The 143,560-nt window shown below is 49.2% G+C and overlaps 2 protein-coding genes and 3 pseudogenes across 7 annotated transcripts; 3 read left to right on the top strand and 2 right to left on the bottom strand.

The window, feature by feature from the left end:
- The first annotated feature begins 11,142 nt into the window (after positions 1–11,142).
- Positions 11,143–12,972, top strand: LOC144148873 (uncharacterized; annotated as a pseudogene).
- Positions 12,973–26,802: 13,830 nt separating this feature from the next.
- On the bottom strand, positions 26,803–38,065 carry LOC144148874 (uncharacterized). Of its 4 annotated transcripts, none has more exons than XM_077680392.1 (9): positions 37,603–38,065; positions 36,398–36,451; positions 36,261–36,320; positions 36,124–36,183; positions 35,994–36,053; positions 35,861–35,920; positions 34,904–35,015; positions 30,109–30,232; positions 26,803–26,933 (listed from the first exon to the last, which is right to left on the bottom strand). In XM_077680392.1, the coding sequence occupies exons 1-8, from the start codon at positions 37,972–37,974 to the stop codon at positions 30,123–30,125; spliced, it is 888 nt and encodes a 295-aa protein (XP_077536518.1). In that variant the 5' UTR covers positions 37,975–38,065; the 3' UTR covers positions 26,803–26,933; positions 30,109–30,122. The 4 variants fall into 4 exon arrangements, with proteins under 4 accessions (XP_077536518.1, XP_077536519.1, XP_077536521.1 ...); XM_077680393.1 differs by having other exon boundaries at positions 36,398–36,448; XM_077680395.1 differs by lacking the exon at positions 37,603–38,065 and adding an exon at positions 36,801–37,117.
- Positions 38,066–48,614: 10,549 nt separating this feature from the next.
- LOC144150211 (uncharacterized) lies at positions 48,615–53,506 on the bottom strand. 3 transcript variants are annotated; one of them, XR_013318460.1, is made up of 5 exons: positions 52,351–52,420; positions 51,561–51,617; positions 50,272–50,374; positions 48,994–49,093; positions 48,615–48,936 (listed from the first exon to the last, which is right to left on the bottom strand). XR_013318460.1 is itself a non-coding variant. In XM_077682058.1 (5 exons), exons 1-4 carry the CDS (start codon positions 52,277–52,279, stop codon positions 49,023–49,025), a joined length of 549 nt encoding a protein of 182 aa, XP_077538184.1. In that variant the 5' UTR covers positions 52,280–52,335; the 3' UTR covers positions 48,617–48,936; positions 48,994–49,022. The 3 variants fall into 3 exon arrangements, 1 of the variants encoding a protein (XP_077538184.1); XM_077682058.1 differs by lacking the exon at positions 52,351–52,420 and adding an exon at positions 51,962–52,335 and having other exon boundaries at positions 48,617–48,936; XR_013318459.1 differs by lacking the exon at positions 52,351–52,420 and adding an exon at positions 52,554–53,506 and having other exon boundaries at positions 48,630–48,936.
- A 22,158-nt stretch (positions 53,507–75,664) lies between these two features.
- On the top strand, positions 75,665–78,633 carry LOC144148871 (uncharacterized; annotated as a pseudogene).
- Positions 78,634–78,671: 38 nt separating this feature from the next.
- LOC144148481 (uncharacterized) lies at positions 78,672–83,389 on the top strand (annotated as a pseudogene).
- The last annotated feature ends 60,171 nt before the right edge of the window (positions 83,390–143,560 follow it).

Below are 143,560 nucleotides of genomic sequence, written 5' to 3'. Positions count from 1 at the left end.
GCTTGGTGATCCGTTTGCAGAGTAACTGGACGACCCCATAGGTACACATGCCATTTCTCTAGAGCCCACAAGCAAGCTAGAGCCTCACGTTCACCAGTCGAGTACTTCCGTTCTGCTTCCGTCAATGTTCGTGACGCGAATGCCACAGTTCGAATGTGCCGACCATCAACTTGTTGCAGTACCGCACCTAAACCATATGCGGATGCATCGGTGGCTACAATGACGGGAAGTGCTGGATCGAACATTTGTAGTACCCTGTGGGAGGCTAGGAGGTTCTTTACTCTTGTAAGACTGTTCTCAGCAGCAGTGTCCCAGTTAAAAGGAGTGTCCTTACGAAGAAGTCTGCGCATGGGCTCCACTTCCTCTGCTAGTCGTGGAACAAATCTAGCATAGTATTCTACTAGTCCCAGGAACGACCGGAGCTTGCCAGCATCTGTAGGGGTGGCAGCGTGAACAATGGCGTCAACTTTGGTCTGAAGGGGTGCTACTCCTTCGGCGCTAACGCGGTGACCAAGAAACGAGAGTTCGGATGTGTTGAAAACACATTTGTCATTTAGCTTGAGCCCAGCGTGTGAAATTCGTTGCAGGACTTCCTCTAAGTTCCGCATGTGCTCTTTCTCCGACTTGCCGAAGATGATGACGTCGTCCAGGTAGCAGAGAACGCCTTTGCATCCCTGTAGAATTGACGTCATGAGTTGCTGGAATGCTGCTGGTGCTGAGGCTAGGCCGAAACATACTCTCTTAAATCGAAAAAGGCCATCGTGCGTTATGAACGCTGTAATATCTCTACTGTCTGGATGAAGCAGAACCTGGTAGTATGCGGAGGCCAAATCCAACTTAGAAAAGTAACGGGCACCGTTCAGGGCATGCAGCAACTCTTCTGTGTGTGGCAGGGGAAAGCTGTCGACCACCACAGCTTTGTTAGCTTCACGGAGGTCCACGCAGATGCGAATGCTGCCATCTTTCTTGCGAGCTGCAACAATAGGGGAAACCCACTCTGACGCATTTACGCATTCAATGACATCAGCAGAAAGTAGGTTCCTCAGTTCGTCGCTGACTGCTTCTCGCACTGAAAGTGGTAGGCGTCTGAGCTTCTGCGTGACAGGAGCTACCGACTGTTTGAGCTTGACCCGATGCTGGACACCTTTGGCAAGTCCTAGCTCCGGTGAAAACAAGTGTCCGAACTTGGCCCATAATGAAGTAGGCATACCAAACTTGGGTGGACCCAGTGGTGGCTTCGTGGTGGGCGGAGACAACTTGTTTGTGTCCTGCGAATGCATTTCGGGGCGTAGCATTTTGGGGCCTTTTGTGTCGACGTTCGGTTCAGCGGCCATATTAAGGCAGCGCAATTCTGTGCCTACAATCTGGAGACCAAGAGCTTTTACAGCATCAATACCCAGGAGTGATGTTCCACCTGGTGTAACGTGAAACGTTACCACAGCCGTTTCTGATTTGTACGTTACGAGGGCGGTGAACTGGCCATGCACAGGAATCTTCCGACGTGAAAAATCCAGCAACGTTATTTGCGACTTTTTCAGCTCAACTTGGTCTCTGAACCGGCTCCTAAAGTTATGTTCTCCCATTATCGACACAGCTGAGCCAGTGTCCACTAAGAATGTTATGATGCACGGGCGTGATGCCAGAGCAACAGGTTGAACCCCGACATCAACGTAGACGCCCGTACGCTTCTCAGCGTGAACAGTAAGAATGTTCACAACACTCTCAGCGTCTTCCTCTGAAACGATTTCGGCAACTCGAGCCGGGCGTCGTCCACGTCCGCGACGCGAATTTCGGCAGTACTGTTGAAAGTGGCCTCGGCGGCCGCACGCGAAGCAGGCTCGACCGCGGGCTGCACAGGCTGACGGCTGGCAGTTTTGTGCGCCGCAGTTGCCGCACACGTTTGTGTTTACGGAGTACGGGACGACGGCGCTAGCAATCTCCGGTGCAGGCGGACGAACGAAGCCGGAGCGCGAAGAGCTAGGCGTACTACGTCGGTCGGTACTGCTGGACTGGCGTACATGTCTGCGACGGCCTGCCGGGTTGCGTCCGCGGTTATGTTGTGGTACTACTCGATCCACAGGGGCTGTTCCGAGAGCTTCGGATTCGCGCTGCACTTGCTCGCGAAGAAGCGCTATCTCCACGGCGCGGTCAAACGTGAGCGCGTCACCCTCGAGCAATAGCCGCTCCCGTAGGCGCGGGCATGTGACCCCGGCGACGAACTGGTCGCACAGATTTGTATCCGCTTGCGCGGCGAAGTTGCATGACGAAGCCAGTTCGCGAAGCGCAAGAGCAAACTCCGATATCGGCTCACCGTGCAGTTGACGACGGTCACGGAAGCGATGTCGCTCGACGCGTACGTTGCAAGTAGCGGAAAAGTGTCGAGCCAGGGCTTGAACAGCTGCGTCGTACTCGTCCGGTGGCTGTGCGAGCTCGGCATCGGCTTGTTTGATCTCTGTTGTTCCAACTGCAGCGGTGGTTGCAGAAGGCGTAACCGTCTGAAGGGGGGCGGTTCCCGCACTCGGATGCGCGGGCGGGTGGTCTGGGGCGTTCGGTGGTGGTGGCGGTGGCAGGGCGTCGAAAATTCGTTGTCCTTCGGGTCCGAGGCAGTGCAGAAGGAGGGCTCGGCGGCGGGCCGCCGATAGCTCAGACGCTCCAGAGGCGAGCGTGAAGTTTTCGAACAGGCGCAGCCATCGCGGCCAGGGGATGGCGGGCGTGCCTGGTGAAACGAGGAACGGCGGCGGCGGCGAAATTCCGGGTAGCATCCTCGTCGCCAGTTTGTTATGTCGGCCGGACGGTGCGGCCGAACGGATGCACCACACCACACATCGTAGCCCAGACGAACGGAAGTCTTTATTGAAGGATGTCTGTCCTATATATATACATACTATAACGAGTGTGGCGCCACATCTTGGCGTCTACAGATAATCGCAGATGAGTGGCGGCACCTGGTGCTATTGCACAACACTACAAGGACAATCACGGAAGAGGACCCAAGTCAAACAAGTGGGGGCAAGGAACGAGAGGAAGCAGTCCGAGAAGACGCAGGAGGCACGGAAGAAGTCCAAAGTCCAGAAACGACGACAACTTCGGCAAGAGAAGAGGATGAACGACAGGAGACTGCTCCCGGTAATGATCACGAACCAAGACCAAGCTCTACACCAAGTAAACGACAAACGTCTACAAGAAGGAAGAGTCCGACGACCATAAGCTCGACGAAACCTCCAGAGGGTAACTCGAGGCTATTGGGGAAGAAGAAAAGGGAAGAGAAGGACACTCAGGGACAGAGAGGTACAGAACAGGAAAGGATACCCAGAGATAGGGAACTAGAGGGAGGGGAGAGGGGGAGCGAGAGCAAGAGAATGGAGGAACTAGAGCGAGGGGGGAAAGAGGGAAAGTCCAGACTCGGGGAGGGCGCCGGAAACAAGAATCCCAGAAGAGGAGATCAACAAGCGATCGACCAGTAGGCCCATGAGGGCTAGAAAGACTAGATTGGCTTTGCAACTAAGGGACTTAGACAGTGAGGTCAGCTCTACGTCTGGGGAAGACTCCGACCCATCTTGGAGGCCTGAGGAGAGAAGGGACTCGTGCTGCAGCGACACCACCTTTAATATAGAAACCGATGAAGAAAGAAACTCCCAGGTAATAGGAACAAGTGGAGGAACAAGAGACAAACCCGACCCCGAAACCCCGATCCTGGATAAAGAGGCTGAGAGACGAAGGACTACTGCAGAAGAAATTGAGACGGGTTCAATCAGGCCAGTTCAAGTCCAGCGACCAAAGGCCTCGGTAGGAGTCCGGACATTCCGAGAGCTATACGATTCCGACTCCGATATGTCAGACTCCGAAAGAGCAACTCACTCTGACCCCAAGATTCCCCGGACACAGGGACGTATGACTCACACTACCTGCCCCGAGTGCGGCAGAGCCTTCACAACTAAGATAGGAATGAGCTTCCACCGATGGAATAGACACTTTGGGGCATATAATGCGGACATTGTAACTTCCAAGGTGAAACCTAGATGGTCGGAGGAAGAGAACTATCTCCTGGCGAAGATGGAAGTTGAATTCATAAGAAGAAACGAGAAACATCAACGAACTCTTGCATGAGAAATTTCCCCTCAGAAGCTTTGATTCAATCAAATCTCATAGGAAGGCAAAGACTTAGAAGGACCTGGTCCATAAACTTCTCACCATCCCAGAAGGAGACATCTCTCCGGAGAAAAGTACCAACGAAGTGGTAACCGAAAATACAGGACTCCAAGACTTACTTGATGAGACTGAACAAAAGGATAGCAGCCCTCAGGATAAAACCATCGGAAACAAACGGGAGACCATATGTAAAGAACTTGAACATTTGACGACCAAGCAACCACCACGTGGTTTTCAAGGGCCCCGTTTATGGGAGATTACCAAGGCTTATCTGAACAGACGGAACATCTCTCTACAGCTGAACAATTATCTCAGAGATAATTTCTACAAGGACTCTCCAAGGAGTAGGCACAAGAAGGATCCTAGGGCCACGCCACACAGAAAGAAAAGTAAAAAGGTGCAGCGTAGGCATGAATATGCCCGCACTCAAAACTCTTTTATGAAGGATCAGGGAGCCTGCGTGAGAGAGATCCTGGATGGGAGGAAAGAGGTCAAGGTAGAAAACCCCCAAGAAATACTTGATGAATGGAAGAAGACAATGGAGACTACCAACCACGTTACTCCTGAAACTGCAAGACCCCCACAAGTGGAAAAGATAGACCCCTTCGTTCTAATTACTTCCCAAGACATTAAGGCATCCTTGCCCTCTGCTGGATCTGCGGCAGGGCCCGATGGCTTTACAGGGCGAGATCTTAGAGCTTGCCCGATGATAGTCTTACAAGTTGTTCTCAATCTACTAATTCTACAAGGCCGCCTACCAACGTGCTTACAAGGAGCCCGGACAACATTTATTCCGAAAAAGAACATAGCATCAAAACCCGAAGACTTCCGACCGATCACTGTTGCTTCAATCTTGGTCAGAACGCTACACAAGATTTTGGCGAAAAGGATTATATTATTTGTTGACCTGGACTTTCGCCAAAGAGCATTCATCCCCACTGATGGTTGTGCCGAGAATCTTACTATTCTGGCCTCTGTTCTGCACGATGCCAAGACGAGATTCCGGCTCCAGTACATGGCGTCGGTAGACATTGCAAAGGCATTTGACCGCGTCACGAAACAAGCTATTCTGAATGGCGCACGCAGGAAAGGCCTTTCGGAGACTTTCATCTCCTATATCAACGATTTCTACGACATTTCATCCCCGATTCTGACGTTTAATGGACATACAGCGCTCGCGAGGCCAGGAAGAGGAGTCAGGCAGGGGGACCCTCTTCGCCTCTACTGTTTAACATGATGCTCGACAAATGGCTCGCCACTTTACCGTCGCAAATAGGCTTCAAGAGCGGAGCACTGCAAGTAAACGCAATGGCCTTTGCAGATGACATCGTCATCATGACCGCAACCCCAAATGGACTACAACAGAGCTTAAACTCTCTGGAGGAATTCTTGGCCGCAAGAGGGCTTTCGGTAAACCCAGACAAATGTGTCACCCTCTCACTACAAGCGAATGCTAAGACCAAGATTACGAAGATTGAAACGGACAGGGTCTTCGAAATATCAGGCTCTGCCATCCCGGTTCTGGACACATCTGCAAAATGGAGATATCTGGGTCTCTACTTCAAGGCTTTCGGCTTAGCCACGTCTCCCGTCCTCGAAGAAATCAAAGAATACCTACGTCGATTAACTAAAGCTCCACTTAAGCCCCAGCAAAGGATAGTAATCCTACGTTTCTATATGATACCACGATTATTTCATCGACTTGTCTTCGAGCCGATTTCCGCCAAGATACTTCTAAAGATGGACCGACAAATCCGTCTTAACGTCACAGAGTGGCTCAGGTTGCCGCACGACACCCCTCTCGGCTTCTACCATGCACCAAATGAAGAAGGTGGAATGGGAATTGCCTCTCTGAGAACTTCCATCCCATGGATGCGCCTACAACGTCTCCAAAGACTCAAAGAGTCGGATAGCCCCATTTGTAAACAAGCAGCCAACACCTCGTACGTGAAAGAGTTTCTCCGCAAAGCGGAATGTCTCACAATGTACCGGGGGGAAAAAGTTGACACCAAGAAAAGGTACCAAACATTCTGGAAGAAGCAACTCCACCAGAGACCAGAGTGTTGACGGCAGGGCCCTCAAAGAGGCCGCCGTCGCACCAGGTTCAAGTGTGTGGATTACTGACGGTACAAAGCTGCTGCCTGGACGAGAATTCATTAACATAATCAAACTACGGATCAATGCAATGCCATGTCTCGTCCGGACAAAAAGGGGAAGAGATGTGCCCACCACATGCAGGGCAGGATGCCCGGAAGACGAAACTCTGGGGCACATCCTTCAGAAATGCATTCGCTCGCACCACACGAGAACAGAACGCCATAACGCCATAGCAAGGACAATAGCGAAAACTCTGCGTGAGAAAGACTATGAAGTTCTCGAAGAGCCCCACTTCAAGGTGCCCGGAGGGACACTAGTACCTGACCTAATCGTTAAAAGGGACGAGCAGGTCACGGTGCTGGACGTCCAGGTCGTCGGAACTCTGAAGAGACTTAGTGACCTCCACGCAACAAAGACTGCGAAGTACATGCAACCAAACTTCCTCTCACAACTCGACGGCCGTCCAGTGGTGTCAAGTGTCACCATGTCTTACAAGGGGTGTGGGCCCGTGAAAGTGTGAAGTCGCTGCAGGACTTGGGCTTCACGCGAAGGGATTTTAAATTACTAACCATCAGGTGTCTGCAGGGGGGGTATCAGAGCTTTGTGGCTCACCAACGAATGATCATTGTCCACGGTGGGTGAAAGCTAGGCCCGCTCGCTGGTGTGTTCATAAACTAATACCTGGGAACCACTTCCCTTGATAAGACAAAGTGGAAATCTTCCATCCAGTCTACGCTGTGGAAAGGAAAGGAAAAAAAAAAAAAAAAAAAAAGCCAAATGCCTCGTAATCTAATTAGTGACGCGCATGAATGGATTAACGAGATTCCCACTGTCCCTATCCACTAGCTATCGAAACCACAGCCAATGGAACGGGCTTGGCAAAATCAGCAGGGAAAGAAGACCCTGTTGAGCTTGACTCTAGTCTGACAAAATACTCTGACAAAGTACTTGACTCTAGTCTGACTCTAGTCTGTGCGTATGGAGTCATATGTTCTAGTGCGGGAAATGAGCTAGTGAGTCGCATGGCCATTCCTTTTTTTCCTAACTATGTAGCTTATTTGAGCGAAGTTAACGCTTAAAGTCGTGACAGTATGCTTCTATCAAGACAATCTTTCCAATGAACCAAACTTGTGTTTTGTCAGCTTGGCCCTTTTAATGGTTTTCAGTAACTTTCTGTGCACTGATGTGCTTTGGTATTTCAGAAAGTACAGCACTTTCAGACCTCATTCTTTAGGCCATAAGTTGCTTAGAAATTAGGCTGCCCCTATTTGTAAATGAATTATTCAGATGCATGGCACATCTCTGATGTAAAAGAGAAGAGACGATTCTTATCTATCTGTGCCTAACTTGTGCTACATTTTGAAATTTTTCACGTGAAATTTCACTTCTGCTTTAGCTAATGGAATTTACTGTCAGAAACAGAAGCATACGTCATGCATGAAGCCATGAAGAACTTTTATTTGTATAGTATTGGAAGTGTATGGTGTACCTTTAGAGTGCTGCTTGATTTTGCCACTCGAGGCTGTTATGTACGAAATTAGTCCAATAATAAGGTTCTCCAAGGTTTTGCACAGAGTTCTAATTGTGCACCTGAGTGGAGGAAAAGCTCCATTGCAATGGAATGTTGAGCCACGGCCCCTCGATCAGGCGCACGCAAGGTGCGGCCTGCCGAGTCTCACCGCTGCCAATGGGCGAGTGTGTCTTGGCGGAGTTGACAGCTGCGGCCGTTGTTTTCAGTGAGGGCGTCACCATCCGGGGATGAGTCGGACAGCCGGCTGCACTTAGACGTGCTGTTAGCGGGAACGGGTGCACGAAAGCAAGCGCATCGTTTGCGTTGGTGCGCACAGACCCTCAAACGCATGGGGTGCGGGTGTGAAATGTCACTGTTGTCATTAGTGAGGCATTGTTCTGTGTGCGTTTTAGTGAGAGCAAGTCTTGCGCTAGCGGCGCGATGCCATGCAACTGCTGTGTGCCGCTCTGCGGCTCGAACGCTAAAAAAGACCCCGGAGTGCAGTACCACGAGTCTCCTAGCAACTCGGAATGTCGTGAGGCGTGGCTGAAGAATGTTTCTCGCGAAGGACCAGCGGGAAAAGGAAGCAAATGGCAACCAAGTTAGCGGTCGCTGGTATGCTATAGACGTTTTAGAGAAAGCGACTACAGGACAAACACGAAAGTACAGATTTTACTTCCGACCGCCGTACCCACCGTGTTTCCCAACTACCCAGAGTACATGCAGAAAGGAACTGCGAAGCCCAGAAACCATCGTAAATGTAACTGTGATGTTGATGCAAGTAGATGCCCATGGGAGAGCCCCAGAGAAAGTTCCCGGCGTGATCACGATGATGTAGAAGCGATCGCTCCTGACTTCCCCGAGAAGTACGAGCAGAAAGTAGGTTTTCAAGTGACGTGGGGTGGCAAAACACCGTAGAGATCGTGCGCATCATAGAAGAGAACGAAAAAACAGAGGCCCCACTAAAAAAAAAAAGAAAAAAAAGAAAAAAAAAAGAAAAAAAAAAAGATTTCTCGTCCATTAAACGACCTGCAAAGAATGCAGAGCGAACTCGACGAACTGAAAGACCGCCTTCAATCGTATGAAAACAACAAGGCGATTCAAGCTTTCGTACAGTTTTTGAAAATTGCAAAAGAGGGCGACAAATCTGCTCAGTTTATTAGCAACCAAGCGGCTAATTTTAACAACCAGAAGCCCTCTTACTGTGAAGCACTACTGCACGAATGTGTCCTTCGGAAAACATGCTTGCAAAAGGAGTATGAATTCACTTGCGCGATACGAGGTCTTTTGAAGTTGCCATGTCGTTCCACTCTTCAAAAGCATGTGGTCAGGTGAGGTTGGCCTGACCTCCTAGATGAAGGAGCGCCTTCGTGTGGAGCGCAAGGAACTGTGTGAGAAGATTAATTGCTCGCTCATTATTGACGAGATCGCTATCGCACAGAAGGTGATATATGACCGAAAAGTGGACAAACATTTCGCCTTGTTGACATGGGCCCCGGGGAAGAGGCAAGCGCGACAGATCAAGTGGCAAACCGGCTGTGGTGCGTTGTTTTACGGGGATTTTCAAGCAGATATATGCCCTACCCGTTGGATATTTCTTCACGCCATGCCTGAAGAACACCAAGCTGTTTTGAATGACAATAGAAGTTCTCAAAGCTGTGGAAGGCGTGGGATTTCTCGTGACAAAAGTCGTAACTGACATTTTCAAACGTCTTTCGGAGGATGGCACCCCTGTTCATGCTGTGCGTGCCTCACACCCTTTTAAAGAAAGGTTACCCACTTTTCTTTTCTGTTGATCCCAATCATCTCATAAAGAATCTGTGCACCAACTTCCTTGGGTGAGAGATGATGGACAAAGATAAGCAAATTCGAGGCCGCTTCTACCCGAAGGAACTAACGTCGACCATGGCAACATCGCCCATGGCAACAGCGACCACAGTGACGACGAGATCGGCGCTGCGGTGAATTTCGTGAGCGCATCGCAGAAAAAGATCGAGTTTTTCAAAAACGACGTCAGACCGGACGCCGATCGTGCTGAAAGCGTAGTGCTGTGCGAGTTGGGGGCATTGACTGCCGTCGTTGCGGGTGCGGCATGCCCTGTTTGCCACGAGCAAAAACTCGCGGTTCGGGCGCCCGATAAAAAGCGGAAAGGACTTTCTGCATTTCTAGAGCTCCATTGCGAAAATGCGGAGTGCCCGGAGAGCGTCCTTTCGTCCTCATACGCGTCGAAGCGAATCACGTCAGATGGTGGCCGCTCTTCAAACAGAAGCTACGACAGCGGGAGTTCGCGTGAAACATTTGCCATGAATGTGAAAGCGGTCCTGGCGCGCGTGCCGTTGGAATTGGGCATGAAGCGGGGGACACATGGACGGAGAGGGACGCGTCTGTGCACGCGATTTCCCGTTCCGTTAGCCGGAACGGTCCCCTCTGGCACCAAAAACCGGGTCTCCGCATGCGTCAAACCTGCTAGATATTTTCCGCCGCCGCCACGCGTCCAACGTGTGGGCAATTAACTGGCAGGGGGCGGCAGCCAATAACAGCACGAGGCGCGGAAGCGTCATTCATGACGTTTCGCGCGCGTTTGTTCGGTCTGTCGTCTGCTCCTGGATTTCGCGAGGTGGGTTTCTCCTGCGCCGCAGCCATGAGCAGCTCAAGGGCGGCCCGCATCGCCGAAAACGATCTGCTAATATCCCTGGTACGAGCAGAACCAAATGTATGGGACCAGAAAACAGCTGCGTATCGCTTTCGCTTGCCTTGTAACTGCAAAAGACCACGCTGCATAAAGTAAAATTAAGAGCAACATCTCTTGAGAAGTGTCGGCATTGCAGTGTTTTTTTTCTCCGTGTAGTCAGCGAAGGCTGCCTTTATCGTGGTTGATTCGGTGGCTTTATTAAAGTTCATGTGAAAAGAACAACCATCGAAACCATATTCTTGCCACATTGAATGAGAGAAGCATTTTCACAAATCCACATAATTGTCAATAATGCGTAGCATTCTTACGCCGCTAGTATTCATTGAGTTTTTTAGAGACAGATTTGGCTATGAGTAGCCTAATTCGTTGGGGTATTTTATTTTGATTTTTATTTTGTTTCTTTTCGCCAATGATCTAAATTACACCATTATAGTGATTAAGCACTTGACCAACAGTGTGTTTTTCCGCAGATGACAGGCGTAGTGCTGGTTTCGTCCGTTTGCGCGATTATTTATTCGTGTTCTCGTTCTTTTTCGGGCTTTTTTAGTTGAGTCTTCGTTTTACAGAGGACATGTATAAGCAGCATTTTTTAAATTTCGTCCTCATTTTTGCGAAATGGTTATATTCTGTATTTGGAGGGGGGGGGGGGGGGGGGGTATTGTGTTTTACCATTTACCTTCATTCCGCTATTACAACGAATAAATGCGTTACTTCCGCCAGTTATGCATTGTTGTGGAACTGCAGTGCGTTACATGACTGGCTCGTCTCCGCAATTTTTTTTCGTAATTTCAACGTTCTTTTGTCGACTTTTTTAAGTTACGTCTTCGATTTCGAGCAGATGTAAGACATATTTTTAGTAATTTCACTGTTGTGAATATTTATTTTTTTCTATTTTTGTAGTACATTTTTTTTCTCAAAACTCCGCTTGGCCAATTATATCCATTTACGCTATTAATGGATATAATTGGCCCCAATTACTTAAAGCAACAATCTCCTACGAGAGGAAATCACGAGCATCGCGGGGCACCCAGGCGAACTCCGTCAAGCGTCAATGCGGCCCTGTGCGGGCTGCCAAAGGCTGCATGCACGCACGACGGAACGGGGCGGAGCTGAGCGACCCGACGCGTCGACGGCGCCCGCGCACCATGTGTGTCCAATTCCACCAAACGGCGGCGGGGAGCGGTTTCCGGAACGTTTACCGGAGCCGAAAACCGGCTGCAAAGACGGACATGTGTCTGGCCCTTGAGCAGCTATCACGATTTTGTGCAGTAGTTGGGTTGCCAAACCCTATGCACCACAAAACATTCCACGCGATCGGCAAAAAAATTCACAGTGCAGCTGTGAAGGCTGTGAGCGAAAACCTGGAAAGGGCACGCAGTGTGACCCAAGAGGCGGCTGGCGGTGGTGACGTGCCAGTCATGTTTGATGGCACATGGCAAAAAAGAGGCCATAAAAGTCACAACGGTGTGGGAACAGTTGTGTCTTTGGACACTGGTTTGTGCTTGGACTATGAAGTCCTTTCGAACTTCTGCCTTGCATGTAGTGTCCATAAAGACATGGGAGAGGATGAGGAGACATGGCAGGCGTTCCATGGTCCTGTCTGTGAAAAAAATTGCGACTGTTCGTCTCACGCCATGGAAGCTGAAGCTGCAGTGCACATTTGGCAAAGAACTCTGGATTATGAGACACCCCTGCGGTTCACCACTTTTCTGAGCGATGGGGATAGCAAGGCCCACAAAGCAGTCTGTGATGCTAACGTGTACCCTGACACGGCGGTGGAAAAAGAGGAGTGCACCAACCATGTGGCAAAACGACTGGGCACCGGCCTGCGCAAACTACCAACGCCACTTCCACGAGGCAAGAAGCTGAAGGAGCCCGCCATCCAAAAGCTTCAAACTTACTTCCAGGTGGCCATTGTGAACAACAGGGGAAGTGTCCACAACATGTACACTGCAATATGGGCATCATATTTTCATTCCTGCTCAACAGACGGTGCGAGCAGCCACAAGTTCTGTCCTGCAGGACCAGACTCTTGGTGTAAGCACCGACGTGCTGAAGCACAGGGCAAGCCTGCACCGTGCCACACCCGCCTCCTGACCAAGGCACAGGGTTTGGCAATCCTCCCCATCTATAAGCGTCTCACAGATGAGAAACTGCTCACAAGGTGCCTCCACGGCAAGACACAGAACGAGCTGAATCCCTCAATAGTAAGATATGGCTGCTCTGTCCGAAGACCCGTTTCGCTTCCCGGACTGCTGTGGAAACGGCCACAGCCATTGCAGTCCTCTGGTACAATAGGGGCCACGCAAGTTTCGAGCAGGTGCTGGAAGAGCTTGGGGTACTTCCTTCAGAGGCCCTGGTTACCCTCAGCGACCGCCGAGATAGCATGCGCATGCAGGAAATGAATGCACAGCAGACTGCTGAAGCAAGGGCCCACCGTCGCAGTGCAGCCAAGAGGGCCCGGATCGAGGAGTCCTGCCGCACCAGCCGGGAAGGAAAAACGTACAGCGCTGGAGGGTTCTAGGCACCTCATATACTCTCTGGACATGTGTGTGTGTGTTCAGCCCAAGTTTTAGGCTAATTCATTTGCATGTTTGTAAATACACACTTCTGAAACTTTCAAACGTGTTTTTCTCATTTTGCAATTTTGGCCAAGTTGCATTTTTTCCGGGAAGTGTTTGGGGCACAGAATGGTCATACGACAGCGAAATGTGGCACACACATTGAGGAGAGTGCATAGAGTGCTGATATCTACTTGGATCTGCACTACCTCTCATTAGTAAATGTTAATTAATAAATTAACTCAAAGGTGAGTGGCAAAAAGAAAGTACTTTGCTGCTCGGATATTTTATTCATAGTTTCAGACCTTGTACACAATTTCTAGCTAGATATCAGCACTCTATGGCTTATAGGGAGCAAAAGGAGCTGTTGCACAACTCTCTGCATGAACATTTAGTATGCGCGAAAGTTTCCGGAAAACTTGTAAAGTTTCACCATTACTTGCAACATAACTTAAAAACTATTGCAATTATGTAAAAACTGATTACAGATTTGGAATCTGGAGGAAAAACTGCACCAATAGTCTAATTTCTATATGCTCTAAGTTGAATAACAGAAAAAAAGTGTTTTCGAGGAGCATCTCCCCTTAAAGCTGCTGGTTAAGCCAGGAAGTTTTCTAACTCGCGTTCACGTGGAGCCAAACAACTTGGAGGAGATGAAAGTTGGCTTTATTTTCTCTTGCTTTATTTTTCCTCAAGAAAACAATCTGAGCTCAAATACTTTTTTTGCTACTGCTGTTGTAGACAAATAAAAGCCTGAATGAAACTCCCTTTTCAAACTTTTTTTCTTGGCTTCGAACAACAGTGTTCCACAAACGGGCTTGCAAATTTACAAGGCCATTATGCAATTTGACTTGCAAGCAATTTTCATTAAGGGGAATATAAATATATATATGAAACTGAATCTCTAAGCGCCAATAATGCAATATGACATGGCGTGAAAAGCCGGTGAATGCGAATGCAGTAAACACATGGAATGCTATGCCAGTTCGTAGTATTGATGTTTGTAACTTCAGGCTCCTTATGAGCAATTTTCAGTCGCAGTAAGCTTCAACGTCATTGCAGACCAATTATTAACACTCAGCAGCAGGTCGATGAGTGCGCGCCAGCTGCTGATGGGAGCACAGCTGCTGATGAGCACAACTGCTGATGGGAAGGAGCCTGCGAACTAGGCTTCCCAAGATGACGGAGAGTGTGGAACCGAAGTGGCCTGCACCGGACGACGTCAAGCGCCAAGATGAAGAGGTGAGAAGGCGGCAGAAGAAAGACTTCGATCGCCGTCACGGCACGACCAAACTTCCTCCGCTGCAGCCGGGAGATACGGTGTGGGTTCGAGACGTCAAGGCTACAGCGTGCGTTCTCAGCCCAGCTGCCAAGCCCTGTTCGTACGTCGTGGAAACACCCACCGCTGTGCACGTGCGTAATATGGTTCATCTAGTGCCCTATTCAGATCCAGCTACGCAGCCAGCTCGAAGTGACAACGGCGAGGAAAAAGATCGGAGAAAGGTAACACCCACCACGGCGACAGCAACACCAGGAGTGTCCGGTGAATGCACAGTGCGAGTTACGAGGTTCGGGTGTCTGGTCAAGACTCCGAAAAGACTGGACTTGTGATGTGTTAAGACTTGACTTGTGATGTGTTTGCTTCGCATGTGCTGATCTCGGGGAAGAGATGTAGAGGGCGCTACATGCCATTCATGCTATATATTGTTGTGACAAATAAAGGTGTGCGTCATTCGTTCTGCTAGCACTGCTCCAGGCTCCAGTCACTGGTGCTTGCGCGGCTATTGCAGCCGTCAGCACACATTCCCCTACAGTGCCAGGCTACGACAGTACAGAATTTGGCGACTCAAATGGCAAATGACTCCTGTATTGAGGTCGGGTGCGTGAATCGCCGCAGCAAAGACAGTAACATCGGCATCTTCAGGTTCCCGTCGAAAAACCTGCAGGCCCTGCAACACAAGCGGTGGGCCTTGCGCCGTTTCAACGATGACAGAACACAGTGGGAACATGCATGTTATGGAAAGCCCGCTTGTTCCTAGAAAAATGAGATGTTCTGCGAGCCGTTGACAAGATATTGACACGGAAAAGGATACATATCACAAAAGAGTTTGGGCTGCCACCATCAACTTAGAACTGAAACGTATCAAAGAGATCTGAAATCGAGACTCCCACTGCAAAGACAGGGAGGCAGCACTGCTAATCTGTACGCTGAACCTGTTGAAGTGGTTTACACAAGCTCAAGCGAACTTTGACGGCAGCATTTCGCACTGACGGAGCTACGGAACTCACCAACAAGCATGGCATCGATGATTTCAAGGTGTCAAACAGCTAGATTGAATGATCTAAAAATCGGCACTGAATGGCATACAGAATGGTGAACTGGAATTTTCACGCCAGATTTTTTTTTTACACACCAGCTCGGCAAATACAAACCAATTTGAGGCTTTATGCCAGCAAGGGACGGCTGCAGGTTCATTTTAAAGCTTGTCAGGATAACCAAGCGGGAGCAGCTCAAATACGTTTGAAATCGATGATAAAACTCTCGATGCTTTATCTGCCGAGTAAATGTGACAGCTACAGTTTTGTTCATTCATATGGAATGCATGTTAGGGACAACTTTCAGCACTACAGCATGAAACGACTCACTAGTGGTTCTGCTATCCACATTTCCAGACTGGGAGCGTTTTCTCCTGGTTTTTGAAACAGCCAGCGAGTCCTCTGGGGGCAAGATACCACCTGTGCCGGCCTCCCCCTCTCAGAAAGAAGCGTGCGCTGCTGGAGGATACTCGCAGGGTGCCAGTGAGGATGACAACGCTGCTTCAGCTGTGCTGCCCACGCAGTGGTCCAATCAAAGGACAAGGTTCTTCATAGAGAACTACAAAAACATGAAGGACTTGGCGGGAACAAGAGGGGGCTTTCAGTATGCCACCTTAAATTGGTACAAACAATCACCAAACTGTTTCGTTAACGTTGTAGCAGAAAGCATTAAAACAGGGATAGGCAATGCATTAATTCCAACAGCTTCAAAACCTGTTGTTGGAGTGATACAGCTTGTATCTATTCTTTTTTTTTTTTTTTCCGCTGTTTCGCTTCAATCACTTAGCATCGTGGCCAATAAGCATTGTTCTGCCTAGTGCCAGCGGAATCTGTGGCCATATATGATATTCTTTCGCCCAGAACACTGGACAGCTGTGCGTGTCAAGCATCACTATAAAAGCTTGTTGGTGCACCGTCTCCTGGCGAAAATTGACTACAAGGACAGAAACTTAAATGCCCTACACTTCGTTGCAATGTCTTGGCAGCGTGTGTCGCCTACGACAATTGCCAACTGCTTCAGCAAGTATGGCATCTCCAAATTCTGTGAGGCCACCTCTTCATGAGAGCCAGATTCCGTCCACATAGAAAATTGGAACCAACTTGGTGCGGAATGTAACGACGACAACTTTGTGACCGCGGATGATGATCTCGCAACTTGCGGCCTGCGAAGTGTTGCAGACATTGCGGATGATGCGGGAACATTGCAGGTTGAACTCACGAGCAGTGATGATGAAGACAACTGCAACAGCTGCGACAATCAATGCTGATGGCAGTGGAAACAATGCACGCACTGGACATCCTGCGGCATGTGGTTGCATCAGAGACTGTGCGTGAAAACACGTCTGTACAGTTCTTTTCTTTCCAGAATTCTCCACAGGCTGAAGTGGTGGAAAACAAGACGCAATCGGACATCCAGCACTTCTTCACACGAAAATAAATCTCTTGTGTGTAGGCGCCCTGCCTAAAGCGTGAACCACACTGCTCAATTTTGCACGAGATTTGCGTGCGTTCTTTTGATGCCCACGTTGGCAATTCGGCTCGGCAACTTGGTGGCAGCATCTGCCTCGGCGGCCGCACGCAGCGGTGGAAGGAGCCTCACGACTTGCGCCGATGGGGTCGCGCACCTCATGGCGGAAATTTCAAAGCGCTCACAGCATCTGGCGGATATTTGGCACGGATGACATTTTATACTGCAGTTCCCGCCCACACAGCGCATTTCCTGCCTGATCAATTTATTTTACGCCTCGAACTGCATTCTAACGAAAGCAATCGCTAAAGCTACCCACACCACTTCACGGCAGGAGACGACGCCCTGTTGCCGACGCCTGTAGCGTCCGCGGCGCGTTTACACGTGCGGAGAACTTCTTCTTTCTTGTTTTCTGGTGATACAAGTAGTTTTGCCAACCCTTGAGCTCCGTGTCACCGAGATTCCACTTTAATCGAAAGTTATGGACCATGGAACACTTTTAATGCTGATGCCTTTTAATGCCTTTTTTTTTTTTTTTTAAAGTTGCAGCCATCCAAGATGATCAGTGTGAAGGATTCAGCATGTTGTGGTGGAAAAAGGAGCGCACTGTTTCCCTGCAACTCAGATGGGTATGAAATGCTGACACCATGGTTAAAAGGCAGGTTTCGTAAGCCATCCTGCATCAAGATTCCTCATCACCTCTTATGGCACTACAGAAACAAGAGCCACGGGTGGATGACCTGCTCACTGTTCAAACAGCTCCTGCTTACACGGACTCAAGGATAGGATCGCAACACAGGAAGGCGCTTTCTTTTCCCTGACAACTTTTCAGCAAACCCCCAAGGATAAGGTAATTAAAGTAGTCCACCTTTCAGCGAACACAGCAAGCTGCCTTTGATTTTATACCGTCTTGCGAATAAGAATGTCAAACACTTTTGCCAAAGATGTCACTCGCCACGATTGCCCGAAAATAACAGCCAGCGATCGCCTCGGTACTACAGTAGAATCTCGATGATACGAATCTCGCGGGACCACGAAAAATATTCGTATCATCCGAAATTCGTATGAACCGGCACAGACCAAAAAACTGAGCGCTGAAAAAAGTTTTCGTTTATTTCTTTTCTTACTTTAGCATGAACAAATCCGTGATTTTTTCTGCTTTTTTTTAAACCCCCACGTCACAAAGCAGTCCTTTCTGGAGCGCGTAACGCTTCGCCTAGCTTCGCGCTTGTCTCCTCACTCCCGGTGTCCAAGCTCGCTACACGCCGCAACAGTCAAGCGTGAACCGCATGGGACGTTTTTGCACGCGATTCGCACGCCTCGGCTTTGCGCGCGCTGTATTTTCGCGGCCGCATTGACGATTTCGCGCCCGCGGTATCTCCTACCTCGGTCAGAAAAAGACGCTGCCGACTTGCGAAACGCTCAAGACAGCCCGCTCGCTCCGCCCGAAATGTTTAGGCTTAGCACTCCGGCAGATATTTTATGGGCGCTTTCACTAGCGGCGCGGATGGTGTTTTATAGTACCGTTCTCGCCAACGTTATCAGCTCCTCTACTGCACAAGAAACTTCGTGTCTGCCTTGAGCGGTATTTTAAAGAGCGGCTAGAAGCAGTCGCTCAAGCGACCGTGCCACTTCGCGGCCGAAGCCGCCGCCATGTTGCCGCCGCCGGCCGTGGCGCGCGCAGCGTGCGAGAGGTTTCGCGGCGCGCATGGGGCGTGCGGGGCGCGTTTTCGCGAGCAGAAAACAACAGCCCGGCCGTTTCTGGAGAAAGAAGAGTGACAAATGGGGAGAGAGAGCTGTCACTTGCTTGTTCGGCAGTCGGGAGTCTCGCCGGCTCGTTCGTATCATCCGCCGGGCCGCGCAGGTCCGTTCGTAACAGCCGAAATTTTTCCCATTGCAAACAATGCAATTTTGCCGGGACTTTTCAGAAATTCGTATCATCCCGAAATTCGTATCACCCAGAATCGTATCATTGAGATTCTACTGTAGACACTTCAGTCGTGCAACACTGCTCTCAAAAGTGCGGTTTCTACAACACTGAAGAATCTGCCAATGTGGAAATAGAGGCAGTGGATCATGAGGGACTCGACTAGGTGATGACGACAACGGCCAGCGATCAGCTAAAATGAGTATGTTTCTGTGGACGATGGCGTTGTTACTTCAGAACCATAAAGTACTGACGACATGACGGCAAAGTGCGTGCAAAGTGATGGTGAGAGCATTGACGAAAACAAAGTTGACACAAAGGAGCATGCAGTAAGGCTGAGCATCTCTCAAAAGCTGTCGGGGCACTGAACGCTGGACAGAGGTACATGAGCCACTTTGGCTACGAGGGCAGCCACAAAGTGATTAATAAACATTTCGCGAAGGGCATTGCCTTGTCACAAGCCCAGAAGAAGCACAAAACTTTGTGGGCCACCTTGGCGCAGGGGGTGGTGCGCTTGCGCAAAGAGCATTACACACGACGAAGCCCTGATAGTTCACAGCCGGCAGGAGATACCAATCTTCTACGCAGAATGCGCGCGCAGCATAGGCAGATAGTGGCGCCCATAAGAGGGGGCCAGACAAGCCAAGGGGGCGGTCAGTCGCGCGTAGTCGAGCGGTGGTGTTTGGCCCGTGGAAGTGAGTGACGAGAGGCCCGTACCTACTCAGACGGAAGGACAACAGCACGACGCAAGGTCGCCGAGGAAAACGAGTAAGTGTCCGCTTCGCTTGACCACGGCTGGTTGAATTGTTGAAGCTCCCCGACAAGCGAGTTCAAGATAGAGCGTTCTTTGCTGGTGATCACTGTTCCACTGCTCCGCCCAGCCACCTGTTATCACGAGATGGTGTCTGTCGGCTTGTTATCCTAGGGTTGCGTTCTGTTATGTTCACTGGCCTGGAGAAGGGCCGGCTAATTTTGTGTTTTTATTCTCGGGGCGTAGAATAAAACTTGTTAATTTATTACGAAACGCGGCTTGCGTACCCACTTTACAAGAAGGCTAGTTCCTTCAACTTGTACCACTGATTTGTTTAAACCTTGAGAAACAAACGGAACTCTACAGTGCGATCTTTGTGCATCTGTGATGACGTCTCTAACCTTTGACATTGTCCAGATTAAAGGGGTCACGAAGACAATGTGCAAGTTTAGTTCATTAAAACGACCGCTTTGTCTCGGTAACAATGATACCAGTTTCATCGCAAACTTCGAACAAATAATGGAGATACTAGAGCAAACATATCTGAAGCAGTGGCAACACCCTAGCCACTTTCCAGCAACTTTTCTACGACGTCGCAGAATCTTGTTTGAACGATTGGCGGCCGCTCAACTAACCCATCGCTGAGACACATAACTGGGCGATCGTAGTGGGGCCTCTGGTTCCATTTGAACGTATCAGTTGAATGCTAACACGCGGTGAACACACTGAAAATTGCTTTAAGTGCTTCCCATACGATTTCACGCCTGGCCATAACACGTCACTGCAGCATGAAATTTGAAATTCTTTCAAAACTTTTTGTGTTTTTTTTTAGTTCAGCCTTTCGCGACTGGAATGGAGCTGAGTAAGGTACTGAAGCCTAGTTCTTTCAAACCAAACAAAGTTGCATGTTGTCTTTAAGGCCCCTTTCAAAAACGTCACTGTCACAAACACCAGGCTCCCTGGATTACCAGTAACATTATAGCCCTGGACAAGGACAAGACGTTTCGTCATCCTAAGAAAAAGCCACTCCCTGAGTGACACGCTGGCAGCCAGCAGGAAGCAAAGGCACAATTTCGTACCACCCACCAACACATGGTCCAAGATACTGCTAGTAGAGCAGTCAGACAGCCAGAGCTATTCTGGGCATGCATCAAACTTCCAGCAAAAGCAGTCTCAAGATCCTTTCTTTGCCACCAGCGGTGACACTGCGTTTCTCACCGCCCCTCGTCGCTCAAGCTGTGATGCTGGATGGCCACACTTGCGAACACAGCTTTACAGATGCTCCGTGGTGCAGAAGCGCTTTCAGACTCCGCAACAAGCTCGTCTGTTGTGGCTCACTCCAAGGTCAGGCAATGCCGCCGAGAAGTGGTGCAATTTGCAGTGCTGATTGCAAACGGAGTAGTGGCACACGGTGCCACCACGTCGCCCATGGGATTTCCTACGTGGCCTGAAAAACAAGTACACAAGGTGTCTCTACTTAGCTGTGAAGCCATACTGTTAGGCATGTAAAATTAAGTGAAAACTGGCATTCTTGTGCGTTCTCCTTCAATAAACACAATCAATAGGTAGTTATGCAAACCCCCAAGACTACTGGCTCATTTGAACATAACAGCCTTCAATCTGCCATTCTGGCCAACAAACATTGTGGCTTAGATATACACGGGCTCAGGCTCACTCGGGCTCGTGTGGGCTCAAACTCATGACGTCTCACTCATGCTCAAGCTCGTCAGTCTCAATGAGCAGACTCGTGAGTCTGCTCATTGAGACTCACTAGCTCATTTGAGACTACTGGCTCATTTGAACATAAGAGCCTTATATCTGCCATTCTGGCCCACAACCATTGTGGTTTAGATATACACGGGCTCAGGCTTACTCGGGCTCGCGTGGGCTCAAACTCATGACGCCTCACTCATGCTCACACAGGCTCAAGCTCGCGAGTCTCAATGAGCAGACTCACGAGTCTGCTAATCTCTGCATATGCCCAGCCGAAACGATCTAGTACACACATGGTTACCTGTGTGCATGATATTGCACAGTTCACAACATGCATAGAGCACACCTTCGAAGGAAGGAAGGAAGGAAGGAAGAAAGACTTTGTTGAATGCCTGCAACAGACACAGTGTGTACACTGCGCCCGGACGTAGCCACTCGTCGATCCCGACGGCACCCCTACTCGGACCACCCCTTCGCTACTCCCTACGGGGTTGGACGCTGTTGCCCCATAAGGGAGGGCGCCGCCTCGCAGCTTTCGCTCCGGTGCTGCTTTTCGAGGGCCGCCAGGACCTGCTGGACGGCTGATAGTTGGGTGTCCTTGTCACAACTGTGCACTGCTTCTTGGATCCACGGCGGTAGGTCTGTCCTGGTTGCCGCCTCGTTAGGTCGCACTTCACATTCCCAGAGTAAGTGGGCAGTCGAGGCCCTAGCATTGTTACATAACACGCACGTGTCGTCCGTATAGAGTTCTGGCTGTATGTGCTTCATGACGACCGGGGTCATCAGTGAATTCGTCTGCAGCTGTCTGAACGTGGACGCTTCCTCCCTGGTTAGCTCAGGGTGAGGCGGTGCCAGCACCCTCCTACAATTTCTATAATATTTGGTGATACCCTGAAAGGTATTGTACCTGTCCTTTGTCTCGGTCCACCACTCTGCAGACGATTCAACTGCTGCCGCGCGGCCAGCTAATCCTCGCGCGACTGCGTTCGCCGTCTCGTTGTGGTTGGTGGCGAGTTCCGATACCTCATTCCCCGCATGGGCGGGAAACCACTTGATTGTCACCTTGCGTCCGTTGATGTTTACCCGCTCGAGCACCCGCACCGCTTCACAGTACAGCCAACCCTTGGCGAAACTGCGCACTGCACTCTTTGAGTCGCTAAGCACCGTCGTCGTCTCTGGGTCTGCGATGGCCAGGGCGATGGCCAGCTCTTCTGCTCGCTGCGCGTCTCTCGTGACGATGCTCGTGGCGTTCACCGTGACTCCCGTCTTCCCATCTATCACTACCGCCGTGAAGCACCGGCAGTCGCCGTACTCTGCGGCGTCGACGAATCTGGTGCCCGGAACGTTCAGGTGATGTTCCAACACAGCCTTCGCTGTGGCCGCTCTCCTGACCGCGTTGTGGGTCGAATCCATGTTCTTTGGTAACGGGTACACTCGGACGGCATTCCGGACTGCCACCGGTACTTCGCGCTCTTCTTGCTTGCCGAGGCTCTGAGGCTCGGCCACTGTCTCGATTCCGAGACAGGCGAGAATGGTCCTCCCCGTTCGCGAAACCTTGAGCCACTCTATTTGGCCGACCCGCTGGGCTTCCATGATCTCCTCCAGCGTATTATGTATTCCCAGCTGGAAGAGCTTCTCCGTGCACGCGCTGTCAAGCACGCCTATGGCTGCCTTGTACGCCTTCCTCATGGCCGCGTTCAGGCGGTTGCGCTCCTGTTGCTTCAGGAGCACACCTTCGAGCCATCAATATATAGGAAGCGTGACCCAGCTGTCCACTGGTCATTAGCGGATTAGGTTGGCCACTGTTTGCAGTATTCGGTTCCCAAGGAATGTGAAAAGAAGCTAGTACACTCATTTTAAAGGAGCCATGAAGAGAAAACACAAGTTTGGTTCATTCAAAAGATTGTCTCGTTAGAATCATACGGACACCACTTTTAACGTAAACTTCGCTCAAATAAGCTACATAATTAGGAAAAACGGGAATGGTCATGCGACCCACCAGCTCATTTTCCGCAACAGAACCTATGATGTCACATGAGCTAAGCTCTGCGATTGGCGGAGGCTGGCAGAAGCAAACGAAAATTAGGTAGAGCTTACAAACTAGACGAACGAGCGATTTGCGCTTAAATTTAGGGCACATTCTTTACAAAGCAATAAGAATGATGGGACAAACAGTGGAAGTTACGAAAGCACATGTAAACATAGAAGTACTGATGCGTTCTGCTGTTCGTACTGCGCATTGGTTTAGCTGCACAGCACTACGGGGCTTGGGGTTGTCTCAGACGACACTGGCCGATTGACGCAAGCAACGGTGTCTTACGTGACCCCATTTGTTGAGCGAGCACTGTTTCAGGGAACGAATATTTTCTCCCAGAACAAAAACAAGCCAGGTTTAAATGCGGGCAAAAACAAACCAAACGCTTGCCACGGTATGGTGGCGCCATCTAGGTTACGGAACGTAAAGAAACGTGGGAACAAACCAACACCGCTGTACAGGGTGGAGACAACCTTTGAACGGTCCCGTGCCGCCGCAATTGGGCCAACGGGCTCAACGCGTTATTCTTTTCGTTTCCCACGAGACCTAGCAACGCGAAACAGACAATATGATTCAAACTTCTTCAGTAAACCGCGTTGCGGCGATAATTTTAGCGCGGTTTTGACACAATGACTTGCTTCGGCGGCGAGCGAGCAACCGAAAATGGCGGCGCCAGCGTATACGTGTCTCTACCCTGTACGGCGGATGCGTGAATGAAGGTACTCTAGGCTGCAGAGCGGTCGGTTCCTGTGATGTCATTTGGGACCACGAAAACGCACGATTGAGCGGGAAAATCAAAATTTTAACCTAAATTGTTTAATTTCTCAGTGAATAAAGCACCGTTTGTATCCGGACAAGCGCTGGGGGCACTATAAAACACGAAATCTTTCGAATAAAACCAACTTGCATTTTCTCTTCATGGCTCCTTTAAGCGCATTCCTACAATGGGATTGCTCCTTAAAGTGCAGTGATCAGACTACAGTTGCAACTGAAGAACAGGTTGTAACGTGACGAAAGCGACGCGCGGGAATGGGAAGTTCACTTTGCGTCATCAAGCCATTGCCTTAATGGTCACCACCCACAGTAAAATCAGTTTGGGCACCAGCATTTATAGCAGCTACATTGAGAGTGACAATTACAGTTGGAAGATTTGAAGTAAGTGAAAAGAGACACAAAAGGTGCAACACAAGATGCACATTAGAGCACGAAACACCAGCGAATACCGTGTTCTGGAAAGTGCCTCGGATCACCTGAGTCCAATGTGCCTGTTTCTTTTTCATCACCTGAGTTGGGCAGTCGTACATTTAGCCAAGAGGAAGCCACAATGACATTGACTGCAAATTAGCGATAAACTCGGGGATGACATCCACAGTATGCCCTATTCAGTTCACGAATACTGTTGGGCTGACTCAGTAAACAGCACAGTGGGACTGCTTACTTAAGCTCCGTGCTGCCTTCACTAGTGCAACGGTAAAGTCTTCCTGGCCTTTTCCATTATCACTTTCCCGTGCTTGCGTCGGGTTCAAGTTTTAGCAGAGTACAGCAGGCCGTGCCTTTGAAAGAGGAGAGAACGCTGAATAAGACGAGACGCAAAACATTTCAACGTCGGAAGATGGGAGCACGCACTGTAACAACCAGGCAATTGCAGGAAGTAAACGTGATCTCTGACAACTTAACTTGAATTAGTGTGGGCAATATACATTGAATGATTGATTGATTGATTGATTGATTGATTGATTGATGGATTTAGCACTGTACTGCCTGTTCAGGTTAGAACTGAAACTTTACATGCTTAGCAAGTGCCTCGTTTCAGTGCACAAGGCGTTTTGTGTAGTTGCACCAAATAATGATTAAAAAAAAGGCGCGCAGAGATTTACTCTTAATTTTGCTGTGAGCTTATTGAAATGGCTCTACGGAAAGAACCGGCAAGGTCCTCAGAGGCGTTGCCAAATCATGCCCCTACCCGGCCCACGCACTGGCACTCCGACGCTGGCTAGTCAGTGAGCGGAAGCGGTTTGTCCGGTTAGGTAAAATCAAGACATACTGATCAGTTGCAGTTGCGAAACGACACCAGCGAGGATTGCTGTACTGGATGGGAGCAGTCTGTCTTGATTTTTACCCAACCAGCCAAACCGCTTCCGCTCACTGACTAGCCAGCGTCACTATAAATAATTAACAGTGACTCTGGCTAGTCAGCGAGCGGAAGCGGTTTGGCCGTTTGGGTAAAAATCAAGACAGACTGCTCCCATCCAGTACAGCAATCTTCGCTGGTGTCGTTTCGCAACTGCAATTGATCAGTATGTCTTGATTTTACCCAGCCGGGTAGGGGGGTGATTTGGCAACGCCTCCGAGGACCTTGCCAAAGAACCACTAATGGTTCTTCAATAATGAAATGGCTCTACGGAAAGAACCACTACCATACATTAGTGGAGGAAGTGTTGACCTTTTTGCGTGGGTACCCTTCAGTTACACGGAAATAACTTCCTTGCTTCCATACCATTTTCAGATAATGTCTCGGTTGCTCAGAAGAGAAGAAATTTCTCCGAGATGGCCCAAGGGATGCACAAGAGTCTGTCCTGAAACAAGAGCAGTGCAGTAGTGTGAAGCGGTGGCACTTTTTGCGTGCGTTTACTTGCCACATTCATTGGAATCATAAATTCCTTTTTTTTTTTCAATGGTGAGAGCTACTGTACAGACATAAATGCAAAGCTAGGTGATGATCTGTCTGGCTTTGTCTCCAGAGAGGAGATGGGCTAGGAGGAAAGCCCTCCTTGTGCCTAATCACTTCAATGCATCTTCTCCCTTTGGGTGTGTGGAGCTGCCATGTTGACATGCATCATCACCTTCGATTGCGCGTAAAAAAAAAAAAAGACTTGCTGCTTATTCATTTAAACTTTGAGCTGACTGCCATTAGCCTTTGAGACTTTTGCTGCAGGCTGTGTAGTATATATGCCCTGTCACTTATCCCTTCTTTCACCTCAGCTAGGGCCCATACCCCATACACTTTGCTTGCATATTTTGTTTTCATGCTTCAATCCTTATCATTGCAAGGTGCTCGCAAGCAGCAAAAGTTGGCTGTGTTGAACAACTTACCTGCGCATACGGACTACCACTGTTTCTAAAACTGATCTGATTGCTATGCCCGACAATGCCCCGACATCATAAAGTCAGGTGTCTTTAGCACGAAAGGCCCCAACTGCTGCAACATTCTTCTCCCACAAAAACAGTATAAATGGAGCAATTCTGCAGAATGGGAACTATTGCAGTGGCAGGTAGCACTGTGACATCAACCAGCCACAGCCAACAATGCACAAGGATTCTAGGCAATGCCAGCCGGACACCGCTTAAAAAGAAAATTTCAGCAAAGCAGAAGAGAGCAGTGTTCCCCTTCCCCCCAAGTTTCACGCCATTGTGCAAGTTCTCCTTCGGCTTTAACGTGAAATGTTTGCTGTGGACGTTCTAGACCGCCAAGCCCAAACGCCACGGCACAGGCTATCTTTCAAGAACTTGTAGAACTGCCCGAAAACTTCTGCTCCGGTTTAGTAGAACTTGCCTTGTGCCATGATCTTGAGCAGCAACGGTTCAGCAGGCTTTGCCACGTGCCGACTGTGAAGGTCCTCATCAGCCACCCACTGCTGTGTCACACACTGAAACAGCGCTTTCTCTGTTTTTTTTAGTTTATGTGTGTCGACATCGTAACGGCAGGGTGGTGATCTGTGAAATATGCAAGAGAGGGGGAGAGAGAGAAAAGAAAGTTCACTCAACCTATTGAAGTTCAAAAGGGTCGAGGTTTGGGCCTATTGGTGACACCTGAATGGAACTAAAAGACAAAGACAAAGGACAAAGACAAGAGAAGACACCATGAAAAGCCCTCGTGGTGTCTTCCCTTGTTTTCACCGTTGTCTTTTTTTTGTTAAGCGCTTCTAGGCCCATTCCAGCACACTTATGTGCACTGCAGAGAAACTCTTGTTCGTTTGTTAACAGCCACCAAGAAAAGGGTGTCGACAGCAAACAGACACGGCAGCGCAAAATACCAGCTGTTGTACTTTGCCACAAAACGCAGTTGTAACAGTGGAGCTGTTGTTGCTGGCCGTAATGTGTGCGGTGTGTGGCGTCATTAAAAAAACGCAGAGTCTAGAGTTACGTCCGACGGAACCCAAAATCGAAAACTAGAGTTACGTCCGACGGAACTTTAAGCCAGTTTCTAAAGTTACGTCCGACGGAACTCAGAATTGAAAACTAGGGTTACGTCCGACGTAACTTTAAGCCAGTTTCTAGAGTTACGTCCGACGTAACCCAAAATTGAAAACTAGGGTTACGTCCGACGGAACTTTAGGCCCGTTTCTAGAGTTACGTCCGACGGAACCCAAATTGAAAACTAGAGTTACATCCGACGGAACTTTAAGCTGGTTTCTAGAGTTACGTCTGACAGAGGCAAGGGGCATCTGAACAGGCGAAAAGCATCTAATAGCCAGATTTCCGGATTACAATGTTCTGTTTCTTTTACTTGTATTTCCTTATATATTATCTGCGGATGAATCGTGACCGCCGCACGCAAACGGCGGCAGTTCTCGGCCACACTCGGCAATCATGATGCCAACTCCCATTTGGGCGGGCGAGAAAGTTCAATGAAAACTAGTTCCCTTGCCTCTGTTCGTGCCGAAGAAAAAGCGCGGCGTGCGCGTGACGTGTACAGCTCCGAGTGCCATGAGCGCGTGGGCGTGGCTTTGCGGCGCTCAGCTCCCGCACGGAGCCCGCTGTGCGCATCTGGAGAGCTGAGGTTCTGAGCGCTGTGGCTCTGCACGCAATTACAATTTCAAAAATCTAATAATCGATATCGGATGGACTCATGATCCTTTACAATTTCCCTATTACAACCAAGCTCCTAACTAGAATAAATAGAAAGTTAATTAACTTCTAGTTAAGTATATGCCCCTAAATCGCAATTGAAACTGTTTTATAGCTCCCGCCACGGTTCCTGTTCACTTGGCGCAATTAAAACAATTTTAGCTCCGAAAGCCTATTTTTAAAAATTACTTAGCCTTCCCGGAAACACCCAGTATATATATCCGCCGCTGAAAATCGTTAGTCTCCGTCCACGGGGACGACCTGCTGTATCCTAGCGATATACAGTTTCGATGTAAAAAACAAACGCACGGGGAATAAGATGAATACTTGACGTGTTGGACCCTCGATTTGCTACAATAAAGGCAAGAAAAAAATGCTGGTCATACACGACATGTTAAAGCGAAGCTTTTTATGGACACGCGAAAGGAACATCCGGCGCTGCCGTGTACGCAGAAAACTCCCCCGGCGCAACCGCATGCCATACACTAAAAAAGAAATACAGGCTGGAGAGGAGTTAGAAGTAAGGGGAGAAAGATTGGCTGAGTTTGTAGATGACGTAGCTATACTATCGCTTCTACCGACTCTAAGTGGGAACGGCGCATTGGACGGAGCGGAAACGAGTCTCTCTGCGGAAGCAGAGCGCGAGCGCAGCGCGCTATCTACGTGAAGCACAGCTCAAGCGATAACGGCGGGTAGGTTGTAATAAATAAAAAAATTTTTTTGAATTATTTAATTGAAAAATCCATCAACCCAGCTGGTATTCGAACCCACAGCGCTGCATCGTACATCGTACGTCGTGTATCGTACAAGTGACAGATTACACCTATGGAGCGTCATGGTATTTGGTGCCGTTAGCTGTAATTTTTTTTAATGCTTTACGTTCGCCGGACGGAACTCAAAACATTGGCCTAAAGTTCTGTCGGACGTAACTCTAGAAACTGGCTTAAAGTTACGTCGGACGTAGCTCTAGTTTTCAATTTTGGGTTCCGTCGGACGTAACTCTAGAAACTGGCTTATAGTTCCGTCGGACGTAACTCTAGAAACTGGCTTATAGTTCCGTCGGACGTAACTTTAGTTTTCAATTTTGGGTTACGTCGGACGTAACTCTAGAAACTGGCTTAAAGTTACGTCGGACGTAACCCTAGTTTTCAATTCTGGGTTCCGTCGGACGTAACTCTAGTTTTCAATTTTGGGTTCCGTCGGACGTAACTCTAGACACTGCGTTAAAAAAATCCAGGGTCATAGTTACTCTTGCCGTTTATCATAAACGTGACTGCACGTTTTACGGGGAGCGTCCGGCGTCGTCCAGGCTCGCACGTGGCACTCGCAAAAGATAACCAAACGTTGGTTATAACGACCAGACTAGAGTAAACTGCTTGCTTCCCCACTTCCTGGGCCTGCCAAGCAAGCAGCCCCAGCACTCTTTCCAGCCGCAAATGCTGCTACAGGCATTAGGTGTCAGACAGTATCTAGTCACCAGAAATGGACAAGCTGCTGCCACTCATGTACTCAAAGGGACCAAGAAAACAATACAAAAGTCTGTTCAATTTGAAAAGCTACTTTTTGGCAACTCACTCGGCTACATTTCAGCCGCAAAAGAGCCACTTTTTTTTTACCTTAAAAAATGCGAGAAATACTATTCCAAAATTTCAAATTTCACGATACAGTGACGTAATATGGCCAGGAGTGATGCATTATGGGCCCCTTTAATACTCAGTGATGTTCACACACAAGCAAGAGCCCTTGAAACACCCGACGCATTTTCACAAACGGTCAAAAGCGGGTTGCGTAGATTGTCACTGGCGTGGTAACAGCATCCCATTTAGCTAGCCTATAGGGAGTGGCTGCTTTGGGCGTCAATTTGAGGCAAAATACATCTTGCTATTGCACTGGTGATAACCAGGCCCTTCTGCCTTGCCAGACCCTTGGCCAGTCCTTCTTAAAGACTCCACCGTGATGACACTGCCAGGCATGGCCAATGGGTGCATATGAATAAACGTTGGTACAGTGTGGTGGGTGCTTTTACCCTCCCTTAACTCACCAACTGCGATTTGTTTATGGTGTAAGAAGATGTTGCTGATTGGAGTGCTCCAGTCGACCGTCACCACTCCAGGTCTGCGTCTTCACTGAGACCAGCAACTTGATACCCAGGTAAGCCTGCGTACCTGTGAAAATTTCATTTCATTTCATTTATTTACTTTCAGGGCCCGAAGGAATTACAGAAAGAAGTAATACCCCTGTCACACGGGCACTTTCAATCGCGATTGAGTCGATCCAGATCAAGCTCAATCCGGATCGGGCGCATGCCACACGGCAGTTTTAATCGCGATCGAACTCGATCCTGCTCGAACTCAATCCTGGTTTCTCAAGCACGATCGAGGCTTCCAAGCGCGATCGAACGAAAACGGTGATACTTTCGTACCCGCTCAGTAATGACACAGAAGGTGAAAACTTCAAGTAACGCTACAAACTGTGTCAAATAACTTGCCCCACATAAGCGTGAGGTAACATTTACATAGTTACGTATACCTACGACCACAAGAAGTTACCAGACGCTGGCCGCAAGTACAATGTTAGCGCCATCTAGGGCACACGAGTGCAATTGGTGCAACTTTTCGATCGTGATTGAAACGGGCCGTGTAGCAGCGGCAGTGCGTCGAGCGCGCTCGAAAACTCGATCGCGATTCACTTCAATTGCGATTGAAAGTGCCCTTGTGACAGGGGTATAAGGTTTAACAACAACAACAAAATGTGCAAACAATAGATTTAAACAGGAGTGGAAGCAGGCTTCAGCCTGTTGGAGTAGCTCAGAGAGCAGGAATAATGCTGTTTTGGAGGAGCTTTGGAGCAACTTTGGAGCACCAAAAGGCGCATTTCGAAACAGTGCAAGTCTGTTTGGGAACAGATTTCTAGAACTAAACATCATTTATTTCCAGTTTTTCATTTCTGGCAAGCACAAGAAATATTCAAATGGCTTTTACTCAACATTCGATCAAAACCGAGTAGACCACTTTGTCGACAAGTTAGAAAAATATACGTCCCCAGAACTAAAGCATCACAGCTGAGAGAGTAATCACCAAGACGAAACTAGAGACAAGGGATGCTTTACACAGCGGCACCTAATTACACTTCAGACAAGTGAAAAACAACACTATTACAGCCATGAGAAACAAGCAGAAGACCAGAGCTAGGCGAAATGGTCTGTTTTGCACTTCAAATAGAAAGTTTACCTTCATTCTACACCTAACGAGACTGTAGACAAATAAAAGAAACCTGAAAGAGGAAAAAAATTACCTAGAGATAATCTGAACTACACCTGGCTGGATTCCAGAGAAAGTAAAAATAATAAAATGTTCACGTTTAAAAACAAATAAAAAAATATCCTACTGTATTGTTCGCATTATTGACCAAGTAATATACACGCTTGTAACTAAGCGAAAATTCTGCGAAAGTGTGTTGCGTTTATCCAAATAATGAACGCACCAGCGTTTATCAACTTGTTTTCTTTGTGGAGGGAGAATGGGGGAGAGGACGCTCCTCCTTCCCCCTTACCCGCACGAAACAGGCAGCATTGGACAAGACACCTACGGAGCTGATAACTTGCAGATAGTTGCTAGCTTAACAGAATCTCCCCTCTCCCTTCTGCAGAGCATCGCCCTTTATTTCATCCTGGTCAAAAAGGCACAGCCGCATCTAACCTTTGGAATGACAGACGCACTCTAGATAAGATGAAATAAGATGTAACAATAAAAACTACGTTAATTATTGCTTTTTACCCTAAGCCCAAAGATTGCAATGATTGCTGGTGCCTACGTATGCATCACGGCACAATGCGCTGTGCGGTGAAGTTGCATTTCGGGCGAAAGCTCGTGAATTCACCCGCACCCGTAGGCCACTCCCGTCCCGTGAAACAGCGCCGCCATTTGGAGAACGGGAAATTGCGATGAGCAACTCTAAACTCCGAGCATTCTTTTAAGGAGTCCACCAAGTGTGCCACATTGCGAGTGACAGCTGACCGAATGAGTGCCTACAGCTCCTTGCACAATGCGAATGGCATTCAACTTCACCTCACAGTTGCCTCCCATTTTGCGGCGCCCCTTTGCAGCTGTTTCGGTGCAATTCTGCCTTTTGGAGTGGGATGGAGCAAGAAAAGTGGATTGGAGCAGTGTGGTGCAAATGGAGCAGCACTTCCACCCCTGATTTAAAGCAATTCTTGATGGGTGATAGCGAAGTTATTTAATGTCCGTGATGGAAGCGATGATGGTGGGAAGGTGGTTCCCGTCTCTGCTTGTTCGGGGAACGAAAGAGTCACGATAAAGATTAGTTCCACCATTAGAACCCTTAGAACCATTGGATCCCTTCCTTTTTTGCAATTCTCAAGTAACCTTTCTGACACAATAGAAGCCATTTTCACACATGCATTGTGTGTCCAAAGATCTTAGAGCTTTTCGGTCCACCAACTGGTCTATGGGGAACTGCATCCATTTTTTGACAGGATGCCATCAGCCCCACTAAAAAAATCTTTCACCTTAAAAAATTGTAGCCCTTCCACCACTGTGACGACGGAAAACCAGTGAAGCTGTGTTGGTAAATAACTTAATTGAATTATGTATGCTGACTTACTACATTGATCGAATATAGACACATACTCATATTTCCCTTAGCCTTAATTCTAAATTGATTTTCTTGCAATTTGTTTCTGAATCATTTCGACAGAACACGAGTTACAGCCATTTTCTGTACCCATTCTTCCTCCATAGACAGTCATGTGTTGAAAGCAGACAGGAATACTGTAACTAGGATTGCCACCTGCCCAGTTTTTGACCGGCCTGAGCGGTTTTTTTCGACAGTGGGCCAGTTGTCGTTCCGTACTTAAGACCGGCCATGATTGGCCGGTTTTTTGGCAACCGTGCTGCGATATTTTTTGTTTTTTTTTGCGCTGTATAAAAAGTGCGAGTCCAGCAACTACGATGATAAATATGTCGACAAGCTGCGCAAAGACATGCGAACAGAGAAAATTCGCGGGCAAGCGCGCTCTCTGAGATGAAGAGGGACCATTGCGGAGGAACAACATAACGAAATGCTGCCACCTTGGCCAGGTGGCATAGCATTGCATTGCCTGTGTACATATATCTGAATATCAAATGCATTATGTCATATGTATTGCATACTTTTTAACATTCGTTTGGTGGATTCAGATGCAAAGAAGCACTTTTAACGGACGAAGTATGTGCGATTACTTTTTCAGTGCAGCACATTCAGAGCAATAACCAAAATCTCAGTCAATTTCAGTACGCTACGCGGAGTCAACATACCAACTCAGGTTTAGGTACCTGCCTACAATACATCACTGCTGACGTCCCTAGCCCCCCCTTCCACACCCCTCGACACTGACTTTTTAGCACGAGTAATTTTTAGACCGCAACGGGGACCAGCTATCACTGTCCGTGGCAAACAAAGCACCTCTCACTTCTAACTTTTTGTTAGGTGTGATACTGGCTAACGGAACCACTGCCTTAGCGGAAGCGTGCTAATCGCTTTCTCCAAACGGCCAATTTTCCCCTTCAAGGAGTAGACGGTCATTCAATGCTTATTCAGCCATCAGCACCATAGCGAGGAGGGAGCCTTTTTTAGATTGGACACATGGTTTCTGCAAGATGTTGATGGAAAAAGCACTTGGTGTGCAACTGAGAACAAATTATGACATTTTGGTTGGTCCCACCCTCCTCGACCCTCTCATCAGCATTACACCCCCCCCCCCCCCCCCCCCTCCCAAACTAAGCAACTGGACCCGCCCCTGCAAAAAACATGCGATGCAATAGCAGAATTGAAATTTTCCCTTGATTTTTAAAATACTCAGCAAATAACTGCTGAGAAAGCACTGAGGGCACTCTAAAACACTAAATCCACTGTATAAAATGAAGTTGTATGCTGTCTTCGTGGCTTCTTTTCTGATTATTTCTCACGGCAGCCCTTGTGTCGCGATTCGAAGCAGCCACAGTAAAAAAAAAAACTATAGGGAAAAGCAGCTTGATGTGGATCCGCCTCCGCTGTTTGCCTGAACTGAGGCTTAGTCACATCGAGCCTTCAATTAGCCCTCCTAACATTGCTTTACACGTTCCTCCATACTACTAGTTGTGCCTGCTGTAGCCCTGCCTAGTTAACAGGTATGGTCTTTTCAAAAAGTTGCACTAGACAAAGATGGCCGCAAAATAAAGCTGGACTAGAAAACTTGTCTCAGGTTCGCAACTTTGACAACTAGCAGGGAATGAGACAAAAAATTACAGCCGTTCCGTGCAATGTGAAAGCTGTCCGAAGAGCGGGGCAGCGATTCGCCATCATAATGGGCCGTAGCACCGTTATCTGCGCACAGCTACCACCCAACGCATTTCAAATTTCCCGCCTTTGCAGTGCTTGCAAGCCCCCTGCCTGAAACTGCGCCAGCAGGAGTTCTGTTCTTTTTGTGCTTGCTTTTCCACGCGCACGTGCCGGCGTTGCACTGCCACTTTTTTTTTTCCCAATCGTAAAAACCAACCCAACGAGCGTTCCTAACTGAATGAACATGGGCGTTGCTGGTTAATTACGTATATTTTGCCTCAAATGTACTTGCAGTTTTCTTAGCGCTAAACAGCAGGGACATATATGACAAGTGCCAGCAGTTCCAAGTTTCGAATGCCTATGACTATATAAACCGCTCGGCTTTCGAAGCCTCTGTGGGACGCCGCGATGACAGAACACCGTGTGGCTCTACTTGGGCCCAGCAAGCGAGCTACGGTGACAAGGCGAGCCCCCAAAGCGCTCTGCACTTAAAAGATTAATAAAATAACCATGCTCACCAATGCTCCTTGCCATATGTTCCACTGAAGTCTGTGTGGACGCTGTGTGCTTGCATGGTGAAAGCATGCCCGCCTGAACAGCAAGTGCACATGTTGCACACTGCTCGGGTTCCTGCGAAATGGGGTACTCTTTAAACAGTTCAGCCCACACTTTAAAATGTAACGCCAAGCGGTGAGATGCAAAAGTTGCACACACTGGCCATACACTAATTTTTAAAGCAGCCAAAAGACAAAACACGTTAGGTTCATTACAAAGACTGCTTTGTCCCAATAACAATTTCATTGCAAACTTCACACAAGTAATGGGGACATAACGGAAGCAGTGGTGACTCCCCCAGCCACTCTCCGGCGACTTCTCAATGACGGCGCAGAATCTCGTTTGTGGGGTTGGTGGTTGCCGACCGGCAATTGATTGATTGATTGTAGGGTTTAACGCGCCAACGCAACACAGGCGATGAGGCGCGCCGTAGTGGAGGGCTCCGGATTAATTTTGACCACCTGGGGATCTTTAACGTGCGCCGAAATCTCGTACACACGGGCATTTTTGCTTTTCGCCTCCATCAGAAAAGCGGCCGCCGCGGCCGGGAATCAAACCCGCGACCTCGTGCTCAGCAGCGCAACGCCTTAGCCACTGAGCCACCGCGGCGGGTACCGACCGGCAATTTCACAAACCCGTGAATGCTAGCAAGCAATTGAAAGGTATGCTTTTAGTTCTGGCCCCCATTACGCTATTCCCGTTTATAATACATCAATGTAGCACGAAATTCGAAAGTTTCTTCGGTGTGTCTTGTGCTTTTTGAGTTAAAAAATGTATTTCCTGGCTGGAATGGAGCTGAGGGAGTTACCAAATTGAACGAAGATGTATTTTGTGTTCATGGCGCCTTTAAGGAGGCACTCTGTTCTTCAAACTGGGGTGCAAGCTTTGGCTTTCACTGCTTGAGAAATGACGTAGCTCACGTGATGGGGAGAAGCAGGTCGGTAAGGACCAGAAGGTGTTGCCGTTGGCGTAGCCTGCACCTGTAACAACAACCCATGATGTAGTGGGGGCATATGCTTCGGATTGTGCCTCTTGCGAAGTGATGTGGCTTACCTCATGAGAAGCAGCAGCAAGGTAAAGACCAGGAGGTGTTGCCGTTGGCGTAGCTTGCAGCTGTAACAACCGATGATGTAGTGGGGGCACAAGCTTCAGATTGTGCCTCTTGCGAAGTGACGTAGCTTACCTCATGAGAAGCAGCAGCAAGGTAAAGACCAGGAGGAGTTGCCATTGGAGTAGCTTGCAGCTGTAACAACAACCCATGATGTAGAAGGGGCACAGTCTTCAGCTTTTACCTCTTGCGAATTCAGTAATGTAGCTCACCTCATGGGAAGCAGCAAGCAGGTAATAGCCAGAAGGTGTTTCCGTTGGCATAGCTTGCGCCTGTAACAACAACTCATGATGTAGTGGGGCACAATCTTGGAATTGTGCCTCTTGCGAAGTGATCGTAATTAACTCACCTGATGGGAAGCAGCAGCCAGGTAATAACAAGCAGCTGTTGCCGTAGCTTGCTGCTGTAACAACAACCCGTGATGTAGTAACCTGCTGCGACCCCACACATCAAAGTGAACCTGCTCCCGTTATGAAATTTTCCCTCCAGACCTGCTTGAGGGTAGGTCATCACTAATACTTCATACATGGAAAGTCTGCAAGCTTTCAGCCATTTACGAACAATGAAACGAATTCATTCCATTAAAGGTCCTTTTTTAAATTAACGATGCTTTCAGGGGCATTTTAGGTTAACAAGCGAACACAAAGAGTAAAAATTAACGGAAGACCCAGCACCGGGTCATCAGAAATGCGTTATTACGCCCCTAAAGTTGTTCCGCGAACGCCGCGTTGGCGCACTGGTAGTTAACGCACCATCCGTTGTTCCAACTCGGCCTCTCTCTCGGCCTGTCGACGAGCCAAAATATCAATATACGTTGGACGCGCCCGCCTCGCCGCCAACTCTGCTTCGCGCACTCGAGGGTCGGCCCGACGGGCGCGCTCCGCCTCGGCTTCGGCAGCCTGCAACTCGGCGATTTTTCGCTTAAGCGGCGGCATTGGCTGCCCGTTGGACCTTTCGTTGTTTAAAAGTATCCGCTTCCCGTCGTCGTTGTCCCCATTCTGTCCTCTTTCAGCCTCTTTTGACGCCTACTCACTTTCGACGCTTCCGACTGCCTACCTCTCCCCTGCTCTCCCCGCCCACAGAAACCCCCTCCCCTCTTATTCGTGCAGATGACGCCGGTCACTCTCAGCTCTCAGTATATGTATCTCTGTCGACAAACCCTTTTATTGCTCAAGCAAAAAAAAGAAAAAAAAAAGGCGCGTAAGCTGCACAGATTGTGCTGTGACCTTAATATCAGTTGTAGCCCCCCAGACCAAAGATCTCTCCGGCTCAACCGGCTCAACACGCCGGTCGCTTGCTCGCACGCAACCTGCGTTTAGCCGAAGTGTGGGCATAGAGAAATAAAAAATTTCCTTCTCTATGGTGTGGGCACTACTTAAAACGGTGATTCGTCCAATCGGTCGACTTTGACATTCAGGACTTCTATGGATACCTTCACGAAAAAAACATGGGAAAAACGAATGCTGAACTGCTTCTCATGGAGACCGCCGCGAGTGGGACAATCGAGGAGTCCTACTCTCAGGATACATCTTTCTTCCTGCATGCTTTACGTACCGGGTCGGTAGCAAGTCGTGGAGCTAGCCTGGGCAAAGCTTGCCTGGACGACACTGCTGACGGTCTCGCCGATCCCTTGGGCAGTTTTCTATTCCTCGGGGTAGGCAGATGGAGGGTCGGCACGGCGTCGGTTCGCAGTTGCTGTTTTCTCGAGAAACCCATAGCACGCATTAACTGCGGGTTCATGCTGTAAGCGTCAGGGGAGAAGTGCCGATCGCAAACGTAGATGAACTTTCGCGTGTCCGTCGTGCGAAGCCCGATCCGCTGCAGCCATACCTTCCGCAGCTCAGGCTGTTGGGGCACCACATGATTGCTTTTATCACTGGTCTCACAGCCGACGACCGAACACCGAGTCCTCGTTTTCGCACTCATATCAACACTTCGACCCTACTAGAGCCACTCTAGTCCCCACAGCACTCGGGAACCTCCTTCATAAACCGCAAAGATGTGACGTCACGTCGATGCGCCGACGCAAGCCTGAGTTTTCCTCGCATTTTTTCGCCATACACTTTGACAGCTGGTTAATGAAGTCAATAAAGATACTATTTTGCTCATGGCCATTCATTTTGCCAAACTTCACGTTACCCAGTAGCACCAAATGGCTGGAGTGACGCCACTCGAGCGCTGAATAATGCGGGAAATTTGAAACAAGCGAAAACAACTTTATGGGTGAAAGCAATAGAGGGCATGATGGTTGCTCTCTATTGCTGCAAATTGAGTTGGGAGTTTCATCACTGCCAGCGTTGAATGGGGTAGGCGATAGGCCCGCTCCCTGGGGAATCCCTTTGTTTTGGGTGTGAAGATGGGTTTCCCCAGGTTGCCGAGGCCAATCTGTGGCAATAGGAAGTTTCAAAGGAAAGGAAGAACTTAAATCACTGAGGTTGGCAAGGAGATCAAGGGTTTAAGTCAAAAGTACCCCTCAGGCCCAACACCAGGACAGCTCGGGCAGTGGTTGTGAACGCTTGTAGGATGACCACATCACGGAACATGAAAAGGATATCCCACATGCCGGGACACGGATGGAAGCTGAAAAGTGTGAGGTGTAGATTGTTGCAGGTGGTTGATTGAAGTCACTTCATAACGATGTGCTAAAAATGTTCGCCAATTAACAAAGTGATGGAAATGGGTCTCAAGTTTGGCAATAAGGATGATATTGGTGTGCTTCCACATCTTTTTCTGAGTGCTTGTTGAAGAAGGTGGCAAGAGCTTGAAGGGAGGGGTTTTCCAGGTTGTGGAGAATACAGTATGTAATTTCTAACACTACCTTAGTTATCTTTTTGCTTTCATAAAGAGCAGCTAGTTGTTTTATTGCAATAGTATCTAGATAAAAGTACGAGTGTACAATGGAGTTTGCAGGATTCATTCATAACAGGGAATCATTTAACAATGCCACACTTTTTATTAATTTATTTTATTATATCGATACGGTGTGCAAATACAACGGCAGAAAATAAGCTGAAAAGAGGGTGGTATAAAGTGCTAAGAAAATTTCGGAGGATGTTCCGACACCGAAACCCGCCCCTGGCTATGCCCCTGCCTTCGGAGGCACCGCAGGTGAAAGCTGTAAGGGCGTGCTTTACCTTTGCCAGGATGACGAGTCTATCTCAGTCATCATTTTGGGCACCCCCGTATTGCATGGGTTCAGAGGGTGGAAGCTATTGGCCTATGTAATTAGCCCACAGAGCATCAAGTATGTTCTCATCCGTACAAGGGTATTGATGTTGGAGTATTGGGATGGTGTGTCAGCCATAAAATTTGTTTTTGGTGTGGTCAAGTTGGTGGAGCAGGAGGGACCAGGTGTTGGCAGTACTTACTCATGTAAGGTAAGACTGACTTGATAAGGCATCAAACACGCAATTCAAAGGTCGTGGGTTTGTTTCCCCCTCTGTGATAGAATGCTCTACTTTCTTTATTTCGAAAATTTTTAAAAATACTATTTCCACACACACACACACACACACACACGATTTTGGATTCCAGAAATTTGGATTTGCTCGATATTTCAGACTTTCCTGAGGAACGGCCAGTTGTCCCATAGGAGTAATGGCTCACGGATTTTTCGTTCCCCTCCAGGTCCAAAAAATCGACCGGCTATTGTACTTCCTCTGTGTCCACTTCAGTATTCTTGAATGCTGGCTTTCCTTTCTGCCTTCATAGTATAAGCCCCTCATTCCTAATTACATCAAGCTACGTGCATAGAGAGGACTTCAGTTCTGGCAGACTTAGCGCCAAAGGGGGCATACGAGGGTTTCGTGCCAGTCAACTACTCCCAACAGGTCACAACCAGGGTGCTTAAAAGAATATTCCCTTCACCCCGAGTTGTCAGAGTGGCACTGGCTACCACCACCAAGTCCAGGATATCCATACAAGCGTGAAAATACGGGAAAGTTCCCAAGAACACAGCCTCCTTCCTAGATAGCCAAGTTGCGAAGCATCAAACGGGCCATCCAAAGGTCAAGGGTTCAGTCCCCACACTGGGTGCATGTTTTTCTCCGCCTTCTTTTTTCTTCAGAACATTTCAAAAATGTTAATTTTCCCATAAATGAAAAGAAAATGACGAACAACACTCACACTCACATGTGTGCAGACCCACACACCATTATGTGCACGACAACCTGCTAGTACCAGATTTCAACAAAGAATGACGCAGGACGACAAAAGTGGAGACGACCACACTTTATTCCACAAATAAAGCATTAAGAGTCAGCTACATATCTGCTTCACAGGTGATGATGATTGCATGCATAGAAGCGGGAGATGCACCCCTTGGTTCTCACTCTGCATATGATGATGACAATGTGCTTACACAGAAGTACAGCCCTAATGCCAAATATATGTAAAGTGACCAGATTCCTCAGAACCCAAAGCGGGACGGGCGTGGAAGGAGGGGTAGAGGGGGGGGGGGGGGGGGGGGGGGATAAGGAAGAACGTGGCACATAGCTTGATGGGATACTAATGCTTAATGCAGTTTTGTTTTATCTTAAAGATCATACGTTTCGTAGTTTTCTCGGCCTTTGTTCGACGAGCAATGATGCGTTACTTGCTGAATAAGTAAACAAGTCCACCCACCGTTCGTCAAACGCAAAAGGGTGTACTGAACGGTTTGTTGGTACACTGCAACTTTAAGAAAACAGCTCAGCCATCGGAACAAAGCAAGAAACACACAACAGTTTTTTGCTTAGTCCCGTCGCGTGCGCTCTTTTCTTGAAGTTCCTCAAGCTGTTTCTTTTGGCTTTTTCATTCCTCCAGTTTTTCATTAGTAACACTGGGCTCGATACCCATTTTCCACATTTCCGGCCCAAGGCGGTACAAAACATCGTCCCAGAAGCAACCTGCGGGACAGCGGGACCACAGCCAAAAAAAGCGGGATGTGTCCCGCCCAAATCAGGACGTCTGGTCACTTTAACTATATGTCTATGACAACACAACACTATTGCCATTTTTTGGCAAAAAACAACGCAGAAAGACATCAAAGTTGTGAAAAGTGGAACCACATTGTATTCCACATTCAAGAATATAATTGTATATACATGTGCCTTTCAAAAGAAATAAGCAATAACAGCCTTGCCAGCACTGCAATAAACATGCTACGCGTGATTACCTGCCAAGTGGTACAAACGAGGCAAGTGAGCATCAACAGTATATCACAGTCTGGAAGAATGTTTCAACACACTCTTTCACTCAAAACATTGCCAATAACTGCAAAAAACCCACCAGCTGGCCCTATCAAAGGATAAATGCACCCATTAGCGCACTGCCGGACGACGGGTCTCTTGAAAAGGAGGGTGGGGGTGAGACAGGTGTTTCGTGCTCAGTTTTGTTGCATGTGCTCTTGCTCTGTTTGCAAGCCACGAACAATGGGCAAAAGAATTTGCCCAATTCCCTCTGGTGATTGGCCAATGTGTCAGCTGAAGCGGCGATGTTCAGGAGGCTAGATGCCGGGAAAAATCAGTTTCCCCCTGCCAGCCTTTTCACACAGCCCCAATGGCCTTGTTAATAGAGCTGGACAAGAGGATGAATGCACCTTTTCGTATTTTCTTTATCCTTAATTAAGGTTTGCCCCCTTTCATTAAGATTTCCAAAACTTAACTGCCACTGTACAGACAGCAGCCATGCCGATTCGGTTGAAAAGTTATCCGCAAGGCCAGAAAAGTAAAGAGAGTGCAGTCTACCGCTTTCAGCTACAAGCATCAAGTCTGCCAGCGCAAAGGATACATCTTGTGGGATTCAACATTTCACACTAGTTATGTCCCACCCCGCAGCCATCCGCGCTCAGCAAACATGCCTTGCGAGCGCCGGCTGCGGACGGGTCTGTTGTTTGCGGAGACAGACAAAGGCAGGGGCAACAGGGCAAAACGCCAATGGCAGCACTTATTGCAATGTGCGAATCAAATACACTGCATACAGACTGATTGTAAGCCAAAACGGTAACACTGTGAGCGAGGCATTAAACAACGCTGAAGATCGAGACGGTTCGACTCAGAGATGGCATACCAGAGCAGCGGAGCGCTGCGCCTGCGAGCGCAGTTGCAGTCTCCCAGCTCGCCCACACGCGTCCCATTGTGGCTCGTTCCCCAGGTTCGGACCGGCACGCCGAAACGTCCGCTTGCTACCGCATACCCAAGACAAGAGAGCATCCTCTTGTCATGCGACAACCCACCAGACCTCGCCGAACCGTGGCGCTAGTGCAGAGGAAGAACTGGTTCTCGGGTAAGGCAGAGGGGAAAAGGGTCAACGCCTACACCCTGGCGACAACAAACCCTCCAGTCGCTGGTGCCCTCCCGTATGGCTCCCGTTGCGTAATCGAGGTGCGTTGTGCAATGCCGGCCGCAATGGAAAGCTAGCCAGAAAGGGGTTCGCGTGAAAGTCGCGATCCCCAAAATCTCCACGTGACACCTTTTATCAATGGCTAGCACTGTTACGAACCGGGGTAGCGTGGTTGGTGCCGTGCCGGGGCATTCATGAGGATGAAGTTGAAGGAGAAAAAAACTTTATGTACAAGTATTTACATCTCGATCTCAGAGAACAGGCAGTGCGCTCCGGTGTGAGACAGATTAAATAGGCACGTTGGGTACGTCCCCTTCCCCCCTTTCTCTCAGCTGTTGTCCGGAACACACCAATCCCAGAATCCCGGGCGCTGGGAGTGACGCCCACACACACGTGGAGAGACACGCTTCTCTCTTGCACAGATGAGCGTTAGGTTGCCTCCGCTGAGGCAATCCGCCTGGGTATGAAGTCCTCTTTGTCCTTTTGATGTTGAAGTGCCGGGAAGACGTCTGCGTTCCCCTCACATGATCTTCATCAGGTGGCTCGTTGAAGACGTCTCCAGTGTAGCCACACACGCCACAAAAGGGCATGACAATGATGCGAGGCACACTGCCAAAAAGCTTGCCGTGTGAGGCACCGAGCGATGCTTTTGTCAGCGCCTCCGCTGGCCGGTTGGTGCTCAAGAGGCCGCGAGGTCGCTGAAAGGGGCATTGTCCAAAGGCAGCATAGTGCGCCGTGACGTCATCGCGGACACTCCTTACACGTTGCACCATCGACGACGGAAGGCAGCCGGCCGATGACAGGCTTTGGTGCTCGACCTGAGAAATATCGAAGACAGGTTTCACAACAGCGCACGACAATCGCCTGGGATGGCCAAGTGCAAGGCGAGGGCAAACATCTCATCTTGTTACCTGCAATGCAGCTTCACATTCATCGCGGCAAACGTTTGCATCGCACAGAATGAACCTCATGATGGAGCACAAGTACGGAGTATACACAGTAGTTGAGAAGAAGCCCAAATGAAATTGGCTGCAATTTTGTGATGAACTCAGGGATGGCACCCACAGTACGCCCCATTCATCATGAATACTCAAGGGCTAACTCAGTAGCGCGCGCAAATACTGCAGGGCTAACTCAGTAAACAGCACAGTGGGACAGCTTACCCAAGCTCTGCACTGCCTTCACTAGTGCAACCAAAAAGCCTTCCTGGCCTTCCTCATTTTCACTTTCCAGCGCTTGCGTCCCTTACGGATTCATACTTGTGCTTATGAGTCATTCTCGTTGTAGTGGTGTGCTGCAAGTCGTGTCCTTGGAAAGGGGAGGACATGCTGAATAGGACAGCATGAAAAATATTTCTGTCATAAGGTAAGAACGTGCACTGAAGGAACCAGGAAGTTGCAGAAAGCAAGCACTGTCTCTGACCAATGACCTTGAAATCACTGTGTGAATGGTCAGACTGCAGCCTTCATTGATTGATTGATTAATTGGGCACTGCACTACTTGCTCAAAACATTAGAACAGAAATGCCACATGCTTTGCAAGTGTCTCATTTAAGTATGCAGGGTGTGCTATTTCTCTTTTGCTGTACCGCATAAGAATACAAAAAGGCATGCATTCGCACTTTTAATTTTGCCGCCAGCTTATTAGACCCGGTGGGCCACTAACAATGCAGTTGCTTGTCTATACAGGTAAGGCGACTACTAATTACCGATGACATTCTAATCACCTCTCTCATTATTGACTTTGAGGGGACATATTGGAATTTTGGAATGGAAGTACAGTGTGGAAAAGGCAGCTTACAAGAAACAAGCTTACACAGATCTCTGTAGAGTCGGCTTCACCTCTTAACACAAACGCATTGCTGGGAAGACGTTCTTCCAGGGGCAATATCATAACAAAACATAGAAGCCCGAGGACATTTCTATTTTTCTATGATTTTTTTTTTTTCCTTCATAAGGTGAAAATTATTGGTCTATGCTCAGTCTGCCATTGGAAATGACCTGCTGCTTCTCAGCAGTAAACAGCTCCGCTGTAAAAAAAAAAAAAAGTTCACTCTAGGAACGACAGAAAACTATTTGGCCCCAAAACCGTAAACGCCCTTCTGGGTTAAACTGATCACAAAAAAACAACAACTACAAAAAGCACACTATTGTCACTGTCTCCACCTTCTTTGGTGCGTCCCAAGTGCCGCCACATTTCGTTCTTTTTCCTGTTCTTTTGCCAGTGGCTTCCAGTCTGGGTGTCCGTAGTCGACACCAGGGGCCGAATTCTCCAAAACGACGGGGCGTCGCTTTGAAACGACGCGGTAGCGCCATGCAAATGCATGTGTTCTGGGGTTGGGGCCGTCGCTTTGGGGCGGCGGGCTGGGGCAATCAGCGCAGAAAAGCGCCGTGGCAAGGGCGCGAAGTGACACCCACTGCCCCCTCGTCGCTTCACTTGTCGCTTCGCGCCCTTGCCACGGCGCTTTTCTGCGCTGATTGCCCCAGCCCGCCGCCCCAAAGCGACGGCCCCAACCCCAGAACACATGCATTTGCATGGCGCTACCGCGTCGTTTCAAAGCGACGCCTGTTTTTTAGAGAATTCGGCCCCAGCTGTGTCATTTCGCCTTTTAAGGCAGATACAGTGACGTCTAGTGCTACTTCTTTTTTTGTCCCGATTTCTTTCCTTTAGACCAGTTACACGGTAAGTCACAAAATTTCTCCTGTGGTGGCCACCATGTTGTCTTGCTGGTTGATTTCACTATCCAAGGGGGGGGGGGGGGGGGTTTCAATTTTAGATATCTCACATGCCCTTTTTAGGTCAATAATTCAAATGTTAAATAGCACAGCTTCGCAAATGGAACCACTCCCAGTTGCTGTCACGCCAGATAAGCTGATGGCAAAATTGAAAGTATGATAATGCGAACCTTTTTTTTTTTAAATTCTGCGCGCCCAGTCTGCAACTGCCTACCATCGCACCTAATGCGACCAGGTACAAGTAACCGATAAATCTTTTCAACATCTTCTTTCCCGGTTTTATCTGACCACATGACTATACAGGATGCATGGCTACAGGTTGACCTCCAAAACTGGCCTTTTAGCTTGGCTACCTTTGAGCTACGCAGGGATAACTTACCCAGCTCCCGCATTGTTTTTTCAAGACCACTTTGGGCTTTGCGGCAAAGCGAATGAGTAGTCTACTGTGGGAAACCGGTGATGATGCCCAGGTTCTGGCAGAAGATCAACGGTGCGGGTACTCAGAAGCAGAAGGTTCCCCAAGATGACCTTCGACTCCAAGGTGTGCGGGTGAATCTATTCTGAAACAAGAGCAGTGTGGGAATATTAGATAGCAGCACTGTTTTTATCCACCTACTAGCTACATTCGTTGGAATCATAAAATTCCCTCTTTTCTTTTTTTGTATAGTGAGCTATACTGCGCAGATGTAAATGCGGAGCTCGGTGGTGACCTAATTTTTTTATTTGAAATTACGGGGTTTAATGCGCCGATACGCCATAAAGGGGGACTACGGATTAACTCCGACCACGTGGGGATCTTCAACGAGCGCCGAAGTCTCGTCGCAGGGGCGTTTTCACTTTTCGCCTCCATCCGAAAAGCTGCCGTTGCGGCCTGGATCGAACTTGTGTCCTTGGGCTCCTCAGCAGCATAACGTGTTAGCCACTGAGCCCCTCATGCCAGGTGGCAGTGATGATCTGTCTGGCTTTGTTGCCAGAGCGGAGGTGGGAGCATGTTTGGCGAAGAGGGCCACGCATGGCAGAGATGGCTGGCTCAAAAGGAACCTGTTATTGTGCTTAATATCGTGCACCTGCTCCTCGTGTCATCACTCATCATCACCTGCAATTCCACGCAAAAATACCTCACTGCCCGCCATTTAAAAATCGAGCTAAATGCGATAAGGTCACCCCACAGTAGAATCATGTGATAGGGGGCACCAATCGCTTTTGCTTTTATGTCTCTCTCCAACAGTAACATGAGGAGCTCTGAACTTGTAATGCGTTAGCATACTTTGGCGACAATGCCTAAAAATCTGTCTGTCTGTTATGTGCGACATGATATGCTCCATAGGTGTACAATCGCTAAATGGGGTATTTAACTAGGGCCTTTCATTTCTAACCAAGCCAAGGCGTGTTACATAAAATGATAATCAAATACGTCAGCCCCTGACTTTTGTTGCATGCTGTTTATATGAGCCATTAATTACCACTTGTGCTTCAGCCAAGGCCCATGTGCTGGCATAGAGGCAAATTGTACCTTTTGTGTCGACTACATTTACTCTGTACAGTAAAACTTCGTTATAAGTGACACTCAAGGGACACAGGAAACACATCTCTTGTAGCCCAGGTCTCTAGGTTGCGATGGGTCTAACATGGCAAACATAGGAAAACCAACCCAACCATTTTCATTCAAATGCCTCATAAAACCAAGTGTCTCTTGTAACCTGAAAACTGTTCCTCTGGCTTAGTAGAACTTGCCTCGTGCCATTAACTTGAACAGTTCTCCATGGCTTTCATGCTGGCTACACAGATAGTTCAGCAGGCTCGACCACAGGCCGACTGTGAAGGTGCCCAGTGCGCAGGTGGTCCGTGATGCCCTTTATCGACGGCCTAATGGCGCTACAGTCCTCGGAGCTGCAAGGAGCATTTAGCATGCTCTTGAACACTGAGGAGAAACATGTCATGGCTACTAGATACTGACTATGTTGCAATAAATAAAATTACTTGCATACAAAACACTCGTTCTTTCCAAACTCGATTACGGCAACGCCATCTACGACCCACACCAAGCAAACCTCTGTAACGTCCTTGAATCCGTTCAAAACCGCGCAGCCAGATTCATCCTTTCAGATTATTCGTATCACTCAAGCATCTCGGCATTAAAATCGCAACTTCTCCTCCCTCCTCTCACCTCCCGTCGACAGATAGCACGCCTGTCTCTTTATCACCGGTTTTTTTATACTTTGCCCCCAAACAATCAGTTCATCCAACCCCCTCCTAAAACATCGCGCCACAGCCATCGTAACGCTGTTTACCCACCACGCGCTCACACTAAAACTTTTCAACGTTCATTTTTTGTTCATACAGCGCATGACTGGAACAATCTTCCTGCCGACATCGCCGTTATTACTGATAGCACTCGTTTTAGGTCTGCGATACAAGATTTGTGTCATGACGTGTAACCCTTATTGTTTACATCATTGCACTGTATTTTGCCTGCCTATTTTCCTGCCCACCCCTCATGTAATGCCCCAAAAGGGCCCTTGAGGTACCAATAAATAAATAAATAAATAAATAAATAAACGGTGCACGTACCCAAACTGGTGTGCCACACATTGTAGCAGTGTTTTCGCCGCAGGTTTTCTTTGTTTGTATGCATGCCCGCAAGACATCCTAATGGTGGGGTGGTGGTTTGCGAAATATGCAAGAGAGAGGGAGAAAAGGCATAGTGCGTTCAACTCTGGCACTCAACTTATGTTGAGTGCCAGAGCAAGAAGTACGGAGCAGCAACTCTTGTTGGCTTACAGCCACCAAGAAAAGGACGTGTCAACAGCAGTGGGCACTGCGGCACAAAATACCAGCTGTTGTACTTTGCTAAAAGGCGTGGTTTTCTGGGGACTTGCAGCAATTCATAGGCACTGTCTTTTATCAGCGAAAAGCCTTTGCTTGCCAGGATAAAAAGTAACGCAATTCTGGTGCTAGAAATCCATTCAAACTTTTTCTAGCTCGCCTGTTTACTCCAGTGGACATGTAGAATGCGAAAGGTCTTGTGCTGCTCAATCACAGCCAAGGGCGTTCTTGGAACGCTGGTGCCGTGAGTTCAGCGCAGTTGATATTGTCAAGCACGGATGACAGGCCGTACGTGCTCCTTATAATGGCCAGACTAGATTGAACCGTTTGCTTGCCCTCCGTCTAGTCCTGGCAGCCATGCCAAGATAGCCCCAGTATCTGCTTAAAGGGTTCATTAAAAATGAAAATGTATTTAATTCTGGTCCATGTCATGTTACTCCTGCCTGCATTTTACTCGGATTCAGTGCACTACAGCACGAAGTTTGAAAGCTTTCAAATATTTCCTGCACGTTCTTGGTTCAAAAAATGTCTTTCATGAATGGAATGCGCCGAGTGGTTTTCAAAAGACTAGTTCTGTCAAACAGAACAAAATTGTATTTTGTCTTTGCAGCCCCTTTAAGCCACAAAAGGCAACATTGTGCTAAAGGAGCCAAAGGTGTCTACAGTACCTATTTAATTGCCAGAGAAAGCCGAGTTGCCACTGCTTCTGCACTTGCTTCTCTGGTGTTCACACACAAGCAAGAGCACCTAAAGCCCCAACAGTACTGTTACTAGCTATTGAATGCAGAGTCTACAGATCTTTACTGGCAAGGTAGCAGCAGCTACTAGAGAGTGGCAGCTGTAGGTGTCGATTTGAGGCAGAATACCCTACATCTGGTTATTGCAATGACAGAACAGTACCTGTAGATTGGCTTTACAAGGGGATGCCTAGGTCCTTCAGCCTTTCCAGGAAGCAGGCCAGTCCTTCCTCCTGCATCCTGATGACAATGCAGGACACGGCCAACAACTGCAGATAAATAAATGTCAATGCACAGCGGCAGTCACGTTACCCTACCTTCCTTACCTTGCCAACTGAGATCTGTTTGCACCCAGTCAACCGTCAGCACAGCAGGTCTGCGTCTCCACCGACACCAGCAACTTGATACCCAGGTAAGCCTGCGTGCCTGTGAAAATTTCCCCGAATACGAAGCTCCTATGAGAACGCACTGGTCAGGCATGGCATAGCTGTGGTAACAGTTGCACGCGCATGTGTTAAACGTGGAAACATCTTGTGTCAAAGTGGCACACCAACCACTCACAGAAGTGTGTCGGCGGTGTGATGACGCTATGCTACCGGAAATCGATGGTGCCAAAAGGCACAACGGGTGCCAACGCGGGAGTGCACCAACCTAGCATCCCCATTAACTGCGACGCACAAATTTACGTATGCATTGGCTAGGTCCACTGCAGGACAAAGGTCTCTCCCGTCGACTAGTAACTGCTCCTGTCTCGCGCCGCTCGCGTCCATTCGTAGCATTGGAAATTGCTTATTTCCTCTCTCCATCAAGTAATCGGCTTTCCCCTTCTTCTAGACGTCTCTTTCGGTGACCACTGGTTGTCATTTCGCCTGTGTCCAGCACTATGATATCTTCTAGTCTAGTTTGCTCTCCGATCCGGGAAGCTCATTTCCCTCTCCCTCAATGTTACTCCTACCATTCTTCTTTCGATTGCCCACTGAGCCGACCTAATTTTGCTTTCAAGCAGTTTAGTAAGGGGCCAAGTTTCCACTCCATATGTCACCACCGGAAGGACGCATTAGTTGTATATTCCTTTTAGTGATGGAGATAGCTTACTTTTCATTATATGGGTGTGTTTGCCGAGTGCTCCCCAGCCTATACCAATTCTGCGTTGGATTTCTCCTCCCTCATGGTTGGGGTCAGCACTAACCATCTGTGTCCCAGGAAGTTATAATCTTCTACTAGTTCTAGCATTTCGTTACGTATGCTGCAGACGGCACTTTCGGCATGTTTATTCATCGTTACTTTAGATTTATTCGTATTTATTTTTAGTTCCACGGCCCTGATTTCTGAATTTAGTTCGCCAAGCATATTTTCTAGCTGTTCCGCAGATTCACTGAGCAACACTATCTCGTCTGCAAATTGCAAATGGCTCAAGTATTCTTCATTTATCCGTAATCCCGCATTCTCCCAGTCAAGCTTCTTGAACAGCCCCCCCAGACAAGCTGTGAACAATTTTGGTGAGATGGTAAATACGGCCGCAAAACTAAGTAGACTGGACTAGAAAACTTGTTACAACTTTGCTCCTATGCCAACTAGCAGACACGCACGAAAAACATGCTCACCAATGCTCCTTCCCAAATGTTCCACTGAAGTCTGTGTGGACGCTGCGTGCCGGCAAGGGGATGCCTGAACGGCAAGCGTGCACACTGCCCGATGCTCGGGTGCCTGTGAAGCAGGGTGCTTTATGAAAATTTCAGCCCACGCTTCAAAATACAGTACCAAGCACTGAGACACAAAAGGTGCACACACTGCAGGTTCCACACTTTTTTAAAGGGGCCATGAAAACAAAACGCAGGTTTGGTTCAATACGACAACTGCTTTGTCCTGGTAACGGCGGAACTTTTTCCAGTACCGATGTGTGGGCTCCTGGCTTGCCATTCTTGGCAGCCACCTCGGGCAACGTAAATAAAAGGATGCACCCTCAGCTCGCTGCTTGGAGAGCGGCTACACTTTCTAGTGCTGCAAGTTTTTATTTCCTCTTCTTCGACAGCTCGTGGAGACTTCGTACATGCACACAAATAAAAGCTTACAAAGGAAAGGGGCTGGCCATTTGAGGCTGACCATGCTGCAAGCATAAGGCTACCAGCGAGGGAGTAACAAATATGAAAAAAAAAAGTAAAGAAAAAAGTACTGCGACGACTGTAGGTTAGTCACGAAAATGTGCACCTGCTACGTGACATTCATGTAAAAGGAATGGGCGCTTGGTGGATGCAGGAAGTACTGCAAGACGATAATGTTCTGTGCATGAGTTTTCCGACAGCGAGACTTCTGAGGGGAGGAGGGGGGGGGGCTAACTGCCATTTTTTAGTTCGCCGTGACAGCCGCTAGGAGGACCAGTACTAGAAGAAGGTCCGTTAATGGCCCCAATTTTATTGCAAAACCCGCAATCGAGACATTGAGGAAAACAGATGAAGCCGTGGCAGCTCCCCAGCCACTTTCGCAGAGTCTTGTTTGTGCGATTGATGACAGCTGACCAAAGCCACCGCCAAGAAACACGACTGGGTGAGTATAGTGGGGCCTCTAGGTCGTTTGATCATATCACATAAATGCGAAAGTACAGTCAACACACTGGTGCCATGTTTTTAGAGCTGGTCTGTATTACGTCACTCCTGTTCAAATTGCATCACTGTAGTGCAAAATTTGGCCGGTTGAAAAATTTCTCGTGTTTCTCGGCTGAAGAAACATATTTCACAGCTGGAATTGAGCTGTGCGAGTTGCCAAAGGCTAGTTCCGTCAAATTGAACAAAGTTGTATGTCTTCATGGCCCTTTATGGACAGGCAGCGTGGAACTCTGTTCTTTAAGCTGGGACGCAAGATTTGCCTCGTTTTTTTGCGAAGTGATGCAGCTCACCTGATGAGAAACGACAGCTGGGTAGTGACCAGATGTTGCTGTTGGCGTAGCATGTGGCTGTAACAACAATTTGTTATGTAGTGATCTGCTGCAAACCCACACTTCACAGTCAACACTGACGACATTACAAAAGCTTCCTTTCAGGAAATGCAACATGGGCCATTAACCATTCATGAAGTGCATGCTGTGCAGCGTAAAGCGACCTCTGTTGCACTCACTACTCAACACTAGACTGGCTTTCAGCCATTTACAAACTATGCATCTTCATCCCAATTAAGGTTCTTTCGAAAACAGATGAACTGAGCAGAGTTCTGGGTCAACAAGCGAACGCAAGACGTAAAAATTAGTGGGTCCTTAGGAGTGCGTTAGCATCGTTCACGTTTGGAACCGTGATAACGCACCGCCCGTAGTCCCAACTTGGCCTCTCTCCCGGCCTGTCGACGAGCCCTCCTGGCCGCCACTTCTGCCTCGCGAACCCGTGGGTCGGCCCGGCGCGCGCGTTTCGCCGCAGCTTCGGCAGCCCGCAACTCGGCGTTTCTTGCGCGCCGTTTTCGAGCCGTTTCCGCGCACCGCGCCAGACGCGCCCTGCGTTGCTCCTCCGTCTCGTACAGCACTTTACTTCGCTTAGCAGCCGCATTGGCTGACCGTCGGGCCTTTCGTTGCTCAAAGGTCTCCGCTTCCCGTCGTCGGCGTTCCCATTCCCTCCTCTTTTGACGCATATTCGCCCCAGCCTAAGCGTACAAGCGGCGACGAACCCTCGGTAGAATAACCAGAAATAAGCTCGACATACCACTCGCACCGCCTGCCTACTTCTCTTTTTTTCTTCCCCGCCCTAGAAACCCCTCTCCCTCTTGTTCCGGCAGACGACGCCGGTCACTTTCCGTCGACATGACCCTTTCATTGAAAACGCAAAAAAAAAAAAAAAAAAAAAGCGCGAGAGTTCAAGTGGCTTTGCTTTACTCGCTTGATACTTGCTCTGTGTGCTTTACTTACCGGCTCGTTAGCATTTCGAGCAGCTAGCATGGCCAAAGCCTGCCTGCACGTCATAGCTGACCTCCTCCGCGGTCCCTTGAGCAGCTTTCTCTCTTTCGGCGTAGGCAGAGTCAAAGCCTGCGTGCACGTCATAGCTGACTGCGCTGGTCCCTTGAGCAGATTTCTCTCTTTCGGGGTAGGCAGAGCCAAAGCCTGCCTGCACGTCATAGTTGACCTCGCTGGTCCCATGAGCAGCTCTCCCTCTTTCGGGGTAGGCAGATGTAGAGTCGGCACGGCGTCGGTTCGCAGTTGCTGTCTTCTGGAGAAACCCATAGCGCGCATTAACTGCGGGTTCATGTTGTAAGCGTCAGTGGAGAAGTGCCGATTGCAAACGTAGATGAATTTTCGCGTGTCCGTCGTGCGAAGCCCGATACGCTGCAACCATACCTTCCGCAGCTCTGGTTGTTGGGGTACGACATGATTGCTTTTATCACTGCCCACACAGCCGACGACTGCACACCGGTTCTTCGTTCTCGCACTCATTTCGGGGACGCAAATCTGGCTGCCGATCTCAACACCCTTTGTTCCCACCGCACTCGGGATCATCCTTCCTAAACAGCTGAATGTGACGTCACGTTAATGCATCGACGCTGCCGACGCGACGGAAGCCCTTGAGAAAGGTTTCTTTTGCATTTTTTCAAATATTTCTTGCTATGCACTTTGACATGCTGGTTGATAAAGTCATTAGAACTGTCATTTCACTCATGGCCATCTATTTTGCGGAACTTCACATTATTGAGCAGAACCAAATGCTGGAATGACGCCATTCGAGCACTGAATATTGCGGGAAATTTAAAAAAAGAAAAAAGCGAAGGAGACCATTGGTGAAATCCTATGGTGAAATCATAACCAAAAAGGTACGTCTTTAGCTTCCGAGGCGTGAAGAACGATCATTACAGGACCCCAGTAGTTTTATAACGGTCCATCGAGTTTCGCGTGTGGCAGAACTTGACTGACTTGACCTTGGAGTGATACCACGTGACTCGCCGCGGCGCGGCGACTAGCGGCACCTCTCGGCAAGTTGGAGAAGTAGGTAGAGCGACTGGCTCGCGAGACGGAGGGAGACACGTCATGTGACGACAAATGTTTGAGGCATGAAAACGGCCTTGCCGAGTGTTGATCATACAATCTGCTACCATCGCGGATAAATCCAGTTCGCCGCTGCACCAACAGCTGCCTGCTGCACCAGACCATCCTGCAGATGTCGCTCAGCTTGCTAGTGAGTTCGAGTGGAAACATGAGTATGACTGCTCAAGGCAGCAGACTCTCAGAAGACAGCAACGAATAGAAACTTTGGCGAGCTAAGCATCAGGAGAAGGAAACAGAAAAATGACAGCGACGAGCTTAAGAGGCGGCAATGGAGGCCTCACCTCCGACTTCGACAACTTCGGAAACTGACAAAACAATAGCGAGTGGTGGCAGAACGCAACGTTTGACTGGCCATATTGTTTGGTTGGCAAACTGCGCTTCTGCTGCTTTCACTTGCATAACCTGGAATAGCCTGGCTAAACCGCAGCCATTTTTTGCTATGCCCCTTTCTCGTCCCACCTGACTACGCTGGTCTTCTTAGGGGATTGGGTTAGGGCGCGAGGGGGTAGCTTTCAGGCATGGCCATGTCATTCGGGTCGCATTGCTGTTGTGAACAGGCCTCTGTTATAGTGCAAGAATCTGCTAAGATGAGCATCAGTGTTCAGTCCTGAGAAATCTGCAGTCTCGTCTCGACCAAGGCCTTTTTTATGCAATGCAAGGGTACAATGGTTATATAATCATTGCACCCTTTCTCTGCCGCAAATCCAGGATCTAAATTAGATCATGGTATATATCGTATGAGGGCGATTAAAGTTAGGGGTAAAGAATTAGCGCATTTCTTACCAATGAGGAAGTTATGTCTCGGGACGCATATTACAAATGCCGAGGGGAATGGTTGGGGAAAACGGGGGCAGGTGGTGAGAACTCAGCGGGCAGTTCAGTCAGTTGAGAGAGAGAGAGAGAGAGAGAAATAAACGTTGAATGAAAACGAGCAGATTTGGTGCTAGATGGCAGGGGCACCAGCCGTGTGGGGGGCTCCCTTAGTCCGGGATGCCGTGGTCCTGGCTTGCTGCCCGGGCTCTAGCGACGACTTCTTGTTGCGCCGCAAGGTCCGAGCTGGTGAGCCGGTCCACCCACTGCTCGCAAGTGGGGTTGGGTATTGGAGGTAAAGACGGGGATTGCTGGCGTTCCCATACCAGGTGGTATAGGGTGCCAGGGGATGGGCAGTAGGCACAGGTCATGTAGTATTGGGTAGGGTACATTTTGAGGAGGAGGGTACGGTGGGGGTATGAGTTAGTTTGTAGCCTTTGGAGGGTAGTGGCTTCGTGACGACTGAGGCGAGGGTGAGGGGGAGGATATCTGTGGCGGCTGAGGCAGTAGTGGGTGAGGATATCAGGGGGGGTGAAAGGGGTATCTGGGCAAGGAGGTTGCCGGTTGGAGACGGCCTGGCGTGCATACTCGCAGGCAGCGACGTGGGCCGCATCGTTTCCGGGGAGGTCAGCGTGGCCGGGTGCCCAGATGAGTTGGATGTCGGGTAGTTTGGAATCAGCCTGAAGGATGCAGAGAGCTGCGGGAGTAATGTGGCCCCAAAGATATCGGTTGCATGCTTCTTGCGAGTCACTAAGTACGGTGACGTAGCCTTTGGCTGTAGTGGCTGCTAGCGCAATGGCTGGTTCTTTGGCCGTTGTCAGTCAGTTGAACGTTGCTGTAGCTGCAGCAGGCGGCTTGGGAGTCGGTAATGATTGAGCGGTATTTGGTTTTAGAGGTAGCTATAACGGCCGATGCTATTACTGGTTCCTCCACCTCAAGTGGCTTGACAGCCGGGACAGTCGAGTTGTAATCGGGTCTTAATTGATTCCACTGAAGGCATAGATGGTCCAGTCAGCATTTGTGTATCAGACGTTGCTGGCTTGTCAACATCTCTTCTGTACAGTTGTCCTTATCATCTGCTTTCACGGACATGACAGTGCATGTTTGTGGGAAGAGGGCAAATGCATATTTCACGTAAGCAGTCCAGAGAAAGCCCAAGGACTGCTGGACCAAGGTTTCACCCAACTGTGACTCACAGTTTAAGGGAAGCAGCCTCGACGAGTGAGTACCTACCTGCCTGCCTGCAGGGGTCAGATTGAGTCCTTCTCATTAATTCACAGGTATGCATCAATTAATTCTTCGACAGTGCTGCGGATTCCAAAGGTCAAAAGTGGTCCTTCTGAGCAGCTCAGTGTGACACCGAGGGCTTATCTGTATGCTTGACGGACGAGTACTTTCAGTTGATCATGTTCTTGGTGCTAAAGAACAAGGTAGGTGACTTAGTACACCCCCCGGCCAATGACGAGTGGCGAATGACATTGTTTCGTAGTTTGTGAGGTTCGCCAAGCTTTGGCAATCGGGACGATATTGGCGTGCTTCCATTAGGCCTGTAGCATGCCTTTTTACCAGTGCTTGTTGAAGATGGTGGCAAGAGCTCGAAGTGAGGGGTCATCCAGACCGCGGGGAATATGGCTCGTTATTTTTGTCAGCACCTCGAGGGGCACGGCAGGTGAGAATTAACGAGTCCATCCCGATCACCCTTTGGGGCACCCCGATATTGCACAGATTCGGAGGGTGGCAGTTGTTCGCCGATGCACTTTGCCCGCACAGCCTTAAGTACACGTACTCGTCCATACAAGGGTTTTGATGTCAGAGTGTGTCAAATTTCTGACTTGCTCTAGGTACGGTAGGGGAGCAGGAGGGCCAGGTATTAGCAGTACGCACACATACGTATAAGGTAAGGCTTTGAGTTAACAAAGCATAGGACGCGCAAATCTAAGGTCGTGGGTTTGATTCACCTCTGTGGCTGCATCTTTGTATAATTTCTTTCTTTCAAATATACTGAAAAATTTTTATACACACAAAAACAACCTTTAATTATATCAAGCTACACGATTAGAGAGGGCCTTGGTTAGGGACAGCCTTGGTGTCAAAGGTAGCATAAGAAGGCTTCCCGCCAGTCAACTGCTCTTGACAGGCTGCACACACTTGAGTCACAACCAAGGTGTTAAAAAATAAGGTCCCCTTCACCCCTAGTTGTCGGAGCAGTGGCGCTGGCTGCCACAAACATTTGTAGGATAGTTGTGTAAACATAAATACCCAGGACGCAGGCAGAGAACACAACCACCACGAAAGCCGAGTCGGCAAGGTATTGAACATGTAATCCAAAGGTCATGGGTTTGGTCCCCACCCTGGGCACTTGTTTTTTTCTCCACCTTTCCGTTATCTCAAACATTTCAAAAATTTCACTTTTCGCATGAAAAAAAGAAAGAAAACGATGAACTACTTTTTGAATGCTTACCTTGGTGTTCTTGGCTGTTGGCTTTCCATTCTGTGTGCATATCTATGCCCAGGGCAAAAGTTTACAGAACACAATTTCAACAAACGGAGTTCCTTTCTCGGTTACCTGGAGGCTAATTGCCTGACACGCATTTGGCAATAATGCTCTGAAGCGTCATGCCTAATCAAGTACGAATTAAGTGCTGAGCCTGAAGACAGCAGAAAAATTAGTTTGGAACGTCGACATCGCACCCTGCATACTTTTGCCCCCCCCCCCCCCCCCGTGCATTATGTATGCCAGACAACCCGCTATTACCAGATTTCAACAAAGAGTGATGCAGGAAGACACCAAAGGCTACAAAATTAGAAAACACACTTTATTTCACACACAAAGCATTAGAGAGTCAGCTCTTTGTCTCATTCTCAGATGACAGCGATAGGCACACACACGGAAGTGAGAAATGCACTCCAAAGTTCCCACACTGCATTGGATAATAATGATGTTGCTTACAGACATGAGTGTATGGAAAGCAAAAAGCCACAAAGCATCAAATATCAAATGTTATAACAGTAGACAACACTACATACATATATATATATATATATATATATATATATATATATATATATATATATAGCAGAACAGAAAGATACGGGACGAGGGACTCGGTAAAGATACATATCGAGGTTGCAGTCGCCATTGCCAGTGCTATTCGGCTTTTTCCGAAATATTTAATAGGGCCGAATGATGTGTGTTTGTCACGTTTCTTTGATACATTGATAAATAAGCGAAAATATAAGTCGAGATAAAAAAAATTATATATATATTGGTGGTCAGACAGTGAAGATTCCCTGTGGCAGGTGGACACTAAAACAAGGTGCTGTGCCTCACATTTTTCCTAATGCAACAGTGCACCTTTCCAAGCCTAAGGCATCATCAAAATCTTGTCACAAGCCGCCAAGGCCGACAGCAACGGTAACACGTAAACCATCGACTCCTGCAAGTAATGTTTCACCCATCAGCAGCGATGCATAAGAGAATGACGCTACTGGCAGCGCGGAAAACCTTCCATCTGACCCTTTTGCAATGGCTGCGTGGATCGCCAGTCTGAAGGAAGTGCCTGTATTTGAATCATGGTGCGTGAAAATCGTCACAGATGGTGATGATGATGATGATGATGATGGATTGATTTTATTGGCGCAAGGCCGACATGGGCAAAGAGCGCCAAACACAAAGTGATTTGATAGGAGAACACGAAATAAAATCAGTTAAAAACAATGAGCACGGCTGGTGTAAAGGGCCAGGGTGAAGAACAAGAGTGGTTAAAAATTAAATAAGGTGGCTGGTGTATAGGACCAGGGGTAAAACTATGGGTGATGCGAGATGAGTTCTAAGAAATGAACTTCAGATAGGAACCTTAAGGTTCGCTGAACAGAGAACATGGCTTCATCTCCTAAGAAGTATGACGGGTGTGGTGGAATATGTCGTGTGTGTAGTTGTGGGAAGTGTTTTCGTCGTGTAATGTCGAGTGCCTTACATTGTATGAGGATGTGGATCACGGATAGGGCCTCTCCGCACCTGCTGCACAGAGGTCTTGGAGACCCCGTGAGAAGGTGCGAGTGCGTTGCATGAGTGTGCCCTATCCGTAATCTAGCCAAGGCGACTTCAGTGTATCTATTACGTGTGTCGGTGGTGCATGGTCCCAAGTGTGGTTTTATTACGTGTAACTTGTTGTCTGTTTGTTCACTCCAGTGCGTTTGCCATGTTTTGCGAAGTTGTTGTCTGATGTGTGGTTTCACGTCGGTGTAGGGTAATGTGGTTATGTCTACTGTATTCGAGAGTGTAGCAGCAGCAGCCATTCGGTCCGCTGCTTCGTTCCCGGCTATACCACTGTGGCCAGGGACCCAGCAAAGAACCAGTTCAAACTTGCGTACATACACCGACATAATACCCTTGACTATTAGATTTACAACGTGATTTTTCGAAGACTTTGTTGACGACAACGCCCGCACGACACTGAGGGAGTCTGTATATATAATGGATTGTGGGATGTGACTTTGAAGTATATGATTGACAACAAGAAGTACACCGTAAGCCTCTGCCGTAAATATACTAGTATGACTATTCAGAGTTTTGGTGACACTAAGGCCGGGCCCATGCGCCGCGCAGGACACAGAGGTGGAAGTCTTAGAAGCATCCGTATAAAATTCAGAGCACTCATACTTCTGCTGCAAATACAAGAAATGCTGCAGAATTGCACATGTGGGAGCTCGCTTTTTATCTAGATGTGTAAAAGATGTGTCGCATGATACAGGGCGGAGATGCCATGGTGCTATAAAATCCGTCAGAGAACTTTGGATTGTATCTAAAAAGGAGACAGCAAGCTCTGACGCCTCCTCTCTAACTCTGTAAGAGAAGGGCGCAGAGATCGATGGTCGATTTAAAAGGAGTTCAGTCATGGACGTATCATGAAAAACTGATTTAAAAGGATGGTGAGGCATGGATGAAATTTTAAAAGCATAAAGGAGATCTGTGTAAGCTCGCTGACGTTGTAGGTTCCATTTGTTGCACTCCACATAGAGGCTTTCGACCGGGCTAGTGCGGAAGGCGCCACACGCCAGGCGGAGCCCGAGATGGAGCACTGGGTCCAGCATTTTGAGAGATGTTTTACTTGCTGACCCATAAACAACGCTACCATAGTCCAATCGTGAACCTATCAAGCTGGTAAAAACACGTAAGAGAAGTTGTTTGTCGGCACCAAAAGAGATGTGCGACAGAACCTTCAGGATATTCATTGTTTTTAAGCATTTATGTTTTAGTTGTTTTATGTGTGGGATGAATGTCAGCTTTTCGTCAAAGATAATACCTAAGAACTTGTGCTCCTTTTTTACAGGAATAGAGACACCGTGGAGTTGAATGTCTGGATCCGGCCGGATACCACGTCTCTTGGAAAACAAAATACAAGTGCACTTCCCGGGATTAAATTTAAAACCATTGCCATCTGCCCAGCCAGCTAGCTTGTTAACACCAAGCTGGACCTGGCGCTCACAGACAGACAGGTTACAGGATTTAAAGGAGAGTTGAATGTCGTCTACATAAACTGAACAGGAAATCGACGGTGGCAGCGCCTTCCTAAGGGAATTCATTTTCACAATAAAAAGGGTGCAACTTAAAACTCCACCTTGTGGCACTCCATTTTCCTGCACATGAACCCTAGACAGTGCAGTTCCAACTCGCACACGAAAGGTTCTTTGAGACAAGTAGCTGGCAAGTGTGTTTATCATGTTACCTGACATGCCGAAGGACTTGAGGTCGCTTAGGATGCCATACCGCCACGCGGTATCGTACGCTTTTTCCAGATCAAAGAATACCGTCATACAATATTGTTTGTGGAGGAAAGCATCCTTTATATAGGACTCGAGCGCGACGAGTTGGTCGTTCGTGGACCGCCCCGCCCTGAAGCCTGCCTGGCAGCCCTCGAGAAGACAATTGTACTCAAGAAAGTACACGAGTCTCCTATTTATCATCTTCTCGAGGAGCTTGCACAGGCAGCTTGTGAGGGCGATGGGCCGATAGCTAGCAGGAGAGGAAGGGTCCTTTCCTTCCTTCAGGAAAGCCACTACTATGGCCTCCCTCCAAAAGCGAGGAATGTGCCCCGAAAGCCATATGTTGTTGTATAGATGTAGGAGTGTTTCAAGAGTGTCTGGGTGTAGGTGTTGTATCATGGTGTATGTGATTTTGTCTGCACCTGGAGCTGAAGGCTTACATGTGCTCAGAGCAACCTTCAGCTCATGAATAGAAAAAGGAGAATTGTAAGAAGTGTGCGACTTGTTGTTATCACGCAGGGACTTCTTTTCTACAGATGTCTTGTGTTTCATGAAAGTGTTTGTGTATTGTGCTGAACTGGACACGTGTTCGAAGTGTTGTGCAAGTGTGTTAGCCTGGTCTTCCAGTGTGTCCCCTGTTGTACTAACCAGGGGCAGGCTGTGTGTCTGTTGTCCTTTTAGTTTTCGTATTCGTGTCCATACTTTTCGCGTGTCAGTGTAGGAGTTGATGGAAGTGAGGAAGGTGCGCCAACTCTCCCTTTTTGCCTCACGGCGCACTCGCTTCCCAAAAGCCTTTGCCCGTTTAAACGAAATGAGATTATCTGACGTGGGGTACCGGCGAAGGACACCCCACGCCTTGTTCTGGGCCTCTCGCGCCCGCCTGCAGTCCTCGTTCCACCAGGGCCTCCTTGGGTTGCGGGACGCACCAGAGGCCTGGGGCATGGACTTTTCGGCGGCGTCGAGGATGTGCGCCGTGACGAGTTTGGCTGCTTCCTCCACGTGTAGGTGTTTTATGGTTGTGTGGTGTAGTTGAGATGTTTCTGTGAATGTACTCCAGTTTGCTTTTGATTCATTAAACCTGTTATGGGCAGATGGACTGCATGGGCCTTTACCTCTGTATGTTAGGGATGTGGGGAAGTGGTCACTACCATATGGGTCCGTGCCCACGCCCCACTCAAGACATGGAAAGAGAATTGCAGAACCAATAGCCAAGTCGAGATGTGAGTACGTATTATGTCCTAAGTTATGGTATGTAGGCTGTTTTTTGTTGAAAAGGCATGCTCCTGAAGATGTAAGAAATTTCTCTATCAGGCGACCTCGGGCATCCGTTCTGGAGGAGCCCCAAAGAGAGTTGTGCGCATTAAGGTCGCCTGTTAGGATGTATGGTTCGGGCAGCTGGTCGACCAGCGCCTCGAAATCAGAGCTCGAAAGTGCATGATCAGGAGGAATGTAAATGGAGCACACCGTTACCAACCTATTAAATATTATTGTTCGAATTGCTACAGCCTCGAGGACAGTGTTCAGAGTGACAGGGTGGCAGGCTAAGGATTTCCGGGCGACAATTGCCACACCTCCTGAAGAGTGTGTGCAGCCAACCCTGTCCTTTCTGAATACCATGTACCTATTTAAGAAATTTGTCTGTTTGGAATTGAGGTGAGTCTCTTGGAGACACATGAGACTTGGCTGATTGGCATGCAGGATATCATACACATCATCAAGATTTTTAAGGAGGCCTCTGCAGTTCCATTGAATGATGTTTTCTGTTCCCATTATTTAGGTTTAAGAATGAATGGAGTGTGTGTATGTGTTCATGTGTCGTCTTTCGGGGCTGTTACTCTGGGGTTAGGCTTTTTAGGCCTGTCTGTAGGCTTGGAAGTCGGTGGCCGCTCCTTGCGCTGCGTTGCAGGCAGGAACGGCCCGACATCCATCTCGTCGTCGGATGTCCGAGGGGTGCCCGACGGACCGGGCCCCCCGGACTTGGCCCCCCCTCGGGAGCCCTTCGTTTGAGCCGCCACCGCCGAGGGCGTCCGGGGCACCAGAGGTGGCACGGGCGGTGCGGTGACGGTGGGAGCCGGTGCGGGGCCCGTGGTGTCCATCACCTCGGTACCCTCCAACGGACTGGAGGACGGGGAGACAGAGGCGGGAGCGGCACCGGTCCCGACAGAAGTGGTTTGCACCACAACCGCTGCTGCCTCAGCAAGCGGCGTGGTGCCGGGTTGGGCTGCGTGAGGCAACCCAGCGGGGGGCGGGGGCGGGACCAGGTCAGCCTCGCTGAACTGGGTCCCTGTGGAAACCAGACGCCGCTCCGCCCCCCGGCGAGCCGCGTCTGCGTACCTCCCCAGAGGGAAAGAGGCGAACCTCTTTCGCGCCTCTGGGAAGGTGATGTTCTCCGTGACCTTGATGTTAATTATCTTTTTTTCCATTTGGAATTTTTCACACTTGCGGGAGTACGCTGCATGCGGCCCCCCGCAGTTCACACAAGAGAGGGTGTCGGATGTACAGTTGTCACTCGGATGGTCATGCGACGCGCATTTTGCACACGTCGTTCGGCCACGGCAGGAGTTTGTACCGTGCCCGAACCGCTGGCACTTAAAACAGCGCCGCGGGTTCGGGATGTAGGGACGGATGGAGCAACGGATAAAACCTGCATTGATGTGTTGTGGCAGAACTGCGCGGTCGAAAGTCAAGATAATGTGTTTGGTGGGAATCTCCTTGTCGTCTCTGCGGATAGTGATGCGTCTCACGGCAGTGACGCCCTGATCCTTCAAGCCGGCAAGGAGATCCGCATCCGTTTCGTTCAAGAGATCAGTCTCGGATATCACACCCTGGGAGCTGTTGAGGCTCCGATGGGGTGTGACCCTGATGTCTAGATCAGCCAGTCTAGTCTGAGCTAGAAGCTTCGTGGACTGCTGCTTGTCATTTGTTTCGATGAGGAGTTCACCAGACCTTTGTTTTTTGCACTTATATGATTTTCCTACTATGGCTTCAAGATACTTGGCGATCAAGAAGACTGACTGAGATGCTAGAGGGTGGGTTGGATTGAGCGATTCCATCACAAGAAATCGAGAGAAATTATCCGGTTCAGGAAATGTTAAAGATGGCAATTGGGGAAAAGATACTTCAGTGCGGCCCCTTTTCAGGGACCGATCACGTTTGGGGGGGGGTTTTGAAAATGCCATAAAGCATAGTATAAAAGCAGGGAGACTGGGGTACTTTCTTCTTTGACCTTACCCTGGTAGCCAAAGAGGTCCCGGAGCTCCCTGCCTGGTAGACAGACAGGGAGCCCATCCGCCGGAGCTTGACCTGGGCTCCGACGGCCACCGTTAGAGGTTTCTACCCTTCACCTTAAAAACACATCACCACGGTTGGATCCAGCTTATGTTTGGGGGCTCGGGGTCCGCGGTATCGCCAGTACCGTCACCAAGATTGCTCAAGGTGCCCCGTGCGGGGTCGTCACAGATGGTGTGATCTTCTACAAGCTTCAGGAAATCAGAGGATTTGTTTGAGTAAGCAACGCAGTGGTGATCACGGAAGACTTGACTTGCTGTTAGCACAAGAGGCACACTTTTACACGCAAGCCGCTACACTGTGAAGAATTCGGAGCATGCACTGCACATTACAAGCTCAAGCTTGAATGAGGTGGCCGTTTTCCTTTGATATGTTGACTTGTTGAAGCCCTGTACAGGTTGCCACTATCGCCTGTTTCCTTCAATAACAATGTCAGCAAATGTCAGCAACGGCCTTCAGAGGACAAAACGTGTGGAAGAGCAAAAACTGAATGGCTCTTGCCTGTGTCCACAGTGCAAATGCATGAAGAAGAACTTTTGCTCCCAAAACAGAACCTCCCATAAAAGATGGAGATATTCTGGCCCACTATCGCCAAAGCAGAAGAATATTCCCGGCTCCACATCCCGAGTTATCGCGACAAGAAGCCACCAGCCTGAGAAGAATACAAACAAACTCCTATCCTCATCGCACCCTTGTTCACGCCACTTACCCCACCATATACCTGGCCAACTGTAATTTCTGTCCCTTACCCGGCACCCTATACCATCAAGTATGAGAGTGCAGACAAACCCGAGAGGCCTACCCACCTCTTACCAGCAGTGGGTGGCCTGCCTGAAAAGTCCAGACCCTGGGACCTAGCGCATATTGGTGAAGAGGGCCTGGACTGCCAGCCAAGGCCAGGGCATCACGGACTAGGGATGCCCCCCATTGGGTGGGAACAGCAGCACCAGGGCTCGTGAAATAAACATTTATTCCTCCTCCTCCTCCGACCGAGAGAAGTGGCATGCACAGAAGTGTAAGAAAAGCACCAGCACAAGACAAACGCCTCACGTGGCAATCAGAAAGCTGAGAAAGAACGTCTTCGGGGACCCTATATTCCGCCAGAGGGCAAGGGCCGAAATTCGAAGCCTGAAGCACCAATTGTCCCAGGCTACGAGCACTCAATTCGACTTAACGGCGCTACCCCAAGTGGAGCAACTGTCCTTTCGTGCAGCATTGATGAGTGCAAAAGCGAAATCATCAAGAGGAAGGAGATATGAGCAGGAATGGCTAATGAGTCGCCTGCTGCTGAGAATTTCCAGCCCAAGCTCCTACAAGCTGATGAGGAAGATGAACATTCTGCCTCTCCCGACACCTACGAGGCCCAGGCACATTATAAAAGGAATGCCCAGCGAGTTTGGCTTTAACAAGGCGTCCCTGTCTAGCACCCGTGCATTTATGCAAGGGAAGAAGGAAGTTGACCGTTACGGCACACTAACACTTGACGAAATGAAGATTTGCCAAGCCGTAGCCTTCAGCAAAACAACATACAAAGTTGATGGCTTTGTTAATTATGGCGAGAACGAAGACTCGGCAATACCAGCTGACCATGCATTGGTACGATTGTTTGTACCCCCGTTCCACTCAGTCTCATGAGTCCAGTCCATTGCCAGCTTTTGTTGGCAATGGGCTTCCCCTGGGAGAGTGCTGGCAAGACTGGTTTTGGAGGCTATAGGGCAGCTGCACAAGCAAAACACCATTGCACTCGCAGTTGATGGCGTGGCCACGAACAAAGCAATGTGATCAGCCTTTGGCATCACAGGAAAGTTCCATGCCCCAAACCACAAAGTTGAACACCCGTGTGTGCCAGAGGAGAAGTTGTACTTTTTGTGTGACGTGCCTCACACAGTCAAGTGTGTACGAAATCATCTGCTCCGTCACAAGTATGCCATGGTGAGCCTTACTCCTGCCTCATCCTAGAAGGATTGTTGCTTTTCAGGTGCCTCTTAATGGTGAATTTTCATCTTTACAGATTTTTAAAAAGCACAAGGTAAACTTCAATCACTACAGGACACTGCAAGAGGTGGACTCCAAAGAGCAGCTTCGTGTGGTTCCCAAGCTCATGAAAGAACATGTCAGCCCAGATAACCCCAGGAAAATGAACGTGAGGCTGACTGTGCAAGTAAGTAGATTGCATTTTCTTCCCATTACCAAGAGAGAAAGAGAAATCAGCAAGCCATCAGCTGCCAACATTCCATTCCATCACTGTTAAAACCATGTTTTACTTATTCGCAGCTCTTCAGCCAACGCACTGCGGTTGGCTTAAAGTTCAACGCTTTGAAGACTGTACAGGAACAGCGGAGTTCACCTCTTTGATGAATGGCCTGTTCGACGCCTTGAATGTCAAGCTGCCTCACCTAGCTGTGAAGAGCGGGTCTTGAGGTAGGTTGTTAATCATGAAATTTATTGCAGAAATTGACATTACTTGCCCATTACATCTACCGACGTCCAGTGATTTTGTTTGCTCGAATTTTTACAGGTCATTCAGGAGTTCCTTGTACTTGTAAACACAACGAAAGCAAATCACATTTTGAAAGGAATGGCTACGTTTGTATCACACGTAACAACAGAATCATTACCAGTCGCACTTGCATCAGTTCTGGACATCATACGATACCTTGTGCTGAAAGGAGCTCATTACGTGCTTACCGGCACGCTCAACCAGGAACTCCTTGGAGGTAAGCAGAAAAAACGGCACATGGGATATGAACCGCTACGTTACCAATTTTACCGTCCGACATGCGAAACTTGTATTGACGTTTGCTTTCTTGCTTTCAGAGGTGTTTCGGAATGTCAAGGACCTTTCGGGGCGATGAGGACCACCCAACCATCGTGAGCTTCTCGCACATATACCGACTGCTGAGCCTGTACACTCCAATAAGTGCGTCATGGGCAACGTCTCACCGGAGCCACCTGTTGTGCGGGCAGCTGTTAACCCCACAACACCCAACACATCACAATTGATACGGTGAATTCGAATCTTGCTGTGCTGGAAGAAATCGAAACTGGAACCTTGAAGACCACTGTGCGGCGCTCTTGACGTGCTGAAAATTGTTTTTGTGTGTGGCTTCTTCCAAATCTTGACACCAGGGGCCTCTGTGGTACGTTTGGAAGATGGCAGCCGCCAGCAATGCGCGCGCTGGAATACCATGCTGACCTTTCTACTCTAGAAAAGGTGCGCTATTGTTAATGGACTGCAGTGGGTGTATCCATGTTTTTCTCTCTACGTTTGCGGATCTCCCGACGCAACTTTCCTTGATGCAGAGCAGTTTCCTCTAGCATGACGCCGTGTGAAATTTATGCGTATCATATGTGATACAGTGGGCGTTACTTTAGCCTTGTTTTTGCTTTGGGATTCGCACCATGGTGACGTGTGTGCTTTGAGTGCGTGTACGTTCTTGTGCTGCACCTGCATTGAGAAAGTGTCTTGTTCTTTATGTCGCGCATTCTCCCCATTCAAGACAATCCTTTTTTTCTTAGATGGCCCTGTCAGCGACATCCTCGAGCGTGTCGCACCTGGGGACGATGTGAGCGACTTCAGCGACCTTTCTGGCAGTAACAAGGAGTGGACAGCAACTAACAACTATGCCCCTGGTAACTCTAGTGACAACGAAGAGGCGGAGGACTCCGGTGGCTCTGTTTTCGCGTCATCTTCCCCTCCTGGAAGAAACTGGAAAAAGGCCTTGTTGGAGATTGCGCATCCGGACTTTTCGGGGACAAATACCGAACCAGATGACCTGGCTCCAAAAATGCTTTTCAAACGTCTTCTTACAGACGATATGCTGGTCATGCTGGTAGAACAAACAAACCTCTACAGTACCCAGAAGTACGGAAAATCTGTTAAACACAAGTGTAGCTGAAGTGGAGCAGTACATTTGTATGTACCTGAAAATGGGCCTCGTCCAAATGTCGAACGTGCAATGTTATTGGGAGCAAGGCAGCAGGCCTTCGCCAATAGCTGATACCATGTCAAGAAATCGCTTCTTGAAATTAATGGCATGTCTCCATGTTGAAGATAACTTGCAAGTTCCAGAAGAAGAAAAACAAAACAAAGCCTGGAAGCTTCGTCCGTGGATTGTGGCCTTGCAGCGAAATCTTGAGAAAATTGAGCAGTTGATGAAATGACGGTGCCCTTTAGGGGAAGAAGTACGCTAAAACAGTATATGTACAACAAACCAGTACCATGGGGTTTCAAACTGTGGGGGCGTGCAGGGACAACTGGTATTCTATATAATAGCGCTTTCCACTGGGCGAACAGGAGCACTTCTAACTGCACCCAAAGTGCTCTCGCGAGTTCTGGCGTCTTCCAGTGGTCGGGCAGGAGCAGGGGCGTTGTGTTGGTCGATGAGGAGCACTTTTTTGGTGCCGAGAGCAGCCGAGTGCAGTTCTCGGTGCTCCGTCGCCAGCGGCGGAGTAACAGGGAACGCTGAGGAAGTCACATGACCTCTTTTGCGTCACTTCTGGTTTTATCCCCGGGTGGCGGAGGAAAAATGGCGGAATCCAGCAGCCACGGTAGTCTCTCAGTGCGTACGGCAGCAGCTAAGCGTGGCCGTCTGGACAAGGAATTGCTGCTACTTTTAGATGATGAAAGCACCACAGATTCAAGCGCAAGCTCATCATCGGACAGCAGCAGCAGCGACGACGACGACGATTTGGCATTGCATGAGTTTATGTTCGAGCACCTGTTTACCCATCTGTTTACCTGTTTGCCATTGGGGCTAAAGTTTTACAGAGAGCAAAGTGAATCAGGCTTCGAGGACAGTGAAGGAACTAAAGTGTACATGATACAGGTCAATGACCTGTTTGATGTCCTCAACGCCAAGCACCTTGCTACTGGCATCCAGAAGAACTTCCCCAAGATCAAGGTAGCGGGCGTCCTTATGCTTATTGTGCTTACTACGAGTCAAATATATTCAAGGGGGCATTTGTCTGCCATGCTACAGGTGATAGAAGACTTCCTGGTCATGCTGAATGAGACCGAAAAGAACAGCACTGAAAGAAACACAAAGCTGTTGGCATCTCAGTTGACGACAGAATCTCTCCGAGTCATGCTGATGTCAATTCTAGACATAATCACCCTGCTTCTTGACAAGGATGTGAGATATGTGCTGACTGCGAAATCGAACCAGGACCCATTGGAAGTAGGCATTTTTTAGGATTCATTTTGATGTAATTTTTGCTTGCCTTGTTTCGCTCTTCACACTTAGTTTTTTTTTTTTTTTCTCCCCAGCGCTTTTTTGGAGTCGTCAGGTCATTTGGTGGGGACGAAGATCACACTACGATAGTACATTTTAGCCAAATATTCACGCTTTTGAGCCCGTACGCTCCTTTAAAGATGGTGACAAAAGGAAATTGCACTGGCGACGCGGATCCTGTTCTGGTCACCAAGGAGGAGAGCCTAAGCTCGATGAGGCTGGAAGTCCTTCAGCAGAAGAAGGAATGAGAGGACAAGCTAGGACAACATTGTGTTGGAGAAGCTGCCAGAAGAGGACGCAAACCAGTACAACTATGGTCGACCAACAACACACGATGCTGCTCTGCTGCCCTGTACGATACGTAGTGAGGAAAGCACAAGTTTTCGAGCTGCAATGACTGTAAGGCTACTCTTCTTGCTAAAGATGATGTACCACCTGCAGCCATTCTGACAGAAATGCGGTCTTTTGTTCCGGGTGCCCTCCAACAGCTATGAAAAGATTTTTTATGTCACTTCTTACATGCGTTGAGAGCGCCAAAACGGAAAGAACAAGGGAGAACGTAGTGTTTGGAGACCTGTTTTGGTGCATTGTGAAAGATTTGACACAAGGACACAGCCTTGTACAAGTTGGATGTGGGGTACAATCTGAAGAGCTCTCTGCACGCATCAAAAAGTTTTATCTGGTCACCCGCATGCATTTTTTTATGCAAGGTTCCTACGGCAACACAAAGACACAAGTGTGCAAGTTAAAGTAACCAGGAAGCGTGCTAAGCTTTTGTAAATACCTGTTGGAGAAAATGTGCCTTGTCTGGAATGCAGCAACGCGAACAATTGATTGATTGATTGATTGTAGGGTTTAACGCGCCGACGCAACGCAGGCGATGAGGCGCGCCGTAGTGGAGGGCTCCGGGTTAATTTTGACCACCTGGGGATCTTTAACGTGCGCCGAAATCTCGTACACACGGGCGTTTTTGCTTTTCGCCTCCATCAGAAAAGCGGCCGCCGCGGCCGGGAATCGAACCAACGCGAACAATTACTAGGATGTTGCTTTCATGGAAAGGGGTGTTGTGGACCAGTTTGTTAAAACGTTTTGTACAGTACTGTTGATCAGTGTGGACTAAAGGTTATGGAAGACCAGTGCATTTATAAAAAAACCGCTGAACGAAAGCTGTATTGCCTCGTTAACTTTTAATTCGTGCTAAAATCGTTAGTTGCAGTGGCAATGCTTTGCTTGCCAAGATGCATGAAACAGCGTTTACTTAGCATGTGATTTGGTCCTGTGAGGGAAAACCTCTAATAACTCTTAAAAACTACGCCATTTTATTCCAAATTATGAGTGACAAGCAGTGGAAGGTCGTGCTGCTCAGCACAGACCCTCTGACCCAGGCCTAGTGTCACTAGCCCAGGTGGCTGAAGACGCTGCTGGGAACTGAATGAATCCTGCCTTCGCTGTATACGGACACTGAAGTAGACAAAAACGGTCCCACTCGCGTCATGATTCCAGGCACGGATGCCACTACTTATTGCTGCACGAATCGGTGAACGTAATACAGATGTAGATTGTGTGTTTTCTTTAATTAAACAGCGCATTTTCGGAGAGTAACAAAGCAGGTAACAAAGAGTAACAAAGAGTAACAAAGCAGGGCATGCACAAAAACAGCGACACGACAGATGGTGCTGGCAGCTTTGAACTCATTACTCGAAAGCACGTTGCGTTTACATGCTTTGATACAAGTATAAAAGGAGCATCAGGGGCTAGGATGCATTGCAGTGATGTGTTTGTAGTTTTTCATCTGGTTACGCGTGAAGAAATGCGCAAATTCAGCGCCCGTATAGCACCTAGCAGGCCCAGCAGCTCAGAAAACTGGATCTTGATGGAGTGCTCCCGCCCCCTGTCGGACAAACTGAACGTGGAGACACCGGCGAAGCACGGCGTCGGCGGAGAGTTTGGCAACTGAACCTAGTCTAGTAACGTTGGGAACAACCGTCAAGCTATTTGACAGTCCATTTCTTTGCACGACGAGAGGAGCGCCAAGATACGCTGCAGTCATACGAGGACCTTGTATCATACAGGACTACAACGCCTCAACCTCTCCAGCAACTGGACAACCACAAGCAGCACACGCTGTTCTGTTTCTTCACATAGAGGGCGAAGATCCACCAGGGGTTGAAAGATCTGTGATTGTCAGCAGGAACGTGACGAGTTCCCAGCTTTCCGGAGGAAAGAGAAACGGCCTGCGAAAGATCTCCTCATCCCAGCTAGACTGGACGGTCTCACTGCCTTCAGACCACACTAGACAGTGTCAGAAGTTTCAAGGGTCCAGACGTTTGTGATAAGGACGAAAAAGTGAAGGCAAGTTTCAACTTGTTGTTCTCCTGGCTGGACATCCTCAGGTCAGATGATCTTATGCCGCAAGAGAAAATAGAAACACTTGGACTAGTCAAAATAGCGGCTCAAGCTACTGCAGAAAAATGACCACACAGCATGATACTCTGCTGAGCTTTTGATATTCCCCAGTATTTTGCATGCTATTTCACCACACCCCTACAGATTCATTCGCAGCGCTGGAAAGGTTCATGCTCATGAGAATCTGTTTGCAGTGTAACGTGAACTCTGCAAATGAGCAGGACGATGACGGGTTTTTTACGTTATATGAATGATCAAGCCTCGTCAAACCACATGAAAAGCGTGTCACTATAATGATGGACGAGATCCATGTACAGCCAATACGAAGGTGGCTCGGTGACCGGGGCGGCTTCCAATTCTTCCGAAGCAGCCAAAACTGCACATGCTTTCATGATACAGTCCTTGCTATCAGCTCACAAGAATATCGCTCACATTCTGCCAGTGTCTAACATTGAAGCAGTTGAAATGCATGAGGCCCTAAAGAAACACAATGCTAGAGGTTGAAAAAGCGCAGCTTACTGTCGTCGCAGTAATGACAGATAACAATTCTATAAACACAAAGGTCAAGAACAGCTGACGTGTATCCCCACCAAGCAAATGATTCAAGACCCCTATTTTATGTAGTATGTCCAGTTAACATTCTGAAATGTATAAGAAACAACTGGCTCAAGCAGAAAAATTTTGGAACGCGCATCTTCTACCATGAACTTCCTGGCACATCCTCGTTAGTTCGGGTTAGAGGAGCCTCGTTCAAGGCTCTGAGACCTGCATGCTTCCGAGCAATACAGCGTCTCAAAGTTTCGCTATGGATTGAGCTGTAAAGCACGGCATCTATCCAACATTGAACATCAGAATGTGAAGCTTGTTTTAAAAGTTTTAAGTTCATTTGTGGTAGAGGCTCTAGAAATGCGCGGAAACGAACTCAATTTGAACTACGCCGCCCGGACAGCGCAATTCATTGACCTAATTATGAAGTGGTGGCATATTGTCAACGCAAAAAGCCCCTCAAAGGGCCAGCGCCTCAGAGATCCACTTCAGGATCCAGCAAGGAGTTTGACTGACAAGCAAACCAAATTTCTTAACAATTTTGTGGATTGGTTGGTCAGGATGGATACAGGGGCATTAACCACAAAAACCCATGTAGCACTGCGGCTGACTTGATACTTGCTTGAAGAATTGTGCCGGTATTGCCATGAAGAAGTGAATTTCAACTATGTCTTGCTGGGCGAATTTCAGCCGGACAGTCTGAAGGAAAGGTTCGGATTAGTACCGTCGGCTCCCTGGAACAAATGACCAGATATGAATACAGCAAGTCTTTGAGTCAGAAAAGAAGCTGAGGCTACAAACGGTCTGGTTTTGCCCGATATGCAGGAAATACAGAAGCCATGTGCTATAAGATTTGACAGAGCTCTACTGACATAGGAGTACAGTAATAAGATATCAGAGTGTGATATCAAAAATAAGGAGCCCAGTTCATCATCATCAGGACTGAGAGAAGAGGAGAGGGGAGTGGAATGTGGGGAGAGCTTGGGAGCGGCGGGCGAAATAAAGGAGTCGGTCGGTGGGATCACTCTGGGTTGGCTGAGTTACAGAGAGTTGCAAACATGACAAGTGGAGGCTCGTCCGAGATGCCCGCAGCGGCGTTCGAAAACGCGCCTTGGCTTGAAGTGGTCGTCAACCAACTCCCACTGCAGACCGACGGTCCCACGCTGGAGCGCGAGCGTATCGTGGCGTACGTGCGCGACTAAGTGATGGCGGCTCCGCTGCCCACCGCCGTGACCGTCATGGAGGCCGTGAAAGAGGGTGCCGCGAGCGTGAACACTGGTGTGCCTCATCAGCGGATTCTTGGGATCCATACGGCAAAGAATGTTCAGCGCGAGCACCAGCTCAGCATAGGAAACTAGGCTATGCCAGCTTAGAAGCATTTGTGGGCCCAAGTAGCCAAAGAAGCAATGCCGGCTATAGGCCACAAAATTTTGATTGCAAGTCGTCTGGGATTGGTACATTGCCGCTCAAATACGCGGCCGTACTTAAGAGAAGGAAAAGGAGGCGGCCGAGCAACAGTCAGAATGAAAAACCTCAGAACGAAGAAGAACACTCGCATTTTCGGGCGTTCAGAGCTGAGATGACCGAAGGCTGCAAGGCAAAACGAAAACTCATACGAGTGAGGGAAACAACCAGGCAACTCTCCTGCCATGACAAAGGTCGAGGGAGACTGCTGCGTGGGTGGAAAAGGCTACTCGGTTCCGCAGGAATTCTCAGAGAACTACAGGGAAGGCGTATAGACAATTTTCAAAATACCCGGGGGTGAGCAACCATGTTGGCAACACTGTGCATCCGCCGCCATGTTTGATGATAACGCCGGCGCGGCTGCACGTTGTAACCATGGTTGTAACGCATGCGGCAGCAGAACTGCGGCTATTAAGGTAAAGGTAAATGCGCTGCCAATAATATGTTGGACGCTCCTGATAGAATTAGTTTCCCTGTCGTGGGCTGGGAATCCAATCTGTCCGCAATACCGACGCTGACAGAGAAGTGCGCGAAAGAATTTTATGCGCGAAGGACTGGCACCGCACACAGCTTGAAGAGAAGCTACAACTTTCACGTGGAGCAGTATGTTCAGACAGCGTCGCTGCAGACGAACAGCAAGCAACTAAGGTAAGGCGGAGTTTGTTTTGTACTACATGTCGACGGTTTAATTACTGAGTGCCTAGACTTGAGCGTCCGCCTCATATTGTTAGTGCATTTGTATGTTTACATTGTTTTATCAGCGCGGCTGTCTACGTGAAAGTTGCATAACGCAACTGGCAGTAACCTCAACCGTGCTAGTGCTTTCAGCATTCACAGTACGTGGCTATTCAAAGCAGCTATTTCAGAAAATTCTGTTTCGCAAGTCCCGCCTTGTGAAATGTTGTTTCACTGTGTAATGGACTTAGTTTAGCAAATATAGTTGCCTTACATCTTCTCAGTGTTCCTCCTAAGTTTGGGGACATGCCGTTATGTTTTTTCTTTGCCCAGACCATACAAGTGTCAAAGGAAACAGCACAAGATCTTGAAAGGGGCACACGCAAGCAGTCGACGAGCACCACATGGCAGAATGAGAGACGCCTGCGTTTGGCGTCATCGAAGTTTGGCACTGTACTGACTCGGAAGGTGTGGTCAACGAAAGGGCTGCAGAACCTGACAACACCAAGGGATCTGTCAAGGGTTCCCTCAATCAAGTAGATACGATTTTTTTTTTCATACATTTATAAGTAACAATTCAAACATCTTAAGATGCAGCACTTGTAGCAATATCACATATGCTGACATTCTGCCTAAGTAAAACCTTACATAGCCTAGAGTTATCCAGGCTACGTTTTTCCTGAGCATCACTGCGCACTAATAGCACAGTAAGCCCGTTGTCCCTCTAAGCTGATTTGTAATTGCAGTTATTCGGGTGACATTGCTTTATCCTGTGGTTGTGTTTGTTTCAGACATGGCATTGCAACGGAGCCTCTTGCTGCCCAGCGCTACGAGGAGGTGCTGAACAACCTCAACCACGGCGTAGCTGTGAGCAGCTGCGGGCTCCTTGTGAACCCATCGTTTCCCTGGCTGGGGGCATCGCCCGACCAGATCGTGTTCGATCCCGTGGAAGGTTCCTACGGCGTCGGCATGATTGGGCATCCCATTCTTCTCCGCGTCCCCTTCACTTTAGGACTCTCTGCAGGCGTTGCATGTGTCAAAGACCTCACCCAGGCACTGCGCGGTGTATTTTGCAACAGATGAGCTGGACAGGTCAGCCTAAGTGGCAGCAACGTTTCCACAGACCATACCCAGAGGTATTTGTTTTGACGCAGGCTTAGGATGTTTCTATGTCTTCAGACGTATCCACGTGTATTTGTGTAATTGCGTAACCTACTTGTTCTGTTATGTGAGTTACCATATAAACCGGTATATAGGTCGCGTTTTTTCCCCCAAAAATATGCACAAAAGTCACCCCTCACCTTATATAGCGGTCATTGGTAGAATGTAAATTGTTATCTGGCAACAAGGCGCAAGCATAGTCTGGCAACATTGTGGAAGCTGCCGTGCAAGCGTTTGCGTAGCGAGCTAGCGAGAGTATGGCGGCTAGAAGGGGGAGGTGGCGTCAACGCCCACGTATCCACTGAGAAACCGCGATCCTCCATTTCAAGCCGCTGTCGCAAAGGCCGCTGTGGCGCTGCTGCCAGCTTGTTGATGTGATCGCGTGGTTGGCGCAGTCTCTCTGGCAGTCTCGTGGTTGTGGAAGTGTACGGAGTTTTGTGTTGCGCCAATACAGTGGCTCTTTTTCTTCATGGCTGCGGTCGTTTTGCCTAATTTTTTTCGAGCTGTGTTTCGGTGATGACATTCTCAAATGTGAATTCCAAACTCTGCCGGACTGATAAGCTCCACCGTGAAGAAAGCGAGGCAGACTCACTGTCTTGCGCCAGGCTGTACGTCAGGCTACGTGTCGTTGAGGCAGCCGGGTCAGCATGTCTCTTTTTTCTGTGCCGAAGGACCCTGTGCACTTCGAAGCTTGGCAACGAGCCGTCCCCCGTGCCAACAAATCTTTGGACGCGAGGTCGGCGCTATGTGAACGTCATTTTGACAAGCAGTATATTTACCGTTGTTTCACGCACGCGATAAAGGGAGAGACTGTGGAGATACCAAAAGAGCGACCACTGCTGAAAGCAGACGCGGTACCAACCGTACTCCCCAATGTTCCCGCGTACCTTTCCAAAAAAGCGTCAAAGAAAAGGACATCGAGAGCGTCAACCTGTGGCTTGCCCACAAAGATTCGGCGCCAAGAACTGAGCCTGTCTGCGCCTGCGTGTGATGACTGCCTCGCTCGGTGCAGGAAGCGACTGTAATGAACTGCCTGTTTTGATCTTGCCAGCAGTTCCTGACATCAGCAAGTGTGGTCTTCCCAGCGCTTACTGGCCTAGACACCTAACTGCAGGAGTTAACGGCGTCACGGCGTTTAGTGCGTGCGCACTTGAAGGTGAAAACGTATGCTTTGAGAAGTATGTGCTCATGGTAACAGTTGAGAGTACAATTCAAGCTACGGTTTTTGTGCAAGCCACAAAGGTGAAAACTGTTCACATAACCGACGTTAGAATGGCAAAAGAGCTGCTTCGCAACGGGGACTCTATGATCCCACGCTCAGGCTTTGGAAGAACTGGCGAATTTGAGGCAGACACAAAGTGCAAAGTGAAGACTCGTGGTGGCAGAAATTTCAGCCCATCATGTCGTGGAGTTGCTCAAACACCAGAGAAGGCTTGCCCACAATGCAAACACCTGAGGAGACGGCTCCTAAATGAGGCGTCGTACAGATGGAGAAGGGTAAAAACTTGTGTTCAGTCGCTTTCACACAGGCTGAAGCTGCGAACAGCACAATTCAAAAGAAGCAGACAGAGTGTCCTTCCAGCTAAATCACGTATTAAGGAACTGAAGCAAAAGATAATGCAGATTGATTCTGCAGTGTTTGAAGAAGCAATCAAGGCCCTACCCACAAAGCAACAGCAGCAGGTAAAGGCGTGCTTTGCAGCATCTAAGAAGAAATGCACAACAGGAATGAAGTATGAAAGTGAGTGGTCACTGAAGTGCTTGATTATGCACATGAAGAGCCCCCAGCTGTATGAACACGTTCACAAACACCAGATAATGACCTTGCCTTCCTGAACATCCTTACGTCAATACCTGAAGAACTACAGGAGCGAGTTCGGCCATAGCCCATGGGCTCGTTCCAGCACCATGGCGGATTCTTAATTGATGAGATTAAGCTGTCCGAGAACTTGAGCGCAGACTCCTATGGCACCATCGAAGGTATTGTGGATCTCGGAAAGTTCACGCCTGAAAGTGAGCGCGCTCCATGACATGTGACCATGGCCTTGTGGTAATGTTTCAACCTTTTACATGAACATGGCACCCGACCATTGGAGTTTGCATCTCGAATCAATGTCAAGGCAGACACGCTAAGCAAAATAATCCTTGAAGGAGCGGTCATGTGTGAAAATGTGGGGCTTCTCGTAGACTCCATCACCACTGATGGAGCTTCATGGAACAGGAGCATGTGGCACTCGTTCGGCATACTCTCCAGCCCACATTAAAGAATTCTCTCTCTCTCATTCGGCATACATCCCATACAAAAATGCCTTATGGGCGTCAATGGAAAAATGTATGGGGAGCCATGGCTGCCTATGGGTCCCTATGGTGACCCATAAAAGGGCATAAATTAGGCTATAGCCAGCTATTGAAGTTTTTATGCATCATGCACTAAAGAATGTAAACCACACAATTCTCTTTAGATGACTATAGAACATCCTAGTGTGTTTTGTCTATAGAGTCACAGCTATTCAGGTTACTGAAGCCAGCTAAAGAAAAATGTATGGCTTTAGTTCTATAGACCAGCTGCGACAAAGCTCTTTTTGCTGGCTATAGACCATTGTTTAGCTTTAAGTCTACAGACTTGAAACCATTCAGCTGTCTTTTGCCAGCTATTGAAAAGAGTCCGTCCTAAAGCTAAAGAGAGAAAGCCATAAAAGCTCATTTGGCTAGCTATAGGCCGTTGTTTAGCTCTAACTCTACAGACTCAAAACCATTCAGCTGTCTTTTGCCAGATATTGAAAAGAATTCGTCCTAAAGCTAGAGAGGAAGCCATAAAAGCTCATTTGGCTGGATATAGGCTGTTGTCTAGCTCTTGGAACCATTCAGCTGTCTTCTGCCAGCTATTGGAGACAATCTGCCCTAAAGCTAAAGAGAGGCACCCATAAAAGCTTCTGCGCCTGGCTACAGCGCACTATAAACCTTTATACGTGTAACAATTAAGCAACATTTAGCCAGAATTAGGAAAGCGTTTGGCGTAGAATTTACAGGCCTGCATCCATAAAAGCTTCCTTAGCTAACTACATAGTGACACAAGGCTCCAAGTCTCCAGCCGTTAATAAAAAAGTGTTAGCCTATAAAGGTATAATTTGAGCAACCATTAAATCCTATTCCAATGGTTTCAATATGAGTTATGACGCGTAATTCATATGCTCATGATTTACCTAGCTACATCTACAACACAGATTTAATAACGATGATGAGGTTCATCGGCCGGTTATATGAAAGTTTTTGTTCAATAAAGTTAGGTACTTATTATACCAACAATACGGGAAAAGTACAATTAAAGGCAGCTACAGATTAATGCTCAAATTCAGGTTGCAACTTTGAATACTGCGCGTCGGCAAAGCTTGCAAATGAACGTTGACAGAAAGACGTATAAGTTCGGAGAATTCTTCCTCTGCGGTTCTTCGCTGCCGCGACAAGTAAAAAACGGGCTTCTCTGAAAACGGCCCTCTCAGCGTTGAAGCAAATTGGAAAGAACTTTCGCGGCCCACGGTACGTGCGGGCAGTCAGAAATATGGTGGCATCTGCGAACAACCGCATCCCTTCTCCCATGGAGCCCACTTTGAAATTAGACATTGAGAAAGGGGGAGAGCGACCCATGCCGGACCGAAGGACGTACGGAAAGGAAATTCTGGGAAGCGATGAAAAGGTAGAGGGGACCACGACCGGCTAGCTTCCTGTTTTATTTTCGGTTGTTCGTTTGGCACACTGGTTGTGGCGATGGGTACCGAATGACACGGCCGGAGAGGGGCGGCGTGGGTGCAGCGCGCGTCAACGCTGTAGCCCGGCCGTGCAAAGGAAATTTTTCGTTGAAAAGAGGGTCAGGCGTTCCGCCCTGTGTTAGTATTCGTGCGCGCAGCAATGATAGTCCCAGACAATTTTCCCTGAGTACTGAGAACAGATATAGTTTTTTAGGATAAAGAAAGCAAAACGTTAAGCGATGTTGTATTTACCAAATGAAATAATTACCAGCGAACAAGTTAGAAAAAGGTCGAAAGATGGGCACGTATCTCCACACTATTTGCTAGCGTGATGGACCTGCTTATACCAGGATGTACTCAGTCAGCCACATCTCGTCTCCTTGCTCATGTGCGCGGGCATGGCACGTGTTGCCTGGTGCTGGGAATTTACAATTCGACTGCAATGTGTTCGTGTAGATAGTGTGACGCCAAGCAAATGTGCTGCTTTTCGCTGTCGGAAATTTCGGTGTTTACGGTGACAGTATTATGATTAATTCAACATCATCTTGAAGTCATGAGAAAATGGATACCTGCGATACCGTGACAGGAATTTCATCGTGCGCAAAACTCCAGGGTGAGTGATCTTACGCACTGAAGAGGCGGTATAGTGCGAGAAATGTAGGACTTTTTTTGGTGTTCAAGAATACGTTTCCAAACTACCCTGCACTACATGGCCATTGTAACATACACAGAAGTGAAGATTTGGCCGCGGTGATGAGACAAAGATAATTATTTTTTCGCGAACTGAGAAAACTTACAAGCAACTAATTGAACGAACTTGGAAAACGTTTTTTATTATTGCATTGTGTGCGACCGTCTTCATTGTTTTTATTAAGAGTGCATTTCCATTTTAGCCACTGTACTTGCAGCTTTGTGCATTGAGTACTGAATGAAATGAACAACTTCTGAGGGCTCTCTTTTCTGTGGACTACCCAGCATATGTGTCTCGGTGGGCGTCCGCGGAAAATGTACCGCGCAGTGTGGCTGTCGAGCGAATAACGTAAGAGTGAGCCAGAGTGTTGGAATGCGTGTGCTGTGTGTTTCGATCGGCGAATGTGAACAACTGTTTACTGGCGGCGAAGTAGCGTAGATAGTAGCTCTTTATGTAATGAATGGGATGAATAAACCCCTTGGTTTTTCTTTCCTTGTTTGCCTGTGTTTAAGCCTTTTGTGAATGCAAACTGGCGAAGTGTTTGGAATCGCAACCTTGCACTACCCCTATATCGCTGAAGTGTTCACGAAACATATACTACAGAATGCAGATAGGCACACAACCTGAGTGCCAAAGGAGAAGTTCTAGAGATCCGCAAGGTTGTATGCCGGCATGGCAGCGAGTTAATAATTTCTCAGCGGCTGCTGCTGTCGCTGTGTTTCAAGTAGTGGTGATTCTCTTCTGGCTGATATAGCAGAAAAGGAAACACTGTGTGTAAAAGGCAGCACCCTGCAGACCCAGAACGATTTCTCCACTTCATCTCAGACTTCCCACACCTAGTGAAATGTGTGCGGAATGCTTTTGCGGGAACTGGCGTGGAACTGCCGGCAAGCGTTGACCCGATTGACCGCGCACGGGAGCTGGATGAACAGCATGACACGACCCTCAAAGCCATGCCTCACATCAACAAATCGGTCCTGCAGCCGAGTGGCTTCGAGAAGATGAGGGTCAATTATGCGCCTAGGCTTTTCAGTGATGAAACACTTAGAGGCCTTTCCTTGTATAATGACAGCATACAAGGAAAGCATGAAAGCACAGCTGGAACAGTTTGTTTTGTGGACAAAATGAGGAAGCTGATTGAGGCCATGACGTCAAGGTGCAGCTCGGGCGCACTCAGGCCTGAAGGGAAGCAAGAGATGTCCATTGAAAGCTTATTGGCTTACTTGGATGCATGGGAAACAGCCGCTGGCTCAAAGGGCTTCAGCAGCACTACAGCTGAGGGACTTTGTGTTCCGTTGACGCGGCGGAAGTGCACTGCGTCGGTGAAAGCGTCGCTAAGTTCGATTTCGGTGACGGAGCGCAAAGTGGAACTGCTTGGTGATGAAGGTGAGAACTCAACCGCCGCGGAAGACACTGACAAGTTTTAGTGGTTCAGGTTGCGGCAATAAATACATTGCTGAGCAAAGCACTATGTCAGCAGTGCTCGCAGCTGGGACTTACAGTCGTGCCGGGAACGAGGCACGGGTTAGCGGTCAAGATGTTTCTGACTTGCGCGACTTGCAGGGCTGTCGCTAACAAGTGAACGTCGCCGCGGCAAAAGGGCAGCAAGATTTTTGATGTCAATTTGAGATCAATGCAAGCTGTGAAGAGCATCGGAAAAGGTGCAACTGCACTGAATGATTTCTGGTCGGTAATGAATGTATCTCACCGAGGCTTACACCATAAAACTTTTCAAAAGCATCTGAAGAGAGTGCTTAGCCCCGCTGGTGATGCAGCCGCAGCAAACATGTTTTCCGATGTTGTTACGGCAGTACGCAATGTGTACATAGAGATGGAAGTGTCATTCCCCAAAAATGTGACGGTTGTGTACGACGGCACCTGGATGACTCGGGGCCATACATCCCACATTGGTGTGGGAACAGTGATAGAATTTTACACTGGTTTAGTTCTAGACGCCGTTGTGCTGTCTAATAACCGTTGCCATGGGTGTGCCCTAGGTCCCAAGAAAGACGACTCTGGCTATGACGACTGGGGAAAATCCCACGTGTGTCAAAAGAATACTGATGCTCCTTCGGCTAGGACGGAAGTTGAAGGGGCTTTGGTGCTCTTTAGATGTCCACTCGCAAAAAATGACTTGCGCTACACCAACATCGTGTGCGATGTCAACTGCCGCACATATCTGACTCTTTGCGAGGACAGGACATATGGTTTCATACCTCTTACAAAAGAAGATTGCATACATCATGTAAAGAACAGGATGGGGTCAGGGCTCCGTGGCGCCATAACGAAGTGCATGAAGGGCCAACCCCTTGGCGGCAGAGGGGGTCTGACGCAGGACTTGATTAAAAAGCTTACGAATTACTATGGTATGGCCTTGCGAGCCCATCCAGACGTTGAAGGCATGCAGAAGGCTGTGATGGCGATGTTCTATCATGCGACATCAACCAACAAAGAACCCACCCAGGACCCACAAGCTGGTGTAAGCACAGAGTGGTAGAAGCCAAAGGTGAGCCTCAGCGACCTCACAAATACAACCTGGCAAGGCATGTTGCCGAGGCGCTCCTGCCCTTGTACAGTTGACTGTCTGAGCCTCAGCTGCTTGAACAGTGCAGGGGAAAGAAAACACAAAATGCTGCCGAAAGTCTTCATTCCGTGATATGGTCGGTTCTCCTCAAAGATGAAAATGCTTCCTTGATAGTAGCATAGACGGCTGTGAGTGAGGCAGTCCTGAAGTATAACGCGGGCACCCTTCGTGCATACACAGAGTAGTTGTGCACAACCATTGGTGTGAAGCCTGGACAGCCGCATCCAGGACACCAAGAGCTACAGCCCAGGTGCCTTTTAGTGCACTCAAAACGATGTGAAACTTTGAACACACTTTTCTCAGCACAATTTCTCAAGCGTCCTGTCTGTCTCGTGGAGCTGATTGCTCGGCAACCACTGTGTATATTTTGGTCCTGTTTGTTTTGTAATAAACCTTGTACTATAGTGCAGGTGATGACATTCTTATTTTTTCCAAGATTCTCATTTCTGAATATGTGATTGGAGTGTTAATCATCTCTATACTCAACATCTATTTGGCAGACATGTAAAAAAATGAAAAAATAAGAAGATTTATGCTAAAAGAAATAATTGAAGAATGACTTCACCTGTGGTAGGCATCTGAAAGTGCGCAGAAAATTAAACCAACAATCTATCATAATTTATAAATTCTGTATGCTCTCCACGAGCTTTACAAAAGAAAAAAATTATTAATAAAGTAGTTTTGAATGTAGCTGGCTGATATTTTCATGGCATAATGTGATGTATATTGGCAACAGTCCACAATTTTCATCAAAATCCTTCAAGAATTAAAAAAGTTTGCTTCGAAAGCCACGTGCCCCCTTAAACCCGTTTAACGACAACCACCGTCGTCACACTTTGCCAGGTGTTGCACGTGTTACTGCTGCTGCTATTAGCACTTCGTTTCAGTCATTATGGCTTCAAAGGGATGCCAGTACAAAGAGTCTTTCAAGCGCAAGGTTACTTTGCTTCCTGAGAGTTAGGAGAACCGAGCAGCATCACGCAATTTGGCACCCCCGAGATGTGTGCGCAATAGTTGTAAACAAAGAAGAGTGATGCAAGAATCTAAGGAAAGCGTTCACTGGCCCCAGGCAAGGATGCTTCTGACAGCATGAATACTCCCTGGCGGAATTCGTGTAGGAGCAACAAATTGTCACCCCTGAAATTATGAAGGGAGAGGCGCTTCGACTAGCAAGCACGTTCAATGTTCCTTGCTTTAGTTTTAAGGCCAGCAGGGGCTGGATAAGCACATTCCTGAGGTGCAAAAAATTTTCGTTTTGTCCCGAGCCTTTACCAAAACCTTCGAAAGCGTACAAAGAGAAGCTGCTTGTCTTCCAGAGGTTCGTGATCAAGCCCTAGCACTCACACGGCTACGCGAATGGCATGATCGGAAATGCTGACCAGACTCCAGTACTTCTTGACATGCCGGATAACTGCATCAAAGCACAGAGCAAGTGTGCATCCTTTCTTTTGGAAACGAGAAGACGAGAGTGACAGAAATGGTGTTTTGCTTGGCTGATGGGCACAAGCTGAAACTCAACTTCACCTTCACGGGGAAAAGGCGGCCAAGGCTAGCATCTGCAGAAGATGTGATAGTGTGGGTGCGCCCAAAAGGATGGATGAAGGCCTAACTGATGCTCGACTGGACCGACACCATATGCTCGTTCCTGTCTCGTTCAGGTGTCATGTCAATGACCGCTTAAAGGAGAAGCATGCGGCCTGCACACAGATCATGAGATCATCTCCAGTAGTGTAGTAAGGTGCATTTGCTTCCACCTGTACCGGCAACCATGGTCTACAGAAAGCGACACCAGCGCCATCACCACAGCACAAGCGTCATTTGCTGATCGAGCGGTCGGCCCCCTGCCATGCCCTGAAACCTTCTATGTAACCTACGCATATAACCGAGCTTACAAGCCGAGTTTACTACAAGTAGCAACTCTGTTACACGCTTGTCTTAACAAACCTGTCAAAGATGGAATAGTATGCACGGAATACAATGACTGGTTGCTAGCGGATAATCACGCCTGGACACCGACACGACAAATTTTAAGTTAAGCGACTGCAGACATCACGAACTGGGTTTACTGCGCTTGAAAGGCACTTCTGCAGACAACGGTGGCGCATTCCGTCAAGAAGTGCTGCGTTTACGGTGGACTCGATGGCAGTGGAGAGACAACTGTCTGCGGTCAGTTGAGAGTGACAAGGAGTATTCTTCCAACTCGGACACACACCTGTAGAACAGGCAATCTGCGTGCTGAACCTGCCACAGTTGCATGGGTTGAACAATAAAATGCCTTCTGCCAACTTTCCACAACTTTCCGTTGGAGTAATAGAATTGGTGTCAAAATATTTTTTCCAATTACCTTACAGTAAAATTTGCTGCACGTTACAACCGGGGTGCAGAAGAACTGTGCGAAAACGATAAAATATCCGTATCTCCCCCTTCCGAAAAAGAAAGGGCTGGGGGCGTAGCAAGGCACTGCAACCTACAGCTTCAACCCCTTACATCATAATTCAACAATCACTTTAGCAACAGAATTAGTACTGATGTTAATCAGTCACAACTGCCATCAAAAATCTTGAAACGCAAGAGCAACCGATTAAAGAAGGTGCAAAAACTGGTACATCAAGTTCCACAGCAAGGAAACACGAGTGCACATAGTCACAATAAGAGTTGAGAAGAAGTAACCAAAACAAAAAAACTTGGTTCACCGCGGAAGCAAGGAGAGAAAAACGGGCGATGACTTGCAGACTGCCAAGCTCCCCACACCGCTGAAGTTGTTCTCAGTCTTCCTCGCGGTTCGACCAGGACACGGCAGCTTCCCGACTGAGTCGCCAACACTCAGCTGCACGACGACTGTGCTCATGAGCTCACTTTGTGGCTTAGTGTTGCCTCAGCTTGACTTCCATGCTGTCGTCTTGCTCTTGTTTCACATCGTCCGAGATCACGTCGTCGTCCTGCAGAAAAACAACAGAACATTCGGACGAACCACTGGTGGTGAGCGAAAACTTCCAGCCCGGTAATTTTACATTGTGCTTGAAGTCATTAAAGGTCTCTTTGAACTTCGAATGTAGCAATATAATGAACCGACCATAGCCAACTGAGATGTGCATTTCGAAACCTCAGTACACTGTACTTGCACGACTCTGACGAGCACTTTGCTGCCTCAAAATTTCCCAAAATGGCACAAGCATCGCAATCAGCTTTAGAAACAAACTAAAACAAAATTAAAAGAAAAAAGCAAATGAGCGGCTAGCTCCAGTCGTCACCAGCAATCAATCATGCATTTTTTCTTCTTTTCATTTTAGTATTCGCTGTTTTGAATTTCACTCCACATGAATTGCTTTCAGAGTTCCTCGGCCAACTTACGTATGAATTAGGGATCGACATTTGGTGAAGTTGGTATTGGTTTAACACATTGAAAGGCAGCGTAGGACGGCGTAGGACAACAAGACAGCGTCCTCTTGTCGTCATCTTTCTCTCGTGTGGCGTCTACTGCTACGACGCCCTTCAAGATGTGTTGACTGAGCCCGCAGTCTGAAGATGAACTCGTATGATTTCATCAGGAGGTTTCATCTATGCATAAACTCATCCTACTATTCAGGGCAGAAATTTGGGCTAGTTGGTGATGGGACTTCGACATGGTAAAAAAGCGCACTAAAACGAGGACACAAAAAAAAGGCGGTGACACGGGACGAGCGCTAGCGCTCGTCCCGTGTCACCGCCTTTTTCTTGTGTCCTCGTTTTAGTGCGCTTTTTTACCATGTCGAAGTCTCATCCTACTAGCTGAAGGGAAAGGGAACTGCATTACGCGGTTTAAGTATTTGAGAGAACCGTGCACAAAATCAAAGGAAGAAAAAGAAGTGTTCTAGCATTCAGACTGTCAGAGAGGATACCGAATGGAGCTCAGGCTGGATGGTTGGTTTTCAGTGCTAGAAGATGCAGAGCACTATTTTCAATACCAGCGGCTAACGATGATGCCTGCCTTCCCAGGTGTTATGCAGGGGAAAACCCCACAGCTGGCGAAAACATTTACGATCCTGGAGTCTCCGCTTTAAAGCAAGCAAAAGGGGGATTTGAAAAGAATTTTTGTAGTGACAACGAACAAGCGTCTGCCAGAAGCTCCAACGAGCACGCGACAAGAAGCTGATCGCATCCCAGCCGTTCATAATCGGGCTCCACTGCGCAAACAACTGACCAACTGGACGAATCGCATACGTCGACTCAACTCCTGGCGCTTTTTTGTCACGTCCTTGAGTTGTAGGGTTAAAATGAGGGATGCAAAGCGATCTTTAGAGGGGAATGAGTAGAAGGGAGCTGAGTAGTGGCTACACTGCACCATTCAAAAGGCAAGCACAACAAGTAGGCTTCCACCGTGTTTGATTTTCAAATGAAAGACTCTGCCCGTAAACGTGGCATCCCCTCCCACTCCCCCCTACAGTAGTCTGAGAACACATAAATGCGAATGCAGATGCATGCATCAAAACGAACCGCCAAATCACCAACTCATCCTCCCATTCTTTTGTACTGCGCTGGGCGTCGGCTGGTTTGTAATGCGTGTGCAAGAGAAAAACATTCTTTCTGCCATTTTCTAAATTTTTCTCGCCAAAAGTTTGCACCACTGGAAAACAGTGTCAAATAAAAGATTATTTCTGTCATGACTATTTACTGAAACGAACTGCGACGTTGGCTTGTGACGGCCAATCAGACAGCGATGGCTCGGGTGACCCCAGCCCCGCGTAATGGCGGCAAATTCGAAACAAGTGAAGGATGAGCGTGCTCAGTTGTTACGCATCTTTCACTGCAATTTCCGCGCTTCCAACTGCACTTAAGGTGTAATGTTTGGCTCAAATGTACCTGGCCCTATAATCTAAGAATTAGGCATGTACTATAATCTAAAGATGCAACCATTTAACTAACCACTATGGAGCTCTATTGACCCTCCTTGTCTTGCTCGCACCACTTCTTTTACTATGGAGCACTTGATGGCGGATGACATTTCATGATCCCAAACTATGCATGGTTTTGCACGGGTTGCTTGCGTTACCAAAAACACTGCCTACACAGTTGTAGCCGCACTACTCACAGATTTGTCGCTGCCTTCAGACTCGAAGTCTTCTTCTTCCTCCCCCTCCTCAGACCACCAGACCTGGACATCTTCAGCGGCTTCTGAGAGAGTATCTTCGGTGCACAGACTGCTTCCATGATAAACACCATCAACTGCACAGGGGGAAATGGCCACAGGTCACTGAAACCACTCACTACTGACACCCACAGTAACCGATCAGATGATGATGGTTAGAGTTTAATGGCGCAAGGCCAGCGAGGGCAAAGAGCGCCAGAGAAGACGTTATTTAATGAAGAGAAGTGATTACCATACAAAGGTAGGTATAAAAAAGTGTAAACCGAACATAGTAAAATCAATTAAAGAAAATGGTGATGGCTGGTGTATAGGGCCAGATTTGATTATGCGTGATAGGAGATGAGGTTTAAAAACTTCACGTCTGACAAGTACTCAAACACATGTTTAACGGAAAACATGGCATCCTCACCTAGAAACAGCGATGGATGTAGTGGGATATGTTGTCTGTAGAGTTCTCTGAAGTGTTTGTGACGTGTTGTGTGAAGTGCCTTGCATGTGATTAGTATGTGCACTACGGATAGGGCCTCTCCGCACCTGCTGCACTGGGGTCTAGAAGATCCCGTCAGCAGATACGAGTGCGTTGCATGGGTGTGCCCTATCCGCAGCCTACCCAAGGCGACTTGATGATGATGGTTTGATGTTTATGGCGCAAGGCCAACTGGGGCAAAGAGCGCCAAAACAATAGTCGTATATGAGAGGTGATACCTTATAACACTAAGTAAAATCAGCAAAAACAAAAGTAAAATCACAAAACGACAATGAGCATTGTGGGCTAACGTACGGGATAGCAGAGGACCCCGGCTAGCTTTGCTAGAGAACGCTACGCGCCGTACACTAGCCCGGCGGAATCCGAAGACTCACGCACGGGTTCGAGTACTCACATGCGGTAGACAGGCTCCGGCAATCCAAAGTGAGGCTTTATTGCCTGGCAGATACAGTGCATACACCAGACAACACGACTATCGCTCGCGGGGAGACAGTGGCTCCTGTCGCTCGCTCAAGCCGCTGGGCTCAGACCTCGATATCCGTCATCACGGCCGCGGGAGCAGGGGAGGCATCCCGAGGCGACCGATCAGGGCAGAATCTCTCGGCAGAGTCCGTGGAGCCAACTGGGTTCACCGTCATCGGGGCATTCGGCGTAGGCACAGCCGAGCCAACCGACTCCGACCAAATCGCCCAGTCGACTCCCCGGCGGAGCGCCCGTTCGTCCCGCAGATCGGCTCGGGGGGGAGAGGAGGTCTCCCCCGGCGCTCGAGGAGAGGGCGGCGAGGGAGAAGGCGACGACCGGTCCTCCTTCCCCCTCGCTCTCCGCACACGTTCGCGGCAAGCCGGTTCGGCGCGTCGCGCGGGGTCATGAAGAGGACACGACCTACGTGACGCGCCGGCTACCCAAAATGGCGGCACCCAGCTCGCGGAAACATGTGCAGGCGAGGCGTAAGGAAACGAGGGTCCCCACACCATGGCTGGTGTATAGGGCCAGATTTCATGATGCGTGATAGGAAATGAGGTTTAAAAACTTGACTTCTGACAAATACTCAAACACACGTTTCACGGAAACAATGGCTTCGTCACCTAGAAAAAACGATGGATGTAGGGGAATATGTTGTCTGTAGAGTTCTCTGAAGTGTTTGTGTCGTGTTGTGTGAAGTGCCTTGCATGTGATTAGTATGTGCACTACGGATAGGGCCTCTCCGCACCTGCTGCACTGGGGTCTTCCCAAGGCGACTTCCGTGTGTCGGTTGTGTGAGTCAGATGTGTACCGTCCCAAGTGTGGCTTTATTACATGTAGTTTGTTGTCGGTCTGTTCGTCCCAGTGTGTTTGCCATGTTCTGCGCAAGTGTCGTCTTATGTGTGGCTTGAGGTCTGTGTAAGGTAGTGTTGTTATGTCTACTGTGTTTCGGAGTGCAGCATTGGCGGCCATTTCATCCGCCAGTTCATTTCCGCCGATGCCAGAGTGGCCTGGCACCCAACACACAGTCACCTCAAGGTTTGAAGAATATGCCAGCACAATTGATTTCAAGACAAGGTTAATTACATGGTTTTTCGAGGACTCTCCGGATGACAATGTACGGACGACACTCAGCGAATCTGTATAGATGATGGATTTAGGAATATGATGTTCAACTATGTGACTTACAACAAGAAAAATGCCATATGCTTCTGCCGTAAAAATACTTGTCTTTACATTCAAAATTCGGCCCATGCGCCGCACAAGACACTGCAGTGAATGTTTTCGATGCATCGCTGAAAAACTCTGCAGCCTTGTATTTATCCTGCACATACATGAAATGCTGCAAAATCCCACTTTTTGGTGTCCTGTTCTTATTGTATTTTAAGAAAGACACCTGCCGCGGTGGCTCAGTGGCTAAGGCGTTGCGCTGCTGAGCACGAGGTCACGGGTTCGATTCCCGGCCGCGGCGGCCGCTTTTCTGATGGAGGCGAAAAGCAAAAACGCCCGTGTGTTCGAGATTTCGGCGCACGTTAAAGATCCCCAGGTGGTCAAAATTAATCCGGAGCCCTCCACTACGGCGCGCCTCATCGCCTGCGTTGCGTCGGCGCGATAAACCCTACAATCAATCAATTTTAAGAAAGACAAGTCACATGCAACAGGACGAAGATGCCATGGTGCTACAAGATCAGTGATAGATAACTTGAATGTGTCTACAAAGGAGACCTCATGAATAGTGACCTCGTCCCTTACTCTGAGCGAGAAGGGAACAGGAATGGATGGGCGATTTAAAAATAGCTTTGATGTGGATGTATCATTAAAAACCGGTTTAAAAGGATGGTTGTCAATTGATGAAATTTTAGAAGCATATAACAAGTCAACATAGGTTCGCTGGTGTGATAAGCACCATTTGTCACACTCTGCGTATAGACTCTGTACAGGGCTCGTACGGAATGCGCCACAAGAGAGGCGAAGCCCCAAGTGAAGCACTGGGTCGAGCATTTTAAGTGCTGTTTTAGTGGCTGACCCATACACAACGCTCCCATAGTCCAATCTAGACCCCACTAGGCTTGTGAAAATACGTAACAGGAGTTGCTTATCCGTTCCATACGACTGGTGGGACAAGATTTTTTTAAGAATGTTGAGAGCCTTTAGACATTTATGTTTCAATTGTTTAATGTGAGGGATGAACGTAAGCCTTTCATCCAACACCACACCTAAAAACTTGTGTTCCTTCCTCACAGGAATCGATACGCCATTAAGGATAATGTCTGGGTCCGGATGGATCCCACGCCTCCTGGAGAAGACAACACAGGTGATTTTTTCTGCGTTAAGTTTGAAACCGTTTTTGTCTGCCCAGCTGGCAAGTTTTTTGACACCGAGCTGAACTTGACGCTCACAGATGGACATATTACATGATTTAAAAGATACCTGGATGTCGTCTACATACATTGAATAAGAAATTGTAGGTGGGAATGCCTTCCCAAGGGAGTTCATCCTATGAACAGAGTGCAGCTTAGCACTCCACCTTGCGGAACGCCGTTTTCGTGCACATGAACTCTTGAGAGTGCGCTACCTACTCTCACGCGAAACGTTCTTTCGGACAAATAACTAGCAAGGGTGTTGAGCATAGGGCCCGAAACACCGAAAGACTTTAGGTCACTGAGGATCCCGTAACGCCAAGCGGTGTCATAGGCCTTCTCAAGGTCAAAAAACACCGTTGTGCAAAACTGTTTGTGAATGAAAGTGTCCTTTATGTATGATTCAAGGGCGACAAGTTGGTCATTTGTAGATCGCCCCGCCCTGAAGCCTGCCTGGCAGCCCTCGAGAAGACCGTTGTACTCAAGGAAGTACACAAGTCTCCTGTTTATCATCTTCTCGAGGAGCTTGCGAAGGCAGCTTGTAAGGGCGATGGGCCGATAGCTAGCGGGAGACGAAGGGTCCTTTCCTTCCTTCAGGAAAGCCACTACTATGGCCTCCCTCCAAGAGCGAGGAATGTGCCCCGAAAGCCCTATGTTGTTGTATAGATGTAGGAGTGTTTCAAGAGTGTCTGGGTGTAGGTGTTGTATCATGGTGTATGTGATTTTGTCTGCACCTGGAGCTGAAGGCTTACATGTGCTCAGAGCAACCTTCAGCTCATGAATTGAATTGATTGATTGTAGGGTTTAACGCGCCGACGCAACGCAGGCGATGAGGCGCGCCGTAGTGGAGGGCTCCGGATTAATTTTGACCACCTGGGGATCTTTATCGTGCGCCGAAATCTCGTACACACGGGCGTTTTTGCTTTTCGCCTCCATCAGAAAAGCGGCCGCCGCGGCCGGGAATCGAACCCGCGACCTCGTGCTCAGCAGCGCAACGCCTTAGCCACTGAGCCACCGCGGCGGGTCGCTCATGAATTGAAAAAGGAGAATTGTAAGAAGTGTGCAACTTGTTGCTATCACGCAGGGACTTTTTTTCCGCAGACGTTTTGTGCTTCATGAAAGTGTTTGTGTAGTGTGATGAGCTGGACACGTGTTCGAAGTGTTGTGCAAGGGTGTTGGACTGGTCTTCGAGTGTGTCCCCTGTTGTGCTAACCAGGGGCAGGCTGTGTGTCTGTTGTCCTTTCAGCTTGCGTATATGTGTCCAGACTTTGTGTGTATCAGTGTATGAGTTGATGGAAGTGAGGAAGGTGCGCCAACTCTCCCTTTTCGCCTCACGACGCACTCGCTTCCCAAAAGCCTTTGCCCATTTAAATGAAATGAGGTTATCTGACGTAGGGTTCCGGCGAAGGACACCCCACGCCTTGTTCTGGGCCTCTCGCGCCCGCCTGCAGTCCTCGTTCCACCAGGGCCTCCTTGGGGTGCGGGATCCACTGGAGGCCTGGGGAATGGACTTTTCGGCGGCGTCGAGGATGTGCGCCGTGACGAGTTGGGCGGCTTCCTCCACGTGTAGGTGTTTTATGGATGTGTGGTGTAGTTGAGATGTTTGTGTGAATGTGCTCCAGTTTGCTTTTGATTCATTAAACTTTTTATGGGAAGATGGACTGCTCAGGCCTATACCTATATACGTTAATGAAGTGGGGAAATGGCCACTACCATATGGGTCTGTGCCCACACCCCACTCAAGACATGGAAAGAGAACTGCGGAACCAATAGCCAAGTCAAGATGCGAGTATGTATTGTGTCCTAAGTTATGGTATGTAGGCTGGTTTTTGTTGAAAAGGCATGCTTTGGAGGATGTAAGAAACTTCTCTATCAGGCGACCTCGGGCATCCGTTCTGGAGGAGCCCCAAAGAGAGTTGTGCGCGTTAAGGTCGCCTGTTAGTATGTATGGTTCAGGCAGCTGGTCAACCAGTGCCTCGAAATCAGAGCTCAGAAGTGCAAAATCAGGAGAGATGTAAATGGAGCATACCATTATCAACCTATTAAATATTATTGTACGGATCGCTACAGCCTCGAGGACAGTGTTTAAAGAGAGAGGATGGCATGCTAATGATTTCTGGGCGATAATGGCCACACCTCCTGAAGAGTGGGTGCAGCCAACCCTGTCCTTTCTGAATACCATGCACCTATTTAAGAAATTTGTTTGTTTAGAATTGAGGTGGGTTTCCTGGAAGCACATGATACTTGGCTGACTGGCATGCAGAATCTCATACACATCGTCAAGATTTTTAAGGAGGCCTCTGCAGTTCCATTGGATGATGTTTTATGTTCCCATTATTTAAATTTAAGAATGTCTGGAGTGTGTGTGTTCGTGTGTGTTCATGTGTCGTCTTTCGGGGCCGTTACTCTTGGATTAGGCTTTTTAGGCCTTTCTACTGGCTTGGCCGTCGGAGGCCGCTCCTTGCGCTGCGTTGCAGGCAGGAACGGCGCGACGTCCATTTCGTCATCAGATGTCCTGGGGGTGCCCATCGAACCGGGCCTCCCGGACTTGGTCCCCCTTCGGGAGACCTTCATTTGAGCCGCCACCGCCGCGGGCGTCGGGGACGCCAGAAGTGGCACGGGCGGTGCGGTGACGGTGGGAGCCGATGCGGGGCCCCCCGATGTCCATCCCCTCGACACCCTCCAACGCACTGGAGGACGGGGAGGAAGCGGCGGGAGCGGCACCGGTCCCAACGGAAGAGGTTGGCACCACAACCGCTGCTGCCTTAGCAAGCGGCGTGGTGGCAGGTTGGACTGCCTGAGGCAACCCAGGGGGGGGCGGGGCAGGGACCAGGTCAGACTCGCTGAACCGGGTCCCTGTGGAAACCAGATGCCGCTCCGCCCCCCGGCGAGCTGCATCGGCGTACCTCCCCAGGGGGAAAGAGGAAAACCTCTTCCGCGCCTCTGGGAAGGTGATGTTCTCAGTTACCTTGATGTTGATTATCTTTTTTTCAGTTTGAAATTTTTCGCACTTGCGGGAGTAGGCTGCATGCGCCCCCCCCCCGCAGTTCACACAAGAGAGGGTGTCGGATGAACAGTTGTCGCTGGGATGGTCATGCGACGCGCATTTTGCACACGTTGTTCGGCCACGGCAAGAGTTTGTACCGTGCCCGAACCGCTGGCACTTAAAACAGCGCCGCGGGTTCGGGATGTAGGAACGGATCGAGCAACGGATAAAACCTGCATTTATGTGTTGTGGAAGAACTGCGCGGTCAAACGTCAAGATAATGTGCTTGGTGGGAATCTCCTTGTCGTCTCTGCGGATAGTGATGCGTCTCACGGCAGTGACGCCCTGATCCTTCAAGCCGGCAAGGAGATCCGCATCCGTTTCGTTCAAGAGATCCGTCTCGGATATCATACCTTGCGAGCTGTTGAGGCTCCGATGGGGTGTGACCCTGATGTCTAGATCAGCCAGTCTAGTCTGAGCTAGAAGCTTCGTGGACTGCTGTTTGTCATTTACCTCGATTAGTAGTTCACCAGACCTTTGTTTTTTGCACTTATATGAGTTTCCTATTATGGCTTCAAGAGATTTTGCGATCAAGAAGACTGACTGCGATTCAAGAGGTTGGGTTGGATTGAGCGATTCCATCACAAGAAATCGAGAAAAATTATCCGGTTCAGGAAATGTTAAAGATGGCAATGAAGGAAAAGATACTTCGGTGCGGCCCCTTTTCAGGGACCGATCACGTTTGGGGGGGGGGGGGTTTGTAAGTACCATAGGGCATACTATAAAAGCAGGGAGACTGGGGTACTTTCTTCTTTGACCTTACCCTGGTAGTCAAAGAGGTCCCAGAGCTCCCTGCCTGGTAGACAGGCAAGGAGCCCATCGGCCGGAGCTTGACCAAGGCTCCGACGGCCACCGTTCACGGCTTCTACCCTTCACCTTTAAACACCTCGCCACGGTTAGACACGGCTTATGTTGGGAGCTCGGGGTCCGCGGTGTCGCTGCTCATCGTCACCATGAATACTCAAGGTGCCCCGTGCGGGGCAGTAACCGATCAGGGTGGATAGTAGGTCGCAACAAACCGGCTACTCCGATAAATTACAGAAAGCTTATTATATACCCAAGGCATGAACCAAGATGTCAAAGTATTTCAAGGGCACCAAACCGGAAAATACAAGGTTGACGGTTGACACCCAACCACAAAAAAAGATCAATTAAGCAGCACAAAATAGGATGCATAATTTAATCAAGGGTTCAACGAAATGTCGTCTGGTCAGGCATGAGAACTTACAAAAGAAAAGCGAGCACTGACCAACACTGTCCCCGAGCTCTGTGAGTTGCTTATGTTTTGTCTGAGCAACACCTATCTTTCTTACGGGGGAAGCCTTTATCAACAGACCCATGGCTCGGCGATGGGTGCGTCAATATCAGTTACTACGGCCAATCTAGTTATGGAGGCTTTAGAGGAGAAGGTATTGGCAACCTTCACACCGGCACTGAGGTTTTTCTGCCGCTATGTCGACGACTGTTTGTGTATTTTAAAAAAGCAAGATGTCCCATGTCTTCTAGACAGCCTCAACGCCCAGAATGTGCATATACAGTTCACCGTGGAGTTTGAGCAACACAACATGCTTCCCATGTTCTTGTTCGCCGCGATGCGGGCGCTCTCTCCTTCTCAGTGTACAGGAAGCCCACACACACGGGTCGTTACCCCAGTTTTGAATCTTGCCACCCTCTCGGCCACAAGACATCCGCTGTGTCGTCCTTGATAAAGCGCGCCGTACGCATCTGCTCAGATAACAGTGCACTGAAACGTGAATTAGGAACGATTCGCCGCGAACTAATCGCCAATAGCTATCCTAAGCGACTTATTTGCCAAACCAAGAATAAGATACTGCAGCCATCTCCTACGTCCCAGGAATAAGCGAAGCATTGTCGCGCGTCTTTTCAAAATGCGACATGCGCATTGCCCATGTACCGACCAGCAAGCTCCGGAACCGGCTGATGAATGTGAAAGATAAAGTGCCAAGGGAGTCATTTCCTGGAGTGGTATACAAGTTACCATGTACTGACTGCAGTCATGTGTACATTGGTGAAACAGGGAAATTTTCGCGACGACTGAAAGAGCACAAACGTGATGTTAGAAATCATAATCACATGACGAATGCCATTGCGGAGCACGCGCACAAACATTCCCACATGATTGACTGGGAGAACACCGCAATTTTAGCTAAGGAAAACAACACATCACCTCGGCGCCTGCTGGAGTCACTTTTTATCCAATCAACGTCAGCCACAATGAAATGTGGAGGAGGGCGGCTCGAAAGGTTCAACGTTTCTCATAAGACAAATAACAGTTTCCCTCCAGCAACCAATCAAGAATTCGCTTCAAAATTTTTTTATGTGCACCAACAAGCACCATGACCTTCAGATCATCCCACGATACAGTAACAGTTGCTACTGATGCTGGAATTTTCATCATCACAGCCATACAGTGAAACAGGATTGGTAAAGCTTGGCGAGTTTTTTTTCTTTTCTGAAGTTAACCATAAAGCGGGGATGTACAAACATAAAATAAATACGCAAAGGAACTTCTGCCGGGCACATGTTTTCAAGAAGGCATGATGAACTTCCTCTCCCAAACGTTATGAAGCAGGTTTTCTCACCCCAATTGGAGGCAAGATTTGCCCATTCCTGTATCAGTCAAAGCTTGTACCTCGCTCATTGCACAAGTAGTCAGACGGTTTACAGGTGTGAACACAAGAGCTGTCGTCTTTTTTTTACTGCCAGCATCTCTATTATACCTAACAACAGAAAAGGTTTCAAATTAATGGCGCAGTCGGTTAAGCCGTTTTTCACCTTCGACCTTTTTCCTTGCGCACCAGTGGCAAGGAACCATTTCGAATGCCCATTTCAAACACCAAAGTTTAATGAGCCGTAAATTTAGTTCCAAGCAGTGCATCGAGAAACCGATTCTCTTACTGCATTCACCTGGGTTCATACTATTGGAAGATGTAAAGTTTACAGTTCCGTGAATAGCACAGTTTTGTCCGCTGTTCCTCCAACAATGACTAATTATCTCTAATTATCTTGGGAACTAGTTGACCAACTGAAAAAATAGTGGCATATTTGAAATTAGTAGGGAAAAAGAAGCAAGGCTGGCAAGTTTCACCGAGTTCACTTAGCAATTAAAAGTAATAGTTTTAAGAGCCCTGTCCCCCTTAAAGGAGCCATGAAGAGAAAATACAACTTCGTTTAATTTGAAAGAACTAGGATTCAGTATTTCATTCAGCTCCATTACATCCACAAAAGATGTTTTTTTAACGAAAAAAAAGCAAGAAGTATTTAAAAACTTTCAAATTTCGCGCCACAGTGACGTGTTATGAGCAAGAATGACGTCATACGAGCCAACAATAAAACATAATTTTCCGTGCACTAACTGCACGTTAGGATTCACGTGATGCGGGAAAATGGAACTAGAGGCCCCATTACAGACGTCCAGTCATGTGTCGTCGCGACAGGTCAGTTAGGCGGCCGCCAATCGCACAAACAAGGTTCCGTGACGTCATAGAAAAGTTGCGGGAAATTGGCTAGAGCATGGTTTCTCAAAGTGGGTTCCGCGGAACCTAGGGGTTCCGCAGGCCCCTCCTCAGGGTTCCGCGAGCCACTGATAAATTTTGCCTCGTTCCGCAGAAGCAAAGTATTATATGCTGAACTTGAGGCGCGATCGATGTAAGGAACCTCCATTACTCACGCCCGAGTGTCAACAAGCACATCTCGGCGCATAACAGAAACGCGCGAGCTGCGCAATAAATCTCGTCAGCAGCTTGTAGCCAGCCAGACTCTGAAAACGGGCCAAGTGGTTAAACTATTGCACTTGAATCTCGGCCTTATATTACCCCCATGCGCATTTCTCCTGTTTGGAGATAGGTGCCGCTAGCGTACACATTCGCGTAAAGTCGACGGCAAAAAAAAACGATACCCTTGCTTGCTTTTGAATTTATTGCACGTTAATGTAGCATGAACGAAATGAAAAATGGCGGGAGGGGGGGGGGGGGGTTCCTTGGCACTTAACGGAACTTAGCAGGGTTCCCTGGGACCAACATGCTTGAGAACCCCTGGGCTAGAGGGTCGCGACTGCTTCACACGTTTTCTTTAATATCTCCGTTATTTTTTCGAAGATTGCGATGATATTGGTATCATTGTTATCGGGACTAAGCAGTCTTTCTAATGAACCCAACTTGCATTTTGTCTTCATGGCTCCTTTAACAAGGTTACGGCAATGCCTTGGCCATTGAGCTTTGCTAGGCATCAGCGCAGTCCTTCCTTCTCCATCCTAGCTGTCAGGTATGGCCAATGACGGCATGGAGGTGTGTAGCGCTGCAGTAGCTGCATTAGCCTTCCTTACCTCCCCATTTGTCATGTTTCCACTGCAGGATTCAGCTAACTGGATCCTAACTGGAGTGCCTGGTCAGCCGTCAGGACGGCAGGTCTGTGTCCCCGCCGACACCAGCAACTTCGCGCCCAGTTCCGCCTGCATGCCTGCGACAATGGCCACAAAAAGCTAACCACGAGTACGCATTCGTCAGGCTTAGCATGCCTGTGAAAACAGTTGCGCATGCATCTGTTAAATGTGGCAGCATATCCCCGCTTTCTGAGGTACTCGGCGTTCTGATTGGAACAAAAACACAGTCAGCATGCATCTGCTTCACCCATTCCTCTGCACTGAGGTTTAGTCATGCCGAGCCTGCTCAACATTGTTTCACCACGTCACCGGGTATGGTCTGAAGAGGTTGCAATAGACAATGATGGCAGTAGAATAGAGCCTGCACCAACAAAACGTGCTCCAGATTAACAACTCTGGCAACATTCCAAGACAAGTGCATCAACAAAAAAAAAACATACTCACCAACACTCCTTCCTGAAAGTTCCACTGGAGTCTGCGTGGACACTGCGTGCTGAGAAGAAGAATCCCATGGAGCCTGTGAAACAGGGTATACTCTATGAAGATTTTAGCCCATTCTTCAAAATACATCATGCACAGATACGAGGAAAGCGTACATGCTGAGAACCAAAGTGCAAGCTGCCAAACACTTTTGCTATGGAAAGGCAGCATGGTACTCTGCTTTTTACAAATTGGAACGCAAGCCTCATTAATTTCTTACAAAGCGATGTAGCTCACGAAGCAATGGCTGCGTTGGGACCAGCAAATGTTCCTCTTGGCATAGCATGTAGCTGTAACAATAGCCTTTCATGTAGTGACCTGCTTCAAGCCCGCATTTCAACGTGCACACTACTGTCATTACAACTGCTTCCAATCAGGCCATTGCTCGTCCACTATTCACTCATCAAGTTCTTGCTGTACAGCGACTTCTCCCGAACTCGCGTCTGTGGTGCCACAGAACCGCGGGCTTTTAGTCATTCACGAAGTACGCAGCTTCATCTCAATGAAGGTTACATTAGACGTTGTCGCGTACATTTTACGCCAACGAGTGAAGACAAGGTGCAAAAATTTATAGAAGACCGATCGCTGGGTCCTTCGAAATGCGTCAGCATCACGCCCCGAAAGCTATGAACACTCTGCCGAACGCTTTGCTAGCACAGTAGTAACGCACCGTCCGAAGCCCCAACTTGGCCACCTCTTCCTCTGTCTTTCGGCGAGCTCTTAAAGCCGCCGCCTCTGCTTTGCGAACCTGAGCATAAAGTCTTTGTTGCGCTACGAGTTGAGGGTCGGCCAGACGCGCACTCTCTCTACGCGCACGCCTTTGAGCCGCTTCTGAAGCCCGCAACTCGGCGTTTCTCGCACGCCGTCTGCGAGCCGATTCCGCGCACCGCGCCAACCGCGCTTTGCGTTCTTCCTCCGTTTCACACGCCACTTTTCTTCGCTTAGCGGCCGCCTCGGCTGCCTGACGGGCCTTTCGTTCTGCAGCAGTCTCGGCTTTTCGTCGCCGTCGACCCCACTCCGTTTTCTTTTGCCGCCTAGTCGATGTAGCTGCGTTCATGCTGCCATGGAGGAAGAAAAAGTTAGGAGACGGCGCCGCCGGAGAAACGTGAAGCCTATACATAAAAAGTAAAATCGAAGTCGGCCCAGGCGTCACTGCACCACGTGATCCCACCGCACCGCCTCTGTATGGGCCGCCGCGCTCTTCAATTTCGTCTGCTCGAAACTGCTCTGCGGCCTGTTGTCGCGAAGCCTGCTATATGTTGGTTTTTTTTTCCCACGGCTTTTGTCTTCCGCACGTACGCGGCACTCCTGCCCGCACACGGGCATGAGATCGCCGAGCAGACAAATGCAGGAAGGACGGGGAACAGCTACCGCCAACGAAACACGAGAGATGCCCCGGAGTCGGAGACCGCCGCCGCCGCCGGCCCACCCGACCTTGGAGGGCCGACTGCGGCGGCTTGAGAAAGGGAAATGGCGGAGGGAGCGGCTTCAACGGACCTGGGCTTGCGAAGGCTAGCTGCGTGATGTCATGCCGTCTCCTAACTTTTTTTTTCCTCCATGCATGCTGCGTTCTCGCTGATCGACTCCATTTTATACTACGCATACATGGACAGATAGACACGGCTGAACTGGCTGAACCGGCTGAACTGAACCACTGACCCACTGAACAAGCACTGAACCGCTTTGAACACTTGAATCTAGCAGCAGCGGGCGCGCCACCTGTATCTTTCCACCCATGGAGGAAAGAAAAGCTTAGGAGAGGCCCTGACGTCACACCCAGCGCAGCCGGAAACGCCATTTCTGTAAGTCGAATGGCGGACCATTGGCCCTCCATGCCATTGGCGGATTCTTTTTGCCTCTCTCTCTCGGTGCACCTTCTCCGCCTCCTCCGTCCTGTATCGCCTCTCTTGTCGTCTGCATCTGCCAGCGCCGAGCCGGCGGAAATCAGCTGATAGGCAGGTAGAAGGCCGTTTTGCAGCGCGTGACCGTGAACCTAAACGCGCGGTTACACTGTTACACGTCTTCAGTGTGGCCGCAGCAGGTTTGCGAGGCGGCTCGCTCTAACAATGCCGCAATGCTCGGTGCCAGGCTGCAAGTCGCGATCGGTACCCAAGGAATTGGGCGTCACTTTCCACCGGTTAGTGCATCATTCCGCTGACAAGTATTGCTGTACATTGGTGTGCATTCATCCTTTGTTTGCAATCGCCGCCGTTTATAGGTTCCCAAGCGATGGAGAACGCCGCAAACAGTGGGCGAACGCCGTGCGGCTACCGGACTGGAAAGTACCCAAGTTTGCGTTGCAGTTTCACTGGCAATCCCAGAGATGACTAGTCAATTAAACGGCCGTTCTATATATATAGGTAAGCAGTACTTCATGCAGATTTCACGCTAAAAAATTGTGGAATGTTTTTACCGTTGTTCGCGTGCCTTCGATAGAATTTTTTGCGAAGGAGGAGGAGGAGGAGGCAAAACGTTTTATTGAGTAAAAAAAATGAGAGGGTGGGTGGCGTCAATAAACTTTTTTTCGCCAAGTTTTAACTTGTCTCAGTGTCAATAAATTCAAGGTGATATCAGTTGAAAACGTTCATACACTAACCTCGCAGTATGAAGCGTTGAAAAGCGAAATCCAGAGCGAGACCACAAAAAGATCCAGATCCAGCACTCTTCCAGTCAACAGACGGACACCTACTAAGGTAATAGGACGATGGAATTATATCAACTGGGAATCTACCTTGTAACAGTTGCAAAGGCACTGCCGCGCATTGCCGGCCTAGCAAACTATATATTGCAGCGGCGATAACCAAAAAATTGAGTTGCGAATCGTTCGGTTGCAAGTCGCCTACGTACTGCACACCGTGTATCACTTCCCGAAAATCTACCTGACGGGTGTCCGCGCGTACGACGGGACGGCGCGTTCACGATATCTGCACTTCAATAGGCGCGTCGTGATCGCGACCGGAGCAAAAGCTTGACGCGGTACAAGGTGCACTTGCAAGTAGAAATTAAATGACATATTCACATCGGCGCAGCTGTCGCAACTCGCAGCATCCTTTTCGAGTTCCGCAAGACCACAGCGCAGCAAAGCGAAGCAGCAATCTTTGCAATCGGACGACAAGGCAGGCGCTGCCTTTCCTCCATGACTGGCGAACAGCGGGCGGGCTGTTGCTAGGACGCCGTTGCTAACGCGACTTCAAATGGCCGCCGAAAACACGTGACTTCCTCCACACTTTTGCCAATGCGCGGGGATAGCTGGGGGCCTCTCCTAAGCTTTTTTTTCCTCCATGCGCAGCGCTAATCCCGCAAACGCCGCGGAGAAGCGGCGGCAGGCGGCGCAGCGATCGCGAATCTCGAGGCGTATACGTGGCACCATCCGGTGGCCGTTTATTACACAACTAACATATAGTAGGGACAACGACGGTGCGTTCTGTGACGGTGCGGACTACGGACGTCAACGCGGGCAACGCGGGTGACATCGTGAGTTAGTGAAATGCTCTGCATTTAAAATGTTCCAATTATCGTCGCAACACCCTGTATGAGCGCATTTGCCGCTTTCAACTTCACATTCTTAGAAAGTTCTGAGCAGCCCCGTGATTTTTTTTTAACATACGCGAGGCGATATTTGCAAGCGCGGCGCTGAGAGAAGCGGCGAAATTCCGAGGGAAAGGTGGAAACATGGAGGAAAAAAAAGCTTAGGAGAGGCCCCCAGCTATCCCCGCGCATTGGCAAAAGTGTGGAGGAAGTCACGTGTTTTCGGCGGCCATTGGAAGTCGCGTTAGCAACGGCGTCCTAGCAACAACCCGCCCGCCGTTCGCCAGTCATGGAGGAAAGGCAGCGCCTGCCTTGTCGTCCGATTACGAAGATTGCTGCTTCGCTTTGCTGCGCTGTGGTCTTGCGGAACTCGAAAAGGATGCTGCGAGTTGCGACAGCTGCGCCGATGTGAATGTCATTTAATTTCTACTTGCAAGTGCACCTTGTACCGCGTCAAGCTTTTGCTCCGGTCGCGATCACGACGCGCCTATTGAAGTGCAGATATCGTGAACGCGCCGTCCCGTCGTACGCGCGGACACCCGTCAGGTAGATTTTCGGGAAGTGATACACGGTGTGCAGTACGTAGGCGACTTGCAACCGAACGATTCGCAACTCAATTTTTTGGTTATCGCCGCTGCAATATATAGTTTGCTAGGCCAGCAATGCGCGGCAGTGCCTTTGCAACTGTTACAAGGTAGATTCCCAGTTGATATAATTCCATCGTCCTATTACCTTAGTAGGTGTCCGTCTGTTGACTGGAAGAGTGCTGGATCTGGAATCTGGATCTTTTTGTGGTCTCGCTCTGGATTTCGCTTTTCAACGCTTCATACTGCGAGGTTAGTGTATGAACGTTTTCAACTGATATCACCTTGAATTTATTGACACTGAGACAAGTTGAAACTTGGCGAAAAAAAGTTTATTGACGCCACCCACCCTCTCATTTTTTTTACTCAATAAAACGTTTTGCCTCCTCCTCCTCCTCCTCCTTTGCAAAAAATTCTATCGAAGGCACGTGAACAACGGTAAAAACATTCCACAATTTTTTAGCGTGAAATCTGCATGAAGTACTGCTTACCTATATATATAGAACGGCCGTTTAATTGACTAGTCATCTCTGGGATTGCCAGTGAAACTGCAACGCAAACTTGGGCACTTTCCAGTCCGGTAGCCGCACGGCGTTCGCCCACTGTTTGCGGCGTTCTCCATCGCTTGGGAACCTATAAACGGCTGCGATTGCAAACAAAGGATGAATGCACACCAATGTACAGCAATACTTGTCAGCGGAATGATGCACTAACCGGTGGAAAGTGACGCCCAATTCCTTGGGTACCGATCGCGACTTGCAGCCTGGCACCGAGCATTGCGGCATTGTTAGAGCGAGCCGCTTCGCAAACCTGCTGCGGCCACACTGAAGACGTGTAACAGTGTAACCGCGCGTTTAGGTTCACGGTCACGCGCTGCAAAACGGCCTTCTACCTGCCTATCAGCTGATTTCCGCCGGCTCGGCGCTGGCAGATGCAGACGACAAGAGAGGCGATACAGGACGGAGGAGGCGGAGAAGGTGCACCGAGAGAGAGAGGCAAAAAGAGTCCGCCAATGGCATGGAGGGCCAATGGTCCGCCATTCGACTTACAGAAATGGCGTTTCCGGCTGCGCTGGGTGTGACGTCAGGGCCTCTCCTAAGCTTTTCTTTCCTCCATGCCGGGCAATAAACACCTCCGAGCACAGCTGCTCGGGGGTCAGTCACCGTCACCACCAGCACGCTGCATGTCGTCTCTCGGCTGGAGGGTACCCCTACCCTCCCAGGTTCACGAACGCGGGACTAGATCGTGACACCAACCTCTTACAATGCCAATATCAAGTCTAAACGAGGCGACAATAAATAGAATTCACTTGTGCTGACATGTTCCAAGGTGACAGTGGTGATATGCTGCTGCCGTCGCCGACGCCCGCAAGAGCGGCCAAGAAGCGCGCCGAACCGCCTCCCCGGGTAGCTCTCGTTGGCGTTCGAGCGCTCTACCAAGACGCAGCGGTTCTTTTTAAGTACCCTAAACGTGCAGTTGCTTACAGACGTCACCATAACAAGTTGTTTAGTGCGCGGAAAGGCAAAGAGAAGCGAAAGAGAACCAAAACACTGCATGACCACCTATCAGTTACGCAGCGCCTTTTTTTTCCTCCATGTTGCCCGGCCACACACAAGGTTGCCCACCGAGCCTGGTGGGGCCACTGAACTTAGCGGCCAACGAATATCAGGGATGGGGGGCGCCACACACTTGTCACACCCCTCACCCCCAAGTTTGTTTGTCCTACACAAACACCAAACAACACCTGTCACCCCGGCGAGTAACGGTTCGGCGGTCTCCGCTGTCTCTCACTCCGCCGGAGCACAGGTGTCGAAGCCGTTGTGGCAGCATTAGGTGCTGCCTGGGTCACACTCGCACCAGCTGTCGGCCTTGCAGGTGGCCCCGGGCTTGCAGGTGGCGCCACAGTTGTGCAAGTAGCACCAGCCCCTGGTGCTGTGCTGGCAGTGGTCGGTGTGGTTGGCTCCCCTGCCTGCTGGCTTCCTGAAGGGGCGGCTGGGGTCGCCAGGCGAGGCCTCACATGGTCAGCGTGCCGGTGCCACGCGGTCCCATCCGACATGCGAACGAGCTGTGACGATGCACTGGCAGGAGAGACCACGTGCCCGGCAGACCAGCGTGGACCAGGCCGGAAGTTCCTGGCGAAGACCGGAGTCCCAGACTCCGGCAAGGGCCCAGGACGGCAACCTCGGTCAGCCGCCAGCTTCTGCTTCAGCTGCTTCAGGAGCGCTGTGGACCGGAGGTCTGGGTGTAACACGTCCAACGGTGTCTTCACCATCCGGCCCAACAGCAGCTCACAGGGGGCACGGCCCGTGACGTCGTGGGGTGTGGTCCGGTACTGGAAGAGGAACCGGGCAACCTGTGTCCGGAAATCCCCAGCCTGGCTCTTTTTCAGCTTGTCTTTCACCGTTTGCACCACCCGCTCGGCAGCACCATTCGACGCAGGGTGGTACGGCGGAACCATCATCCGACGGATTCCGTTCTTCGTCAGCCAGGCCAGGTACTCCTCGCTGGCGAAAGCGGGACCGTTGTCGGACACGATGACGTCCGGCAACCCCTGGGCTGCGAAGACTTGCCGCAGCGCCGCAATGGTTGCTCCTGCCGAGGGAGTGGTGACTGGCAGTACTTCCACCCACTTGGAGAAGGCGTCCACCACCACCAGGAAGTAGTGGCCCTTGAAGGGGCCCCCGAAGTCCACGTGCAGGCGGGACCAGGGTCTCTCCGGGAACGGCCAGGGGGTGATCTCCACATGGCGCGAGGCTCGCTGGTTCCCCTGGCAGACTTGGCAGCTCTGCACCATGTGAGCAATGTCCTGGTCCAGGCCAGGCCACCAAACGTGGGACCGGGCCACCATCTTGGTCTTCTCCACGCCTGGATGACCCGCGTGCAGCAACTGCAGGACCCTGGACCGCAGGCTCTGCGGAATCACCACCCTGGAGCCCCACAGCAGGCAGCCCTGCTGCAGGCTCAGCTCGCCGGCTTTGTGGCTGTACGTGCGCTCAGCCAACTCCTCTCCTCGGGACACCGCCTTGACCACCTGCGACAGGACTGGGTCCCGGCTGGTCGCCTGCGACACTGCCGACCTGGACAGCACCTCCGGGTAAGCGTGCTCCAGCATGAACACTTCGGCAGGTTCAGGAACTGCAGCAGGCACCTCCGGCAGGGGCAGTCGGCTCAGGGCGTCAGCAGGTGCCAGGTCCTTTCCCGGACGGTAGACCAGCCGGTAGCTGTAGGCCGCGAGCCTCAAGGCCCAGCGCACCACTCTAGGCGATGCCTGCACTGGAACCGCCTTGTCAGGCCCCAGCAGTCCCAGCAGCGGCTTGTGGTCCGTGACCGCCTCAAACCTCCGGCCCCACAGGTACTGGTGGAAGCGCTCGACCCCGAACATGAGGGCCAGGCCTTCTTTGTCCAGCTGGCTGTAACGCTGCTCTGCCGCATGAAGCCGACGGGACGCAAACGATACAGGGCGTTCCTGGCCATCCTTCTCCCGGTGGGCCAGGACGGCTCCCACGCCGTACGGTGACGCATCTACGGTCAGGACGACAGGCTTGGCCGGATCGAAGTGCACCAGCACCGGAGCCTTGGTGATGAGCTCCTTGCTGCGCTGGAAGGCCAAGTCCTGCTCCTTCTCCCAGGCCCACTGCTGTCCATCTCGAAGCAGAAGATGCAGCGGCTGCAGATGCGATGACAGGTTCGGCAGGAAGCTCCTGTAGAAGTTTACCAGGCCCAGGTAGCTCTGCAGCTCCTTCTTGTTCTGGGGCTTGGGCGCCTTGAGCACCGCCTCAACCTTGCGGGGCGCCGGGGCTAGGCCTGCCTGGGAAATGATATGGCCCAGGTACTCAACGCTGGGGGCCAAGAACACGCACTTCTCCAGCTTGAGCTTCAGCCCGGCATCCTGCAGTCGTGCCAGGACGTTGTGTAGGTTCTGCAGGTGGTCTTCGTCGTCGGTACCGGTCACCAGGATGTCGTCCAAGTACACCGCCACGTGCCTCATGCCCCTGAACAGGTTGTCCATCTCTCTCTGGAAAATGGCAGGAGCTGAGGCCACGCCGAACGGTAGGCGCGTGTACTGGAAGAGTCCCAGCGTTGTCGAAATGGTGACATACTTCCGGGACGACTCCTGGAGCACCAGCTGCTGGTACGCATCTCTGAGGTCGAGCTTGGTGAACTTCTGTCCCCCGGACAGTGCCGACCAGAGATCTTCAATGCGTGGCAGCGGGTACTTCTCGACCGTAGCGACGGGGTTGATGGTGACCTTGAAGTCCCCGCAGATTCTTACACTGCCGTCTTGCTTCAGGACTGGCACGATGGGAGCAGCCCACTCCGAAGATTTGACGGGCACCAGGATCTCGTCTCGCTGCAGCCGTTGCAGCTCCTGGGTGACCCCGTCCTTCAAGGCGAATGGCAGCGGGCGCGGCTTGAAAAACCGGGGCTTGGCTCCCTCTGGAACATGAATGCTTGCCGCCGTGCCGGTGAATGTGCCCACCCCGGGCTGGAACAGGGCCTCGAACTTGGTCAGGAGGCCGGGGACGTCTGCCACTGCATGCACTGCTTCCTGGTACTCCGGCAGCCTCACGCCCAACGCCTGGATCCAGTTCCGGCCCAGCAGCGTCGGTGACGGCCCCTTGGTCAGGTACAGGGGAAGGGTGGCCTCCCTGTCGCCAAGGCGGACGCTGACCTGGGCTTGACCCTCGACTTGGGCGAGCTGTCCGGAGTAGCTGCGCAGCATGACGCCCGACGCCTCGACGGACACGCCAGGAAAGGTGCGCTTGAAGGCTTTCCCGGCCATGACCGACACACTGGCCCCTGTGTCCAGCTCCATGGAGATGGGGCGCCCGCAGACTTCGACGGTCAGCATGTATGGTGGCACCGACGGATGCACTGTGCCCGCATGCCCCATGTCGAAAATCTGCGGGTCTTCGGCCACGACGTGAAGCCTAGCCGCTGCACCCGAAGCTGCTGCCGCACGCCCCCGCCGCCTACCCTTGCGCCGACTCCCTCGGCCGCGGGCTGGCGCGGAACCTGTGCTCGGCGCCGGCTGCTGCTTCCGTCCGTCCGCCGTCGTCCCCCCTTGGCACGCCCGAGCAATGTGCCCAGTTCTTCCGCACGCAAAGCACTCCGCTTGCGCGAACTGGCACTGGGATGGGGGGTGGTCACCACCGCAGCGAACGCACCTGCCATGCCGTGCCGCCATCTTGTTCACCGCCGCCTCCGCCGACGGTGCGCCGGCCGCACACGCTATCTCGCCCGCGTCCTTGGCCGCAGCTTCCATCGCCAGCGCTGCCTTCACGGCGTCGTCCAGCGAGGGGTCGGGAAGCTCCAGGAGTCGCGTCTGCATGGCGGGGTCGTTGATGCCGCAGACGAAACGGTCCCGGAGCAGCGAGTCGAGCTGCTCCCCGAAGGCGCAGCCGCTCGCCAACCCTCGCAGCGCTGCGACGAACTGCCCGAGCGTCTCTCCGTCTCGGCGGCTCCGGTTATTGAAGCGAAAACGCTCCATTAGCGTCGACGGAGCCGGGCTGTAGTGCGAGCGTAGCGTCGCGAGCAGCTCACCCAGCGACTTCTCGTGCGGCGTGGCCGGCTTGAGCAGGTCGAGCAGGAGAGCGAAGACGCGGGTCCCGCAGCTGGCCAGGAAGATGTCGCGCTGTTTTGCCTCGGGTGTGTCGTTCGCCCGGAAAAACACGCCGACTTGCTCCTCGTAGACCGGCCAGGCGGACCCTTCACCCTCGAACGGCTCGAGCCTCCCGTACAGCGGCATGGCGTAATGGCGGCTGGCTTGAGGAGGCGGTGTCTCGGCGTTCTCGGTGGCGGCGTTCACGGTGGCTTCGGCCGCTCCGCGGGCTTCTTCCCTCGTCGCCAGTGTCAGTGGCGACGGATCCCATCCTCGTCGCCAGTGTCACGATCTAGTCCCGCGTTCGTGAACCTGGGAGGGTAGGGGTACCCTCCAGCCGAGAGACGACATGCAGCGTGCTGGTGGTGACGGTGACTGACCCCCGAGCAGCTGTGCTCGGAGGTGTTTATTGCCCGGCCACACACAAGGTTGCCCACCGAGCCTGGTGGGGCCACTGAACTTAGCGGCCAACGAATATCAGGGATGGGGGGCGCCACACACTTGTCACAGTTGGTGCGTTTTGCAGAGCAGACAACAAATGCGGCTTTGCTTCGAATATGTACATCGTAGAAAAATATGTTTCGGGGATGTGACAACCCAATAGCTGGCAATAACTTGTGCCTTTTATGGGAATATAAGCCACGCCAAAATGTTAAGTACACTCAAAGGCTGTGCGTTGTCAAATATGTGCCTAATCAAGTTTAGCCCCAACCACATGGAGCGATTTTGCAAGCGACTTGGGGAGCGACGCGACTAGCGACGAACTACTTTTCGCCGCGGACCAAGTCGCTCATCGAATCGCTCGGTTCTGGGTCGCCAGAAACAGTCGCTCGCCTCCCGGAAGTGGCCTCAGCGACTAGCCAATAGGAGAGCCCCTACGTAAGCACGCAACCTCCGGTTTTCGAAGAGAACGGGGGGGGGGGGGAGATTCGCGCAGACGGCGTTTGCGATGCAGCGGCAAAGAAAGCTTTGCATGGCAAAGCTTGCGTACACGCTGAAGCAGAAGCAAGAAGGCTCCCGCACACACTGGGTGAGACCCGTGTGGGAAAAACGATGTCAAGAAAGCGAATTCTTCACGGCGTTCATGTTGGAGCCAAGAAACGAGGCACAGAAGGAAAAGTGTGCGCGATCGCTAACCCAAACCAGTTTTAGAGATGCAATGAAGTGCAAAAAGCAAGGTAGAAAGGCGTAATACTGTTTAGTCATGCTTTTTATGACAAATGAACGAAAAAAATGTTTGCAAACAACCAGCGCACCAAGCGCGTTACTATGCGCAGTGCGGCAACATTGAAATCGCCATCCTCAGTCGCTCGAGCCGTCGCTGTCATGTGGTTGCCTCGGCGAGCGACTTCGGTTCGGCGACTGCGGATCCTAGTCGCGTCGCTCGTCGCATCGCTGGAAAAATCGCTTCATGTGGTTAGGGCTTTTTATAGCAAGCACCAAGGTAAAAGTTAATGAAACCACGGGAAAATGAATGGTCTGCAAGTCAGGAATAAATAGAATAGTCGTACGGGAATGAAAAAAAACCCAGTGCAGCTTCTGAAATGCTAAAGACGTTCGTTTAAGCAAGGTAGTATTCAGATTCAGACCAACAAGATGCGAAATGCACTGATATTGTGCAAGACATTGGGGGGGGGGGGGGGGGGGAGGAGGAGGGGGGCGCTCAACTATCGTTGTTTACAAATGCGGAGCGAAATCGACGAACGAACGTTTTAGTAATCACACACACACACACCAGCTGCGCGTTCACTTTTCGTTTCTTTTTCGCCTTCAACGAACGGATGATCACTCGGCGGACGCATTTTTTTAATACAGGGTAGGCAGTTCACAAGCTATACGAGGTGTCGTTGGAAGAGTGGAAGAGTTGATTGATTGATTGTAGGTTTTAACGCGCCGACGCAACGGAGGCGATGAGGCGCGCCGTAGTGCAGGGCTCCGGATTAATTTTGACCACCTGGAGATCCTTAACGTGCGCCGAAATCTTGTACACACGGGCTCGTGAAGAGTGTGGTATCTGATAAGGCTCTCTGATTTCGGTTTATGCTAGATTCTGCAGCCTCCCCGTGTCATATAACGATGTTTAGAAGAAGATTTTAGTCGCGGAAGTGGTTTACTCTATAAGCCCGTCTCCGCGCTTCTCGTGGAGGATAAGATGTAACAGATTTATCTTTGCGAGCGCTCACCTCGGAATAAGAGAACCCAGCATTAAAATTTGTCGTCGTGTGCTGACTACCGAGTATAATTTTGCATTAGCCATCGTACTTCTTTCGTAAAATGTTTGTGCCGCATTGGCTTGTTCAGGGTAGTGATCAATATAAGCGTAACTTGCGTGCTGTCAGGTATGATTGCTCCGCTAGATTATACAAGCGCACAAAGTCGATTTACATGATAGTGTGTATGGCCGCAACATGGCCATCGGAGGAAACACGGCTTACGGAGACACTGCCACTAAATTTCAGGGCAGCGGAATTGCAATCAGCTGCATGCATATGCCGGCTTCGGGACACCGGCCTCAGACACACACCTGGCGCTCATACAGACCGAATTTACCACACTAAGATCGCGTCATAAACGTTTATACTCTCGTAAACACACCACCCCTAGTAGCACAGAATGTTGCCCGAACATTTCCACAACGTTTCCCCTTAACGTTGCCAAAACGTGGCTAATGTCCGCTTTTTTTAACGTTAGTGCAATGTTTCCCAGAAACATTGCGTCAACATGATATTAGCATTGCTCCAACATGGGGGCAACGTTTTAAGGGTGTTGTTTTAATGTTTGGATAACGTTGTTTCTGACGTTCGTCAACGTTGCTACACTCTTGGAGCAACCTTCCAGCCACGTGCGGGACACATTTGAACAACGTTATGAGACGTTTTCTGATGACATTGCAGCAACTTTTCAGCTACATTTTCGCAACGTGCATACCACATTTAAGCATATCCCTGTACCATTCGGACGTTGTGATAACATTGCTACAATATTGCAGCAACTTTAGATCCACACTTTTAACATGAAGTTAGCATACAAAGAACGTTGCTGCAACGTTCAAGCAATGTTTTTATGAAGTTGCAATAACATTCCTACAATTGCGGTAACTTTCCAGCTATATTTTTCCAACGTGCGGGTAACATTTAGAAAACGTCGCTATCATGTTCAAGCGATGCTTCCTACAACGTTACCGCGACTTTACAGATACGTTTTTTCCCCACGAGGGCCGCATCCGCGCACTGTTGATATGACGTTCAAGCAATGTTTCTCTTACGAAGCGATGATATTGCAGCAATGTACAGGTAACTTACAGTTATATGTATCTAATATACATGCAACAATAACTAGATGAAAATATTATAGGTTAACTTTTTCCTAGACAGACGATTGTTGACTGCATGATAAGCGAGCACTTCACACCTCGTCCTCATAAACTCCTAAAAGGTATAAACTGGCATTTTAGACTGCATGTTCATACATTTGATCCCTACACTGACCAACACACACAATTAAGGCAGTCCGGCAAAATAATTAACAAACTAAGAAATGGCGGAATTTTAAAGCAAGGAACATGCCAGCTAGCGTAAATAACAACACTGACACTCTTTAAGATGAAAGAACATGTGCGTTTTATTTTACCATTAACAATCGATCCGAATACGTATTCTGTTAAAGCAATTGAATTTCGCAAGTACGCTGTTTCAGCCGTTGTCTTCGTTTTTCTCCTCCTGGGCTTGCTTGTTCTTCTGCCTTGACAAGTCAGTTTGATGACATACTTGACGGCCATGAACCCAGTAACATGGGGTTGTTACTGCCACGCTTCTGCGAAATGAAAAAAAGCTGTAGTTTAGGAGAAGTTGCAAAGTTGTTACAGCATAGACAATGTCTCACCTCTCAGAACAACAGGACTTTTGGCATACAATATGGCCTCATCAATTTTCTTGTACTGGCACTTCAAATGAGGTTTGACTGCCATTCCTGGAAAACAAACAAAATGGCATTGCTCTAACACACAGGGTGCTCAGAAGCTCACCTGCAGTTTGGATGACGCTTGCTGCCAGATGAGCTTATTCGTGTGTCAATGTTGTGGTGCTGGTAAATCATAAGGTATTTCTGAAACAAAACAGAGTGTATAGAAGTGGTTCAGAAAACTGAAGTGAAGCAAATTTTAGCTAATAGAGAAAATCTTACCTTTAGGAAGGAATATTATAGCAAAACAGGCCTCTTCACTTTTCACTTTGTCTTGCTTGTTTAACTTTTTCTAATGCCCGGGCCAACTTTATGACGCACATCGCTTGAGTTGGTTTCTCAAGCATCCCTGGAAAACAGACAAGGACAAAATACTGAATTATATAAAATACCTTACAGCTTTCTTTCCAGGCCATTGAGTAATTAAGTGAAAAGTCTTCGATCAGACAGCTTGCCAGAGAATTTTCAATTAACAAGAGAAGCCAACCAACTGATGACGACGTGGTACGTCGGCAATCATTGAAAGAGGACGATAATTACCTCAATGGCCATAAACATAAAAACGCAACGAACAAAAATTAGTAAACAGGCAAATGTAAAGAAGGGAAACATTACATGCACAACTAGATGAAATTACAACCGTGTATTTTCTTGGTTGCCTAATTTTACCTTTTGCTCTCGAAAAATGTGCTAAAAACTGGCTTGAGCTGTTTTATTTTCTTATTTTTATTTATTTTTGATCATTTTATTTATTTATTTTTATTTGTCATTTATTTTCTTTATAGTTATAAGCATCCGACGTAGACCAGCCTTTCACATGGAAAATATGTGAATACTACAAAGACGTCAGGTATTGTTTTACATCGTAAGATGGTTCGCATAAGCAGCTGATAACATATGGCTTAACTGCAACGCTAAATTGTGTTCCGTTACAGCATGCCGCCGAAACTCGCGTGAAATTAAACATAACAAAGTTATATTTATTAGTTGTATTTTTCGCGTTCGTGAGCAGCTGCGGCGAGAAGTAAATTAAAAGCCAATCGTACATATCAAGGTTCTTGCAGAACATATATACATTCGATTTCAGCATCATAACAAAAAATCTACTACTGAGCGCCCACCTGATTTCTCATTATACTCTTTCCATAAAATTTAAGTGAATACGTGTTCCTCTTTTACAACCGTACGCATTCACAAAAGCAAGGATATGCTTAGAAGTTAGAAACGGGAGGGCAATCTTGTTCCCGCTCTTTTACGAATTAAGTAAACTGCATTCGAAATTGAACGAGGTGAGCTCAGAAAATCGAGCGCTTACCTTCACTGGTCGGTTGCTATGAACTTTCCGGCCCGCAAATATTCGTCGTAACATGCGGCCACACAACAATATTTCGTATGACATGGTTCCTTCTCCATTCCGTTTGATTGTCACTATGGCTGCTCCTTTCTGAAAAAAGCGCGCGCATTTCGTCTACTCTTCCCAACCCACCGCCGGCTGCCAGTCGCAAAGGAGCATGAGGGGAGGACCCCTCTGCGAGGGGCGCGCACGTGTGCGCGTATGAGAGGAGGGTAGGACGCTGGCCAAGGACGAAAGCCTTTTCTTTCGGTCTTTTTTTTTTTTTTTTTGGCCATCCCCCACTTCGCGCTCGGCTGCTGAAACTTCCTTCGCGACACACAGAAGGGACGGGACGGGACGGAGCGTCGACGAAAACAAAAAATAAGGCATGCAGGAAGAAAGGAATGCGCGAGACAGCGTGCCTGATTCCCAGCTGAAGTCTCGGAAAAAGGCGGGGTTCCGAGAACGCCTGGCGCCCTGCTGTATTTCGTTTCGCGCCAAGCAGAACGCGACAAGTGTTCGATGCATTGGAACCTCTTACGAATAAAAATTACACCAGGAAAAATCTGAAGATAGTGTGTGCAATGCTATTGGAAGGGAACAAGAGCAAAAATTTTCAGGTTACTTGGAAGGTTCGTTTGTATAATGAGAAAAGATCCTTGAAATAGGCCAATGAGCTTTCGTACAGGCAGTATCTCCTGGAAAATGGGTGTCACACCAGGGTTAGGTCTTTGTTTTGTTTTATTGTTTCATATATGTTACAATATCATGGTGCTCTGACTTTGGCGCTCGAGGTAGGTGAAATGTCTATGGGGAAGTTGAAATATAAAACAGCCCACTTCATGTTGTCTATTTCAAACAAAGGTGCAAGGTGTGGACTAGTTGGAACGTTCGCTGATCAGAGGGGCTATAACAGTGACTAAATGTCACAAGAAGGGGCAATTTAAAGTACATGAACTTTGGGCTTTAATCTATTTCATAAATCAACCGTAATTACTGCGGCAATGTATATATGAAGGGAAAACACACGATTGTAATTAGCTGGCGACATGTATACGGCTCGCACACCCATATGATGCACAGAAATTTATATAGCTTGCATATAAAATTTCTCCAGTAAATTAATTTTTTCGAGCAATTATGAGGATCCAGCAACAAGGCAATGTTTGAGCCTTCTATCTAGATTATTTTTGTTTAAGGATATACAGGCGGCAACATAAAACAACCCGGCCATGCATGCTTTAAAGGGGCCATAAATAGGCTTCCGAAGGTCGCCATTGTATACCGCGCAATCGCTAGAATACCCATTCACGGCAACATTTACCAAATATTACACCTATTACACCTAACGAATAAAAACATGAAGCAAAAATTTGGTGTCAGTACTCCTTTAAGAGAGAAAGTTAACAGTGCGAGTCGCTTGTGAAAACTTAGCAAAATGGAACTGGAAATTTTCCTTGTCGATGCACGATTACCTTTTTATAATGCAACCGTTTACTACCAAAGGAAGGCGCGCAATGTTTTAACAATAGGAAAGTAAAGTTGGGAAGTCATTTCTGGATGCTGTTTTCAGGCAGTTATGAAAGAAATGTGCGCGAACTTCTTAAAGATACGGCCAACACGTCGAATGAAAAACACGGCGTATTCCCGATCACTTTGTCTTTCCATATGGTGCACGTTTCCCAAAAGAACACATCTCCATTGTAAAGAGGCCGCGTTAAATTTCGGTATGATGTCATGGTGAAGTGAGCGGCTATGGAACGTAAAGGAAGCCAAGTCGGAGTAGATACCATTTGACGATGGCATAAAAAGCTATTTTCTTGTTGAAATTCCAGTTTGTTTATTTATTCAGCAAATAATGATTGCAAAATAACACACGGCAATGAAACCCAAGTTCTCATTCGTGCCTCACGACGTCGAAATGCTGCGCCGTCCGTTTCACGCGCGCGTTGGGTTAATTAGCAGGCGCTGTGCATTTGGTCAGTTTCCTGGATATATGCGGCATGCACATGGACAAAAACGCACCCGAGTGGCATTTGTAAAAGACTCACGAAAACAGCCCGATAGTTGGCCATACGTGACAACGCACAGTTGAGGGTGAAAGCTGCGCGGCTTTATCGGTGCTCAGCAGCTGTGTTTTGCTCTTTAAGTTTAATGATGTGTTAAAATCGCCCTAAAACATCTGATTTGACTGATTATGAGGTTTCATGCGCCGACGCTACACAGGCGATGAGGCACACCGTAGTAGAGGGCTCCGAATTAATTTTGACTACCAGGGGATCTAATTAACGTGCACCGAAATCCCGAACACACGGGCATTTCCGCTTCTCGCCTCCCCCCCCCCCCCCCCCCACACACACACACACACACACACACAAAAAGCGGCTGCCGCGGCCTGCAATCGAGCCCGCGTCCTCGGGCTCAATCCTTGGACTCAGCGCTAGCACAACAGCCACTGTGGTGGGTTTCTAGAATAACTAAATCACACTATAAGATGAGACAATCGGTATACCAATTGCATGAGCGACACGGCCTGCGGGGGCTGGTGCGAACCGTTGAGCGCACGGATGTTCCAATAAGAGCGCATTCGCAAAATGGAAAAGTTGGTTTCGTACATCAGTGAAATTCTGCTTAAAACACGTCATTATTTGGGTGTCATTTACACGGATCTAAGTTGATTTACGCTGCAGGTATTGATTTTTCAGAGCGTGACTGTCGTACCTATATAATTTGATTGGCTTTTTACTAGGTGTGGCACAGCGACGTTTCATTGCACACGTTCACAAATTTCGCGGGGACTGGACTTCACGGAAACGCGTCCATAGCCAACAAAAGCGGCCGCTTAGAGTTATTGTAAGTCCAATCTGTCCTCAAGAAACTCATGTGTCAGATGCACGCCGCCAAGAAATTTTTGCGTGTATACGTCGTATGCGTATATACCTTTAGGAAAAGTGAATGAAAAAAAAAAAAAAACGGGTATAGAAATAAGGTGCTTCGTTGTTGAGTCATATCTTCAAATTATTGTGGGCACCTCACCGTAAAAAAGTAAAAATTTGTTCATCAACTCCATAAGAAAAGTGCGACTAGCACGACGAGTATAAAAAAGTCATGATTGCTTTTGAAAGTGACTGTTTTTGAGCGATATTACGAAGGCTGAAGTTCAAATGGGACATATAAATGGAGCAGGGATAAGCAACAAGTAGGGGGCGAGGGGGAACACAAACTTCTTGTTATTGCATGTTTACTGATGAAAACAAATAACGCGCTGCAAAGATTGGCTTAAACTGAGCTTGCTATTCCGTAAAACTAAGAGGAAACATGTAGAATACAGATACAGTAATCCCTCGTTATAGCGAAGTCAGCAAGACGGCGAAAAATTTCGTTATAAGCGGTATATTGATATAAGCAACCACTCGAGAAAAGCTAAACCAGTTTAGCTTATTACACGCAACAGCTGCGAGGAATCAAACCATAATGTATTCACTGAAGCAAAACGTTATTCAGAGTAAGCTGTGGTGGCTGTTTCATGTTCTTGCTGGGCGAGAGCAACCCCTGCTACAATTTGACCATTTGACCAAGCAATGCAGGAGGCTATGGTCGCCGCCCACAAAAATTGGCAGTGGCAGTGCCCCTTTTATAGGGGGCGTGCGGGCGTCACGAAACGCTATACGAGAGTTTTGCGCTGAAAAGCGCCGCAGATGCCGTGGCTCGAGACGGAGGTTGTTTGTTGAGCTCAAAAATAAATAAATAGTAATAATAAAAAGATTAACCGCTCATTGGGCGTACAAAGCACAATCATGAAAACTGATCGGTTTCGCATTAAGGGCATTGCATGATCACTGGGAATTGTTTTCCCGAGTTGTGCAGCCGTGAAGTTTGCAACACAAGAGTTCTTCGGCGCCTCGTTGTCGGCGACACTGCTAATTCTACGGTTCGATTGCCAGTGTTCGCGCACCGTCGTGTCCACGCCCTTGACCAATGTGTTGCGACGAAGTTCAATGACCCTACCACGCATTTGGACCGTTTGCCCAAAATGGGGATCACCCGAATCGAGCATGACCGGCTCGAGAAAACCGCCGGCGAAGTACCAGCTTGTGTTGACCTGCCATGTTGACAGCCTGACTCGCCACTGGGTCACCGCGGCACGGCGACGCCTCCGCTCGCCACTTTCTTCTGGCGCTTCGAGTAATGCGGCCTAAAATGCATCCGTTTGGGTTGGGACCAGAATAAATTTCGAATGAAGCGATATTTCGAATAAAGCGATTTTGTTATAACGAGTGACTACTGTATTTATATTTATTGGACGTAGTTTTTCGATGATTATAATAATTACGCCTGCGTGACTAATAATAGAAGTTCGATTTCTTACACGTGGAGGAAATCGCCGCGGGCCCATGTGCAACACAAAGAAATGCCACTGCCAACACGATCATTGCGGGGTAATTTGCGGATGACGCGAGCTCACGCACGACACTGATAACTTAGTGAGGCTAGAAAGTATTGGCTATGATCGGGAATCTGCCTGCCTGACCTGTTAAAATTCTGTTCTCCAACGTAAACGAAGCCTGTTAGTGTATTTTTTTAGCTTTACAAAATGATACAGCAATAAATGAGTGTTTTTGTAAGTTTTTCCTGAACAAAAAAATATTTTGTTCGCGCTCAACCTTCAATCGAAGGTGCCATATTTGTGGTATATTTTCATTAACACCAAGAACGGCGATGAGATTTACCCGCTTAATAAAAAATGAAATAAAAACGAATTTCATTCATGGAACAGCCGGCGGCCATCTTGAAAAAAATGACCGTCTTAGAACGGTGCAGCACCTGGCTTGTAACGCACGATGCGCGGAATGGCGGTATTATTTTATTCGAGGCTGCATCCACTCTAAGATAATATTGTGTGATCATCCAACAAATGAGGGACTAAAATAAACGGATCTGCCGCCGAGTTTGGCTACGCCATCCGTCGGACCGGCACCACGCGTTTCTTTCGTTTTGAGAAACGTTCAAACGTTCACGGTTCCTTTAAGATTTCATGGGGGAATCTACACGCTCAGCGTGACACTTCTCCACATGCATTTCTGCAGTTTTTCGAGAGCTGTGTTTCTAAATGATCACACATCGATGTAGGGTTTTTGCGGTCTGCCTCTGAACCCAGCAAACCACGAAAGTCCATAGGATATCCACAAATGGTCACAATATCCAATGTCATTTCAGGACATTAATTGTCCATACAATATGTTTCACCCAAGAACATCTGCTTGTGGACATCCATGCGATATCACTGCAAGTGTGTTATAACATCATTACGCGATATCACTAGGACGTCCACAAATTTACATTTTTCCTTGCACTGAGAATTCGCATTCATAGCGTGGTGTACATAAAGGGGCCCCAGCCACACAAAGTGTGTCTTAGTTCAAATCTCCCCTCATCCCCGTCTTTCCAGCTCCAAAATATTTTCTGGCCTGTTTGTAACTCATATTTTAAATGAAGAGCGGGTAGTTATTTGATTTGGAATTTGAGCGAAATCTGGTTTACCCTTATGTTTGATTCGCGAATCGGATTCTATATTTTAGGCTGCTTGATTTATGTGGATGAAGAACAAGTGGGACTGTTGATTTTCTCATTCAGTTGTAGGTGAGCACTGGTACGGAGGCTGCAGTACGGAGCCAGTTACGGAGCCTGCTGAGTAGGCAGGATTCTTGTCACCCAAATTTGATGCTTGGGATGCGAGCGGGTGCATTGCATGATGCAACCCACGCGTATGGGTATTGCTTGTTTGGTTCTTGCGCGATGGAGTGGCGGGCCTCGTCCAGTCTTGTAACGTCGGGGGAGATGAGGGTGACGCCGAGTAATTTTGCAGCGTTTTACTGCATCGTGAATAGCCTCGTGGCGTAAGCGGTCGAAGGCTTTGCGAATGTTCAAAAGGACGACAAAGGCCTCGGTTTTTGGTAGCCTTCGCGTTTTCTAGTGCAGAGACAAGGTCGGCAATTGAATCCAATGGCACTGCGCTGGCGAGGAAAACCCGTCTGCGGCCCAGGGTTCAAGTTGCAGATTCGTGCATACTTGTAATTCGAGGCGTGCGAGCGCCATGGATTCGAGAATTTTGGAGGCAACGCTCGTGAATGAAATAGGACGAAAAGAGGAGAAAAGTTTGGGAGATTTGTTCTTTTTTAGGATGGGAGGGACAAGTAGGAGGCCAAATTGAGCAGGGAGGGTGCCGGAAGACAAGTGGAAGTTGCAAAGTCAAGAAGGCGCGAGTGCTGCCTCTCGGCTACGGGCGCACTTTTCCTTTTTGCATTTTGAATGACCCGCACGAGCTCGGCCGCCATGAAAGGAGCTTCAAAAGCCGTGCTCAGGGCGAAGGAGGGAGCCGGCGCGGGGGCGTCAGATTCTTCGTTTTGGGCTGCGGCAGGGTTTGCGCGAGAAGAGAAAGCTCGGCCACTTTTTTTCCCCTTGCGATGGAGCGGGCGAGGAGGGAGGGGGGGGGGGGGGGGGAGGTTGTATGTCGGGGCAGGTCGGGGTCGCGGAGATGGCGCGAAGCAAGTGCCGTGCAAGGAGGAAAGAATACTTTTCTTTCCTGCATGGGTGAGGCCCTCGTCCTGCAGTAGACAGCTGACGATGGGGATTTCATTTATGTGCGTGCGTGTGCGTGTAAGTGCCGTATTATATGCAGCTAAAGTACAGTAATTAAAGTACACGAGGCGATGGTACAGTGAACCAACATTTTCTAAACCAACCTAATCTAAAAACGTTGCAGTGAACTGTGGCTAAGACGTCCATTGGGCATAACCATTTGAACTTTTATAGGCGACGTAATTTCTCCAAAACATGGGTTAGTGTGGTGTTTCACATAATAAATAAATGGAAAGCTGCTATACATTCAACATTCCTCAATATTGCGACAACCTAGATAAACATGTACACAGACAATGTTAATTTGAAGGTTTTTCGTGAGCATTGCTAAATATGTAGAAACTGTACGTACGCGTTGATCACTTTTAACCACACTCCCGAAATTAACGTATCCTGTAACTATATCGCAAACATTCAAGTGTGCTGTACGGGATCATTTGAATTTTTAGGCAGCTTATGTAACTCCACGTGAAATCGTTTATCATCATAAATATGACATTTGCCAACATTCGGCAACATTGCTGCAACGCGAAAAAAGCGTGTAAATGGCAGTTTCTCATGCGTTGTTTTTAAACGTTACATGAATGTATCCAACGTTGGCCCACATTTGGCAACATTGCTGCAACGCAAGAAAATGTGCATGTGGGCAACATTGCCAATGCGTTAAACGTTGCGTGAATGTTGTTGGATGCGTCCAACACTGATTTTACGTTGGCCCACATTTGGCAACATTGCTGGAACGTGAAAAAACGTGCATACGGGCAACGTTGCCCATCCGTTGTTTGTAAACGTTGCATGAATGTTTTTGAATGGGTCCAACGTTGGCCCACATTTGGCAACATTGCTGAAACGTGAAAAAATGTGCATACGGGCAACGTTGCGCATCCGTTGTTTGTAAACGTTGCGTGCATGTTGTTGAATGTCTCCAAAGTTAGCCCACATTTGGCAACATTGCTGTAACGTGAAAAAACGTGCATACGGGCAACATTGCCTATACGTTGTTTGTAAACGTTGCGTGCATGTTGTTGAATGTCTCCAACGTTGGCCCACATTTGGCAACATTGCTGCAACGTGAAAAATGTGCATACGGGCAACGTTGCCTATACGTTGTTTGTAAACGTTGCGGGAATGTTGCTGAATGTGTCCAATGTTGGCCCACATTCGGCAACATTGTCACCACGTTGTGTAACGTTGCCTAACGTTACACAACATTGGCAACACGGCAGAAACGTTGCGGCAACAATTTGTGCTACTAGGGACGCTGGCAAACAGAGTGCCTGCTCCACATTATTCCGTATTTAGAACGCGTAAAAATGGTAAATCGCAGTCTTTAGCGAGCCCCAAAAGCAACGGCGACAGGGGGGAGCGGGCCGGAGACTCCCGCGGCTGCTTTCGAAACGGGCCGGTAGGGGGATTTCAGTGGCGCCCCTACAGGCCGCGCTCGAGGCGTATACTGCAGCGCGCATGCCTGCTCAAGAGACCCCGTGACTCACCGCAGAGTGCGCGCACCGTCCTGCGCTTTTGTGGCTTTTGTTTTTTTCGTTTGTACGGGCGTATTGTCTTACTCCCGCGCGCCGCGCGCTCGCGCGTATTACGTTTCAATAAAGAAGATGGCAGCTTGACGGCCGCTCGTCGTTTCTTTCGGCTCCTCGCGAAGCTGCCGCATTCTGTGCTCTTCGCATTGTGGTCATGCTGCACACACCACAAAAACTAACAGGTTATGGGCCCAGGACGGTGCATCGACCATCATTGGCGAAGAACTGCAACGGACTGCTTTGTGATGAGCTGCGAAAGTTTCGACCATGAAGAAGAGTGAACAGTCAAGCCACACCCATTTCTCTGCTTCATGTGCTACAGTCCACGGAAGAAGTTCCAGCGACAAGCGTGTGGGGTGGTGAAAGTGTCGGGACGAAGGGACTGACGAACGGTGTGTGCCTAATCACGAAGAGTGTGAAACAGGGCGTGTGGTTTTCGTTAGAAGGACGAAACGTCATACGACACCTGCTTCACTGCTAACGCCACTCGAGCTGGTGCTTACACAAGGCGGCGGTCACAGTAAGTGGCGGAACGACGCGGCTGCGGAGAAACGAAACTGTCGGGAAGAAGGGACTGACATTGCGTTGTGCTCTGCAGTTGTGGCGTGAAAAAGAAGAGTATTAGAAGTAAAGGTTGTGCGTTTGCCGAACTAGGGGAAGACCATTTCTGTTTGGTATTCAGTTCAACATCAAAATGGCAGCATCAGACGAGTTCAGGCTACCAAAGTTGGCGGCGGACAACTACCATACCTGGTCTATAAGGGCAAGAGCCGCTCTCGTGCAGAAGGGATGCTGGGACGCCATCGAACCCGGTTATTCTGAGGAAATGACGGATAAAGAGAAGAAGGTAGACAACAAAGCATTGACCTTTCTATTCCTCGTCGTTGAGGACAATTACCTGGATGACATCGGCGAAAGTAAAACTGCGAGAGAAGCGTGGACGACGCTTGAGGAGATGCACTCGAAGTTTGGACTTCTGCATATACTCCAGCTAATGCGCGATTTCTTCAACGTAAGGATGAAGAAAGAAGAATCAATGCAGAGCTACCTGGGAAGACTCATGGAGCTGCACAGAAAACTGTCAAGTGCAGGACATGCATTCACCGACAGAGAAGTCGCCTTGGTGATGCTTATGGGGCTTCCAGCGTCGTACGAACCGCTCATTCTCAATTTGGAGCAGGACGAAGAGCAACTGAGCACGAAGGTAGTGAAGACGAGGCTGCTCATTGAAGAAAAAAGAAAGCTGCGTCGCAATGAAGAGAACGTCGACAACGACGACAGTCAGACTAGGGCGCTGGTCAGCAAAAGTTGTTCCACGTCCGACACCAAGCAGCAAAACAAGATGAGCTATCGGCCTGCTCATAAGAAAGACGACAAGATGCGCCAACGGACGTCAGGTGTCCAAAAGAAGAAGGTGCGATGCTTTGCTTGTGGCAAGATCGGTCATGTAGCGAGGGACTGCGACCAGTTTCCGGATGAAGAGAAGGACCAGCAAAAGAAGAGAAGTCTTCCACACGCAAAAATAGCAACGCATATGGCCTTATGTGCGAAGGACGAGGCAGCGTTACACCCCGGTGTATGGCACCTTGACAGCGGTGCTACTGATCACATGACATCCCAAAGGTCAAAGGTCACCGACTTCATGCCATGCGAATCAGCAGTGGAGACCGCAAATAGAGAGTCCATCAAAGTCGAAGGGAAAGGAAGAGTCGAGATTCAGCTGTCTGAGCAGTGCGGTGGGACAAACATCACGCTCGAAGATGTCCTGTATGTGCCTGCTTTGAACGGGAACCTCCTATCGGTTGGAAGGATTGAGGAGCGAGGGTTGCAAGTTACGTTCGCTGCCGGCAAAGCCTTCGTTTCCAAAGACAACGGAGAAGTAGTCCTTACTGCAACGAAGCAAGGGAGACTGTACACCGTGAAAGAAGCAAAGGTGTCGTCGAGGCTCGCCAAAGCAAAGGACACATCTCTTTGGCATCGGCGGCTGGGCCATTTGCATCAGGATGCTGTTCGTAGCCTCTGCGGAACCGGCAAAGATCACATGGAGGATCATTGCGACGTTTGTCGCCTAGGAAAGCTGAGAAGAAAAAGCTTCCCGAAGGGAGAAGCAACTCGGGCAACAGCGCCATTGGAGCTGATTCATTCAGATGTCGTCGGTAAAATCGTGCCGACATCCAAGGGCGGCTCAAGTTATTTCGTAACCTTCACTGACGACTACTCACGGTACACCGTTGTGTATCCTATGAAGGCGAAAAGCGAAGTGCTTCAGAGGTTCGAAGAGTACAGATGCATGGCGGAAAACTTTCACGACAGAAAAGTGAAGGTTTTACGTAGTGACAACGGGGGAGAGTACACCAGCACTGACTTCAGGGAGTACTTGACTGAGCATGGCATCAAGCACCAACTAACCATCCCTGGCACACCTGAGCAGAATGGAGTTGCTGAAAGGATGAATCAGACACTGCTAGACATGACAAGGTGCCTCCTCATTGAGTCAGGTGTCCCCAGTGAGCTTTGGGCTGACGCCGTTGTCACTGCAAGCCGTATAAGAAACAAATGTCCATCCAAAGCGATTGAAGGAAAGTCGCCGAAAGCTTTGTGGACAGGGGGAGAAGTGAAGCTGGACGGCCTCAGGGTGTTTGGATGCAGAGTATGGAGCGTGCGAGGCAGGCTGCGGAAGAAGGGCAAATTGGATCCGAAAGCAGAGGAGTGCGTTCTGGTCGGCTACCCAGAAGGGGTGAAAGGCTACAAGCTGTGGAATTTCGAAGAAGACCACTTCTTCGTTAGCAGGGACGTCTCTTTTGACGAGGATTGCTTCCCATGCAAGCATGCACAAGCTGCGACCACCGGCCCTAAGGTTTGCGACAGCACTGATGTACCAGTAATGTTTCAAGTTGAAGCAGGCTCAGATGACCCACAGGACGCTGATAGTGCTGACCATAGCGATAGCGATGACCGAAACGACCGTGCAGCCGTTTCATCAGACGAAAACGAGCAAGCTACGCAACAACCGTCCAACGCCACAGATGACAGTACTCTGGCACCGAGACGCTCTGAGAGACTTGCAAACAAAGAAATACGTTCAAGAGAATGCCCCGGGTGCTGTGTAGCCAGGCACAGCTTGAAAGACCCAGAGACGCTTCAGGAAGCTTTGGCTGCTCCAGACAAGGAAGAGTGGAAAGCAGCCATGAAGAGCGAACTGGACAGCCTGAAGGCATCAGAAACATGGGAGCTTGTGCCACGACCAAAGGGAAGACAAGTCGTGAAATGCAAGTGGGTATTCCGTAAGAAGTATCACGCCAATGGTGACTTGGAGCGGTACAAGGCACGCTTGGTAGCATGTGGATACTCGCAAGTGGAGGGAATTGATTTCAAAGAAACCTTCTCTCCTGTAGTGAAGCTCAAGTCCATCAGAACGCTGCTGGCGATAGCCGTCGAAAGGGAGTGGAAAATCCATCAGGTTGACATCACTGCAGCATATCTGAACGGAACATTGAAAGAGGCCGTCTACATGGAACAGCCACAATCTTCAAGAGCCCGTGAAGATGGCAAGGTCTGCCTTTTGAAGAAGAGTTTATATGGGCTAAGACAGTCAGGGAGAGAGTGGAATCTCACTTTGGACAGTCTCCTGAAGTCGGAAGGGATGACAAGATCCAAAGCCGATCCCTGTGTTTATGTCAGCCAAGGAAAGGAACTCATCGTGGGAGTCTACGTTGATGACCTCCTCATCATCGCAAAAGACGAGACAGAAATCGCTGATTTCAAAAGCCGGTTGGGTCGAAAATTTGACGCCAAGGATCTGGGAGAGGCTAGTCACATACTTTCCATGCGACTGAAGAAAGAAGGAAGTGGGAAGTTGTCTCTTGATCAGACGGCTTATGCAGAGGATATTTTGGAGACGTTTGGCATGACAGATGCAAGACCAGCGTCATCTCCATTAGATCCGGGAAGCAAATACGAAAAAGGAGACAGCAGGAACCCGCCGAGAGAAGACCTAAAGTTTAGGTATAGGCAAGCAGTCGGTGCACTGCTTTACCTTGCTGGAGGCACAAGGCCGGACATCGCTTATGCCACTGCATACATGAGCCAGTTCAGCGAGCACCCAACAGAACAACACTGGAGTGGCATAAAGCACATTCTTCGCTACATAAAGGGGACGAAGAGTTATGCGCTTGTTTTCAGGAAAGCTGGAACTTCCGTACAAGCCTTTTGTGACGCAGACTGGGCCAGCGACCGAACCGATCGGAAGTCGTTCAGCGGATACGTGTTTACGTTGGCTGGTGCTGCTATTTCCTGGAGCAGCAGAAAACAGCGATGCACTGCATTGTCAACTGTTGAAGCTGAATACGTGGCCATGTGCCAAGCCACAAAAGAAGCGCTCTGGCTTCAACAATTTTTGGGGGAACTTTCCGCAAGCGAATTCGCGCAAGAACCGCAAATTTTGAAGGTGGACAATCAGGGCGCTATTTCTCTCGCTAAAAACCAAGTGACTTCGGAGCGAAGCAAGCACATTGACCTCAAGTATTTCTTCCTGAGGGAAAAGATCGAAGAAGGAAGGCTGCAGCTGCAATACGTTGAGTCGTCAACGAACAGCGCGGATCTTTTCACGAAGCCGTTAAATGGAAAGAAGACGCATGCGTATTGTGAGTGCTTGGGAGTGAAAAGTGTGTGCTGTGCACTTCGTTCTCCGTAAATCGGTGGCAGTTCATTAAGGGGGAGTGTTAGTTGTGTAATAAACGGCCACCGGATGGTGCCACGTATACTGCAGCGCGCATGCCTGCTCAAGAGACCCCGTGACTCACCGCAGAGTGCGCGCACCGTCCTGCGCTTTTGTGGCTTTTGTTTTTTCCGTTTGTACGGGCGTATTGTCTTACTCCCGCGCGCCGCGCGCTCGCGCGTATTACGTTTCAATAAAGAAGATGGCAGCTTGACGGCCGCTCGTCGTTTCTTTCGGCTCCTCGCGAAGCTGCCGCATTCCATGTTCTTCGCATTGTGGTCATGCTGCACACACCACAAAAACTAACACTATATAAATAAAGGGAACTCCGAGATGCTTTTTTCTTTTCTTTCCTCCATGGCATCACGGCATCAACGGCATCACCACATATCAACGTTCCCTTCGGGGAGATGGTGTAATTTTTTTGGCGATGGCGAATGGGTAGAACAATTTAGCGACGACCAAGTAAGACTTTGCTTTTGCGGAGCATCTCCTTGGCGCAGCGTGTGAGTGTGTTGCGACGGTAATTGCAAACACTTCAAAAATTTTTCCTGAGCGAACCGCCGCTCTGTTCGCGCTCAAACTTCACACGAAGGTCGCATTTCGTGGTCTATTTTGTTTGACACCGGGAACAACGACGGTACTTACCTGTTTATCCTGAAAATAAATAAAAACGATTTTCGCCTATGGGAAAATGGCGGCGGTTTGGATGTGCGAGCCCGAAAACCGGGTTTTCTGATCGTCTGTTATCTCATTTCTAGGTGCATTTTCTGATCGTCTGCTGCACCATTTGGCTCCGTACGTGCATCCCAAACATATGCGTTTCACTCTTCAGGTGGTTCCGTCCAACGTTACTAGATTGTTCCGTCGTTCCAACATCAACTTGCGCTGGCTCGCACGTCCAAATTTCTCCATAGGCGAAAATCGTTTTTATTTATTTTCAGAATACCCAGGTAAGTACCATCGTTGTTCCCGGTATCAAACAAAATAGACCTACGTGGCAAGTTTGAGCGCGAACAGAGCGGCGGTTCGCTCAGGAAAAAAATTGGGCCCATCTCCCCGCGAGGGGGACTCGAGTAAATGCGTCGCATAGGGGGTGGGTGTATTGCGTTAACGTTTAGTGTTTGGGGAGTTGGTGGTAGTGAATGCGTTGTATCAGCAGCTTCTTGACGTAGTTTGAATGAGTCAAGGAAATTTCGTCATTCTTGCGTGTTTCGCTTTGTTTACAAAGCAAGAAACGCAAATGCTTGCGGAGTTGTTAACTAACTGACTGACTGACTGCAACGGCTTACTTGCAAGAATGCTTTGCTCTGTGGACAGCCAATGCACTCGCCATTTGTACAAGTGCGGCACGCACACACAAAGCTGGCTGGCGCCGCATCTTTTCAAAGTGCTACGAGTTGTGCCGCGCCTCCGCCAGATGGCGCCACGGGTCCCGCGACCGAGAGAAGACGCAGTGAAACATCCCCCTCGCGAAGGGCACGATCAAATGCAGAGCATTTCCGGGGGCGCACGACGTTAAGTAGTTTGCGTTACGTTAATGTTGTTGCACTTGTGGCAACTGCTGACGAGAGAGCGCTCGTCAGCAGTAATTTGAATGAGTCAACGATATAAGGAGCGTTCGCAGCGTCCCATTCTGTGTCGGCTTTGTGGCGCAGTGGGTAGAGCACCATGTACATTGCGTTCCGCCCGCAGGGTCGAGGGATCGACTGAAATGCTCTGCATTCAATACTATCCGGCGCCTGGTTTCGATCCCTCGACCCTGCGGGCGGAACGCAATGTACATATGGTGCTCTACCCACGTGTACGCCACAAAGCCGACACAGAATGGCAGGCTACGAACGCGCCTTATATCGTTGACTCATTCAAACTACGTCAAGAAGCTGCTGATACAACGCATTCACTACCACCAACTCCCCAAACACTAAACGTTAACGCAATACACCCACCCCCTATGCGACGCATTTACTCGAGTCCCCCTCGCGGGGAGATGGGCCAAATTTTTGCAAAGGGTAAAAAAAGACTGCTGTCACCACGCATCAGTTGTGCTTCCTCTGGACGGAACTTTAGTGACAGTTGACATTAAAGCGCCCGGATAAGCTCGCTAAGGTGGCTCAGAGGTCCGAGTGAAACCGACGTACTTTAAAGATACTTCGGACGTATCCACGAAACTTTTTAAGAAATATTGCGGGTACGTCCAACGTATCTAAGAAATCTTGCGGGTACGTCCAACGTATCTTTAAGAATAAGCTATCGCAGATCCCTGATGACAGCCGAACAAGCCACAAATGGATGAGTGCTTGCGAACAGAAATAGCTTGCAATTTGTCTCAAGGCAATAGATTACCGCAAGTTAAAAAGAAATTGATTGTTCTCTCCAGAAAGAACGACCCCAAACCACGCGAAGACGGTCGCTGCCGCCCGCTTTCGATGCTCTCTCGCGCTGCGTCGACGCCGATATCTGGCGAGCGTAGACATCGGCGTCACTCGGGCGTCAGCTCGCGTCGCCATGCGTTACTGGCGGCGCACGCTGACGCGCGATGCGAGAAAACGCTGAAAGTACAGTACGCTGAACCAAATACACCGAAATACTTAAAAAAATTTTGCGGATACGTCCGAAGTATCTTTAAAAAATCTTGTGGGTTCGTCCGACGTACCTTTAAGATATCTTGCGGGTACGTCCAACATATCTTTAAGAAACTTTGCGGGTACGTCCGACGTATCTTTAAGAAATACTGCGGGTACGTCCGACATACCTTAATTTAGACACAGCGTTGGTTCAATGAGTAGCAAGCTGCTCCGTAGCATGCCTTAGAAGTGAGGGTTTCCAGGCATAATGTCCTGATGGTGCGTGTGCCGGCACCGCCAAAGTGGTTGCCTATGCGGCGGATGAGGTGGAGGTGTTAACCTGACGGATCCATTCCTTCGGTCAACCAACCTCACTGAGGCATCGCTCGAGGACTTACAAGCGAGCGGGCCCCAGCCTCGTTCCCTACCATGGAGCCAGATCTGCCAGGGTCAGACTGACAACTTACCACGACATTGTCAGTCATTACCGCCTCGCCCGCCGCAAATACCCCCTGCCCATTCTCAGCTCAACCACGCGCAGGAACGCACATGGCGACTCCTCCAGACTCACACTCTACCTTGCCGAGCGGTACTTCACCACATCCACCCATCCCTTTACCCCTCCCCCAATTGTCCTGCCTGTGGCACACGCTCCACTGTACCCCATTCCATGTGGGGCTGCCCTAAAGACCCTTTCCCTCTAATTTCCTCCGACGAGCAGTGGGAGGGGCGCTGGGTAGCTCTGACCTAGGGACACAACTCTCCCTCGTTGACAGGGCTACGCTAGTCGCCGCCAGGCTGGAGCCTGCGGCCACCCCGACCCCTTAAACCTACTGCAAATTTTTTTTTTTCTCTCTCTCACTGAGGGTAACCCCAAGGATCCTCAACCACCGCTCCGCTGGTCAGGTGATGGTCTTGCCGGCCAGTGTAAGGCTTATCTTCGCTCACTTCGAGTCGTAGACACCTACCAGGAGGAGGTTAGTCTTTTCCAGTGACGGCTGCATGCCAGTGGAAGGGAGGTAGTTATCGATGGTGTCCAAGGGTTGCAGAATGATTCCCTGTACATCTGCTGAGTTCAAGTTCGTGCCCTTGGGGTCCAACCACAGCGTGATGTCATCCGCGTAGAATGTCAAGCCCAAGTGCGGAATTTTCCGTAGCTCTACAGCCAGTCCTCGCATCACGATGTTAAAGGAGCCATGAAGAGAAAACACAAGTTCGGTTCATTCAAAAGATTGTCTCGTAGAATCATACTGACACCACTTTTAACGTAAACTTCGCTCAAATAAGCTACATAATTAGGAAAAACGGGAATGGTCATGCGACCCACCAGCTCATTTCCCGCAACAGAACCTATGTCGTCACATGAGCTAAGCTCTGCGATTGGCGGAGGCTGGCAGAAGCAGACGCAAATGAGGTAGAACTTACAAACTAGACGAACGAGCGATTTGCGCTTAAATTTAGGGCACATTCTTTACAAAGCAATAAGAATGATGGGACAAACAGTGGAAGTTACGAAAGCACATGTAAACATAGAAGTACTGATGCGTTCTGCTGTTCGTACTGCGCACAGCATGCTTTGGTTTCGCTGCACAGCACTACTTGGCTTGGGGTTGTCTCAGACGACACTGGCCGATTGACGCAAGCAACGGTGTCTTACGTGACCCCATTTGTCGAGCGAGCACTGTTTCAGGGAACGAATATTTTCTCGATGATGATGATGATCATTGGATGTTTATGGCGCAAGGCCAACTGGGGCAAAGAGCGCCAAAACAATAGTCGATGATAGGGGTGAAACCTTAAACACTAAGTAAAATCAGCAAAAACAAAAGTAAAATCACAAAACGACAATGAGCATGGCTGGTGTATAGGGCCAGATTTCATGATGCGTGATAGGAAATGAGGTTTAAAAACTTGACTTCTGACAAATACTCAAACACACGTTTCACGGAAACAATGGCTTCGTCACCTAGAAAAAACGATGGATGTAGGGGAATATGTTGTCTGTAGAGTTCTCTGAAGTGTTTGTGTCGTGTTGTGTGAAGTGCCTTGCATGTGATTAGTATGTGCACTACGGATAGGGCCTCTCCGCACCTGCTGCACTGGGGTCTGGGAGATCCCGTCAGCAGATACGAGTGCGTCGCATGGGTGTGCCCTATCCGCAGCCTACCCAAGGCGACTTCTGTGTGTCTGTTGTGTGAGTCAGATGTGTACCGTCCCAAGTGTGGCTTTATTACATGTAATTTGTTGTCTGTCTGTTCATCCCAGTGTGTTTGCCATTTCCTACGAAGGTATTGTCGAATTTGTGGCTTAAGGTCACTCTGTGGTAGTATGGTTATATCTACTGTGTCCCTGAATGCAGCAACTGCGGCCTTCTGATCCGCAACCTCATTGCCAGCAATTCCAGCATGGCCTGGAACCCAGCACAACACCAGAACAAGTTTTTGGGCATATATAGACATGATAGTGTTGAAAACCATATGGACAATTTTGTTTTTGCATGGCTTGTATGATGCCAATGCGCGCACAACGCTCAAGGAATCTGTATATATGATGGACTTCGAGATTTTGTGTTCAAGAATGTGTTGTGCAATTAGTAAGATGCCATATGCTTCAGCTGAGTAAATTGTGGTGTATGTGCTCATGGTTCTGCATGCATCAAAGTTTGGTCCATGAGCAGCGCAAGACACTATGGTTGCAGTTTTTGATGCGTCACTATAAAACTCTGCACATTGATACTTGTACTGCAGGGAGAAGAAGTGCTGCAAAATTGCAGTTTGTGGTACCATGGTTTTATCAATATTCATGAAAGACAAGTCACAACACACACGTTGAAGCTGCCAGGGTGGTAAAACATCAGTAAAGGAAGATGTGTAAATGTCTGAAAAGGAGATGTTGAAATCCGAAGCTTCCTGTCTCACTCTAAGTGAGAATGGCAAAGGAACGGACGGGCGATTTACAAACACTAGTGATGTGGATGCATCATTAAAAACAGGTTTAAAAGGATGGTTATTCATCGATGAAATTTTGAAAGCGTAGAGCAAGTCCATGTACGTTCGTTGGTCCTCAAGGCACCATTTGTTACATTCAACGTATAGACTCTTTGCCGGGCTAGTGCGGAACGCACCCGACGCAAGGCGGAGGCCCAAGTGGAGTACTGGGTCAAGCATTTTTAGTGCGGTTTTTGATGCCGACCCATACACGACGCTGCCGTAGTCTAACCGGGACCCGACTAAGGCGGTAAAGACTCGGAGAAGTAGTTCCTTGTCTGCACCATAGGATTGGTGGGAGAGCACCTTGAGAATGTTTAGTGTTTTTATGCATTTATGTTTAAGTGCTTTGACGTGAGGTATGAACGTGAGCTTGTTATCAAATATGACACCTAAAAACTTGTGCTCCCTTTTAACAGGAATAGATGCACGGCCAAGAGCAATCTCAGGGTCCGCACTAAGCCCGCGCTTGCGGGAGAACAGAACACAAGTACTTTTGCCCGGGTTCAGTTTAAAACCGTTAAGGTCCGCCCATCCAGCAAGCTTCTTAACACCGAGCTGTACTTGACGTTCGCAAATTGACAGGTTACAGGATTTAAAAGATATTTGAACATCGTCTACATAGACGGAACAGGAAATGGTTGGTGGCAATGCCTTTCGGAGGGAGTTCATCTTAACTATAAACAATGTGCAGCTTAGAACTCCACCTTGCGGCACACCATTTTCCTGCACATGTATCCCGGACAGGGATGACCCAACCTTAACACGAAATGTCCTCGTGGACATGTAGCTAGAAATGGTATTTAACATGTTACCTGACACACCAAAGGACTTCAGGTCGCTAAGGATGCCATATCGCCAGGCTGTGTCGTAAGCCTTTTCAAGATCAAAGAATACCGTAAGGCAGAACTGCTTATGAGCAAATGCATCTTTTATGAAGGATTCCAATGCAACAAGTTGATCGTTGGTAGATCGCCCCACCCTAAAGCCTGCCTGGCAGCTCTCGAGAAGACCGTTGTACTCAAGGAAGTACACGAGCCTGCGGTTTATCATCTTCTCGAGCAGCTTGCACAGGCAGCTTGTCAGAGCGATGGGTCGGTAACTGGCGGGAGAGGACGGGTTCTTACCCTCCTTCAGGAACGCCACTACAATAGCCTCCCTCCAAGATTTTGGGATGTGCCCCGAAAGCCATATGTTGTTGTATAAGTGTAGGAGTGTTTCAAGAGTCTCTGGGTGTAGGTGTTGTATCATTGTGTATGTAATCTGGTCTGCGCCTGGAGCTGAAGGTTTACATGTGCTCAGGGCCGCCTTCAGCTCATAGAGAGTAAATTCAGAATTGTAACCAGATTTTGACCTGTTATTATCACGTAAGGACTTCTTTTCACAAGCGGTTTTATGTCTCAGGAAAGTGTTTGTGTAGTGTGCAGAGCTGGAAACGTGTTGAAAGTGTTGTGCAAATGTGTTAGCCTGGTCTTCCAGTGTGTCCCCTGTTGGACTGACCAGGGGCAGGCTGTGTGTCTGTTGTCCTTTTAGTTTTCGTATTCGTGTCCAGACTTTGTGTGTGTCTGTGTACGAGTTAATAGATGCAATGAAGGTGCGCCAACTCTCTCGTTTTGCCTCACGGCGCACACGTTTCCCTAACGCCTTGGCCCGTTTGAACAAAATAAGGTTGCCCGACGTGGGGTACCGTCGAAGGATACCCCACGCCTTGTTCTGGGCCTCTCGCGCCCGCCTACAGTCCTCATTCCACCACGGCCTCCGCTAGTTGCGCGGGGCACCAGAGGCGTGGGGAATGGACTTTTCGGCGGCGTCGAGGATGTGCGCCGTGAGGAGTTGGGTAGCTTCTTCAACGTGTAGGTGTCCTATGGATGTGTGGTGTAGTTTGGATGTCTCTGTAAATGTATTCCAGTTAGCTCGTGCTTCATTGAACCTATTATGGGAAGATGAACTGCTTGGGCCCTTTACCTATATATGTAAGTGAGGTGGGGAGGTGGTCACTGCCATATGGGTCAGTACCCACACCCCACTCAAGACATGGAAAAAGAACTGCGGAGCCAATCGCCAAGTCAAGACATTAGTATGTGTTGTGTCCTATGTTATGGTATGTAGGCTGTTTATTGTTGAAAAGGCATGCTCCTGAAGATGTAAGGAATTTTTCTATAAGGCGACCTCGGGCATCCGTGCGAGAAGAGCCCCAAAGAGTGTTGTGAGCATTGATGATGGTTTGATTTTATTGGCGCAAGGCCGACATGGGCAAAGAGCGCCAAACACAAAGTGATTTGATGAGGAGAGAACAAGAAATAAAATCAGTTAAAAGCTATGAGCATGGCTGGTGTAAAGGGCCAGGGTGAAGAACAAGAGTGGTTAAAAATAAATAAGGTGGCTGGTGTATAGGACCAGGGGTAAAAGCTATGGGTGGTATGAGATGAGTTGTAAAAAGTGAACTTCTGATAGGAACTGAAAGGTGCGTTGAACAGAAAACATGGCATCGTCTCCTAAGAAGTATGACGGGTGTGGTGGAATATGTCGTGTGTGTAGTTGAGGGAAGTGTTTGCGTCGTGTAGTGTCGAGTGCCTTACATTGTATGAGAATGTGCATCACGGATAGGGCCTCTCCGCACCTGCTGCAAAGAGGTCTTGGAGATCCAGTGAGCAGGTGCGAGTGCGTTGCATGAGTGTGCCCTATCCGTAATCTAGCCAAGCCGACTTCTGTGTATCTATTGCGTGTATCGGAGGTGTACGGTCCCAAGTGTGGTTTTATTACGTGTAACTTGTTGTCTGTCTGTTCGCTCCAATGTGTTTGCCATGTTTTGCGAAGTTGTTGTTTGATGTGTGGTTTCACGTCGGTGTAGGGTAATGTGGTGATGTCTACTGCATTCGAGAGTGTAGCAGCAGCGGCCATTCGATCCGCGGCTTCGTTCCCGGCTATACCACAGTGGCCAGGGACCCAGCAAAGGACGAGTTCAAATTTGTGGACATACACCGACATAATACCTTTGATGATAAGATTTACGACGTGATTTTTTGAAGACTTTGTAGAAGACAATGCCCGCACAACACTGAGGGAGTCTGTATAGATAATGGATCGTGGGATGTGACTTTGAAGGACATGATTAACAACAAGAAGTACACCATAAGCCTCTGCCGTAAAGATACTGGTATTACTGTTAAGAATTCTAGTGACACTAAGGCCGGGCCCATGCGCAGCGCAGGACACAGAGGTGGAAGTCTTAGAGGCATCCGTATAAAATTCAGAATAATGATACTTCTCCTGCAAATACAAGAAGTGCTGCTGAATTGCACATGTGGGAGCTCGGTTTTTATCTACATGTGTGAAAGATGTGTCGCATGACACAGGGCGGAGATGCCATGGTGCTATGAAATCTGTTACGGAACTTTGGATGGTGTCTAAAAAGGAGACAGCAAGCTCTGACGCTTCCTCTCTAACTCTGTAAGAGAAGGGCGCAGAGAACGATGGTCGGTTTAGGAGTAGTGGTCATGGAGGTATCATGAAAAACTGATTTAAAAGGATGGTGAGGCATGGATGAAATTTTAAAAGCATAAAGGAGGTCTGTGTATGCTCGCTGACGTTGTAGGTTCCATTTGTTGCACTCTACATACAGACTTTCGACTGGACTAGTCCGAAAGGCACCGCAGGACAAGCGGAGCCCTAGATGAAGCACAGGGTCCAGCATTCTGAGGGATGTTTTAGTGGCTGACCCATAGACAACGCTACCATAGTCCAGTCGTGAACCTATCAAGCTGGTAAAAACACGTAAAAGAAGTTGTTTGTCAGCACCAAAAGAGATGTGCGACAGAACCTTCAGGATATTCATTGTTTTTAAGCATTTATGTTTTAGTTGTTTTATGTGTGGGATGAATGTGAGCTTTTCGTAAAAGATTATACCTAAAAACTTGTGTTCCTTTTTGACAGGAATAGAGACACCGTGGAGTCGAATGTCTAGATCCGGCCGAATGCCACGCCTCTTGGAAAACAGAACACAAGTGCACTTTCCTGGATTAAATTTAAAACCGTTGCTATCTGCCCAGCCGGCTAGCTTGTTCACACCAAGCTGGACTTGGCGCTCGCAGACAGACAGGTTACAAGACTTAAAGGATAATTGAACGTCGTCTACATAAATGGAGGAGGCAATCGATGGTGGTAGCGCCTTACGAAGAGAATTCATTTTTACAATAAAAAGAGTGCAACTTAAAACTCCACCTTGCGGCACGCCGTTTTCCTGCACATGAACCCTAGAAAGTGCAGTTCCAACTCGCACGCGAAACATTCTTTCAGACAGGTAACTGGCAAGCGTGTTCATCATGTTACCCGACATGCCAAAGGACTTCAAGTCGCTAAGGATGCCGTACCGCCAAGCAGTATCGTACGCCTTTTCAAGATCAAAGAAGACCGTCATGCAGTACTGCTTGTGGAGGAAAGCATCTTTGATATAAGACTCTAACGCAACGAGTTGATCGTTGGTAGATCGCCCCGCCCTGAAGCCCGCCTGGCAGCTCTCGAGAAGACCATTGTACTCTAAGAAGTACACAAGTCTCCTGTTTATCATCTTCTCGAAGAGCTTACACAGGCAGCTTGTCAGGGCAATGGGGCGATAACTGGCAGGAGAGGAAGGGTCCTTCCCTTCCTTTAGGACAGCCACTACTATGGCCTCCTTCCAAGAGCGAGGAATGTGCCCCGAAAGCCATATTTTGTTGTATAGGTGTAGGAGTGTTTCAAGGGTGTCTGAGTGTAAGAATTGTATCATTGTGTAAGTAATCTTATCTGCACCTGGAGCTGAAGGTTTACATGTGGTCAAAGCAGCCTTCAGCTCATAAATTGAAAAAGGAGAGTTGTAAGAAGTGTGCGACTTATTGCTATCACGCAGTGACTTCTTCTCCGCAGATGTTTTGTGTTTCATGAAAGTGTTCGTGTAGTGTGCTGAACTGGACACGTGTTCGAAGTGTTGTGCAAGCGTGTTAGCCTGGTCTTCCAGTGTGTCCCCTGTTGTACTAACCAGGGGCAGGCTGTGTGTCTGTTGTCCTTTGAGCTTGCGTATACGTGTCCAGACTTTGTGTGTGTCCGTGTATGAATTAATGGATGTCAAGAAGGTGTGCCAACTCTCTCGTTTCGCCTCACGGCGCACACGTTTTCCTAACGCCTTGGCCCGTTTGAACAAAATGAGGTTACCCGACGTGGGGTACCGACGAAGGACACCCCACGCCTTGTTCTGGGCCTCTCGCGCCCGCCTACAGTCCTCATTCCACCACGGCCTCCGCTGGTTGCGCAGGGCACCAGAGGCGTGGGGAATGGACTTTTCGGCGGCGTCGAGGATGTGCGCCGTGAGGAGTTGGGTAGCTTCTTCAACGTGTAGGTGTCCTATGGATGTGTGGTGTAGTTTGGATGTCTCTGTAAATGTATTCCAGTTAGCTCGTGCTTCATTGAACCTATTATGGGAAGATGGACTGCTTGGGCCTTTGCCTATGTGAGTGAGGTGGGGAAGTGGTCACTGCCATATGGGTCAGTTCCCACTCCCCACTCGACAAGAGGAAAGAGAACTGCGGAGCCAATAGCCAAGTCAAGACATGAGTATGTGTTGTGACCTATGTTATGGTATGTAGGCTGTTTATTGTTGAAAAGGCATGCTCCAGAAGATGTAAGGAATTTTTCTATCAGGCGACCTCGGGCATCCGTTCTGGAAGAGCCCCAAAGAGAGTTGTGAGCATTAAGGTCGCCTGTAAGGATGTATGGTTCGGGCAGCTGGTCAACCAGCGCCTCGAAGTCGGAGCTCGTAAGTGAAACATCAGGAGGAATGTATATGGAGCATACCGTTATCAACCTATTAAATATTGATGATGATGTTAGTGCTTAATGGCGCAAGGCCAACGAGGGCAAAGAGCGCCAAAGAAGAGGTTATTTAAACCTATTAAATATTATTAAGCGTATTGCTACAGCCTCAAGGATAGTGTTCAAGGTGACAGGGTGGCATGCTAAGGATTTCCGGACGATTATGGCCACACCGCCAGAAGAGTGTGTGCAGCCATCCCTGTCTTTCCTGTATACCAGGTAACTATTCAAGAAATTTGTGTTCTTGGAATTCAGGTGTTTCCTGAACACACATTACACTTGGCTGATTAGCATGCAGAATCTCATAGACGTCGTCAAGATTATTTAGAAGGCCTCTGCAGTTCCATTGTACTATGTTCTCTCTTCCCATTATGAAGTGTTCGGAGCTACTGGACTGTGTTGTTTATGTGTCGTCTTTCGGGGCTGTGACTCTCGTTTTTTTGGCTTGTCGGGAGGCTTTGGCGTCGGGACGCGTTCCTTGCGGTGCACCGCAGACAAGAACGGACCGACGTCCATTTCATCCTCGGATGTCCTCGGAGCGCCTGAGGGATCAGGCTCCTTGGACCGCGAACCCTTTGGGGCGCGCTTTTCCTTGCCCGCAACCACCGAGGGGTTCAGGAACGCCTCGGATGGCACAGGCGGTGCGGTGGGGGTGGGAGCTGGCGCTGGCTCCCCCAAGTCCATCTCCTCTGCGCCCTCGCCTGTGGCTTGGGACGCTGGAGTGGAAGTGGAGGATGCAGCATCGCTTCCACCAGACGTGGTTGACCCCACAGCCGCTGCTGGCTCAGCGAGCGGTGCGGAGGCGGGTTGGGCTGCCCGAGGCAACCCAGGGGGGGGGGCGGGGGCGGGACCAAGTCCGACTCGCGGTACTGGGTCCCCGCAGAAACCACACGCCGCTCCGCCCCCCGGCGAGCTGCGTCGGCGTACCTCCCCAGAGGGAAAGAGGCGAACCTCTTCCGCGCCTCTGGGAAGGTGATGTTTTCAGTGACCTTGATGTTAATGATTTGCTTTTCTAATTGGAACTTTTCACATTTTCTGGAGTAGGCCGCATGTGGGCCCTGGCAGTTTACGCAAAGAAGTTGTTGAACGTTACAGTTGTCAGACGGGTGGTCGTGCTGGGCGCATTTTGCGCAGGTAAGTCGGCCGCGACAGGAGTTTGTGCCGTGCCCGAACCGTTGGCACTTGAAACAGCGCCGCGGGTTCGGGATGTACGGCCGGACTGAACATCGGATGTAACCTGCGTTGATGAATTCTGGAAGGATGGACTTGTCAAAGGTTAGGATGAGGTGCTTTGTCGGTATTTGTTTATCGTCTCTGCGGATGGTTATGCGCCTGACCGCTGTTACGCCCTGACTACGAAGGCCCTCCAGCAGGTCAGCTTCAGATTCATTTAGCAGGTCATACTCGGAAATCACGCCCTGGGAGCTGTTTAAGCTGCGGTGGGGCGTGACTCGGATTGGCAGATCGGCGATGCTGGTTTGAGCAAGAAGTTTATTGGCCTGATCCTGGCTACTGACCTCGACAAGAATTTCACCGGTTCGTTGTTTTTTGGCCTTATACGACCCTCCAACAATACCGTCAAGAAACTTTGAAATGAGAAATACAGACTGTGAAGCAAGAGGTTTTGATTGGTCTACAGATTCCATCACGATGAAGCGAGGATAGTTGTTCGGTTTCGGAGGACTCAAGTTAGGAAGTGGTGGAAAAGAAACTTCGGTGCGGCCCCTTTTCGGGGGCCGATCACGTTTGGGGGGGGGTTTTGAAAATGCCATATAGCATAGTATAAAAGCAGGGAGACTGGGGTACTTTCTTCTTTGACCTTACCCTGGTAGCCAAAGAGGTCCCGGAGCTCCCTGCCTGGTAGACAGACAGGGAGCCCATCCGCCGGAGCTTGACCTGGGCTCCGACGGCCACCGTTCGTGGTTTCTAACCCTCCACCTATAAACACATCGCCACGGTTGGATCCAGCTTATGTTTGGGGGCTCGGGGTCCGCGGTATCGCCAGTACCGTCACCAAGATTGCTCAAGGTGCCCCGTGCGGGGTGTTGTGAGCATTAAGGTCGCCTATCAGGATGTATGGTTCGGGCAGCTGGTCAACCAGCGCCTCGAAGTCAGAGCTTAAAAGTGAAACATCAGGAGGAATGTATATGGAGCATACCGTTATCAACCTATTAAATATTATTAAGCGTATTGCTACAGCCTCAAGGACGGTGTTCAAGGTGACAGGGTGGCATGCTAAGGATTTGCGGGCGATTATGGCCACACCGCCAGAAGAGTGTGTACAGCCAACCCTGTCCTTTCTGTATACCAGGTAACTATTCAAGAAATTTTTGTGCTTAGAATTCAGATGTGTTTCCTGGACACACATTACACTTGGCTGATTAGCATGCAGTATTTCATATACATCGTCAAGATTTTTAAGGAGGCCTCTACAGTTCCATTGAATTGTTTTCTCTTCCCATTATTTAGTGTGAGAGCTACTGGAGTGTGTATGTTTATGTGTCGTCTTTCGGGGCTGTGACTCTCGTCTTTTTGGGCTTGTCAGGAGGCTTTGGCGTCGGGACACGTTCCTTGCGGTGCACCGCAGACAAGAACGGTCCGACATCCGTTTCGTCGTCTGATGTCCTCGGATTGCCTGACTGATCAGGCCCCGTGGACCGCGCACCCCTTTGGGCGCGCTTTGACTGACCCACAACCACCGAGGGTTTAAGGAATGCCTCGGATGGCGCAGGCGGTGCGGTGGGGGTGGGAGCTGCCGCTGGCTCCCCCAAGTCCATCTCCTCTGCGCCCTCGCCTGTGGCTTGGGACGCTGGAGTGGAAGTGGAGGATGCAACATCGCTTCCACCAGACGTGGTTGCCCCCACAGCCGCTGCTGGCTCAGCGAGCGGTGCGGAGGCAGGTTGGGCTGCCTGAGGCAACCCAGGGGGGGGCGGACGCGGGACCAAGTCCGACTCGCGGTACTGGGTCCCCGCAGAAACCAGACGCCGCTCCGCCCCCCGGCGAGCTGCGTCGGCGTACCTCCCCAGAGGGAAAGAGGCGAACCTCTTCCGCGCCTCTGGGAAAGTGATGTTTTCTGTTACCTTGATGTTGATTATCTTTTTTTCTTTCTGGAACATTTCACACGTGCGGGAGTACGCAGCATGAGGTCCATGACAGTTGCTGCACATTAATTGTTCAGCCTGGCAGTTATCTGTCTCATGATCTTGCGATGCACATTTCGCACACGTTGTTTTTCCACGACAGGAGGTGGTGCCATGCCCAAACCGTTGGCACTTGAAACAGCGCCGCGGGTTCGGGATGTACGGCCGGACAGAACAATGAATGAAACCTGCTTTGATGGATTCAGGGAGTGAGGAACGGTCAAATGTTAAGATTATATGCTTTGTCATGATTTGCTTATTATCTCGCCGCATGATGATGCGCCTCACTGCCGTCACGCCCTCGCCTTTCAGACCTTCGAGCATATCGGCTTCTGTCTCATTTATCAGATCTGGCTCAGAAATCACACCCTGAGAGCTATTGAGGCTACGGTGGGGTGTGACTCTGATGTCCAGATCTGCCATGCGATTCTGGGTAAGGAGGCTTGTGGCTTGCTGGTGAGTGTTCACCTCGACCAGGACTTCGCCGGTTCTCAGTTTCTTGGCTTTGAAAGACTTGCCCAGGATGCCTTCAAGGAATGTGGTGATAAGGAACACTGACTGGGAGGAGATAGGATTTGAACTGTCAAGAGATTCAACAATTAAGAAGCGCGGATAGTTATCCGGCTTTTGGGATGTAATTGTTGGCAAGGGTGGGAATGAAGCTTCGGTGCGGCCCCTTTTCTGGGGCCGATCACGTTTGGGGGGGGGGGTTTGGAAAATGCCATATGATACATTGGAAAGCAGGGAGACGGGGGTACTTTCTTCTTTGACCGTACCCTGGTAGCCAAAGAGGTCCCGGAGCTCCCTGCCTGGTGAACAGACAGGGAGCCCATCCGCCGGAGCTTGACCTGGGCTCCGACGGCCACCGTTCGTGGTTTCTAACCCTCCACCTATAAACACATCGCCACGGTTGGATCCAGCTTATGTTTGGGGGCTCGGGGTCCGCGGTATCGCCAGTACCGTCACCAAGATTGCTCAAGGTGCCCCGTGCGGGGACGAATATTTTCTCCCAGAACAAAAACAAGCCAGGTTTAAATGCGGGCAAAAACAAACCAAACGCTTGCCACGGTATGGTGGCGCCATCTAGGTTACGGAACGTAAAGAAACGTGGGAACAAACCACACCGCTGTACAGAGTGGAGACAACCTTTGAACGGTCCCGTGCCGCCGCAATTGGGCCAACGGGCTCAATGCGTTATTCTTTTCGTTTCCCACGAGACCTAGCAACGCGAAACAGACAATATGATTCAAACTTTTTCAGTAAACCACGTTGCGGCGATAATTTTAGCGCGGTTTTGACACAATGACTTGCTTCGGCGGCGAGCGAGCAACCGAACATGGCGGCGCCAGCGTATACGTGTCTCTACCCTGTACGGCGGATGCGTGAATGAAGGTACTCTAGGCTGCAGAGCGGTCGGTTTCAGTGATGTCACTTGGGACCACGAAAACGCACGATTGAGCGGGAAAATCAAAATTTTAACCTAAATTGTTTAATTTCTCAGTGAATAAAGCACCGTTTGTATCCGGACAAGCGCTGGGGGCACTATAAAACACGAAATCTTTCGAAGAAAACCAACTTGCATTTTCTCTTCATGGCTCCTTTAAAGAGGACTGGAGACAAGATGGCACCCTGCGGCACTCCCCTGGCATTTCAGAACGTCCTTGGGTCGCCTGAGCCTGATTTGACCTCAAACGTTCGGGCTACCAGGAAGGATCGCACAACGTGCATGATCCGTGTGCCAACTCCAGCCCCATCGAGAGCCGTCAGCATCGCTGTGTGCACCACCATGTGAAAGGGTTTCTGCAAGTCTACTGCCAGGAGGATGCCAGGAACCTTAAGGCGACCCCGACGCCCCCCTCCCACCAACTGGCGCAGTAGCAGAAGGCTGTCTTGAGTGCACAGCCCTGGTCGGAAGCCAGACTGGGCTGGATCGAAAAAAGCTGGGTTCTCCTCCTCGAGGTGGTATGTGAGCAGAGTCAGCACCATGCGCTCGAGGAGCTTGCATAGCGTTGATGTTAAAGCTATAGGTCGGAGATTCTTCATGCTGTTGGGTTTTTTCCCTGGCTTTGGGATGGGGTAGATAATCGAATGTTTCCATTGTGCTGGGATGCTCCCAGTTCACCAAATCTCGTTCAGCTCGTCCAGCAGCAGGAGCTTCTCTGGTTCGTCAAGGTTGAGGAACATTTGCCAAGTGATACCATCCCCGCCTGGAGCACTGCGCACGTTGGCCGTATCCGGGGCCAGGGTCAGCTCTTGCAGAGTGAATGGTGCCTCAGCTCCCAGGTCACTGGCTGGTTTCCTTGGTTGATAGGTGCGTGGGTCTGCTGGGATGGCCGGTTGTGGGAAGAATGCCTCAGCGGCGGCCACCTCAAATTCTTCTGGCGTCAGGTCTAAGGCCATTTCTATGTTGAGTGCAGTGTTTTGTCTTGTGCTTGCCGGAGATGGTTCAGTGGGTTTGCCATACCTTGCGAGTGCTGGTGCGCTTGACAAAGGTTTCGCAGTATTCAAACCACCTCGAACGGGCAAGCTGCTTGGCATATCGGCGAGGCTGAGCAGTTTTGTTGCGCACTCGATCCCCGTATTGCCTGCCATTGGCCAGGTAGATTTTGTGAAGGCTCTTCCGTGTCGTCCATAAGTTCAGTAAGTGCTCATCCGGCGTAGGAGCTGACTCGTCTACCATTAGATGCCGTGTGGCCTCCTGTGCCGCCAT

Source organism: Haemaphysalis longicornis, unplaced genomic scaffold (assembly GCF_048455015.1).
Source record: "Haemaphysalis longicornis isolate Haplotype H1 unplaced genomic scaffold, Haemaphysalis longicornis Haplotype H1 scaffold_8, whole genome shotgun sequence".
Lineage (NCBI taxonomy): Eukaryota > Metazoa > Arthropoda > Arachnida > Ixodida > Ixodidae > Haemaphysalis > Haemaphysalis longicornis.
The sequence above is the reverse complement of the archived record's forward strand: the minus strand, read 5'-3'. Positions and strand labels throughout refer to the sequence as shown.

What these genes read in the sequence shown, in the direction of transcription:
- LOC144150211 (XM_077682058.1), bottom strand. Translation starts at nt 52,279, where the DNA reads ATGCGTCAAAAGAGGAGGGAATGGGAACGCCGACGACGGGAAGCGGAG. An exon ending in CCAAGTTGGGACTACGGGCG is followed by an intron (nt 51,618 to 51,961) that starts GTGCGTTATCAC and finishes TTGTTGTTACAG; the next exon opens with CCACATGCTACGCCAACAGC. An exon ending in ACATTTGGGAAGGAGCATTG is followed by an intron (nt 49,094 to 50,271) that starts GTGAGCATGTTT and finishes AAATTTTCACAG; the next exon opens with GCACGCAGGCTTACCTGGGT.
- LOC144148874 (XM_077680392.1), bottom strand. Translation starts at nt 37,974, where the DNA reads ATGAGTGCGAAAACGAGGACTCGGTGTTCGGTCGTCGGCTGTGAGACC. An exon ending in TGCTTGCTGCTTCCCATGAG is followed by an intron (nt 36,184 to 36,260) that starts GTGAGCTACATT and finishes TTGTTGTTACAG; the next exon opens with CTGCAAGCTACTCCAATGGC. An exon ending in GACCTGCTTCTCCCCATCAC is followed by an intron (nt 35,016 to 35,860) that starts GTGAGCTACGTC and finishes CCCATTTCGCAG; the next exon opens with GAACCCGAGCAGTGTGCAAC.